This window comes from Cryptomeria japonica, chromosome 5 (genome assembly GCF_030272615.1).
Source record: "Cryptomeria japonica chromosome 5, Sugi_1.0, whole genome shotgun sequence".
Lineage (NCBI taxonomy): Eukaryota > Viridiplantae > Streptophyta > Pinopsida > Cupressales > Cupressaceae > Cryptomeria > Cryptomeria japonica.
This window is the reverse complement of record NC_081409.1, coordinates 129,080,778-129,224,956: the sequence shown is the minus strand read 5'-3', so window position 1 is coordinate 129,224,956 and position 144,179 is coordinate 129,080,778. Positions and strand designations below refer to the sequence as shown.

The window sequence follows — 144,179 nt, the reverse complement described above, 5'->3', positions numbered from 1 at the left end:
AGTTGGTAGCAATTTATTAAAATTGCAAACATTACTCCTCCTTGTAATTCCCTTGAACAATTGATTTTTTATGGAGATTACCAAAAAAACAATTAAAATTCTTAGTACTCAACTTCTTATTTGGTGACCATTCAACAAAATTTGTAGGGGAAATTTTTTAATAAATAAATTAGATTTTAAAATTTCTTTATAAGAATACAATTTAGGTTAAGGTGTATTATTTATTTCAACTAATCCATATAATATGCCATCATTTTATTGCTCAAGCATTATCAATTTATTAGTTTCTGCCACAAGATGGAATTATACTAGAGGATTCAAATTAAACAATGATTAAACTAGTCTTCCACAACCAATCACAACACAATATTATTTCAACATATTTTTCCTTTTACAATGTTTATACAAAAAACTGATCGACATTTAACCAATCAATGTTAAAAGTTAATTTTGGCAGGCTTCAATTGTGGCATTCATGGACCTTAATACAACAAAATACATTAGTTATGAGGACATGATTGACTTGTTTCATTCTCATTGGACCTAGATTTGATGATAGCAAATTGTTAGAGAGGAAACACAAATTTTCATATGAGAGAACGCACAAATATTGAGGAACCTGAACATGAGTAGAGGTTAAGAGGGTGTTGTAGATTGTTAGCTGCTCTTGGAATTTACAAGGCAACATAAACCTAATTTATGTGGAATGCAGGCTACGGATATAGGTGGTAAGTTACTTGGACAGTTGGTAAATAGGGTTTTATGTGTTTTGCATGTAGGTGAGAGGTGGATGATATTGTTGGGCTATGCAACATAGAATTGATGACATTATTAATAAAAATGAGGGCATTAAAAAATATAGCTGCAAAACATTATTCTTGCATATTACACAACATTGTGGTGGTTGGCTAACTGTGGTGAGGTGTAGCTAGTGATGTTTTCATCTTCTTGTTGTTTATTTGTACATGTGGTAAGAGAACATGAGGGTACAATTGATATATTCTATCACACGCTCAAGTACACAACCTCTACATTTTGTTAGTATATACATTGCAATTTCTCCATTTTGCATAGAAGGTGCATGTTAGCATCTTCTTCTTTGCATGTCATTTTGGTCTATATATAGCGGGAGCCACCATTCAATTTTATGACATAATTCTTATGGTGGATTTTCATAGGGTAAATTTTATGAATACCCAAATAAGAGTGTTGCAGATATCCAAAAAGGAGAGCTGCCACAATACTGCTGCAAATGATTGTTGCAGGAGTGAGACGAAGGCTTGTAGCAATCTGGATTGGGTTTTAGAATACAAAATTCCCATGGCTCTCTTGCAGTATTTTCTAAAGGTAATTACTGTTACAATATTCTATTCTTATGGTTTTAATACTTTTGCAGATAAGACGTGATTGAAAGTCAATTTGGGTTATACAAAAACATAGAAATGGAAACTTCAAAGTCAATGAAAATTTAATTAGAAAGGATGGGCAGAAATATAACAAAAGCTAAATCACAAGCACATATAATTTCAATGCAAAGATAAAAAATAAATAGCAGAGACCATGTGAATTATCATGAAAACAAGTCAAGCTCAAGTTTGGTATAAGGAAACCTGCAACCAACACACAAATATCAGTAATAAATAGACATTAAACATAATAGCCAAATATTTATAAATTCTTGTTTGAATTGAATGTAATCCATTCAAAGTTAAGAGATTTCTATTTTAGAAAATAAATAGTGGCTCTAACTACAAAGATGGATTTAAATTGGTAATTGATAATCTCTTAGTAACACTATCATATTTTTGTGTATATGTTGGACTGAATACCTAGGAAATGAGTCCAATCAAATCTGAAATAGGGTTTACTAGAAGGCATCAACTTTATAAAATTTTAATAATATGTCTAATTCAAGTCCCTTTTTTCTTGCAAGGATCAAACTAAAAAGTTGCCCCTCTCCATTTTCATTAGTCATATAAAATAGTCATTCATCAATAATTTGAACTCCAAAACCACACTATAAAATAGGTAAAAATATTTTTTATTAAGGTAAAAATAGGTTTTGAGGGGACCCAAAACCCCTTACGATAGGTTTTGAAGGGACCCAAAACCCTCAAATTTTACCAGGATCTAGAACCCACAATACTACGCTGCCAAAGGATACAAACAAGGAAAATCAATAGCCCGAACACAACTAAACATGCTAATGCCAGCCGAACACCAGCGCAACCACAAACGGAAAGAGCCAGCCAAGCAATCTAAAGATAATCAATACAAATCAGGTTGACAACACTAAAAAGGCTACAACATCAAACTATAGCTCATAAAAGCAAAGAATGAGGGTTTAACAGACACCCTTAGCCAACCAACAGGGAATTTTCGGGCTCCCTTAACCTGAGACAAAGACTCCAAGTAACTAAAAGCTAGCCCAGACCTTAACCAAAAACAACCATAGTTTATATTGGGCCCTTGAAAACTATCAGCATCCAATCAAACAATAAACCATAAGATAAACATTAAAATTGTTCAACAAAAGCAAGGGGGTTTTGAAAGGCTCCCCTAACCTTCGATTTGGGTTTTATAATGGCTCCCAAACCCCCAGGAAGAAGCCAACAACCGAAAGATGGAACCACAAAGCTTTGCTGGACAACTAGATTCTTAAAAGGCTCCCAAAACCTTGCACTTAAGAAGAGGCCTGATCCAAACAGATTCCTAGCAGACAAGCTCCTCCAAAGTCTCCACCTCTATAGGAGAAAGGGGGAAGAAACCCAACAACAAGGAAAGAGCAACAAAAATATCACCGGCCTCAAAAAGCAGGGCATCCAGAACCCCAAAAGGAGCCATCCCAACAAACTCATCCCACAACAGAAGAATGGTCCACCTCAATAGGATAGTCTGAGAAAAGTTGAAAGATGGTTGTCTGGAAAACACCCGAGAACCTCTTGAAAAAAATAGGAAGAGAGGCATGAGTACACGCATCAAGAGAAAACCCAGATAGGAGACAAAACAAAGACATGCAAACCTCCCAAACAGAGATCCCCTTAGCATCTGAACCCATCCAACGATCATGATGCTAGCAAGCCAATCACAAAACCAAAAAACAAAAGCACTGCTTGGGTCCCAAACAACCCTTTTGAACCAATACAGAAGAAAAACCACAATCCTTCCATCATATGGGCAAAGCATGACCCCTTCAAAACCTCTGCTAAGAGCCGAACCACCAACTCCCAAAAAAGAGGATGGTACACCAGCGAACACATCCACAATCCCCATCCACACATCCATCGATCCTTAAAAGGAGGTCCAAGCAGCCCGAATTGCCGACCCTGCAAACTAAGCATCACTGCAGGGAAAAGTTGGGCCTTTCATAACACCCATGAGGACCAAGAACGTGTCAGAACCACTGGGCACAACACTAACACCCACATTGACCCCAGTCAAATCTCCACCACAAACACCAATCTCCCAAAGTGTCAAATGGAAAACGTCGATATACCTGTAGGCTGTCGAGATAGTGGGGGGAAAGGAGGACCACTCAAAGAAGGGCATCTCCAGCAGTCCCCAAACACCACTACCCTTTTGTTGCTTCCAGACACCATCTTCTTTGCCCTCACCTTCACCATCCTCTGTTGCAACCTCCCCTACCTCACCATGGTTTCTAGAAACCCTGGCCTCGCTTTCTCTCCTTCAAATTTTTAACATATAATAAAATTTATCTCGAATTAAATTAGGTAAAATATGTCAATATAATTTGTATAGATAAAAATAACCAATATTAAATTATTATTTTTAAAATTACTTTATATTTATTAAAATTTTATTTATTTGAACAGTTATTTTATTTTATTTATATGATTAACTTTATTTTATTGTACTACACATTCACAAGATAAAAAAAATCAAAAGATTATTAGCATCTCATAACTTCTCCAACTCATTTTACTTATTTGAACAATTATTTTATTTGTCTTTAGAATTATTTTATTTTATTTATATGGTTTACTTTATTTTATTATAATACACATTCACAAGATTAAAAGCATCTAACTTCCCCAACACATTTTACTTCAAAAGATTATATGAACTTTCTTGATTTATTTTTCTCTCTCACTTGTTATTTTTTAAATAGAAAATAAAGAAACTTTGGAATAATGAAAAAGTATCCTATATGAACTTATTCAGCTAACTTATAAAATCTATGGTCATTAATACATTCATGTGAATGCAAGATGATCGAAATGTCTACCCAATCCCTACTATGCACTTACATGCAGATATATAGTTATACATATATATGTAACATGTAATGTATCCATAGGATGTGGTAGACGTTGCCATACAGTTATATGTATGTGTAACATGTAATGTATGTATAACATGTATTGTATGCATATGATATTGTGCATCGTAGAAACTGGATAGATGTTACTAGAAAGACCTTGGTTGTTCATTAATTTTTGGCATTTTTGGAAATGTTTGGTAAAATGCTCCCCCATCACTGCAAGATGGTCTGATGTCTCACGCCACAATTTTTAGCTGATGTCATATCCGGTGGGTTTTCATCAGTCAAACTTGTGACTTCGGCTCCTAAAAGGAACGACGTTGAGATTTAGGTTAAAGAGAATTTTAGCCTGTTGGTATTGACAGTACCAATCATTTAGAGGAATTCACCTTTGTTTGCCAGAAAATAAGGTCTTTGCAACACAAGGAAGTGTAAGCGATTTTGATTCTGACTTCATTAGCCTGTGGAGGTGCGACTTGCACTTTTTCAATCTTCAAGGGCTCCCTTGCCTTCCATGCCACAACGACTGCTCACAAAACCAAATTGCAAAATTGCTTTACTTGAAGAAGAAAAATCTTAAAAAAAAAGATTTCAAACACCAACATTCTAGGTTCTCTCTATTCTCATGGAACAAAAAAATTTAGAAGAAAACAAGAAAGGACAAACATACCCATTCACAATTACCCAAATTTGACTGCCGATCTCCCTATCAAGAGGAATTCACAGTTACCTAAAATATAAAAAAACACTTTATTCAATTAAAAAATAAAATACTTTTTTCATTCACTTTATTCATTTTGTAAATATACATATATTCCCATACAGAAAAGTAGTGCAGGTTTTGTGTGGCAATGGATGGGTGACTTGTCCCATCCGCACATTTCAGGCTATTGTTTCATCCAATGTCACGTTTATTAATTGTGTTGTAAAGTACAAAAATGTGACATGCACATTGAATAATTAAATTACAAGTAGTTACAGGCAGATTTAAAACATTAAATAATTAAATTACTGGTACTTACGATATGCTTATTCAAAGAATAGCAATTTAAATTGTTTTACCTAACCTGAGCTCATTGCAAAGAAGTGTGTTAACTACACCACAAATGAAAGCAAATCTTTATTCAATACTAAAAATTTAAAACCACTTAAATGAAATGTGAAAATCAAATATTACTATTTTTTATCTTCACTTTAGTTAAAAGGTAAATCCAAATTGCGAATAATGAACGAGTGTAGGGATATGAAACATTGGTAAATAAAACCTTTTGCCCTTAGATATTTGTTTAAGAACTTGTTGAACTTAGTTTTATTATTTATTTTAATTATAATATGTATGATTAATATAATCTAGAAATATTTATTAATTATACAATTATAATTATTTTAGTATAATTTTTAAAATACTAATAATAATAGCTATATTATAATATGATAAATAATATGAATTATTTATTTTAATTATAATATGTATGATTAATATAATCTAGAAATATTTATTAATTATACATTTATAAAAAAAATTGATCAGTAAAAGGCCGAAGTCAAAATATTTTATTAAATTATAAACAAGATTACATTCTCCACTTAGTGTGGGCGCTGGTAGGAAAGAGGGTAGGAAAGAGTGGAGACGAGAAAACCTTCGGCCTTGCCCGTGACATTAAGTCTAGCTAGATAATGGATCTAAAAATCAACAACAGTTATAATTACATCATAACCTTTTGAATCTTTCTTTCTGGATTAAGCATACTCATATAGGTCCAGATGTTTTTCTCATCTAATTTTTGTAGTGTAAGTGTCCCATCATAGGAATGCTCATGTCAGCATTTTGCCTTCAATCTCGCTAGTGTCTTTCCTCATTTATCTTGACTCCCAGACTTTCTTCTAGCTCTGTCATCTGTAAAATAATCTCAACACAACCCTACAACATACCACTTCATGATTTGTTAGCCCAATTATGTAAAAACAAACACTTCTCATATAACATGGTTTGCATAACACTTTGCACTACTACTATTACAGCCATGGTATCTTTTATATTGAGACAACAAAGAAATCCTTCTAATGTTGACTGCAAGATGAAAGATTACCCAGGTTACAATAGCATTGTGAGAAGTGACCCTGCCGTGATTGTCAAATAGATCATTACCAGAGCCTTGTATATTATTAGTTCCAGGATAACACCTTCTATATCATTAAGTCAAACAAAATATTAACATAGCATGAGCCTGAAAGGAGAGGATAATCTATCCTCCCTAAAGAGCTGAAATTCCAAATCTCTCATCCACAACAAGTTTCAATCCTATTTAATTTCCGTTAACAGGAGATTTCATTTTCTTTCCACAAAGGATGACCTCCAGATCCTTTCTAGAGATTATGTGTGTGAAGCTATATATATGCATATGTGTGTGAAGGGTCTAAGTCCCAGAGTACCAACCCGTGTGAATCATCAAGAAAGTTTTAAAACAACTGTTCAACCTTATACTGGGGTTACCCTAGTTGCTGAGAGAACCAGGTCATTACCGTAAGTAGGTCCGATAATTATAATATTTGTTTTTCAAAATTAGCCAGAAATTCATCATGAGATGGAAAATACTAGAGGGCAGATAGAGATGCCTAATTATAAACTTGAGGGCTACCTGTTATGCTCTGCATATCTATCCCCCCATTATTTTCCTTGTGTCGAAATATGGGTCCCTTGTTTATGTTTTTGTGTTGCTTTGTTCTTTTGGTTTTTGTTTCTTTTACCTCAGAACCTCGGAGTCTCAAGGTCTATTTGCTTTTGTTTCTTTTCTTTGTCCACCTCAGAACCTCGGACCTCCAAAGTCCCGAGGTTGGTCTTTGTGTCTTATGTTTTTGTGTTCTTTACCTCGGAACTCTAGAGTCCCGAAGTCCCGTGGTGTGTTTTTTGCGTTCTTTACCTCGAAACTCTGGAGTCTCAAGTTGTGTTTTTGGTGTTCTTTATCTCGAAACTTTGGAGTCCCGAAGTCCCGAGGTGTGTTGTGTTTTTTCAACCCCGGAACCCCAGAGTCCCGAGGTTGAGTGTTCAGTTGCTTCTTTTTGTTGATCAACCCCGGAACCCCAAAGTCCCGAGGTTGAGTGTTTGGTTGCCTTTTTCTGTTGATCAACCTCGGAACCTTGGAGTCTCGAGGTTGATCCTCGTGTTCTTGCTTTTCCTTTCTTCACCCCAGAACTCTGAAACCCCAGAGTCCCGAGGTGAAGTGTCTTGTTTTGTGTTTTGGTCATTGAGCTCGAAACCTTGGGACCCCAGAGTCCCGAGGTCCTATTTGAAGCATTCGTACGGACGAGTTTGGGGAGGGGGTATAAATATGAATAATAAGCTTTTTGAAGCTCATTTGTGCATTCCATCTTCAGAGTTCTTGCATCCTTGCCTCCCGACTACGAGCTTTCGAACCTCCGAGCTTCCTCGTGTTCTTGGGCATTTCATTTCACCAAGTCGATGATTTTCCTTGCCCTCTTTGTCAATTGTAGGTTAGATCTTTTTCTTCTTTCGCGGGTTTTGTTTGTCTTCTTTTTTTTTGTTTTTTTCTCGTTTTTCTTGCTTGTTCCCGCATGGCCCTAAGTTTCCTACCCCAGACCCCTTGAGTTCCGAGTTCTTTGCTTCTTCCTACCTCGGACCCTCAGAGTTCCGGGTTGATTTCTTGTCCCCACCCGAAACCCCGGAGTTTCGGATTATCCTTTGTTAAGAGGACATGCTACCACTTAGCCCGAAACCTCGAAGTTCCAAGGTCCACCTTTATAAGTCCTCTTTCTAAAGTCCTATTGGGTATCTTTTATTTGGCTCAGGACCCCGGAGTCTCGAGATGAGCCTAAACTTTCAATCCTAGAACCCCGAAGTTTCGGAATTCCTCCACATATACCCAGCCCGGAACCCCGGAGTTCTAGACTTCATCCATGTGTACCTAGCCCGGAACCCCGGAACCCTGGAGTTTCGGACTCTGTTTTAAAAGGAAAACTTCCTAGCTTGGGACTCTGAAACCCCAAAGTCTCGAAGTGAATGAATTTTTAATATTTTGGATAAGGAACTAAAACTTGCTTTCTTCTTGCAGATTCAAGAAGTTAGATGGAATCATCTTCCAACAAAAGAGGAAAAGATATTGATCGACTTTCAGTGACCATGAAATACCAGTATCAAGGACAAGTCTACGCGTCAAAGTTGGACGATCAAGTCAAATGGGTCACTGACACTAAAATTGGCCCTATCAAAATTGAGGATATCATAACCCAGCTGGATAAGCCAAGATTGGAAGCCCCACACAGGAGAATTAAAAGATCGGGCTTAGTAGAGGCGCCTATCTTTCCACAATTGGTGCAGGCACTTGAAATCATAATGGCAATTGCCTAATTTTATGACCCTGACACCAGAAAGTGCACCGATGCACAGGGAAAAATAGTCATAGATTTGTCCCCTGACATGTTGGGATTCGTGTTCAGAATCCCAACCAGAGATGAGATATTCCTCTCAACCGAAGAGGAGGCCTTAAAGGTATGGAATGACAAAGGTACAGTGAACAAAAGACACATGAATGAGAATTGGTTGGAGGAAGAGAGGAAAACAGGTCTGAAGGCAACAAAGATCTTGAGAGAAGACTTCAAGGAGCCCCAAAGGGACCTAATTATCATGCTAAGTAGGGCCTTTGGTAAGCTCGACTGTAAACAATTTCATCTGTGAATGTTTTAGTTCATGACTACTATCTTGGTGGGAAAGCAATATTTTGATTGGCCTCAGATCCTCTTAGACAACATCTGCAAAGAAATGAAGGAGGTTCACTAGACTAAGAAATTCTTCTTCACATCTTATGTCATCTGGGTGGCCGCGAGAGCTGGAAAATTCCCAGGCTTACAGGTGGAGGGTCAATTAGGGGATAAAGAAGGACAAAAGAAGGTATGGGAATATTATTCCTAACTTCCCCTAGTCAATGTAAAGGCTCATTTCAAAAGAATCAATGATGTCTTCATTTTTCTAGTAATAATTAAACTAATGGGAGATACAGGACACCGGATTAGCCGGAGGCTATGGCTATTATCCGAGAGTGGGCATGTTGGTTTATCCAAAACCCACGCTCCACTTACATCAGGGTCAGTGGATTCACAAGGAACCCAATGCTGCTTCCCGGGTATTGTAATGTCAGGATAATTTTGTTAGAATATGTCAGGCAATTATTAGGCCTCCAATCCCTCTTATCATCTAAGCACAAAACATGCATTGATTTTTTACTATCTATTGGACACTTTTCATGCTATAAGATACAGGTGGCGAAGTTGGCAGAGCTAGAGCTACGAGATTTGAACCTAAAAGAATTTGGTTATGCTAGGGAATTCTATGATCCCTACAGGAAGCTCAAGCAAGCTATGCCTAAGGCATATGAGGGACACAAGCCTAGACTAGATGATTTTTGGGATAACCTCCAGGACAGTTTTGAAGTACGAGAGAAAAATTATAATAGGTTATCAGTACCACAAATAAGAGATTTTGAAATCGAGACCAATCTCTCTAAAGACCTCAGGGACAATGGAGACCTACTTGATGCTGCTTATAAAGGATTAGAAATTGATAAGAAGGCCCTCTCCCCAATAAGGTGGTCCACGAATGAGGACATGAATATAGAAAATATTTCCCAAGTGGTCATCAATAAGACCAGACAATGGCTAAGTCAAAGGGTCAGGCTGAGTGCCTCAAAGGGAAAACAAAAGGAGTCTACCTCAGGGGTACCTCGGTCAAGAGGTTATAAGGAGTATGCTCGGAAGACGAGATCAAACTCAAGAAAGAATACATCTACTGACTTCGATGAAGAAGTGGGGCCCCAAGATAGCAATGATGATCTAATGAGAAAGCTTAGTGAGAAGATGAGGGAGTCTGAGTTGTTAAAGAAGGCGGAAGACCTCAGAGTGACAGATGGATTAGGAGCAGTACCACTAGCCAAATTCCTTCCACCAAGGACAGTTATAGGGCAGGTTGTAGGAGAGGGCGCTCAGGAGCAAGAGGAAGGAATAGAAATAAATGAAGATGTGCCCGCTCAACCTCCCCCAACAGCTATAGTGAATGTTCCAGTTACCAACGCCCCTACACCATCATCAGTTAATGTAACCATAGGGCAATCGGGGATATAAGAATTCAGGTCTAGCACTAAAGAGGTGATTATTAGAAATGCAAAATCAGATTTGGATTAGGAAGAGGATCAACCCGAGCAACATCGACCACTTGGAGAGGAGAAATAACGAAATGAAGCAGAAGATCTGCTAAATGAGAGACTAGTCTTAACTCCTCAAGACAAAGAAGACCTCTTTAATGACATAACTGTTGAGCAAGGTGGAACAAAGGCGTAAGCAGATGAGGAGATAACATTCAATGAAGCAGTCAATGATAGGTTAGGAGAGTTGCATAAGCAGCAACAACTGAACTCTAATATTGCTCTCCAAACAAATCTGGCTCGTCAAGTCGCTTCACCTCATGATCTTGAATAAACAAATGTAGAAGAGAGGGATGAAGCATAGGAACAAGAAGAGGTGCATATTGTAACTACTGACATAGTGTCACATCAAGGTGACAAAGATCAAGACATACCACAGTGGCTCGAATTTACTTTCGAGAAGAACAAGAGAAAGGCAGACCTCTCTAAGGTGAAATTGCAGCAAAGTAATCATGGAGGATCCCCCAAAGGTTAAGAAGCCAAAAATTGTACATCACTTATCAAGAGCGGGTTTCGGTGAAGTGGTTGCTGATGTGGCAATTCCACTCCAGGCTGAAGGTCAAGCTTCTCTTAAATATCAAGTATCCCAAGTGAATTTGGGTAAACAAACAAAGTGGGGAGAGCCGGATACTCTAGAACTAGCCACTAGTGTTGTTAGGGGGCTCGTGGAGAAGGAGCATACCTCCAACATGAAGCTTAAAGAACAGTTGGGGCAATACAAGCAGTTGTTATTAGAAATGAGCAAACCTCTAGACTCTTGTAGGGCTGACGACCTACCATCAACCTTATCACTGCCAAAGGGAGAAGTGAAGGCATTAGTGGAGGTGAGACAGGTGGTCGTTGCAGCTAAATCATGAGCCCAAATAAATGCAACGAAAATTATATTATTTTTTCAGGATACCATAGGGATATACTGAGAGGCAGTACAGGCAGGCAGAGCATTAGCTTCTTGTTCTACACAATGGGAATGAAAGCTAAGCATTTTTAATAAGTAGTTTCAAATTTTGAATAAAGTTCTGCATCTAGGGTAATAGGTAATAATGGAGGAGGATCTCTTGGGAGAAGACAACTGCAAGAACCTACAATCTTACGCATACATTTTGGAACTGAAGGCTGAAATGCTTCAGTAGTATGTGAAGGATATGGCAAAGATCTGAGTCCCTCTCCTTATAGAAATTTTGAAATATGAGAATTTTTTGAAGCATATGCTCGGAGCTTTTGGGTTAGGATTAACCAGCACCATGATAATGGAGGAAGAGCAAGTTTTGAATCAGTGGGATGCATATGAGGCCCAACATTTGGGACCTTTGGCTCAGTTTGATGTTGCTCTCATGGACAGATATATGTACCTAATTACCCAATGTCAAGAGGTGACAGAGACAGTAGGGGAGTTAGAGAAAGGAAAGAAGCATGCAAAGGAGATTTTGAAGAAATGCAAATTTAGAATTAAACATGTAGCTGATCCTCCTATTCAAGTTGTTGCATGCATTATCGATAATTATAGATCTTTTATTAAAAAGTGAAAGATGAACATATAGCTGCTAAAGATAGCAGGCCTTCTGCACGGCTCCCAATTTTATATTTTCAATTGCAGCTCCAACTCACGTTCCAGTTTTGAGCAAATTTTTTCATGACTATGAAAGCTTGGCTCACCCAGCATGGTCTTCATAGTGCTCATGCAACCTCCGTTTCATAGTAGTTAATTGGAGTATTAAGGCATAAACTTGCAAGATAACTGTGACTCCTAGTTTGAGTTCTTAATTTAGGTTAGATTTATTTCCTAGATAATAGGGCAAAAAACTTCTGTAAATTGAGAATTTGGATTCATTTGTAAGGGTCCCCAAATTGATGATTTGTGGCCCACTTAGAGATTTTTAGAGTATTTTGCAGATTGTTAAGAATACGAGTTATTTTTGTTAGACATTCATTGAGATCAATACAAGAAGCATCTTGTAGATTGCCTGATCTATGTCTATATTATATGAAATTATTCTGTGTACTATGGTAATGTCTGTTATTTGGAATTAGCAACATGGTTTGATCTTCTGTTTATTGCTTTATGAATCATATTGCGCACGTGAGTGGTGTATGAGAATTATTGTGGTAGGCAATATTGTTGATGATTTTATTTCCATAAGTTTGTGAAATCGATGATTTTGTAGGTTTACTGGAGGTCCGTTGTTGAATGCTAATTTGAATAATATTTGATAATTTCTTGGATTGCAGGGAGCTAACTGAGTAGTTTGTTAAGTGGTTATTGAATTGGTTTCATTGTTGTTTTCTTTTTCCCTTTACTCTTCGTAGTTTATTTTCTAGAGAAGCTTAAATCATAAAATATAAAAAAGGACATTAAGCCATTCACGATCAACGTGATTTAGTTTCAACTAGCATGCCCCTTAACAGGTACAACCACATCAACCATTGGGCTGCCCATCATCGTCGTGACCTGACTATAGAGACCTTGGAGTAGTGCGTTTTCCTAAACTCATTACTTTTCAAGAGAGGTGGTGAGTGTTCACATTGGCTACCTGACTGTTGGCGGGTGTGTCAAAAATAATCGTCAACACTACCTTCATAAGGCTTATCAACAAACTACAAATGTCTGATAGTTCTTAAAATGAATCCCAATCCCAGGTCTCTCAAACTAGTCTCAGAGAATTAGTAAAAGTAGCGACAATCCCCGCCTACATCTACCTATATATGTGTGTGTGCGTGTGTGTGTGTGTGTGTGTGTGTGTGTGTGTGTGTGTGTGTGTGTGTGTGTGTGTGTGTGTGTGTGTGTGTGTGTGTGTGTGTGTGTGTGTGTGTGTGTGTGTGTGTGTGTGTGTGTATATATATATGTATATGTATATATATATACATAGACATAGATATGTATATATATACATATCTATGTATATATATATATATACATAGACATAGATATGTATATATATATATACATATCTATGTATATATATATGTATATATATATATATATGTATATATATGTATATGTATATATATGTATATGTATATATATGTATATATATGTATATGTATGTATATATATATCTATGTATATATACATATCTATGTCTATGTATATGTGTGTGTGTGTGTGTGTGTGTGTGTGTGTGTGTGTGTGTGTGTGTGTGTGTGTGTGTGTGTGTGTGTCTATATATATATGTAGAACGTTGACACAGAGCAGAGATAGGCAAGAAAGGGATCGCTCCAGAGTAAGCACCGAGAGGATGAATAAACCATATTTTGGTAATAACTATATGGATCTGTATATTCACAAAATTATCCGCTTAAACCCACAAGCGGGACCTGCTAAATCACCCATATCTTTATCATGCAGAATTCTGAGAATGCATCCAAATCAGAGTAGACAATTAAATAAATTTGATGTGAGAAGAATACAAAGCTGGACAAAGAACAACTTAATAACATAGCTAAGATAAATATAATATTAACCTGAACATCCAAATGTTCGTATTACTTATATAAAAACTAAAAGTATAAGCAGTCATTAAGTATCAAAGGAAACCAGTCATCGCCTCGAGAGATAAAGTAAACCAAAAAAGAAATATAAAAACTATCCTGCAGATAGGCATCAAGTCCTAGGACTTAGGAGAAGCCCGAATCCTTCTAGACCAAACCTTACTTGTCGTCGTCCTTGAACTAACAGGGGGTTCACCTAGATTGTAGGCAGGGCCGAAGGGGATCTCCATATCATCTGGGACTACTTCAATGTCTTATGCCTCGAGATAGTTAGCCAACCATCTATTACAGGGTAGTTTTTTAACATACAGAAGCCACATAAGAAAGAAAAAATTCCTCTACCTTATCGGATTAGAGGCCACAAAGGCAACCTCATCTTCTATTTCCAAGATTGGAAATCTTGGCACCGGTTTGTTTTTCCAAATGAATCTGTCATAGTTGCGAGGCTTAGGAATAGTTAAATCCTCATCCACATTGATGACAACCCTATCCAGTTCACCCAACGGTTCCTTCTTAAAGACACTTTTGCATAATTTCACAACCACATCCCTATCCCTCTCAAAGTGCATGGCCACCGCTAGAAACATTGCAACTATATCAAAGTTAGCCCTAGTGCGGTCATCATTCTAAATATACTCTTCCCCTAATATTTTCTTGACCGCTTGAACAACCAGGACATTTGGGAAGACAAGAATGCCTTTCAATCTATCTTATTTGACGTCCCCTGTAAATGCCATTTGTCGCTTAAGCCCCACTAGCCTCAGCGGTGTATCCATAATGAGCTAACTCACTCAGATCACCAGACAACCTTGATTATATTGGGATAACCGACTGCTCAATAGAGGAGGATAAACATAGCTATTACTATATTAATTGTGCTATGAAAGGCGTCGTAAAATACAGCTTAGCTATCTCGAAAAAGGACCAGTTTGATCACTTAGGAGTGTCAAAGGGGGAGGAATGAAGGGTCATGATGCAAAGAAAATGATGAAAGACAAACTCCAAGATCAAGGTAATTAATACCGTTGGCGTTGATTGAGCTCTCTGCATACTAGTCATAGCTATCGCGTGCTACAAGGAAGGTCACATCAACGTCTCTGTATATGCTGTCGGAATAGAGGTTTTAATTCAAGTAGAAGAGAAGGTTGTGCACGACAACTTATATATTAATATATATATGAATGTATGGATGTTTATACACATGTGCAAACAAATCGATGAGAATATATATATACCTATAAGCATATATATCTATGAATATATACCACTATGTATATATATGTGTGTGTGTGTGTGTATTTATATATATGTGTATCTATGTATTTACCTATATATATATATATATATATATATATATATATATATATATATATATATATATGAATATGTTTATATTTTTATTTTTATATGTCTAAGAACCCATGAGATGAGAAAAAGAAGGAATATATAAAGTTCTTCTATATATCAACATAATGAGTATTTTCTCTTTAGAAAAAATGGTAGGAGTGTAAATGTGTCATTAACGTAAGGTACTGAGATATATAATCTATGTACACCCTCCAAGCCTCTAATCTGCTATCCCTTTATAGATCGAGGAGCGAGGGGGAGGTATGATCCTACAATTTTTGAGGCTACATACATGATGTTACTGTTAGTCTATGTAGATCCCATCTGTCCCCATATTAGCTAATTCATCAACCTTAGAATTACCCTCACGGAAGATGTGATTAAATATGATCTTCTTGAAGGCCTTGCTTAGGTTTAAAGCTTTGTTGAGCCACACATCTAGCCTCCAGTTTAGAATGGATCCTTTTTTCATAGCATTGATTATAATGGCCGAGTCCCCTTCAATAGCCAATTTCTCCACTCCTAATGCCCTACACATTTCGAGCCCTTCCACTAGCACCATGAATTTTTCCCTATTGTTAGTTTCAATGCCTACTGGTTTAGCTCTCTATGGCACCTCAATTCTGTCTGAGTTGTGAAGACAACATCCAATGCCAGCCTGTCCTAGATTACCTCTGGAGGCTCCATCAAAGTTTACCTTAAACCAGCCCATCTTAGGTGGTTTCCAAACACAAATTTCCCTTTTACCTTTACCTAGCTTGTGCCTTGGTCCAACGTAAGAGGGAATCTTCAAGCCATTCCAGCGCCCCCTCATCTTCTCATCCTAGAAGGACATATTTGCCTCCCCATGCTGACCCTTCATTATTCTATTATTCAGAATTTCAATAATAACAACTTCTATTTTGTTAGTAAGTTGTTCCCAACCCAACTTATGTTCTTTGAAGAGTCTCCTATTTCTCTCTTTCCAAAGTTCTCAGATAACAATAGATGGAGAAATGATCCACATACCTCCATACAAATACTTCATGTTTCTTATAGGCCAAGCTTGAAACACGTTCATAACAGAGCTCGGTATTGCTAAACTCCATCCCAATTTATTATGGAGCCAATTCCAACAATTAAGTGATAAATCGCAGGATAATAACAAGTGATCCACATTTTCCTCCTCCTTTTCGCAAAGAGGGCATATGCTTGGGCTTGCATAACCCCACTTTTTAAACAGGTCAGTTGTAAGGACCCTATTCTATAGGGCTAACCATGAGAACATACCTACCTTTGGGAGGCAATTTTATCTCAACATAACTTTAATGGAATGTCACATTTTGGACTTAGCTGTTTTTCAGCCAGAAGTTTATAGCCTTCCTTGGTGTTATAGCTTCCAGATTTGGATCCATCCCACACTAGTTTATCATGGCTGAGCTGGAAAGATATGATTCTCGATTATAGGATTTGGATCAACCCCTCTTTCTCTCCAGTCGGAATATCTATGTTATCGAAAGATTTCCATCTCCACTTTTTGGTTATGCTTCCATCTTCTACTTCAATATAATTCTTGACATGTTTTCCCCATCTATCTTCCAGGAGAGTTTGTGCATTTTTAAAACTAGCTAGCTTGTTGATTATTGGATAGCCACCCCACGAGTCTGACCAGAACAAGGCATGGCCACCCTCTCCTAGATTCCATGTGAGTTTTTCCAAAATAATGCTTCTGCAATCAAGCATGAAGTTCCAAATGCGTGACCCTCTTGTGGGGTTAGCAATTCTAAAGATGCTCTCAGGGTTGATGCTATTCAAATATTTATGATACAGGATTCTGGCCCATTTAAGGTGATGGGATTTATGCATACTCCACACTAATTTCGCTCCTAAGGCCTTACTCTGATATCTCATGTTCTTAATTCCAACCCCACCACTCTCCTTAGGCTTGCAAACTTTATCCCAAGCCATTAATGCATATTTCTTTTTTAATCTCCCGAACCTTACCAGAAGAAATTTCTTAGGATCTTGTTTAGCTCCTCCTTTTTGGCTGTCCGGGGTCAATACAAGACAGTTGATAAATTGGCATGGAAGAGAGGACTGATTTTATCATGGTAGCTCTGCTCGCTAAGGAGAGCCATTTTCCTTTCTAGGATTCCGCTTTGAACTTTATTTTGTTGACAATATGATCCCAAAGTTTAGAAGATCTAAAACCTTTTGCTAAGGGTAAGCCAAGATATTTACATGGGAATTCCCCTACCCTAAAATTCAAAATATTGCAAATTGCATATTCTTAATTTTTATCAGTGTTAAAAAAGAAGATTTTAGATTTTTCAGTGTTAATTTCCTGCCTTAAAGCCTTGGCATCGGAATCAAGAATAACCCTGAACGAGCATGCCTCATGTCTCTTGCCTAGGCCATATAACATAGTATCATCAACAAACTGATGATGAGTGATGGGAGCTACCCCCTTGGTTATTCTAATGCCTATCAGGGACTCCCTCTCTCTAGCTCTAGAAAATTATACATTTATAATTATTTTAATATAATTTTTATTTAAAAATGAGGCAAACCAAAATAAATGTCGCTTACAAATGATAAAATGTAGCAAATAAAAAAATACAAAAAATTGAAATAGAACTCCTTGTTACCTTTGTACATATTCCTACAAATATGGGTTGTCTTTGCCACTTTCATAATTTTCGAGAGCAGACCTATAAATATTTAGCCATCCCCTCTACATTTCAGTTCTAATTCTTTTGTGTATGCAAAAAATAGACAATTTTTTTTTCTAATTAACCTAACAAAATATAGATCATTTTTTTTTAATTAACCTTTAATACATTTTCGATGCACCCATTGTACACCAAGATGGATATATTTGAGGAATATTCTTGACTACTACCTTGTCGACTACTGGACGATATTGAATTGAAATCTTTTTCAATTAAAAACAAACAAACAAAAAAATTTCACCTTATTCTCCAACGCCGCATGAGAAAATCAGAATGCCGTGTTGTCCAATCCTTCGATGATAAAATGTGGGCCCCTCTGCACTCGGCTGAATGAGTCTTTCCACCAAAGACCGTGGAAAAATAGCTTGTCTTTTTCTCGTTCCAATCAACGGGGAACTCTTCCTCCACGAAATTTCGCGCACGGTTTCTTGGGAATTACGCGATCAAAACAAATAATCGACGAGAGTCAACGACTAACGGAGAAATCGTCAGCCTTACTTCAAGAAATGCCCGAATTCAGACGTTCTTCAAGATTTCTTGGTCTCGAACCCAGAAAAAAGGCAGCGCTACATGTTTACATTGACGTTTTGAATCGCATTCTGTAATCTATTCTGTGATCCGCTTTAAAAGTGTTTCAGGATTGCAGATTTCTTTTAAGCAAATAACTGTAAAGTGTAGCAGCATAGCAATATATTGTAATGGAGCTCTATGACTATGAATTGGACCTGCAATCTGAAATCGTCTGCTGGAAATGCTCTCGCTATGCGGACTGCCTCATGAGATTCGTTCGAAAACCGCGACACTTGAAACTGGGAATGAGCGGACTGTTGTGGTCGATTGAAGCCCTGCCCTTGCAGAGACCCACAGAATATTCCTTCAATATCATGAAGGTCAATCGATCGAGAACCCTTCTATCTTTATCAGAGGCCGCGGCACCGGATTTACCTGCAAAATTTAAGCTTTTCCTGGTGGGGTTTGAGGCGTCGATGAAGTCTGTGTGCAGGGCAGAGGAAGCGCTAGATAAATTGTATGCATTTTCGCGCTTGTTTTTGCAGGCGCATGAAGATAATCGGTGGTGGATTGTTCTGGATGCGAAGGTCATGGCCACGGCTTGTAATGATGCAAGAGAGGCGATTTACCAGGCTGCACAAGTAGCAGCGGGTTTTCTTGTCGATCAAATTGAAAATTCCGCTGTTTTCAGAGGCGGTGAGGAGAGTAAGAGCAGAGAGAGATCAGGATGGTGGATTGACAAATGGACTGTCGCAGACGAGCTCTGGGCCAACAGTTTTTTTCTCCCGGAGAATTGGAATGTCATGATGAGGCTCATTCAATCCAAGGCCGTGGAGAGAGGAAATGTTGTTCAATGGTGTAAAGTTCAAGTCTTTGACAAACCCAATCCCTATTTCCAATTTGAAGTTGCAGTTGAGGAATATTTGGAGGGAGATGATGCTCTTCTGCGAATTGGCGTTGCCAATGACCGCGCACTCACGGTCCAGGTGTTTCTGACAGAGTCTGTGGAAGTGCTATGCTCTCAAGTGGGAATCGAACCCCAGACCTCACTGGGTTTGGCTTACCTGCTACCCAGCGTGGTCAGAGATTACACCAGGGCCGCTCTGGCGCAAAACGAGGCCAAACCAAGTAGTAACAATGTTGTGCAAGGCCTTCTCTTGCATTTGATCAGGTATCTCGCTTTTCTGAGGGGACTTTGTGTGATTTGTGGGAGCAACCGGCTTTTGGAGGTTCCCCAGAGCAGTACTTGCAGTAATATTTGTAGGGCTAGAAAGCAGGGCTACGAGGCTGTCATCGCAGGTTGGAAGATTTCAGAGGCGGCCACAGCAGCACGGAGAGAGCAGTTCGTGAGAAAGTTATATGACGATTCGACTGCTGGGATATCAGGGTTGCTTAGGATTCGGGCATGTGCAATTCGTATGAAAGAGATACAAATTGATAAGAGTGAAAAATTGATTAGTTATGATGATACGATTAGGACAGTGGCCAAACTGGAGTCCAGGACCATTGCAAAGGCTCTGGGTGTCCCAGTTATGGATCAACAATACGGGGAGTTTTGAAAGATATTCAGGCTTTTGGTAACAAATGTCTACGTTAGTTCAGAAGTTAATTAGATTATTGGGAGCCCAGAATTTTCAGCCTCTAGATCAAATTCTATCTCCATCCGACATATATGGACACTGACAGCAGCTGTACATTTGATAAGCTCACGCTGAAGGTGTAGACTTAAATGCCAAGTACATATTCAAGAGGCTCTTTAGCAAAAATAGTAAGCACGTTTTTTGTTTTTAGTTTTGGTTTTGTTCTGTATAGCCTTCCACTGCAGAAATTTGTTTTATATTATCTACCATGTATATATCCCCGTGTAACTGTAAGAAGTCTTCCTTAAATTACAGTATATTTGTGATCCCTGATGATGATGTACCCTAAAAGTTTTGTAATACATAGAGGGCACGGATCAATCTCTGCCGTCTGATATCAAAACAATGTGAGATTTCATGTAAATTTTTAGTGTTTCAGTCGATTTTAATGTCAAATGGTTGCATTCAAGCTAAAGTTCCTGTTAATGGCTGTGAGGATGGATTGTAATGCTTGTGTATATATAATTTTCAGAGTCTAAGATTTTAGTATGAATTGAATTTAAATTTGATTGGGTGAATTTCTATTATGCACTTGGAGGCATCTGCATACTTTCTTCCCCTTGTGAGGGATGCTATGGCCTTGGTATTCCCCTCTATTATGTTTTCTCTCTTGTGAGGGATGCTATGGCCTTGGTATTCCCCTCTATTATGTTTTCTCTCTTATCACATGATATCTCTTTTCTACTTGAGAGCATAAACATTCTTGTGCTCTAGTTTTATAGAATTAAATTTTCATGTTTATTCTTCTTACTTGGGTCACGACCTTAGGATTTCTCGAGGTTTCTTTATTGCTTATGATTTTCCTTCTTAATAAATATTTTGTTTATACTATTATAATTATCACTATCGTTATTATTTGATAAATTAAGCAAATAACGTCAAATGTTTTACTTTTGAATTGCCTTGGCATTATTTGGAGTGACAATCATTTATATATCCAATATTTTGGTGTGTTGAGTACATAAAGCCAGATATTTTGTTCACCTTTTTCAATTCTCTTTTGATTATATAACTATCAACACTATATATTATCAATTGACCTCTCTCAAACCTAACCTCAAGTGGCTATCTTATAGCCCTTATCATCACGAGAATTTACCTATTTCTAGTTTGGACTATTTCTAATTTTTATCTTTGTCAAGGTGCCTTCTTTGCAAGTGCAACCACTTTCCTCTCCTCTTCTCATATTAGTTGTTTTCTAGAGTGATTTTTCATAAATATCTCTATCAATATAGAAAAGGTCGATATTTTTATTAGTTCTCATATATATTCTTGTTTGGCATGCTTTTTTTTTACATTTTAATTATCTTTTATATTTCACTTCTCATGAGTAAATGTATCGAGACTACAAATAATGATTTATATTATATATGCACATCACATTTTAATCAATATCCTTAATAGTTGCATATTTGCATGGACAATGAGACACGTGAATATTCTTTCTTGGCATGTTTTTTTATGAAAGAAACTATCTCAACTCCAAATATTCTAAATTAGTTAAATACAACATATACGTATAGACAATTAATTAACTTATTTTATTTCTCATTTATGATCAAATTAAACCATAATTTTCTCTTTGAATTAAATTGAAATGTACATACATGTGTATGCATGCAAGTGCATTAAAATAAGCAATTTGTGATGGGGAATAAAAGGAATAGATGAAAGTTACATGATCAAAAAAGAGAGAAAAAAAAAGAGATATAAGGAATTTGGTTTTAAGAACATCTAGTCAAAAGAAGCTCATTGAAATTATTGATGACCAATTTAATGCATAGGTACAAGAATAAATTGGTACGAGTGACAAATTGTTTATATGATATGGACAATCTGATGGTGATGGATGAGGATTCTCTTCCAAGGTGATTTCACCTAAAGATATGTCACCTGAATGCAAAATAAAATTACACTCTAAAATTTGAAAACTAAATTTATGCATCAAAATTAGGAGAAATTTTATTGAAATTAAGAACAATTTTACAAAACAATCTTCCAAGCCCATTAGCTTCTCAGCTCCAAATTACAATCTAATGTAAATATGTTTCAAGGCTTGCAAAATGAAATTTTAGAAATAGAAAATGACCTTCAAACTTATCTTCTTTCTTCTTTCTTTCTCTCCTCCAAAATGCACCTATAAAAACAAAACTCTAGACAATCAAAATTCAACTTGTAATTGCCCACTTGTAAATTTCATTTCATTTGGAATCCTAGAATGGGTACGCCCAAGTAAGATTCCCACCAATTTTTTCATTGAATTTGAAATGGGGATCTCCTATTAGTTTCACTTATCCCTCTCTTACAATTGTCTCAAATTAGGCCTTTTGTTGATCCAGGAATAGAAAAACGCAAAACCTCCACCTTGGGAGCCAAATTTTGTATCTTCCAACTTGTCATAGGGCATTTAATATGTGTCATAACATGTAAGTGTTCCACTCCCAAATCCAACAACCAAGTTGGGTAACTAAAAATCTGCATAGTAAATGTTGTCAGTTTTACATGAAACTTCACAAAATGACAATTACAACTTGCCAAATTAATTAAAATAAAATAATTGTCTTATTACAAACATTATTCAACCTTATTCCACCTAAAATATTGAAAACCAGACCTTAGAAAATTAAAAATTAAAAATTAAAAATACTCTTTTTCTTGTGTTGATGTTGATTACCATTAATCATTGATGCTCTTGCATGAGATGCCCATGGTAGAAAGAAAATGTTTCCTAGGTTGAACTAAAAAACAAATGTAGACCCTATGGCTATCTTGGATCCATTTTTCTTCTTTATCCATCAAAATTATATTATTCATTTCTTTCTACAATCTCATAACGTTATTACCTTTCATCCTTATTCCTCTTCTACCACTCATAGCATTCGAAGTATCCAATTTTACTTTCCACTATATTCTTGAAAACTAGAATAAACAATTGAATTCATACCTTCTCCTCCAACAATACAAATGTCTACCTTTATATCCCTTACTGCTTTACCATTTCCCAATCCTTTTGCCTTATCTCCTTCATGAAAATTCATTATTTTAATCCCTCCTAAAAGACATATAATTGTTGCAGTACGATTTTGTGCACTCAAAACAATGTTAGTACAACAATCAAGAGACTCAATTTACACATTTTCCAACAAGGAATCAATATCTCCAATCAAGTGGCTTTCATCTTTATTGTTCTCAAACAATGATTCATCAAAAAACCCTTCATTTACCTCCACATCTTGTCTCTCAAATTGAATTTCATAAAAAAAAATCTCTACTACAACAAACTTATCTATTTCTTCATCTGTATTCTCATAAAAGGAAATAGTAAAATTTGATTTTACCTCACATTCTTCTGCAACCTTTGTTTTATCTAAAAGCAACTCATTCTATTATGTTTCGATTTGAATAAACAAATCATTTTTCTCCACTTCTTTTTGGTTAGTTTAACCAAAAAAAAATGTTCTTGCTTCATACCATCTAAAAACTTGATGTCATCTACTAAACAAACCCTTGCACTACTGCATACCTTTTCCATCACTCCTTTCAATGGCTTCAACTTATGTTTCACTCCATCCTTTATCAACGAGTATGTATTAGTATACCCATTGTGCATTTCTCCCTTGTCCAATTGTCAAGGCCTCCCTAACAAAATATGACAAACATTCATAGGCATAATATCACACATTATCTCATCATTTAATACTTTTCTATGTTAAATTTTACCGAGCTTTGTTCATTGATTGAAACTTTCTTGTTATCTTGTAGCCAAACTATCTTATATGGATGTGGGTGGTTTCTCCTCTCTGGCTGTAATTTACTCACCATCTCTCCAGAAACACTATTCTTCCACCATCTATGATGACATTACATACCTTGTCTTGATACTTGCATCTTGTTCTAAACAAGTTCTTTCTTCAAATTGGTTCATTCAACAAAACTCTCCTAGTGATTAGTACTTCTCCATTTTTAGCATCCTTTAATTATGAAGATTTAGGTTACTCATTAACAATTGTAACTCTTAATTTTCTTTCATTTCTTCTTCATGTGTTTCCATGTTCTGGACATTCATATGCTTTGTGTCCTCCACATTCAAAACAAGTTATTTTGTGATTTGTATGATTAAAAAATATGTAATTTGTATGATTAAAAAATTTAATGCTATTTATGATTATGAAACACTTTACAAGATTTTTTTAAATCATTTGTTAAAATGTTTAGATGTGTTAAAACTATTTGACCATTTTTTTGTGATAATTTCTATTATTTGAAAGAGTTTTGATAATTATTCCTATACATTAAACTCAAAAATAATTGAATGGTTGTATGCTCCATTGACTATTTGATAGAATGCCTTCAATCTAAATCAATAAACAACAAGTGTGTTAGAAATCTATTGCTAGATATATTACATGTAATCAAAATCATAGATTATTACAATGTTTGCTCAAATATATAAAAATAAAAAACATGGTATTGTATTTTGACATAATGTTTGAGTACATAAGTTAAGGATTAGACAAATAAGAAGGAAACTATTTCCTTTACAAGAGACCATAAGGTCGAATACAATGAGTACATAAGTACATAGTTGATGACAATCTTGATAGGAACTCCCAATGTACTATCTCCCTTGAGTACATCATAGTGAAACATTGTCGAAGAACTTTCCCACCCAACCACGAAGCATTATGGTTCCATGAAATTCTTCATAACATGTAGAATACTGATACATCAGCATCCTGCCAGCTTGTGCCAAACTAGAAGCTTTGAAACAAAGTCTGGACCTGCATCGAATGGACTTAGACACATGGTAGATGTAACATCAAATCCTATAATTGTGTCAACATCTAGCCTACTTGTGCCAAGTGCCATAAAAGCCAATGTAACACATATTTTGAAAGGAAGAACAAGATAAAGGTTTTTTCCCAAAATAGGGGTAAAGGCTACATAGTGGGAGTAGTGGTTAGAAATAAAAGAGGAGTGTGGGATGTGGGTGTGGAGAAAGGAGAGGGATCCAATATGTGGAAGTGTGGTGGGGCCACATAAGGAGAACCGAGGCTATATAAAGAAAAAAAATGCAGAATATAAAGATATACAAGGGTAAGAAAGGAGGGGGGTGCATAGTAAGTAATGGGTGAAGGGGAAAAGTGACCCAAGAGAGGGTGCGCTAGGAATTAGAGGTGAGATTTGAACTTGTGTGTGTTGTGCAAAGAGAGAGAGAGAGAGAGAGAGAGAGAGAGAGAGAGAGAGAGAGAGAGAGAGAGAGAGAGAGAGAGAGAGAGAGAGAGAGAGAGAGAGAGAGAGAGAGAGAGAGAGAGAGAGAGAGAGAGAGAGTTGGGCCTCCATCTTGGAAGGTACCATAATTTCAAGAGCCATTAAGGATAAAGGAAGCGCTCGCAAAAGAGAGAGAAAGAAAGGCCAAGAAGACCAATGTTGTATATATGTGGATTTTAAAAGAATGTAATTTGATTTCTTGTAGCAATTGTTGTGTTTAATTGAATGTAGAGAGTCTCCGCATGTGTGCATTTTGTTTGTGTTTTGTGTGTTGCATTGTAACCAAAAGGGTTGCCTACTACATCATGATATATCTACATTCTAGATGCTACTGTAACAATATCATGATATGGAGGAGAGCATGGGACATAATGATCAAATAGCAAGCATATACTAAAAAATCAAACAAGCTTTGATCAAAGCACCTTTTTTTGAGTTAACTATTGACATAAGTTTAAAAAGAGACTTATCTTATCTTTGCTCCATATATATAAGAAGTATATGTGTGTACACACACATATAAATAGTTCCAAAACTTAAAGATATAATTGTTTTTTTCATTTTGATACAATACTAAACGCATGAATAACAACATGATCTTATGATTTCAACCATTCTTCTTATTTAACAACAATACCTTACAATTCTTTAAATTCTTTCACCCTAAATTTTTTTTATCAAAAATAACATTCAAATGATTAAGACTTGATAATTAAGATGAAACTAAAAATGATAATAAATGATCTATAAATTGATAACCTCCCATCTAAATAGAATTAAAGAATTGTTATTATTATTAGATAAAGGAAGTGTAGACTCGAGTGCAATGGCTACAATTAAACACGCTTGCATGGACAAGACATTGAGATGCATGCAAGATCAGTTTCAAGAATCTAAATTTAGCATACGCATATGATTGAGCACGGTAAAATGGAGTTCGCTTAAATGGCTGACATATGTTAATATTAACTCAGATTTGAAGACTGGTAGTGACTCGATATATGTCTATTAATATAAATCCTTTAAATCGAATGGAAAAATAAGAATTCTACGATGGTTTGGTCTGGAAACGTTTCAAATGTCAACATTCTCTATTTAAGAGACGCTTATATGATAAGGAAAGTTAGGATTAGCATAGTTCCATGATCAAAATGTCTATGTAGGATGTTTGATTATATTTATTAATCAATTGAAAATTAAAAAAAATAGTTGTATTTTGGATTTTAATTAATTAATAAATATGGTTAAAGGTACATCTTAGGTGTTGCATCGATGACGTTTTTTTTTCATTCCCCTTCTATATCATGCAATCTCCTCCTCGCTCTGTAATAACAAACACTTTTCTCATGTAACTGTACTGTTACATATACCTCTTCCTTTCCAAATTGTAACTGCATTCTATCTATTCCTCACTAAATTTAAGCTCCCATTTTTAGTTGTGTAGACACCTAAAACTTGTGCAACTAATTAAATAAATTTTATTCATTTAATCATCATTTATTCACCTATTAATTAGACTAAGGTTTAGTTAATATCCCTATTCTTCCAATGAGCCTTTTAATCAAATTACAGATTTGATTAAAATCCTTTTCTCCTAGCCTAACCTATTAATTAAACTAAGGTTTGATTAAGTACCCTTTAGCCATTTAATTGAATAAATCTTATTTATTTAATTAATTTGATTAAAAAAAAAAAACCTTTGCATTTAAATAAATCATTATTTATTTGTGAATAGTCCCCCTACTTGCAAAATCCTACAAATGCAAGTTGCACCCCCTTTTGGCTAAAATAAATCTTTTATTTTATCTAAAAATGCCAATTTCTCTCCACTTGCTCTCTCCTACATTTTCCATTAGCATGCTAATATTCTTCTAGAACCCCTCTAAGCCCTCATTAATTAGCCTCATTCTTCTAATCATGTCACAACCCTAAATTTGGGGGAGTCACTTCTCCAAATTTGGAAGAAAGTCTTCTAAATGCATTTAAGACTTTACCTTTTCCAACAAGTTAACTTGTTGAGTCTTCCAAACTTGTAAGGCTCTTACAAAAGACTTAAAGGTTATCTAACTTTCAACAAGTTGACCTCCAAAGTCTTCAAAAGACATTTAATGCCTCTTACAAGACATCATCCTAGCCTATGATGGTTGTCCCTTTGACCATCCTTCAACTTTGCACAAAAGTTTACCTCTTGGACAATAGCATGCTCCCTTGGATAATAGCATTATCTAATGATGTCATCCCTTGAGGTTATCCCTAATGCTTACTTAGCATCCTCTCAAGCCATCTCAAGGTGACATTTGTTAACTTGGGATTGGATTGAATTACCCTCATAGATTGATAACTTTCAATCCTAGCCCTTGTTAAGATTGCTCAATCTTGGCCATCCATTTCTCTATTTTCTCTACAAATAGAGCCCATTTCTTCAATCTTAGGATCCATCATCTTGTGTATCAAACTTATAGTCATTTTTCAGGTTATCAAGGAGCTCAATTTGTCATCTTCAATCACTTAGATCATCTTAGTTGCATGCTAGTTTAGCTTTCATCATATTGATAGTATCATGCTAATCCCATTTTCATGCTAGCTTAATTCATAACCATTGTATATCAATTTCATATAAATATCCATGTTAGTTTAATTAGCACACCTAAGCTTTCAATTTGGAATCAATCTTAATCTCATATCTTACATTTCATCTTGCATTTCATCTTTTCATATCATTTGATCATCTAGTTAGAATCTTAGTTGCATTCATTTTGATCTTGGCATATCCTTCAATCTTGTTCTTTAGGTTGACATCTAAAAGATCAAGTGCTCTTCCAAGTTAGAGCCACCTTGAATCTTGAAAATCCTCGGAGATAGAGGAACATGAGACGTGCTTGGGTTCTTGATTTTGAAGATAACTTAATTTAGTTTCTATTTTGATTTCTAACTCTAACATAATGTTTCAAGTATGTGTTTGATGTTTGATTCTCTTTTACAAATTCCATAATTCTGAGTATATATTTCTAGCGCCCACCAAACTGTCATCCTGTGGCATTGGTTGTGGCTGACCAAACTGTCGATATACTTGGGACAAGATGAATCTCTCTACTACATAGGGTGTCCACCCAATCAGATATCTACACTATAGAAAAACTAGAACCTCTGTGGCATCCTCGGGCCATGGCTCACAATCCAAGTATAGGCGCCAAACCACTTCATCCATGTCATCTAGAACACACCTCCAATACTCTAGCTTCCCGAGCATAGGCTGAGAAGTTGCTTGTCTATACATGTAGAGATATGGCTACCCAACTGGTCGAGATCTCTGAACAATGGGGCTTGTAATAGCTGTATGCTCCCACGCCCAAATCTGAAGGAATGAGCAACTTGCTCTAGACTAGACCCCCGATATCCCGCATATCTATCCACCATATCCTGCCAAGGCACTGAATATCCAACAATATGGGAATCACCAAACGTCTCTTGCAGCACATCGATCCCGCCAATCTCCTCAACATCATAGACTACTAGCTCTCTGGTGTTCGGAATCTGGAGAATCTGATAAACATCCTTGGGAGTGACTATGATTTCTCCTATCGGCAAGTGAAAGGTGTTATAATTATTGTGCCATCGCTCAGCCAAGGCCATTAGAAATGCTATGTTCTTCCAATAGGAAGGCATGTGTAGCAGGTGTATCAATCTGTAAGCCTCGAGCACTGCTCAATCATCATCAGTCAATCTTCCTTGCATGGAGAGTGTCTTCGGGTATCGCTCCCAAAGATGAATAACACCTAAGTGTGCTTATATCAACACATGAGTACCATATCAGTTCCATCTATTCTAAGCAATCAAGCATCAACACTCAATCAAAAAGGGGCACCTATCAAAGTGACGACAATCACGATATCACACAAAGAGTTCCAAATCAGACACTCTTGACAACTAAGTGGGTTCAACTTAACCTATCTATCGAAAACAAGAATCATATCGAAATCAATAATTATATCAAATCAGGCCCCTTGTCGACAAACTTTGACCCATATCGAATCAGTTTGACCAATATCGACAAGTTTGACCAATATCGACAAGTTTCACCCATACCAAATTAGTTTGACTCATATCGAATCAATTTGATCCATATCGACAATTAGTTTGACTAATACCGACTATTGAACCATATCAACACTTGACTCATATCGACAATCAGGATCCATGCCAACTGACCCATATTGAATCTGAACCATATCAACTTGACTCATATCGAATCAAGACCCATATCGACTCTAGACCAACATTTGACAATATCGCATTTCAACAAAAGCAATCAACCAATTTCAACATATCAACAAGGTGCAAAACATCATAACACATCTAAAAATCAATTTTGCATGTGTTAAAAATATTAAAAAATTAAGCACTGTAACAAATGTGCTAGAACAGTTAACAAATGCACTAATATAAATACGTTTTACGACTTTGCAAATGCGCTAATTAAATAAACATGTGCACTACGAGAAAGTTCAAATACGCTATGTCGTACGGAAAATGCGCTTCAAAACCTAACATATGCACTAAAATATTCAAAAAAATAAAAATGAAAAAAACCTTATCGTACAAGCGAAAAACTTGAAAAATCTAACCTAAAAACATGAGAATCTAGCTAAAAATTCACAAAAGAGGGTTAGAAGATCGAACTCACCGATGGGTCGTACTCTATTGGTCGCTGGTAGCGTCAAACTCGCTCAAATTTATGCTTGTGATAGGGGGGTCCATTTCTTCTCTCCTCTCCAAGCTCCACTCTCCAAATGGCAAGTGTACAAATGAGGTGGAAATGGGCCCTTGAGGGTTTATATAGCCCATGCTGACGAAGGCAACTATGGTGCCTCGGTGGACATGTGGGGCATGTACACATTATGCCCACCTAGTCTCTTTATCATTTTAATCTATTCTTTTTAATAACATTTGTCGGCAGATAAATATCGAAAAATTTAAAATTTCCAAAAAAATTCAAAAATGTCCAAAAATTTCATATCGTTGTACATCGCAACATCACCCCCACGCATCATAATTTTTCTCAATTTATCTCCCAAGGGGGGCATATTGACATCAATTCCATATCGAAATCAGTTCTGTCTCCGAATCTCATATCGAATCAATTCTTCATATCCAAGGCTTCATATAGACAATTTTGACAACAACACCATATCAAGAATTTTGGCGACATATCGAGCATTTTTCTTAGAATCAACATGTGGTCACACGTCGCTTCAAAGAGGGGCAAAATGTAGACACCTAAAACTTGTGCAACTAATTAAATAAATTTTATTCATTTAATCAATCATTTATTCAACTATTAATTAGACTAAGATTTAATTAATATCCCTATTCTTCGAATCAACCTATTAATCAAATTAAAGATTTGATTAAAGTTATTTGCTTAGATAGCCTAACCTATTAAATTAAACTAAGGTTTGATTAAGTACCCTTTAGCTATTTAATTGAATAAATCTTATTTATTCAATTAAAACCCCCCTTTTTCCCTTTTAATTAATTTTGCATTTGAATAGATGTGAATAGTCCCCCCACTTGCAAAATCCTGGGTGAACTCACAATGCTGGTTCCCACTTTTTGGTACATCCTGATTTTTGCTGAAATCATACATTTTTTAGAAAATATAATGATTTAAGCTTTAAGAGGTCTCATTTGAAGTAATTAATCGAAGAGAGTTAGATCAAAGGCTCTTAGATCAAAATTTCTTAGGTAGAACCTCTCTACTTTTAAATCATACTTGCAATGGAGTCTCCTTTGCATCTATAAAATGTGGATAAAAAAATAATTTTACATTAGTTTTTGGGGGATCAAATGAATTCATTTAGAATTTTTGCCTTTTTAAGTATTTAGTCTTTATTATAAGCTTTCCAAAAAGTAGAGTTTTTAATATATTTAATTTCATTAATATATTTCTTATGAATGTACATGAACTTCTTTGTTCAATGCATTTGGAAAAACAGTAAAATAATTCAAAAAATTCTGAAGAATATCTATGCACTAGGTATTGATGTCTTCTTTCTAACAAATAAAATCAAATCAAATTTTGATATATATAGAACAAGTTATGTGTTCAAACGTACACGTGTATCTAAATTATAATTAGTCAGACTTTAAAACTTAGCAAAATGAGAAATATTCTTGACATATCATTATCAAACCAACTGCATGCCCTTGGTATTGATGTTAAAAACCAAAATTCAAAAGAATTAAGTTTTTATCATTTATAGAAAAAAAAAGTTATGCGTTTTGGGATGTACATCACTCTTAAAAAATGTTGTTTGTTGTAAAAAACTAATTTTTGAGGGAGATGGAAAAATTGATTAAATTTTATTAAGAAAAAATTGAAAAAAAATATTTAGAATCTACAAACAAGATGTTTTTGATTAAGGAAAAACAAGTTTTTAAGGGACCAGAAACCCTTTACAAGACAGGTTTTAGAAGGACCTGTAACCCGAACCGAAAGATAAACTTGAAAGTCCACACAAAGAAACAGAACACAATAGAGACTCGGCACAGCCAATCAAAAGAAGGGGAACAACAAATACCCCCACCAAACACCAATAGGCTGCAAAAAACCAGCAACCCTAACCCAACTAGGAAGGATCAAGAATTTATCCTACCCTTGTGGGATCGAAGGGTCATATCAAAAGAGGACTAGGACAATTTAGATTTTTTACTTTTAACAGTAATCCATCCCTCCTCAACCCTAGCAGCAGCCTTTTTCCAAGAGGATGGATCCAGAATAGAGGACCTCCCATCATCAAGAGGAACAGAGCCAACATTCAGAGAGGCTGGAACAGCAGAGGTAGGGACAGCAGAAGATCCAGCAGCAATCTGGGACGCGGGAGGGTCATCCATTGAACCGACATTTTTCAAACGATCAGTCGGGGTGCAAGCAACCACACATTCCTGAGGAACAGAAGAAGCAACCAGAGGCACATTAGCTTGAGGAACCTGTGCCACCACCTGAGAGAAGCTTTTCACTAGTTTACAAATCACTAGTTTACATAATCTTCAAATTCTTAACGGTTTAAAAGTAATAGGTGTCGGAAAGTGAAGGTTTTTTCCAAAATGTTCATCTAAGTGTCAAAGTTGGTCAAAAAGTGAGAACCAGTATTGTGAGTTCACCCTCCTACAAATGCAAGTTGCACCCCCTTTTGGCTAAAATAAATATTTTATTTTATCTAAAAATACATATTTCTCTCCACTTGCATTCTCCTACATTTTCTATTAGCATGCTAATATTCTTCTAGAACCCCTCTAATCCCTCATTAATTAGCCTAATTCTTATAATCATGTCACATCCCTAAATTTGGGGAGTCACTTCTTCAAATTTGGAAGAAAGTCTTCTAAATGCATTTAAGACTTTACCTTTTTCAACAAGTTAACTTGTTGAGTCTTCCAAACTTGTAAGGTTCTTACAAAAGACTTAAAGGTTATCTAACTTTCAACAAGTTAACTTCCAAAGTCTTCAAAAGACATTCAATGCCTCTTACAAGACATCACCTTAGCCCATGATGGTTGTCCCTTTGACCATCCTTCAACTTTTCACTAGAGTTTTTCTCTTGGACAATAGCATGCTCCCTTGGATAATAACATTATCCAATGATGTCATCCCTTGAGGTTATCCCTAATGCTTACTTAGCATCTAATGCTTTCTTAGCATCCTCTCAAGCCATCTCAAGGTGACATTAGTCAACTTGGGATTGGATTGAATCCCCCTCATGGATTGATAACTTTCAATCCTAGCCTTTGTTAAGATTGCTCAATCTTGGCCATCCATTTCTCTATTCTCTCTATAAATAGAGCCTATTTCTTCAATCTTAGGGTCCATCATCTCGTGCATCAAACTTATAGTCATTTTGTAGGTTATCAAGGAGCTCAATTTGTCATCTTCAAGCACTTAGATCATTTTATTTGCATGCTAGTTTAGCTTTCATCATGTTGATAGTATCATGCTAATCCCATTTTCATGCTAACTTAATTCATAGCTATTGTATATCAATTTCAAAGCAATTTCCATGTTAGTTTAATTAGCACACCTAAGCTTTCAATTTGTAATCAATCTTAATCTCATATATTGCATTCCATCTTCCATTTCATCTTTTCATATCATTTGATTATCTAGCTAGGATCTTAGTTGCATAAATTTTGATCTTGGCATATCCTTCAATCGCGTTCTTTAGGTTGACATCTAAAAGATCAAGTGCTCTTCCAAGAGAGATTCATCTTGAATCTTAAAGATCCTTGGAGATAGAGGAACATGAGACGTGCTTGGAGTTCTTGATTTTGAAGCTAACTTAGTTTACTTTCTATTTTGATTTATAACTCTAACATGATGTTTCATGTGTGTGTTTGATGTTGTTTGATTCTCTTTTACAGATTCCACACTTATGAGCATACAAGTTGTAATTGACATTACTATATTTTTTGGTCTCTTAAATTTGAAACTCCCACTACCTTAATGAAGCAATAAAAGAAGATTCTCTTAAATAAAATTATTGCATAAAAAATGAAACTAAATAATTATTTTATCCTAGTATAATTGTTAAATCTATGAGATTATGTTTGAAGCAACCAAGATCAAAGAGACCAAAAGATAGCACAATGACAAGAGAGATAAAATACCACAAGAATAAATTGTACTCCTATCAAGATACAAAAGAGATCAACTAGATCATCAAGAATTGTTACATACAATGTAGATGAACCTGCTTATAAAGGCAAGGCTAAGAGACAAGAAAGCACACAATGATGACATGTGGCTCAATGAGATGCAAGGGTAGGTAGAAGAAAAAATAAAATATTCCAGATGAGGTGGATCACCCATCGAAGGTGGAATTATCACTCCACAATAAGTGGATATGATAAAGTAATAACAAGATCACACCATAAAAAGTGGAAATTATCTTACATACACATTCACCCACCGAAGATGGAATTATCACTCCACAATAAGTGGATATGGTAAAGTAATAACAAGATCACACCACAAAAGGTGGAAATTCTTTTGCATACACACTCCCAATGTATACACATCTCCCTAAGTGTCTCATATGCAAACTACAATGTTATGCATGTACCCAAGTAAACTTAAGTAAAGTGGAGTGGAATTATCACTCCACAATAAGTGGATATGGTAAAGTAATAACAAGATCACACCATAAAAGGTGGAAATTCTCTTGCATACACACTCCCAATGTATACACGTCTCCCTAAGTGTCTCATATGCAAACCACAATGTTATGCATGTACCCAAGTAAACTTAAGTAAAGTGGAATTATATCCAAGATGAATAAATAAATACACCAACAAAATCAAAATAAAATAATCGTAATAGCTTGAAAAAAAATAGTGTTTAAATAAATTAGAAATTATGATTATTTGGATTATGACATTTGGATTATGACAATTACATCTATAAATAAATCCACTCATATTTTTTAAATAGAAAATAAAAACATATGTTAAAGCACATATTCTCCAATAGTATTGAAAAAAAACTTTAAAATAAACAAAGAATAATAGAATCTAAGTATATTTGGACATTCACAATGTGATAAAATAAAAAACGGAAACATTATTTACTAGATACTTCTGAATTGGTCTAATAATAAAGAACTTGAACTTTTGAAAGAGATGTCAAATAGATAGAAATAATCCGATATATTTTATAATCATACACTAAAAAGTCCATTTCCATAATTACATTGTGATTATTTTCACTTTATTTTCCAATGGTATGATCAGATAATTCTCCAATGCAACTATCAGTAAATAAGAATGCACTGACCCATACATTGTAGACCCCATAACCAAAACCATGTTTAACGGACAGGTTGGATTAGTGGTTTCACAGTTTTCACCAAGAACAATGAGCCAGGGTCATGTAAAAATGCTTGAATTTTCCACCTTCGACTTTCCACGCGTTCCAATCACGAAATTTCTTAGGAGTTACGCAACCAAAATGCAACAGTTGTCAAGAAATGCCCGAAATCCAACGTGCTTCAAGTTTTCCAGAAAAATAGACATCAAATTTCCGAAATCAATGACATTGGAATTAGATAGTGAGTTATTTTTGTATCGATGTACATAGCTTTTAAAGATGTTTCAGGGTTGATTTTTTGTATTAGAAAAACTGTGAAGTGTAGCAGTATAGCAATATATTGAAATGGAGCTCTATGACTATGAATTGGATCTGCAATCTGAAATCGTCTGCTGGAAATGCTCTCGCTATGCGGACTGCCTCATAAAATTCATTCCAAAACCGCGACACTTGAAATTGGGAATGAGCGGACTTTTGTGGTCGATTGAAGCCCTGCCCTTGCAGAGAACCAGAGAATATTCCTTCAATATCATGACGGTCAAGCGATCGAGAACCCCTCTATCCTTATCAGAAGCTGCGGCCCCGGATTTGCCTGCAAAATTTAAGCTTTTGCTTGTGGGGTTTGAGGTGTCCATGAAGTCTGTGTGCAGGGCAGTGGAGGCCCTAGATAAATTGTATGCATTTTCGCGATTGTTTTTGCGGGCGTATGAAGATAATCGGTGGCGGATTATTCTAGATGCGGAGATCATGGCCACGGCTTGTAATGATGCAAGAGAGGCGATTTACCAGGCTGCACAAGCAGCAGCGGGTTTTCTTGTCGACCAAATTGACGATTCCCCTGTTTTCAGAGGCAGTCAGGAGAGTAAAAGAAGAGAGAGATCAGGATGGTGGATTGACAAATGGACTGTTGCAGACGAGCTCTGGGCCACCACCAGCTTTTTTCCCCCGGATAATTGGAATGCCATGATCAGGCTCATTCAAGCGAGGGCTGTGGAGAGAGGAAATGTTGTTCAGTGGTGTAAAGTTCAACTCTTTGACAAACCCAATCCCTATTTCCATTTTGAAGTTGCAGTTGAGGAATTTTTGGAGGGAGATGATGCTCTTCTGCGAATTGGTGTTGCCAATGACCGTGCACTCATGGTCGAGGTGTTTCTGACAGAGGCTGTGGATGTGTTCTGTTTTCAAGAGGGAGTCAAACCCCAGACCTCATTGGGTTTGACTTACCTGCTGCCTGGCGTGGTCAGAGATTACATCAGGTCTGCTCTGGCGCAAAACGAGGCCAAACTAACTAGTAACAATGTTGTGGAAGGTCTTCTCCAGCATTTGATCAGGTATCTAACTTTTCTGAGGGGACTTTGTGTGATTTGTGGGAGCAACCGGTGTTTGGAGGTTCCCCTGACCAGTGCTTGTAGTAATATTTGTAAGGCTAGAAAGAAGGGCTACGAGGCTGCCATTGCAGGTTGGAGGATTTCAGAGGCGGCTACAACAGCACGGAGAGAGCAGTTCGTGAGAAAGTTATACGACTATTCAGCAGCTGGGAAATCAGAGTTGCTTAAGATTCGGGCATGTGGAATTTGTATGAAAGAGGTACAAATTGATAAGAGTGAAAATTTGACTGGGTATGATGAGACGATTAGGATAGTGGCCAAGCTGAAGTCCAGGAGCATTGCAAAGGCTCTGGGTGTTCCAATATCTCAGTTGTGGATCAACGATACGGGGAGTTTTGAAAGATTTTCAGGGTTTTGGTAACAAATTTCTATGTTAGCTCAGACAATAACTGTTTTTATTGGGAGCACAGAATTTTCAGCCTCAAGATCAAATCCTATCTCCAGTCGACTTATATGGACACTGACAGCAGCTGTTTATTTGATAACCTCATGCTCAAGGTGTAGCCCTAAATGCCCAGTACGTTTTCAATACGGAGTTTACCAGAAATGGTTAGCATGTTTTTGTTTTCAAGTTTTGGTTTTGTTTTAGGTAGCCTGCAGAAATTTCTTTTATATTAACCACCATGTATATATCTCGTGCAAATGTAAGAAGTCTTCCTTGAATTTATAGTATATTTCTGATTCCTAATGATGATTTACCCGAAAATTTTTGTAATACATAGAGGGCACGGATCAATCTGTGCCGTCTGATGTCAAACCCATGTGAGATTTAATGTAAATATTTTACGGTTTCAATCGATTTTAGTTCCTGTTAATGGCTGTGAGGATGGATTGCAATGGTTGTATATATATAGTTTTCACAGTCTGAGATTTAAAGGAAACAGCAGAGCAATCTTCAATAAGAAATTCAAGAAAACTCGTTTACCCGCAGACTAAAACAAATACTGCCGTCAAGATTCATAGTGATAGTTAACAGAGAGGTAATGAAGCAGAAAATCAATGCAATTATAAACCGATTAAATACAAGAAGTGATAACATCATGCACCACCAATCTCTGCCCAAATGAATGATTTTATGTTCAATTTGAGGTACAACCAAAGAAGAGATATCAGTGTTGCCAAAATGCATTGCCAGAATAACTCAATTCGTGTTGAAATAATAGATGCATGTTCTACCACCTTCCAATCAAAAGATTCAGAAAGAAATATTTTCTTTAACATATTTAACATAGAATGATCACAGAGCAATAACAAATGCAAAACCCATGCAATGTCGTTCCTTTGATGAAAATATAATAAATTCATATGTTAAATATATGTCATCTTTTTCAATAGTTTCATTGTTTTTATTCTTACTTCTTAGGAGCACATGTTCATTTAGTATTGTCACTTGTCACTTCTCAGTTTTGTATGGATCCATTATTTCATAATTATTATTCTTCTTTTTCTATTGTACCTACACCAACCTCTTTGATCTACCTCTTCAACTATTCTACTATCATTTATTGAATTTCTAAATTTTTATTATGCACTTGGGGGCTTCTGCATATTTTCTTCCCCTTCGACTTCTATTCCCCTTTGTTGTCTTCTATCTTAATCACATATCTCTTGTCTCCTTGATTCTCTAATTTTATAGAATTAAATTTTCTTGTTTATTCTTTTCCCTTGGGGTCATATGACCTTAAGATTTCTCAAGATTTCTTTATTGTTAGTTCATAATAACTCTTATATCAACTATAAAATGTTCACAAACAACATCCTTTCACCAATAGGAAGATCTTGAGACCTTAAAGTGAGAACAAAAAGAAGCCAAATGACACATGTAGAAATAATTCCTATGAGAAAAGGGAATACCATAATAATCCAAAGGTTGTCACCAAGAACAATCCAAAACTTACAAAACAACCTCTATTTGTAGAGGTTTAGATAAATCCAATTTGACCAATATTTAGGTGAAGGTGGCATTAGTGAATTTTTTAGTAGTTTACCTACCTTAGTCAAGTGACACACATAATCAAGTACCAATAGCCTCAAATTTTGAATCACAAGGTGAATCCAAATAGGAAACACATTAAACTATTCGATATGGGAGCTAAAGGAGGATGACAAGGTTTTAGCAAAAGGACAAGATGCTCATAAAAGCCAAGAGTGGCCATCAAATACAACATCTTGATCCTTAATAGAATTAAATGAACAATGAGAATCCCTAAGCAAATGGGTAAATTTCTATTATACCTTTTAATATAGAGTGTCATTGCTCAAAATTCTAGTGATTAAGATTTCTAATTTATGAGGCCATAGTCAATTGAATTTGTGAATTACACCCTTATAAGATAAATAAAGTCTCTCAATTTTTCTAAAGCTTATTTATTTTGGATCATAGATTTACACTATGTAATCATCGTGAGAATGAAACGGTATGCCTTCTTGTTGGGACAAGATGTAATTGACAATATAGACTAGGAAGAACTACAATAACCTCATGTTTGTTAATAGCATATCGATCATAACCCCCAAAGTAATAATTTCATCCCTTTATATTGTTTGAAGTTGTCATCAATATAACTAGGTTAAGAACAATGAGATTCATAAGAGTAATATTTCATGTGCCTTCCTTTTCTCAATTTATCTCTGTGCATCTACTTCATGAAGTCACTCTTAACTTTTATAATAAAGAAGTTTGCTACAAATTGAGTGATCATACCAAAAATTGTAGTTATTTTTCAACCAAGTAATATCCAGCCAGTGATAGATAATAACTGCCATGTAAACATCAATTGTTCTATTGAGAACACTTGGGAATGAGGTAACAATGATCAACCAAGCTTCAAAATTGTTTTAATAGCCTTGAATTTCTGCATATCAAGATAATTTGGAATCAATGAAGACAAGATTGCAATTTATCTAGAGCTTCCTTGGACTTTATTACCAAGCCCCCAACAAATTATATTGCCAAGTATGGTAGGAACTATGATGCAATGCAACACTTGTTTGTTATTTTCCTTCTTGATAAACATTTTGTTTATACTATTATAATTATCACTATCTTTATTATTTGTTAAATTAGGGGTATAATGCTAAATATTTTACTTTCAAATTACCTTGACATTATTTGGAGTAGAAATCATGTATATATCCAATATTTTGGTGTGTTAACTGCATATAGTCGGACATTATGCTCACCTTTCTTAATTCTTATAATTATCAAACAATGAATGATATTAGAAGTTTGCATCAAGTCATGAGTATACATAACATAGCAAGCCTCTTGGTATTTGAGTGAGAAAAAATATTTTTTGTGTTGACTACATTGAGAATAATGCAAATATTCTACAATTTGATTAGGGATAGATATGTTTCACAATGGGAAATGAAACAATTAGTATCAATGCATCCTTATGAAGAACTATGTGACATTGTAGATGTTAATGATCATCTATATTCATATGATTATAAACACATATCTAATAATTTAGTTATTACAAGTAAAATTTAGAAGTAAATTTAAATTAAATTTTAACTTGTAAATGATTTATATTCTACCTAAGTTGAGCATAATTATAATTTGAATATGTATACCTTAAAAATATAACTTATAGACATGTTCACTTGTGGTGTACAAGAGATATTTTTGTTGTGCCTATAGATCATAACAATATAGAAGGTGTAGATTACTATCTACTAAGATGCACACAACCAAAATGAAAATAGTCACAATCAATGATAGATGGTATTGGGCAATATTCCACTAGATTAGTCATTGTTGAAGGCACACATCATTAATAAATAAAGATAAATAAAAATGGTATCATATTTATCGATTATATGTCTATGAAAAGCTTCTACATTATGGTCACTTAGTTATAGAAACAAGATTGAATTTGGAAAGTTTAAAAAAAAACAAAAAAACATGGCCAACAAAAATTGAGGTTGTCTGTTGAAGATCATGAAAATATTTTAGAGATAATAAAATATAGAGAGGATCTAGATTATGTGTAGCAAGATCTTTTATTTATTTAAGCATATTTTCTCCTAGGACCATAATTACATTTTGTAATAGACTTTCTTATATATTTTATTTAAGAAACAACAATTTTATTTCATTAATTACATAGTTTGTATTATTTTTATATGTATTTATATTTATAAATTATAGATGTGTGTTTTTCTAAATTCTCACATGTTTATTCAAATAAAATGCACAAATGTGTAACCTAGATTTATGATCAACATGCATGTTTTTAATTCAAAGTTTTTATTATAAATTTTATGTGCATGTGTAGAAAGGTTATTCTAGTACGAGAATATCATGATGTTTGCAAAAACTTTAGGGGAGTCTATCATATCTCTATGTTCATGTTACATCCCATGTCAAACTCATAGATTGATTAGGATTATATTATATCTTTTGGAAACTATTCAAAGACAATATAAACAAACATGTAAGTGTCCTCTATGTACATATTCTAATTATTTTCATCCTTTAGAAAATTGAAGTGTGTTAGATAGAGATGTTCTATTAATCCAAGTTCATAGAATGTGAACATATTATTTATTCTGCACATGACATGTAAAGTAATTTCAAGAATAATTAGTCTTAAAATGATATTTCGAGTAACATAACTAAGGAACTTTATTATAACATTTTAAATCCTTCAATGATATTTAGCTTAGATTTTGGAAGATTGGAGTAACTATCTTGAAAATAATCTATAATAAAGTGTGTATTAACTATATGTTTATTCCATATATGTTATCAACTTATGCAAACTTGAATATATAATATCTCCACATATATATATCTAATAACAGTATAATGTTAACACTTGAACAAATATCATGTAGAGAAGGTAAATTTCCTAATGTACAAGGGATATAGGGGCATCATAACAATGATCATGAGAAGAATACATACCCCATTTGAGTGTGTGATTCATTTCTATAATCTCTATTATATTCAACTTTTTTTTTAGTTATAAAGAAACTTGAGTGTGTGAGAGAGTGAAAGTGAATGGATTGTGAAGGAGGGATCAAATAGGCCAAGTTGGGAGAAAAAGAATCATGAAAAAGAGACACTTGTCCTTGAGAAGGAAAAATGTCACAAATGGAAATGATATTTTTTCTTGAGAAAGGCAAGTGTTGTGAAAAAGATTGACAAGTGTCCTTGAGGACACATGCCTATTTGAGAGAGAGAGACCCAAATAAGAAGATTCATTTCCAAATATTAAGACATTTTTCAATATTAAGATATGTAGGAATACACACATATGGAGTGGGAAAGAGTTTGGAAGGAATAAAAGGATGACTAAAACCCAAGGTTAGTTAATGGGTTAAGTTATAGGAGTTAGATGAGGGTTAATGTTAGGAGACATGTGAGGAAATAGAATTAATTTAATTAATTAATTCCACAAGGGTTATTAAGGGAAAAAGACAAAAATGAATTAAATAGTCAAACTATGCATTTGATTTATTTAATAGAAGAAGGGATCAAATTTAATTAATTGATTGATTATTTAGTAATACACACATATAGGGTGGGGGAGAGGTTGGAAGGAATAAAAGGATGACTAAAACCCAAGGTTAGTTAATGGGTTAAGTTAGAGGAGGAGTTAGATGAGGGTTAAAGTTAGGAGACATGTGAGGAAATAGAATTAATTAATTCTATAAGGGAATATTAGGAGGAAAGGACAAAAGTGAATTAAATGATAAAATTAGGCATTTGATTTATTTAATAAAAGAAAAGGGTCAAATTTAATTGATTAAATGATTTATGATTGTCAAATAATTAATTAAAGGAGGATTATAGCGTAATTAATAAGATTAATTAGCTAGAAGGAAGGAACACTAATTAATTAAATAATGCGTAATTATTTAATTAAAGGCACACTCAGGATAGCTAAATTCATTTAATTAAATTAATCAAATTTAGATGTCTACAGAAGTTCATTAAATGTTGTACTTGACCACATAAATAAATTAATGGGGATGGTTAAAAATATCAATAGTAACACTCAGGTGGAGGCAATAGAGCCTTGTAAGATTTTGCCTGGTGAACAATTCAAAAGCCCATTACCAGCTTTGCTTTCCCCAAATTAAAACTCTAATGGAAAAATTCTTCATCAAATAATTTTGGGGTTGTAGAAAATTCAAATTAATAAGATGATGCCTCTAATGTTGCGCTATGCCTGCAAGAGATGAGAAGAATGGTTTTAAATTTGATTATCATATGTATATTGTTGGATAAATGAAATGTCTATATCCTTAGATTAGATATTATCTCATTTTGATTGTTAAAATTTTTGTTCCAAATTCATTACAATAAAAATCTTTATTATTATTTATGAATATTATACACTTTTAAATTTGACATCTCTTGATCTATTTTACATAGATTTTTTAAAATATAAGTATGCTAGTTATTATATTTATGTACTATTAACTATAACTTTTACTTCAACAAAATAATAAAAATAATTTAATTGTTAATATTAATTATTTTGTATATATTAACATGATTAAAAAATATATTACTTTTAAAAACTATTAAAAATAGAATAATTTCAAAAAATATATATACAAAATTACAATTATAAAAAGTACATACATAATTAGGTTTAATTTTTAATAGAAATTTTTGTATTTGATTTTTTATTCAATTTAATTTAAATAGTGTGAATCAAATTTTTAATTTTATTATGTATATTTTAAGAGATAAAAAAATTATTAAATTTTTATATATAAAAAAATTACTTTATTTTATTTACATTGTTATTGTGTGGTTTAAATTGTGGAATCTACAAGAGAATCAAACAAAAAACAAACACACACATGAAACATTATGTTAGAGTTAGAAATCCCAAATAGAAACTAAACTAGCTTCAAAATCAAGAACTTTGAGCACGTCTCATGTTCCTCTATCTCCAAGGATCCTTCAAATCAAGGTGGCTCTCAGTTTGGAAGAGCACTTGATCTCTAGGATGACTACCTAAAGACCGAGAGATATGTATGATTCTAAGATCTAAATGGAATGCAACTAAGATCTTAGTGATATGCTAAATGGATATGAAACTAGATATGTTACCATGATGAGAAGATTAGTATGAGATTAAGCTAGCATGAGAATGTTATGAAGATGAGATTGATCTAGCATGGAAAAGAAACTAGCATGATATACTAAAACATGATGAAATCTGTGCTATAATGCAACCAATTAGATAATCTAAAAATGCTAAGAGAAGACAATAGAGCCCCTTAGTAACCTACACAAAACAATCTAGCTATAGATTGGATGCAATTGAAGATGGATATTGGATATGAGACAAGGGCTCATCTTATAGAGTTGAGGACTAAGAAATGGATGGCCAAGATTGATTACCAATCAAGGGTCAAGATTGAAGGAGAAATGTGGTCCCAAGTTGGAAGGCTTAGCCTTGTGACAAATGTCACAAGGGGGAGAGGATGAGGAACAATGTGGTTCCAAATTTGCAAGCTTAGCCTTGTGACAAGTGTCACAAGGGGGAGTGGGATGAAAAGTCAATGTGGTCCCACCTTGGGAGGAACAAAGGTCCTAGGGGGAAGGGAGATATGTGCTCACACATGTGTGAGCAACCTTGGAAGAAACAAAGTGGATTAATTAGGATAATTAGATAATTAGATAATTAAATAGGTTCTAGAAGGATATTAGGATGCTAATGAGAAATGTAGGAGAATGCAAGTGGGGGGGATAATAGGTATTTTTAGATAAAATAAAAGGTTTATTTTAGCCAAAAAGGTGCAACTAGGGCTTCGGCCCTAGCTCGCCCACTCGTGGATTGCAACTTAAGGTGTGGGTATGCTCCCCATGGTCTTGAGTTCAAATCCCCAACTATGTTAACTTTGTGTGTGTTGCTACCTTGTGAGTCGGTCGTACACACTGGGGGATTAGTCTCGCTTCAGCGAGGACACCTCCAAATTCCATGATAGTGAATATAAAAAAAGGTGCAACTTGCATTTGTAGGATTTTGCAAGTGGGGAGATCATTTACAAATAAATATTGATTTATTTAAATGCAAAAGGGATTTTTAATCAAATGTGAATTTAATTAAAAGGGAAAAGGCTATTAATTAAATAATATTTATTCAATTAAGTGGGTAAAGGAGACTTAATCAAACCTTAGTTTAATTAATGTGTTAGATTAGAAGAAAGGGTAATTAATCAAATCTGTAATTTGATTAATAAGTCAAATAGAACAATAGAGATATTAATTAAACCTTAGTCTAATTAATAGGCGATTAAATGATGATTAAATGAATAAAATCCATTTAATTAAGTGTACCTGTTTTAGGTGTCTACAATTATATATATTAATAATAATAATAAATTATTTAATAGATAGTCCTTTTTAGATATAAAGAAATCTCCAAAAAACCTAAAAAATCCATCATTCCTAAAAAAATTCTCCTATAACACCAAACTTTTTTAACCAATCATGGTGTAGATAAATAATTTCTAAAATATATTGAGTTTAAAAATATGCATCTCAACTTGAAATGACCCCACGATGCAACAGTTAGCTTGCAAGCCTCCTACATGGGAGGTCTTGGGTTCAAGTCTACTCAAGGCCCATGTGTCTCACAAATTTATTTTAAAAAAAATAATAATAATCATTTTTTATTTGTACAAAACAATTGATTCATTTAATAAAAAATAATATTAAATATTAAATTTGACTATTACACCTTAAAAATATCTATCCATCCATTGTTTTTTAAATAGAAAATAAAAACATATGCTAAAGCATATATTCTACAGTAGCCTTTAAAAAACAACTTTAAAATAAACAAAGAATACATGAATAATAAGTATATTTGGGCATTCAATTTATCTTTTTGACCTTTTACTAAATCTTTTTCACCTCGTTCTCGAATGCTGGATCAGTAAATCAGAATGACGTGTTCTCCAACTTCGATGATAAAATGTGGGCCCCTCCCACTCGGTTGAATTAGTCGTTGCACAGCTTTCCACCAATGAGGACAAAAGTTTTTTTTTCCCTGGTTCGACTTTCCACGCGTTCCATCCAATGGGGAATTCTTCCTCCATGAAATTTCGTGGACAATTTCTTCGGAATTACGCAACCAAAACGCAAAAGTTGACGAGACTAACGAAGAAGTCGTCAGCCTTATTTCAAGAAATGTCCGAATTCAAACCTTCGTCTCCAAGCCAGAAAAAGATAGCGCTTTTACAGATTAAAAACATCAAATTTCCAAAATCCATGAAATTGGGTATAATTGTTTGAAGACTAGATTGTGTGTTTTTTTTTTTTTCAACGTTTTGATTTACTCAATCATGAAGATAACAAAATGCTAACAGTGATCTGCTTTTTTCATGGTCATGATTTTTTTCAGGAAATTAATGTGAAGTGTAACAGCGGGAATATATTGTAATGGAGCTCTATGACTATGAATCGGACCTGCAATTTGAAATCGTCTGTTGGAAATGCTCTCGCTGTGTGAACTGCCTGATGCAATTCATTCGAAAACCAAGACACTTAAAGTTAGGAATGAGCGGGCTGTTGTGGTCGATTGAAGCCCTGCCCTTGCAGAGGCCCAGAGAATATAATTTCAATATCATGACGGTCAAGCGATCGAGAACCCCTCTATCCTTATCCGAAGCTGCGGCACCGGATTTACCTGCAAAATTTAAGCTTTTGTTGGTGGGGTTTGAGGCGTCGATGAGGTCTGTGTGCAGGGCAGAGGAAGCGCTCGATAAATTGTATGCATTTTCCCGCTTGTTTTTTCAGGCCGAAGAAGATAATCGGTGGTGGATCGTTCTGGATGCAGAGATCATGGAAACGGCGTGTAATGGCGCGAGAGAGGCAATTTACCAGGCTGCACAAGTAGCAGCGGGTTTTCTTGTCGACCAGATTGACGATTCCCCTGTTTTCAGAGGCGGTCAGGAGAGTAAAAGATCAGAGAGATCAGGATGGTGGATTGACAAATGGACTGTTGCAGATGAGCTCTGGGCCACCGCCAGCTTTTTCCCCACCGAGAATTGGAATGCCATGATGAGGTTCATTCAAGCGAGGGCTGTGGAGAGAGGAAATGTTGTTCAGTGGTGTAAAGTTCAAGTCTTTGACAAACCCAATCCCTATTTCCAATTTGAAGTTGCAGTTCAGGAGTTTTTGGAAGCAGAAGATGCTCTTCTGCGAATTGGGGTTGCCAATGACCGCGCACTCATGGTCGAGGTGTTTCTGACAGAGTCTGTGGAAGTGCTCTGTTCTCAACAGGGAGTCGAACCCCAGACCTCGTTGGGTTTGGCTTACCTGCTGCCCGGCGTGGTCAGAGATTACATCAGGACTGCTCTGGCACGAAACGAGGCCAGACTAAGTTATGACAATGTTGTGGAAGGCCTTCTCCAGCACATGATCAGGTACCTGACTTTTCTGAGGGGACTTTGTGTGATTTGTGGAAGCAACCGGCTTTTGGAGGTTCCCCTGACCAGTACTTGCAGTAATATTTGTAAGGCCACAAAGCAGGGCTACGAGGCTGCTTTTGCAGGTTGTCTGCCTGACCGGAAGATTTCAGAGGCGGCGGCAGCAGCACGGAGAGAGCAGTTCGTGAGAAAGTTATATGACGATTCGACTAATGGGATATCAGGGTTGCTTAGAATCCGGGCATGTGCAGTTGGAATGGAAGAGGTGGAAATTGATAAGACTGAAAATTTGATTGATTATGATGATGCGGTTAGTATAGTGGCAAAAATGAAGTCCAGGACCATTGCAAAGGCTCTGGGTGTCCCAATATCTCAGTTATGGGTTAACGATACAGGGTGTTTTGAAAGATACTCAGGGTTTTGTTAGTTCAGACATTAACTAGATTATTGGGATGCCCAGAATTTTCAGCCTCAAGATCAAATTCTATCTCCAGCCGACTTATATGGACACTGACAGCAGCTGTACATTCGACACCCTCGAGCTGAGGGTGTAGCCTTAAATGCCCAGTATATATTCAATACGGAGTTCACCAAAAATGGTTAGCATGATTTCGTTTTTTAGTTTTAGTTTTGTTTGGATAGCCTCCCACTGTGCATAAATTTCTTCTATATTATCTACCATGTATATATCCCTTGCAAATGTAAAAATTCTTTCTTGAATTTACAGTATATCTATGACCGGACGGTTTAAATCTCACATATTATTATTTGACTTCTAAACTTAATAGTGTTAAACATTCAGAATTGCCTGTCATTCTTTAGACTTAATATGTTGTTTAATATGTGTGGTTTAAGACTGACCATTTGTGATCCCTAATGATGATGTACCTGAAATTTTTTGTAATATGATAGAAGGCACGGATCAATCTCTGCCCTCTGCATATCAAAATAATGTGACATGTAATGTAAATATTTTAGCATATGATTCGATTTTTATGTTTACATTGGTTGCATCCTGCTAAAGACTGTAAAGATGGATTCTAATAATTGTATATATATATAATTTTCAGTCTATGATCTTAGTATGAATTGTTTTTAGATTCAATTACATGAGTTTTCTTTTACCTTATAAATCACTTATAAATCAAATTTAGATCATGAAATTTAATTCAAAATGCACAATTCTCATGCTAAAAATGTTATTTTCTTTGCATAACTCTGACATTTACTGAGTGTCTACACCGGTGGTATAAAGGAAAAGCAGAAAAGGGAATGGAAATCCTTATCAAAGGAAATAACAGAGCAGACTAAAAGAAATACTGCCGTCAACAGGGAGACAATTAAGCTAAAAACCAATGCAATTATGAAGCGATTCAATACAAGAAACCATAACATGATGCTCCTTCCATCTTGAGGTAACTTAGATCTTACAACTGTTATCCCCTGCGTATGAAGTAGTTATTGTAATACACTTACTGCAACTCAATTCGTGTTGAGCAAATAGATGCATGTTCTACCACCTTCCAATCAAAAGAAATATTTTCTATAAGATAGTAATATAGAATGATTACATAGCAAGAACAAATGCATAAACCATGCAATGTCATTCCTTTAAGGAAAATATAATTAATTCACATGTTAAATAGATGCTACCTTAGAATCAATTTTCTTTTTTCTTTTCTCTTGAGGTTTTATGTGTCATTTTTCTTTATATAACAAGAAATTCTTTCTAAAACATTTCTCGAAGTACTTCAAAAAAAAAATTGGACGAAAAAATCAAAATCTTTGCAAAGTATTTCGACTTTAGGAGACTGTTATCAGCAACCCATATGGATCCCCAATTCTAGAACATGTGATTATTTCCCAACAATATGGGATCTATTGTATGAAATGGCTATCCAATCAACATAATGACTCACTTGCTAGTTATAAAAAGTGCTTGACTATCAAATGAAAGAGCCATTTTGTTGGCTGAATAGACACCACCACTATTGTATATATTGAATAGTTTCATAATGACAAGGTTGTGTTGTTAGTACCTAAGAAAAGAGAAAATGGTTGCATTTATATTATACCTTCATGGAATAGAAAAGAGAAAAGAAAGGAAGCAGTGTATACAACATAATAAATGTACTAGAACAATGCAATGAATAATCATGGGAGGAATCAACCAATCATAAAAGGGAATTTATTGGATGACTCAACCAAATCCTCTTCATAAGGAGAATGAAGGAGAGAGTTTCTCATAGGTAGAGAGAGAGAGCATGAGTCAATATAGACATTATATGAGAAATATAATTTCAATGGACTGAGATGTATCAGTGTAAGAAGGAGAAGTGTATTAAGTATGATAGAAATAGAGGTCATGGAGAGTTTAAGAGAGGCCTCAAAAGTGGTAGTGTGCTTGCCTCATCTACTTATGGAGTGTTGCCTCCAAAACACCCTAGTCCTTAGAGGACTTGCAAAACTAAGGTGTAGAACCTTAAGACAAGATACAAGTGACTTGCAAGGTTGAAACTCACTATTTTAGGGCAAGATAAAGAAATTTGCGAAGAGACTCACTATCTTTTGGCCAAGAAACAAATAATTGAATTGGAATGAACAAGATATCCTGATCATTAAATCGATCTTGAGTCATTGTGTCAAGCAATCAATATCATAAAAAACTCTTTTGATTCAAGAACACAATCTCTGATCTTTGTCACACTAAGAATATCATCATCAAATCTCTTCACCATAGTCTTTTGCATAGCTAATATCAAATCCACTTGTAGGGATTTAATACCTTCAAAAACTTAATCCACAACCATTACACACTCTCACTAATACATATGTGCTCCTTTATATACAATGTTAATCATTAAAACCATTAGCTAGGTCGGCCACAAATAGAATATACATTGTAACATAAATTCAACCACCCAGACCTAAAATATCAAATGTGGTCCACTCCAGGAGATAGAGAAGACCCAAAAACATTACAATAAAACATTTTCGAATGAACTAGCACGTCCTCCAAGGTTGGCATCAATTAAAATACGTAGATGAATAATGAAGCATGCCAACTAGTCAGCTTAAAACATTCTCCAATGCATAAAACTCAATGTGGACCTACACACACCATGGTGAGACCCAAAACATTAGCCATACACATCCTCCAAAGAAAAACCAAACCAAAAAGATATGATCCAAGTAGAAAACAACATCACAGTTAGTTGGAGACCATAATAGTTAACATCTAGAACTTACAACATCATAACTTCACTCACTAATCAAGTTGCCACTTGACAACTAAACTGAAACACTACACAGATCACATGAAAAAATCCTCCAAACTACATCACCTAAATCCACATATCCAAAATCCACAAGACCTCTTTTAAACTTGTTTTGATAAACAACCTTACGTACTAGAAACAACATTAATCAGCTCAACCAATTGAGGCATAGAGCATCTGCAAAATAGATAGTGCAATGCATATATACATAGGGCATAGACATCATATGTAGAACCATATCATATAATATTCACAAATTGAAGGAATGCAAGACATTCTTCCACTAAGACATTAAATGTTGTTTCCTACATATAGAATCTTCCACTATAACAATCTTCTAGAAACACCACAACATCAACTGATCAATACTAGAACAATACAAGAAGCATTGTCAACTATAAGAATCGTATCCTCATAAGTGATTAGAAAAGAGAACGAGGTCTCAAATTCCTTTGTTAGGTCTAAGGAGGCTAAACATACAAACAAAGGTGGGAGAGAAATAATCAGGGTACCATCTTGGAATATTGATATAGACAATATTGTGGGGGTCTTATCAAATTGTCCAATCATGTAGCCTTAACATATCATCCAATCCACTATAAGAAAATAAAATCTGAAACATATATTTATTGAAATTATTATTTGTACATTCACATAAAAAAATACCTCAAAAACAAATGCATACATTGAGGATTTGAATAAGAAACAAAATTCAAAAATTTTACAATGTTTCTAGGCATATCCTACTTGCAAGCCTTCAAATACTTGTGTCTTCAAACCTTGTTGGCTTTGCTCATCTTTCCAAATTTTATTTTTTATTTTATTTTTCTAGCAATTCTTATGTCTACCTTTAACAAATTCAACACATCTAAACAATCTTGTTTCTCATATTTTTTTCCTCTCCTCTTCATAAGTTGGTATCTTACACTCTTTCTTATGCAACTCTCTAGAGCAACGCTCTTCCTCCAACCTCCTTGTTTTTTATTATAATTAACACTATCACAGGCTTCATTTTATTAAGGTTAAAACCTTTGTGAGGTACCGAAAAGAGGCACCCAAATATTCTCTTTTATTTTCCATATCTTGACATTTGAAATTCCTTCAAAAATAAATAAATAAAGACATAGTTTTGCTTCCAAAATTTGTTGTCAATTTTGTTGCACTATATCCAATTCCTTTCTATTGTAAATATGTTTGAAAAATGAATAAAAACATAAAACACGTTGTGATCCTTTGAAACTGGAAGATATATTTATTATTTTTTCAAAAACTGTCCATCTTTTCCCTCCATTTTAAGCAGTTGAATTGAAAGGATCAAACAAGAATGGAATGCTAAAAGTCACTTGGATTATACAAACTTATCTTGGCATATAATTGAGAAAATAATTAAGAGCCTCATCTATCTAGTCATTGGGGGATCATCACCATAGCCTTTGCCACCACACCCCAATTGCTATGTGGGGGCTCCTTTGCTGCCTCGAATTCGATGCTCATATTATTGAATTGGTGAATCTTTGCCTAAGCTTGTTCATTTTCTTTCATAGGTGACATGTTGGAGGATGAGAGGAGCCACTTTGGTGTTATTTCAAGTATATTGATGGAGCATTAGAGCATGTTGAAGAATTCATGTGGTTTTAAGTAGGCTTATGATGATTTTTTCACAGATTGACCCTTTTGCAATGTATACAAATGGTAAAATGGTGGGATAATGAATTGATTTATTATAATATTTTAATTATTTAGCTGTGGTACATCTAGGAGATATGGTTAGCCACATTAGATAATTATTTAGGGACCACTTGTAAGTTATATTGTAACATTGGGTTTATTATTTTGTGCTTATGAGATATCGAATAATTAATTGAGGAAAAATATTTAATCCTTAAATATCAAATATTAAATGTGAATTCAATGGTTTTTTGTTCTCATGGTTTTGAGGCGCATGGCTTTATTGCTCCAGTTAGTTGCATCTAAGTGAGCTTGAGTCTGTATAAGAAAGAACATGTTTAGTGGCTAAGGTTTGCTAGGTGAGTAGGTTGTCATATAATTGAGTCTTTCTTAGGAGTGCATATGTGAAACATGGCATAAGATGTGTTGATTCATGTTTGGAAACATTGAGGGTTCATTGAAGAGGCTTGATGTTTCAGAATTTGTCATTGTAACTTTATAAGTGAATGTATTATTTATTTCCTAAATAATTCTCCAAGGGAGAAGTGGATAACACCCAACTCCTCATTCACAAAATAGATATAAAAGAGTTTCAACCTTGAAAGCCTTGAATGGAGATGTGTCACTTATCACCTTCTCATCCACTCCTCCTACACACTCTCCCACAAGTGTGAGACCTTGGGGAGGTGTGGAGTGAATTCCACCCTAAGAGGGTATTTTACTCATTAAGAAGATGGAAATGTAGCTGGACACTCTATCCCCAAAGTCTCCACTCATAAATGAGTTTTGGAGGAAGTCGAGGGATGGAGTTGGTACAATCAATCCATTCACCCCAAAAATCTTTAAAATTTGTCACCATAATTTATGGGGGCTTATCAAGGTCCATAAGATGTCCTGGGGACATTATTACATGTTCAATACACCCTTATCTCAAAGGTATAGACCATAGGGGTCTATTGTTGCACTTTAACCAAGAAAATTGATCAATCAACATTCCTTAAAGTCCCACTCAAAGGTGAATTTGAATTTTAAAATTGACTAAGAGTTCCCAAACCCTAACTTTAATTACAAATTCAAATCTTCCCACAATATTAAATATCGTAGCCTCAATCACTCAAAACAATAAACCTTATTACTTTCTAAATCAGAAAGGCTTAATTTATAACATCACAAAGAAGTGTGCACTTCCTGAAGTTGTACACTTATAAGAAGATGAGATCGTAGATGAGAAGATCCAATTGAAAAGGGAGGGTCATAATTATGTCAAATGTGTTGCCATTGTAAAGGACCTAGCCACTCTAAAGGTGAAAGTGACGAAGCTCGAGAAGAAGATGGTTAACATCTCTAGGTTCAGTTGCAAAGTTATGCATAGTTCGACAACTACCCTATGTTTGTTGTAGAATAAGGTCTTGGGTGATGATGTTGTTAATGAGGGAAATTATAAGATAAGGAGATCTTTGAATTTATTACTAAAGACTGGGGTAAAATGTTTGCTTAATTGCTTGGTTAAATGTTAAGTTGACTAGCTAGTTACTGATCATATTCTAATAGTGTACAACAATCCATCTTACAATTTCAAGACATTCAATAAATTATGAGTGCATATCATATCCATTAATTAAGATAACAATGATATAATAATAATACTAAAAATGAAATATAGGATTCATTGGTCCCCTACTAGAAATCATTTACAAAGTATTGTTCAATTTTCCTTATTTATTTAAGTACATTCTCATCAAAATATTTTGAAAAAAGAGAGATAATTTCCAGTAATTTTACGAATAGAATCAATAATATTTTTAACATGACAACACACAATTACTTTATTTATAACCTTTAATTTATCTAAACATCTATAAATGCATATAAAAAACTAGGGTTGTATTAGTCACATACAAAGTAAAGTCTTACGTTTTAGACCCATGGATAAAACTAAGGAATTCATAACATAAAACCAAAAAAAACAAATTTAACTAATGGTTACACTATTGCCTAACTTTGTTACCACTATAACTATTAAGGCTATAAATGGATTTGGCACGAATATCACCTATTGAAAAATTAAAGTTGGGAGATTGTTTAGAAAAGTACATGAAATGATATATTGAATAAATACATTTCCATAGAGAAGTCATGCCAAAGATCTTGGATTATATCCAAAAAAAATTCTACACACAATTGTAGATATTGTCTAGATTTGGAAAAAAAAATGGAAGGCATTATACATATACTATTGATAAAAAGTGTGGAGAATTAACACTTATAAACAAGGAAAATTTACCCGATTCAAGGAAAAGTAAACCATAGTGTTGGTAGAATTAAGTAAGGAGACCAAGAAAATGGAAGCAACATAAATGCACCTAATAAATTTTGTTTGTGTAAGCCCACTTCTACAAGAAATTTGAATATTCAATAATATAATATTGAGAATTATATTTTACAAGCCATTAAGAAATGATGCATTGAATAATGAAGATGGGGTACATCACTCACAATTTGAAACTTTACATGCATGGTTTCAACAACTTTAAGATCAACATATTGGGATCATCAATCAAACAAAATAATTAAGGGAGGTGGTACAAGTATGTTAGGACAAATCTAAAGACTTTTGAGTGATTTAAACTATATGATTATCATCTTGATTCCTTTAGATTTGGAAAAAATCTACTAGTTAAACTCAAGGGTTGAGTGCATTGTTTGTGGTACGCCAGTGTTAATTAGACAAACATATACAATTAATTGTAGGTAATTTAGAAGAGTCTATTTCCTTGAGGGAATATTTGATGCAGTTCAATTTTGGGTATAAGTATATTGAGGTTGAATCTAATAATCTTTTGAGTTTTTGATAGATAACTATTTAGATTATTCTTTTGGAGAAGTGGATAGATAGAGTCAAGATATCCAGAGAAGAAGATATGTTTTAAGATGTGGGTTAATTTTGGTAGGAACAAAGTTGATTCACAAAAGTTCAATTGAATAACCTAAAATGGTGGTTAAAATATTCCCATTAGTTTGAAAACTCAAAAAGATGGCTAAATGAAGGCTAATGATGAAAAATTACAAGAGTTCTAAAGGTTGGAATCAAGAAGAGCATATCCTAGAGGTAAGAAAAAATATAATTTTTTGTAAGATAAAAGAGAAAAAAATGGTACCATCAAAGGTTATGCAATGGCACTAGAAAGGCATGTTGCAAAGGAACAAGGCTAGGGACACATCCCTATAATAACAACATACATGTATTACACTAAGAAAATAATAGAAGAGATATATAGAAATATAGAGGATAAGAGAGATGGATATAGAGAGGTGTATGTAAAGATGGATATATAGAGAGAATAAGATATGTAATGAAAAGTTATATTATAATGTATTGCATGAAGATATAATAAATATATGAGAAGTTCACAAAGACTTAACATGGTATAAAGTGAGTATATATGCAAATTGTTTTTTTGTGTATTATAATCTTATTATGTATATTTTGATTCTCATCCTTATGTATCACACTTGGGTAAATACAACTCAAATAACTCAAATAACTTATCTACATTTTCTTGTCCACATTCTTGTATTGGATCTTGAGTTTGTTAAGAGTGAATATGATCATTGTGTTTATTATAAATTAATTAATGATTTGTTTCCAATGATTGTCCTCTATGTTGATGACACATATATTGAAAATAATAAGGGAATGATTAAGAAGCTCCAAATTCAACTATATAGTGCATCTTTGACATTAAATATTTAGGGGTTGGTTAGAATATTTTGGGTATGAAGATTGGCAAGAATTGGGTTGATATTTTTTTTGACTTAGAGTAAGCATGTTTAAACTATTTTGTAAATATTTGAGTTGCGTGATTTTAAGACATTAAGTATTCCTTTACCTATTAGTACTAACTTATCGTTGGATCAATGTCCTAAGTCAAATGATTATTTGGAGAATATATTATTGTTCCATATGCTTAATGTCATAGGAAGATTAATTTATGTTACAGTTTGTACAAGACCAAATATTGCCCAAATAGTTGGAGTTCCTACAAAATTTATGACTATCCTTGCTAAAGAGCATTGGACTTATGTAAAAAGGTTTTTATATATCTCTAAGGGAATTTTTAAAATTACATATGCTATCATCAAACTAATGATGTTGTTAACTTCCTTGATATGTATGATTTTATTCATATTAAGTCAATGATTTGGACAATAAGTCCACTAGCATTTAGTTTATTAATTTCTTAGAGGATTCATTAATTGAATATGTGATAACATATAGTTGTGTTGTCCACTACATAAGTAGAGTACATGGTTGTCACATGTGCATGTAAGGAGGTGATGTAGTTACAAAGATTGTGTTTAGGCATTGGCTCTGAGTGTAGACAAGTCATGATAAAATGTGATAGGGCTCCATCAATTTGATGAAGAATCTCATGTACAATCTTTATACAAATAATATTGATATTTAGTAAGACTTTTTACATAAGCTAGTTGTGAGTGAACAATTCATGATATAGAACTTGTTGAAACCTCGGTGGTTGTTGTAGGTTCTCATTAAGCCAATGAATATGAAAAAATTCAGTTGGTGCAAAGAGGCCACATGCCTTTCTTCTTCTAATTTTATTTTTTAGTTCCTTATTGTATCTTGAAATATAAATTTCAAGTGGGAGAATGTTAGGATAAGGAATTTCATTCACATTGCAATCTTAAGTGTCAATTAATTGTATTTAATTATGTAGATGATAAATAACATGTGATCTCCAAACATGTTGGGGTGGAATAATGAGATACCCATGTGTAGATGGGAAAATTATTTATTTATTTATGGCTTATCCTCTAAGATGTTTGGAATATTGTGTAAGAAAGTGTTAAATAGGGAGTTTACATAAAGTTAAAAAATGAGAGATACAATGCATGTTCCTAATTTGATATTTATGACAAACATTGAATAACCTCTTGAGGGAGCCTACAATTGGGATCTTAGTAAATTTAATAGTTATAAAAAAATCTATAGCATATATTATGTATAAAAAGTGTTCTAGGTCTATTAAAGGAGTTGCATACTCTTCTAAAATCCTTTAGCATGACTCGTTTTGAACATGGCTCAATAATTTGACTCATGCCTTCATATACCACCTTATAATTTTTTGTTTTTGTATTTTATAATATGAGATAATGGATTATAAGGTTATTTGAAGGTGCTCTTATGTAACAAATTCATTGTTAGAAGGATATGTGATTGTATTGGTTTATACCCTTTTGAGATTAATACAAACTTGGGGCTCTGTAGTAGCAAATTTTTCCTACAAGATTTCCTCCACGAAAAATTGGTGTTATGGTTTTCATTTATTATCTTGTGTTGAATATCCAGGCAACTTAGAGGGGGGGTGAATAAGTTGATAACTTAAATATTGTTTTCAATGCTTTCACACATCTGAAGTAACCAACAAACTTAATTAAAGAAAATATAACGTGAAGAACATATACACAAAACAAATTACACAATGAACACCAAATATGATGTGGAAAACCCAAGAAGGGAAAAATCATGAAAAATGTTAGTTCTCAATGTAAAACATCGGTTAAGGTGACACCGATTAAGCTGATTTTTACAAAGGGTGGCTCACTACTAGAATGCTCACTTCAGGAGGGCTCACTGCCCAAAAAAAGGCTCAATGTCGAAGAAAAAAAGAAGGAAATAAAGGTAATCCACCACTATAATACACATTGCAAAAACTATACTGCATATGGTGCCTCAATAAAAACACACTTCACACAACATCAATAATCAGATCCTTCCATCTCAATCTCGCATATATTCAAAAACAATGTTGCACTTTTTTCATGCTAACAGAATCATATCATCCTCATATAAATATTGTCTTCGAGGAAGCATAGTCTTGCCGACAAAGATCTAAAATAGGTCAACACTAAACATTTTGGTGGTGGGAAGGAATGAGAAGTAGACCATACCACAACACACATCATTAGTTAGATCAACACGTTGCATCCATTGAAAATTTCAAACCCAAATCATGACTCACACATTGTACCAATGTCATTACACATCCTCAAATTCTAGACTTAATTCAAACCCAAAAACCATTGCCCAATACAACAATAATATGAATAAAACAAGATATACATGAATAGAATTAATCAACACCATGTCCGATAAAAAAAAATATTTGGATCATCATCAACTCAACTAATCCATATTGAAACACATCTTCTAGAGCACCAAATATTTTGGGGACACATCTTCTAGATCACCAACTCCAAGAACACATGTCGACACTAATGACAACCATTATGTTGATATCAATGACAACCAATCATACTCATCAACAACACATTTGTAGCAATCTTCCCCTTGGTCATTGATGGCAACATCTATCAACAACAAACACAAAACTCTCTCTGCACAACTCTGAATCTTTCCTCAAAATCTCTCATAATGTCTCCCCCTTTGACATCAAGGACAAAGTCGGGCATAACTCCTCCAAACAAACTCAATCCTTCTCCCCCTAAGAGGAAGCACCCACACATTATTCTAGATAAAGGATATACAAGTAGTTCACTGGACCAATGCACAACCAAATGTACATCAGTTCACACTAGGAAAGGGTAATACCCCTAACTTCTATATGAAATACTCAAAAGTATCTTTACACAATACCTTTGTGAAGATATCTACAATCTACTCTTTTGTAGGTGCATACTCAAGCTTTACTTCATTATCCAACACCTTTTCCTTCATGAAGTGATACCGAATGGATATGTGCTTTGTTCTGGAATGCGATACCAAGTTCTTAGAAATGTTTATTGCACTAGTATTATCACACATAATAGAGATAGGTTCATTGAACATTACACTAATATCCTTCAAAGTCTACTTCATCCATATAATTTGTGTGCAACATGAAGATGTTGCAATGTACTCTGCTTCAATTGTGGATAAAGAGATAGAATTTTGCCTCTTACTTGACCAAGCAACTAACTAGGAGCCAAGAAAGAATGCTCCACCACTTTTACTCTTCTCGTCATCAACACTTCTGACCCAATCTGCATCAGTATAAGTTGTTAGACTATAATCTAAATTTCAAGGATACCACAAATTAAACTCTTATGTTCCTTTTAAATATTTGAAAACTCTTTTTACTGCCACAACATGTGACTCCTTCGGTTCTTACTGAAATCTAGCCACCAAACAAACTACATACATAATATCTGGTCTGGTATTAGTCAGATATAATAGTCCTCTAATCATTGATTTGTACTGACTTGCATCTGATTTAGGGGAATTATCATCTTTTGTCAATTTGCATCTGATGGTCATAGGTGTGCACACCGGTTTGAAATTCTCCAACCCAAACTTTTTCAACAATTGCTCAGTTTATTTAGACTGAGAAATGAAAATTCCTTTATCATTTTGATTTACTTACAAACCAAGAAATAAATTTAAGTCACCAATCATAGACACCTCAAATTACTTATGCATCTCATTAGCAAATTTTTTGCACATACCTTCATTTCCTCTCAAAATTATGTCATCAACATACACTACAACAATTAAGATTTTACTTGAATTGGTTTTAAAATATAAATTGTTGTTAGTCAATCCCTTTTTAAATCGTTAATCAATCTAATACTTATATAGCCTTTCATACCAGGCTCTAGGAGCTTTTTTCAATATGTAAACAATGTTCAGATCATCTTTCAACTTAAATCCTTATGATTGTTCAATATAAACTTCTTCTTTCAACTCTTGCGATAACCCTACCGTACTATCCGATGTAAGCCTTATAATGATGTAATAAATTAAAGTCAATTATTAAAATGATGTAATATATTAAATATGGTTAATATACTAAAGAAGGAAATAAATTATTAAATAATATTAATATATTATTTACAAGGAATAAATTATTATATTTAAAGATGGGGAAAATACATTGATATATTTAAATATATTAAAGATGGGGAAATAAATTAAATGAGCTACGTGCCCCTTACAGGAAGATCACGTGGAACCCCCCCCCACCCCCCACGGGAAGTGGTGGGATAGGAAGCCGTAGCATAGGCTGTGACTATCGGAAGGGAAGTGGTGTGACAATAGCCACAACCTAGGCTGCAACCCGTCACACCCCTTCCCACGGAAGGGACACAACCATTCCCCTCCATGGGTATATAACCCATACAAACCACAAGACTAGAGGGGGCACAAGAGGATAAGAAGAGATAGGAAGTACAACGACATAGGCAGAGGCAAGAGTAAAGGGAGAAGATCACAGAGGCGCCACAGGTATGTATATGTGTGTGGATGTGTGTGCCACACACACACATATAAATATACTTGTAGTATTTAATGGTTATGTCATTATTATTATTATAATGGTAGTTGCAGAATTATGTCATGATTATTCTAATATTTATATTACAGAATTATGTCATGATTATTATAATATGTATGTTACAGAATTATGTCATCATTATTACAATGTTGTATGTTACAGAATTTTAGCATAAGGTTGTATGTCACAAGATTATAATTTAAGTAATAATGATAATATGAATTATAATTCAAATGATATTGATAATTTATGAATTGTTATGAAATGTTGTATATCAATGAATGGCAATAATGTGATTATATGATGAAGGCTATTGGGAGGAAATCCTCGTAGTCTAATTCAGGAATTATGATAATCCCTGGTAGGCAGTATATACTGAATATCTATATGCATATATGTTATGGCTTGGGTGACAAAGAGTCATCCAAGAAGAGACAGATCTGGTCGGTCCTCTCTGGTAGACTTGGATGATGAGAGCATCATCCAAGGCAAGGAATTTATCGTATATGATGGTCTTCCTTGGTATGGCTTGGGTGTAAGAAATTACATCCAAGACAGGAATCAGATTAACTTTCGATTTCCTGGTATGGCTTGGGTGTAAGAAATTACACCCAAGACAAGAATCGGATTAACCTTCAATTTCCTGGTATGGCTTGGAACCAAGATGGGTTCCAAGAAGGCGAGCTTCACAACCGCCTAAGGACATGTCCCGATACTGCACTCGTATCCTTTTTATTAAATAAGAATTGAGATTAGTGTGAATTAAGTAATTGAAGTTTAATTGCAAATTAGATTAGTTATATATATATATATATATATATATATATATATATATATATATATATATGTTGTATTCTAACAATCTGTTTTGTAGGGCAGTAATCTCTAACTAGTAGGGACATTACAACTCTCCATTCAAAAATGTTGATTTCATATCCATATGATAAACCTTGAAATTGTTAAAAAGTTGCAAAAGCAAGAAACATCTTGATTGCCTCCATCTGAGCAACCGAGGCATATGTCTCCTCAAAATCAATGCCTTCAGCCTGAGTGTAACCTTTACAAACCAACCTCGCTTTATTTCTCACAACCCTTCCATCTTCATCCAGCTTGTTCCAAAATACCTATTTTATTCCTATCACATTCTTATCTTTTGGTCTATTAACTAATTCCCATGTCTGATTCTTCTCAATCTAATCAGTTGTTCTCTTATTTGTTTTATCTAATTCTTATCATTGCAAGCTTCTTCTACTATTTTTGGTTCAATCTCTGAAAGTAAACATAATAGAATTTGTTCTTGAGCTGCTTTGCTTCTTGTGATGATTCCTTTGATCTTATCTCCAATAATATAATCTACTGAATGATTCTTTTGAACATATCTTGGGGTCTTAGATGTAGATGTCAGAGCTTCCTAAGATTCCTTTTCTCTTTCTCCTTTGATTTTCTCTTCTCTTTTTTTGTCATCCGGTTCATCAAACTTATATCCTGTCAATTTGTTAGACTCTTTAGAAGTATCTTCATCAACTTTCACATTTGCACTTTCAACAATCTTGTTCAACCTTTTATTGAAATGTCGGTATTCCTTACTCCTTATAGAGTATCCTAGGAATATTCCTTTATCTACTTTGTTGTCAAACTTTCCAAGATTATCTTCATCTCTCTGATTATAGCACTTGATTCCAAATACCTTGAAATATTTCACTATTGGAGTTCTACCATGCCATAGCTTATATGATGTCTTTCCATGTCTTTTCCAGTATAAAATCCTATTAAGAGTGTAGACTATAGTATGAATTGCTTCTCTCTAATAAACTTCCAAGAGTTCTACTCCTTTGATCATTGTTCTTGTTGCCTCTTGTATAGTTCAGTTCATCCTTTCCACTACACCATTATGTTGCAGGATTCTAGGGGCAGACAACTATAAACTAATACCATGTTTCTCACAAAAATTGTTAAACTCGTCAAAAGTAAATTATCCTCCCTTTTCAGACCTTAAACACTTAATCTTTCCGTCAACTTCATTTTCAACTTTATCCTTGAATATTTTGAATTTCTCTAATGCTTTTGACTTCTCTCTCAAAAATGCAACCCATGACATTCTAAAATAATCATCAATCAACAACATGAAATAATTCTTACCTTGTATACTTCTTGTGCTAGTTGGACTGCATAGGTCTGTGTGCACTAAATCCAACAATCCAATGGATGAGTGATCCTTTCCTCTGTAATTTCCTTTCATTTGATTTCCAACTTGTCAATCTCTGCACAAAATGTTATCCACTTTGGTTAGTCTAGGCAAATCTCTAATTGCACTTGATGAGCTGATCTTCACCAGTTGTCAAAATTGATATGACACATCCTGCGGTGTCAGAGTTGTCTCTCATTGATCTGAGATAACAAACAATTCTTCATAGCTCCTTCTAGCAGATACATGTTTCCACCAATCCTTTTCCCTGCTGCAATAACTATCCTGGATCCCTTCTGGATCTCACAACCATCATCCTAAAAGACAACATTGTAACCATTTCCGCACATCTGTCCAACGCTCAAAAGATTATGAGGCAAACCCTTCACATAGTAAACATTGTTAGTATTATGTTTTCCACCAAAATATGTAGAACCGATTCCCACAATCTATGTTGTCTGATCATCTCTAAACCTAACAAAACTTCCATCATACTTTTCAAGTCTCACAAACTTACATTTGTCACTCGTAATATGATTTGAGCATCCACTATCAATTAGCCATTCAAATTTATCTCTTCAACATGTAAAGCAAGAGCAAGAGTCTTAGGAATGTCAATTTTAGGTACATCTCTTTCTACCAAAAATAAACTGTTACCATCCTCATAATCTGATTCATCATCTGAAATACCAAAATCATCTTTGACATAATAGACTTTCTTGTTAAAATTCCCTTTACCATCTCTGTTTTTTTGTCTTGAACATTTTTTCGGACATCTAGTAGCAATATTATCAATCTTTCCACATCTAAAGCATTTAAGAGGTAACATACCTTTGTATTTGTCAGTTCCTTTCTTAAATTTCCTTACAAAGTTTGCTTCCATCTCATTTGAAATTTCATCTTCCAAATCTTCCTTGGAGGCTTTCAAAGAAGACCGAGTCTTAGCTTTTTCTTTTTCCAAACTTATCTCAAATGATGATAGAGTACCATACATCTGCTCTCTTGTAAGATTCTTCAGATAATAGGTTTCTTCAATAGAAAATATCTTGTCACTGTAGCTTTCTTGTAGAGACATTAGAATCTTCTCGATTATGTCTTCATCTATCAAGGTGCCGCCAAGTTCTCTGATTTCATTTATTGCACTATCAACCTTCTAAAAATAGCTAGTTATGTCTTCTCCTTCTTTCATTTTCAAGTTCTCATATCTGTCCTTAGTTGCTAACTTCTTTGATAATTTGACTATGTCATTTCCTTCATAGATATCTCTCAACTTTTTTGAGACCTCATAACCAGTATTTAATGAAATAACCTTTGTCAATTCAATCTTTGATAAAGAACTAAAGATAGCATACCTTTCCTTTTCATTCTCTTCATAAGATTGAATCTAATCTACAGTGGTAAGACCACTTTCCGGTTGAAAATACTTAGTTTCTATTGCTTTCCAAGTGTTGTATCCCAGAGAGATTGGGTTAGCTCTCATCTTCACTTTCCAAAAACTATAGTTGGATCCTTCAAAGATAGGAATAGTCAATTTATGTGCCATCGGATCAGGATCTACCTCAAGCGGTTAATCTCTTCTCCAAGGAACCAAAGCTTTGATACCAATTATTGAATATTCGGGCAATTGAGAGAGGGGGATGAATCAATTGACAACTTAAATAATTTCTTCAATGCTTTCACACATCTGGAGTAACCAACAAACTTAATTAAAGAATATATAACATGAATATCATATACACATTACACATTACACAATGAACACCAGATATAATGTTGAAAACCTAAAAGGGGAAAAACCACAGAGAATGTTAGTTCTCAATATAAAATACTAGTTAAGGTGACATCAGTTAAGGTGATTTTTACAAAGGGTGTCTCACTGCCATAATGCTCACTATAGGAGGGCTCACTACTTAGAAAAGAACTCACTAACCGAAGAAAGAAAGAAAGAAAGAAAGAAAGGTAATCCGCCACTGTAATACACACTGCAAAAATTGGATTGCATCTGGTGCCTCAACACCAACACACTTCACACAACATCAATAATCAGATCCTTTCTTCTCAATCTCATGTATCTTCAAAAATAATGTCATACTTTTTCCATGCTAACACAATCAGATCATCCTCATATAACTACTATCTTTCAGGAAACATAATCTTCCAATTCGTCCAAGACAAAGATCTAAAATAGGTCAACACTAAACATTTTGGTGGTGGGAAGGAATGAGAAGTAAACCATACCAAAACACACATAATTGGTTAGATCAACATGTTACATCCATTACAAATTCCAGACCCAAATCATGACTCACACATTGCACCAATGCTGTTACACATCCTTGAATTTTAGACTTAATTTGGACCCAAAAACCTTTACCCAATACAACATAAATATGAATGAAATCAAGATATACATGAATACAATCAATCAACACCATATCCGATAAAAATAAATATTTGGATCACCATCAACTCAGCTAATCCATACTGGAATACATCTTCCAGAGTACCAAAGATTTCGAGGACACATTTTTTGGATCACAAACACCAAGAATAGATGTTGACACTAATGGAAACCATTATGTTGACATCAATGACAACCAATCATACTCATCAACAACATATTTGCAACATCTTGATCACATGATCTATCAAATTAAATTTATAATGTGATAATATTTTCATTGCATCATTCACTATTTTATTCAACATGATTACATAATTAGATGCTTGTCTAGTTGCATGCCTATATGTTTAAATAGGGAGATATCTTGTCACAAATATTCCTATGTTAAATATGTAAATAGTTACATGTGCTGATAGAGACTCACCTCATCGAGAATACATGCACAAAAGGCAAACACACTTGATTGTATTTGTAGTATCCTAAATTGCACCTTGTGTAATTCTCTGCTACATAAGTGCATTCGCTTTACGTTGATTGGAGACCTTCTTGACCACTTTGTCATTTTCTCAATCTTGCTTGCCTTGTCAGTGTCTACCTTGTCCTTTTCCCGACCTTGCTAACTATTTGCCTCATAGACACTAACATGCCATGAACATATCTGTGTGTCGTGCTAGCATCCTGTAAACCTGATAGTCTAAAGGTGGTCGTTTGATCATTACACCTATATCTGGAAGATACCTGTAACACCTCTCCATGACCATAGAAGACCGTTTTCGTCCTGACATGTTTATCTTCCCATTTTGGCCTCATTTTGGCCTCTCTATCTCTTTCTTTGGAATGTTATTCGATCTCTATTACTTCTACTCACTCACATGCTTTTTCATTCACTCACTTTGAATCTCTCTTGTTGTTCTCTTGGCACTCACGTACTTCTAGCATTTTTACTACACTTTGGGAAAGATCGACTCATTCTTCTTCTTCATCCAGTAGGCTTCTTGCTTTGGGTGTGAAAGGGGAGTCTTCTTCTTCCTCTGTCTCTCATTATCTTCATAGCCATTCATTGAGATAAATTTGTTGTATCTTTTATCTATCTATCTTGGCTGTCTATAGAGGTGGAAACACCAAAATGAGGGTTTGACTGCACGGTGGGCCTCTAAAACAAAGACACGGACTTCAAGCATGGACTGGCTGTGAGATCATACCTCTTCACTTTTCCTTTTTTGTTATTTGATAGTTAGTCGAATTTACATTTTGTATTGTTATTTCATTCAATTTTACTATCTGGGCACATTTCCATCATAGTTCATTATCTATATGGACTTTATGACTATGTTTATACTAGACGCCAACATATTGCATTGTCATCTTAGACACATGCGTGCATCCTCATATAATGTGTCACTAGGTTATGTCAGAGAGCCCCTTTGGTGTATTCAGTGTCATCTAAGGGAATCTAACAATCTTAGACTTTGTACTGCATCCCGAGTGGAGAGGTTGATTAGTGAATCTTTGATAGGTGGTCACTTGCATGTCAAAGTGGTTGACTTTTTCCCCTCTACAATATTATCTTAGATTTTATTATTTTACATAGACCCCATGGTGATATCATTTGAGTGTTTGAGATACGAAGTTTGCACATGGTTGTTATCACTACATACTTTTAGATGCATGATCAGTCTAGGATTCACGTGTACCTCAAAATTGCAAGCAAAATGTAATAGTGAGATGTGTATATCCATGTCAGTTTCAATATATTTTGTTTATTTAGAGTGTTTTGGTACATAAATATATTGGTAAATAGAATAATTTTATGTGAAACCCCTTGCCTACATTATCTGTGTGCCTTGTACAAAGGTTTCTACACAACTACCCCTTGTTCCCACTCACATGATCATACCCTCGTATACATCCATCCCATCCACTTCTTTATCACACTTATGCTATCATGTACTTTCATGCACACGCTATCCACTACATTCTAGCTCTTTATGTCTTAACACTAGTTTGTAGCCACAAGGTCACCCTCAATTTAAATTTTAAAAAATTAAATATAATTGATTTTCCCCCTTTCCCTTCCCACATAGAGTCAATTAAGCACAAGTTTAAATGATATGTTAATATATTCTTGTACTAAAATACATTCAATGCATTTATTCTAATCATCTCCTAATCAAGTAAATAATTAAAATATCATTCACATTTACACTTCTTGGTGCTCTAAAAAGAATCCAACTCTCATAATAATTCTATAAGCATTTGCATGATTGAATATTTTTGTTTTTATCATTGTTCAATTTATAGAAGTTGACTTGAGAGAACATTACTTGCTATGCTAATTGTAGCATCATAAAATTGCACCCATGGCAATTTTTGACCTCATTTGGGTCTTCACCTTAGTGTTTGCGCCCCTCGGTCTGATTGAAGACTTGAGTATTCTCTTGCACATCATAAACACCAAAAACCTTGTCTTTTCACTTACTTTACACCTTGATCCTAGCCTGAAACAGGGCAGGACCAGGGTGTGGCGCCTTGGTTGGTCCTCACTAGGACCAAGGCATGGCACCATGGTCCTCCCTAAAGTGGTCCCAATTTGACCCCTTGGTCCTATTTCAAATTTGAGTTTGATTCATCTCTCTATGTCGGCCTATGTCAAAAAATTAATCAATTAACCTGGTAGACATGTATATAAAGAGGATTTCCCCTCTCATTTGAATAGGATCATGAAGAATTAAGAAGCATTCAAACACACAAGCAATCAAGCATTCAAACATTCAAGCATTCGAGAGCAATTGAGCATTTTTCAGTATTCCTTCAAGCTTTGTAGCAGCAATAAAGTCAAGATTCAAGCATTGAAGTGGAGATTTAAATCCTATTTGATGAAACCCTAATTCCATGTGGAAGCAAGCAAAACTTCACAAGGAGGTATAATCATTCATTTTCAAACATAATTCAACATCTCCCTCAAAAGGAAAACCTTTACATTCAGTCATTTCAATTACATTTATCTCAATTTCATGGGTAATTCCAAAACCAGGGTTTGACCTAAGGCAAACCCCCATTTCCAACCTATTTCCCTTTCTTTTTATGTGTGGGAAGTGGGTGTGCAACTGTTCTCCTGGGGTTAAGATTTATTTGTAGACACGAAAAAACCCTTTTCAACATGTGGAATTTAGGAGGACCAAGAGGGGTGCACCACGGTCCCAACATTTTTGAAGCATTTTCGCAAGGTAGATCTGAATCAGCTTATACTGCTAAAATCTAGATGCATGATGAATTCCCATATCCAGAACTCATTGTTTTGCTCAATTTATCTTCAATTTTCATAATTTTACCCTAAATCAACACGTCAACTCACAAAAGAGGGAAACACATTTCACAATCAAACAATCCACTTAGCATTCAATCCTTATCCGATTTGTGATTGAATCTAGTGGATTTACCCCCTCTTTTGAATATAAAGGCCATCTCTCTCTCTCTCTCTCTCTCTCTCTCTCTCTCTCTCTCTCTCTCTCTCTCTCTCTCTCTCTCTCTCTCTCTCTCTCTCTCTCACGCGCGCGCGCAAAAGTTTGATTTGGTGATTTCTCCTCCTATGTTGGAAATCGACAAATCAAATTTTTCCCTTTACACTAATCAAACCCTTAAGTTATAATTATCATCATGTTCGCTAATATTCAAGAAAAGCAAAAAAATTTGTCACTTAATAGAGAGAGTGAATAAAAGTTATATATAGATCATATAGGACAAGTTTTAGGTGTAAGACAAGTTCGCGATGCTAAATTCATCCTTGATCAATTATACTCATCTTTTCACAATGATGATTTTAAGGCAATTACTAATCTAGTATTCATTATTCTTAATATTAAGACAGCTCAAATTCAAATCCACATTGATCTTAGAACCATCTACAAGATTTGAACTAAATACAATTTTTTCTATTTATTAATTACAAAATTTTATATTTATTTGAATTGGATTGGATTGGTCTAACTCATATATAAGAAAAGTTATATTTCATTTATAATTTTACATACTAATTTATTTACTAAAATGCATCTATCTATTACAATACTTTTAGTTTTAAAAGTTTTATTTAAATTATTTTATTTATTATTAAAATGTGATAATTTAATAGATTTTTTTTCAAAAATATTTAATAGTTGTTATTTATTTATTTACTGTGTTTACCAATGTTTAGCTTATTTTTCCTTTGTAATTTTGTATATTTATAATAATATTTTATTCTAATTTTTATTTATTAAAGATATAAATGTTGTACATTTTATAGAATAAACTTTGATTCTCTTTTGTTTTGAAAAGTCATTCTTTGTTAATAAGTTTATTTGTAAATTGAAAATAATTGTTTGTTAAATTTTTATTTTAAAATTGGTTTTGTAAATTTTCTAAGACCATGCTCACCAACTTAATCCACCCTTACTCCTACTAGAGGTTACACCTCTCACTTGATTAACGATATATAATCAACTTCAAAATGAAAGACAAAATACTCAAAAGACTAGTGAAGATTGTAAACAACACATCCACATAAATATGTTCCTCACTCCAGCTACATTTTTTATGAAAATACTTCTTTATAGTAGGATATAAACTACAAAGAATATAGAGGCTAATATCTAAGGGTGTCAATGAATCAAATATTAATTTGGGATTTTGTTTTCTTCATTTAACTCATTTATAGGAAGGAATTTTAGCAAACTTGCTCTTCTATTTTATATTTAAATAATTTCACCTAGAAAATAAAGAAGAGGTAATGAATTTTGTTTCACAGTTCACTTGGTATTGTTCTCATCACAAAAGTAAAATGTGACTCAAAATACAATCAATGTTGGGAATATGAAGCCCAAAGGTCACATGACCATTTGCATTCTCCCAACTATTCATTTCAGAGCTGAATACAATTGTATAAATGGTTGTGTGCAGCCCATGTATGTAGTAGATTGGATATGATTAATAGAAGAGAGTTCTCTCCTTTTTCCCATGGATGTAGTCAGTTTTGTTGAACCAAGTAATTTGATGTATTGTTGTGTGTTTGTCTAATTTACTTTATGTTGTTTTGTGTTCATTATTATGTGTTATCTTTTCATTTAAATTAGCAATTGTTATCAAATTAGTGATTGGAATAAGCAGAGATGGAAGAAGGTTATATGGTAGAGAGAATCAACTAGGAAGAGTGGTGTTGAGCTCTAGTGTCTTGGTCTTGTGGCTTTGGAGAATTTTATGATGAAGTGGGAGTTGTTTATCCTACCTTTGATTCACCTTTGTGTGAGATTTTGGTTGATGAAACTGATTATGTCATCAACGGATTTCTTGGCAATTTTGACTCGGAAGTAAGTGAAGTTGTACAAGCAAAAGTTGAAACGAAGCGCCATGTACATTGGTGGGATGGATGGAAAAATGAGGAATCGGTTGAAGAAGATGCCACTGAGACAAGTGAAAATGAAATTGAGAAAGATGAGACCCAAAATTGGGAGAGTTACTAGAACAATTGAATTTTGAAACTAAAGGATCTATGACTCAAGAAGCGAATATATATTTTGGAAGATGAAATGGAAGCTTTGCATTATCATATGCTCAAAAAAGTAAAGATAAAAGAGCCAAAGTATGAAGCTTTCAGGATGATTGACCCCGCTATGGAAGTTCAAAACGTGCCTTGCTTAGAAGAGGGTAAGGAAGCCCAATTTGTTGCTCGTTCTAGAAACGAAGATGCACTTGATATTAGGGTTGAGGATATAGTTTCTGAGTCTAAATGCGTTATGAAAATTAATTTGACAAATATGTATTCGAAAGGGGTCAATTTGGGCAAGTCAGAGTTTGGGAGAGGTTGGGGGGATGCGGTGAAGCGGTGAAGCGGTTGCTCCTCAATTTCTCGAAGATGGCCAGCCAAATTGTGGCGGTGGAAGATGAACCATATTGTGGCAGGGGTCATGGCATTGTAATTCAAGAGGCAGAGGATTTAGCAGTGATTGAACCTGTTGAGGAACAAGAGAAACCTAAGGCATTGTATCAAATTTTTCCAAAGAGGCCATACCAGATTGCGAGTGTGGGAAATGTGGTAGGTTTGCAATTTTCAATAGAAGAACCTCTAAATGAAGTATACACTAGGTTTTATTCTTTTGATGGAGCTCTTGTTCTCAAGGCAGCCTCACCTGTGTTGGCGGAATTCGTAGTTGCTGAAGAGGAGATTGCTAAGCTCGAGATTGATGCAGAGGTGGATGCTATGTTTCAACGGGTGCGTTATAAGATTGACACTATAGATTCTATTGTGCAATTTGGCACTCACAGGCACAGAGCCAGTGGCGGGAACTCTATTGGAGTTGATATATGTAACCATTACCGTGGAAGGTCTTCAGCTAATGTGCAGAGGGAGCGAGAAGAGGAGGAAATGGCAGTCAAATTGGAATTCGAAACAGAGGTTTCCTGGGCGCTCTGGAGGCTAGCGACCACAAGAGGATAGTGACCACAAGAGGATAGTGAGGCAGTCAGATTGATGCAGAGGTTTCAGAGGATAGTGACCACAAGAGTAAATGAACAATGGACACCAATGGTTTGTTGTTGTTGGCTAAATATTTAGAGAAAGAAGAGTGGGTTCAAAGGGAGAGAGAATGTGAGATAGATATCGTGGAGAGAAATAAACCAACTGGAATTTGCTTTGCGTTGTTTTAGTGGTGGATTTGTCATGTGATGGAGATGCGGTTTGCATGGTTTGCAAGGTGGTTCCACCCAATTGCGATGTGTTGTTGTACAATAGCTGTGTGAACCCATGGCATATGATGTGCTTGAATCCCCCTATGAGAGTTGTTCTTGTTGATGATTGATTCTGCACTGATTGTTTCTTCACCGACTACGAAAGCTAACTCAACCTTGGTTGTGTAATTCTCATACCAAATAATGCTATTTATGTGGTTGTCTTTTTGCAAGATGAGGTAAATCTCATGTTGTCTGCGAAACATGACAAGCCTTTAGATTTTCTGTTAATGGGGAGCACAGGAGCAGGAGCCTGTGATGGAGGAGTGTATTTTGTATCTACTGGAAGTTGTTCTTGAGTATAGATTAATGGGTGTGTTTGTGTTGGGTATAATAATAGTAGATGAGGTTTTTTATTCTGATTTGATTTGGAGAAGACTAATTTGTAATGCTTGTGAACAAAGTTTGGCAAAGTTAAAATCTTCGATAGTCCTAGTTGCAATATAGGAATTGAAATGGAAGTAGGGATGTCACCATGCATGGTTGTGTCGGTTGGCCTTCACGAGGGAGATTGTTGGGAATATGAAGCCTAATGGTCACATTACCATTTGCATTTCCCCAATTGTTCATTGCATAGCTAAATACAATTGTATAAATGGTTGTGTGCAACCCATGTATGTAGTAGATTGGATTTCGATTAATAGAAGAGATTTCCCTACTTTTCCCATGGATGTAGCCAGTTTTGGTGAACCACGTAATTCCATATGTTGTGTGTTTGTCTAATTTACTTTTTATTGTTTTGTGTTCATTATTATGTGTTATCTCTACTTGTTTAAATTAACAACCAACACATTATTTGAGAGAGATTTACCTCAGAATATTACAGACAACAAGTTACTACAGAAAAGCTACGCAAGAACATAATTACTTACTGCAAAAAGGAATATAAATTAGACATAATAATGAAATATTTATGTAGCAAAATAACTTAATTAATTGGAATTCTAAAACCAGAAATCTTTTCTGAAGCAGTGGAATGCAAGTGATGATAAAGAGGCATGTAGCTTGATTTTCCCTATAGTTGCCTCAAAATACAAATGTCTACTTTCTTAAGTAGCACATCCATCAAAATTGCTACACATTGGCATAACAATGTTATTGACATTATTGCATGTCTATGCTTAACATGTGTGGGATTCAATCTTTGTCTATGACATTTTTTTACTACACCATTGGATTGTGATAAACATAGCTGGATTGGGGGCATATGTTTACACTCTTTTTCTACTCTTCTTGTTGCTTCACTGTCGTAGTTTGTAGATAAGATTATGACCTCATTTTTGCAGCTACATATTTTGATCACACTGGAATCTCTTGTTACACACTTGGCACACAAACTGATTCATGGTCATTAGATCGTTGGGAGATAGAGCTATTACTTCTATATCCGGGTCTGCAACTCAATCAAAATCATTAGTATTGCTCAATTTGAATTCGCCATAAAACTATCATATAGAAAGAATTTTTATTTTAACAAAAATTCAGTATATTTTCATCTTCTTTTTATGGATCATTAAGTGTGATCTAAATACATACACTCACAGTTTAAATTAGAAGCTTACACACATTGACACTTTTTCCTCTTTCTAATGTGACCTGAAACATCAAACAAAAAAACATAAACAATTTAAACCAAAAGCTTACAAACATAAAAATTGACATTTCTTTTCTACATAATTAAAAGCTATATTAATATGTAATGAAGATCTAAATATAATTAAAATAATTTACAGCTATAGTCATACTGAAACAATTGATTGACTTAATGCTTGCCTAAATTTCCCGGTAATTCTTTTTCCTCTTGGCACAAAAAGAGTGTTGCTTGGTGCAGTCATGAAAAGAAATTCTTGCTAACTTCTTTGGATGCGCTTGTCATATTATGCATGTCTATGACAATATTTTACCGTTAAAAAAAATAGATAGCTATTTTATATTTGTGTATGAATGACAAAATAGGAGGATAGTTAGAGCTATCTTTTTAGGAGCATGTGGGTGTTGATTCAGGTCTTCATCTTATCATTTCTTAAATTGTCTTACGATTAATAACTAGATATTTATTGTATTGAAGAAAACAAAATAACATAACATATTGGAGACTGCAAACTTCAAATCAACCAGTTAAGAGTTTAGGAAGTTCAAAACACTAGGAATAGTGATCAACTAGCTCCTAATGTATTCTTTTAGAAGATTTTACTCTAATTCGATTCCTCACTACATAATAATTTGATGGAGTATACATACTTTTTGTAAATGATAAACTTAATGTCTTTAAAATGGAGAAATATATGTTCATTAATTTATTAGTCACTTACACAAAACTATATATTTATTTCTCCTCACAAATCAATGGTTCAACTTTATCACAAAAAAAAGTGAAACCATAAACAAAAACATGAAAATGGTAAGTCAATCTAAGACAAAAATGATTTAAGATACATCTATAAATAGGCAGTGGTGTCATCGTCATCAAGCAATAAAATCATACATCATTTCTCTAATATTTTATTTACAAATAAACATCTCAAGAAATACATATTTTCTCATGTCAAGAGTCAATTTATCTAAAATTCCTTCTCATGTTCTCTAAAGACGCACCCTCCTCCAGCATATCAGTTGCATCAGCCTTCATTTCAAGTTTAATAAGGGCAACGGCTTGCAAATAAAATGCAGTGGGCCAATCATTTTTTAAACAATGTGCTTTCATTGCATCTAGAAGAGCACGATCTGGTAGACCACAATAAAGATATGCTAGACTCCGTCTTGCATAGACTGTTGGTGAGTCTATAAGGTGAGAATCTATAACCTGTATCAAAAAACAAAAACAAATATTTTTATAATTTGTAGAAGCAACACCATCCCTAGCATTAAAATTTCTTAAATAACCATTCAAGAAATGTTAACCAAAATTTGTTCATGTGATACAAGTTGCCTATATGTCTTTATCATTAGAATATTGATATTCATGTTTGTGTTGTAATATTTGCACCTAGTGTCATAGGGTTATTATTAACATTCATTTACTTCAACAATTAATGACAAATTATTTCTTTGTAAAATCCACTAACGATTTGCAACTTTTGTACACGGATGAGGTGATGAGAAGATTTGTAGCATTGTCTTCTTAGGAGCAAATACAAGTCAAAAGGCTAAAATAAGAAAGGTCGTGAAAACGAACTTAAAATGAAAATTGCATTTTGACCCTTTGATCATTGAAGTGCACAAACAATAAGTTGAATCTTATTACAAGTCATGAGACTAAAATAGGTCAAAGCCATGGAAATGGACATAAAACAAAATCGTCTTTTCATAAAATACTACAAATAATTCCTAGAATTAATTGGTTTTCATTACAATGTCTTGTTGAATATTTATAAAATGGATTTTGTTGGAATTCCACTTAATTAATCAAAGAAATTATTTTTTAAAAGAAAAAGTATACTCTCAATATGTTTAGGATAAAACTATTTGAGAAACATTATGGTCATTGACACAAATCAAAAAATGGTAAGTTAATTTCATTGGAGAAGTGGAACACTAGTAAAAAAAACACAAAAACCAAGTCCACACCTCAAAAGTAAGAATTTGAAGAAAAATGAAGGTTTCAACAACTTTTGTGAGAAACTAGTGGTTCTAACAAGAGTCACTTTTGTATAGAAATGGTGGTCTAGATATTACATGATGTGGTGATTTTGTCATGTGTTTTGAAACAACAGGTAATGTTGAAGAACACTTCAAGTTCTTTTTGGTTTTGGTTTGTAATGACTCTTAGGATTTTCTTAAAGGCTATAAAAGTTAATTAAACATTCAAGGAGACACATTGGAAGGATTGGAGTTGAATTTTTCGTATACTAGTAAAGTTCGTAGGTTCAATACACAATCAAAAGAAAAGTTCAATTCTAAAAGTGTGTAGAAAAGAGTTGTTGTAATGATCTTAAGGACTGACAACAAAATTTTGAGCTAGTTGTATTCCCAAGAGTCCTCAAATTATATTTTTGTTTGTGGATGGTGGAAAAGAGTGTTTTTTTTTCACTAATGTGGGATTTTTCTCCCAGGATTAAGGTTCTATAGGTTAAAAGCTTGTGTCTTATTATTATGGTGTTGCTTCTCTCAAATTCCTTTTAATTCATTTTTATTTACTTTAAAAGGTGCAATTGATCCTTCAAAGACAATTTGTATGTGATCACTAGTAATAAAGCCTAACTTTATCTTACAAATTAGATTTTGATTACATTTTTTATTTTATGCTTATTTTGATTTAGTTGTAAACACTGGAAATTATCCTAGGTCTCCAACAATACTTCTCACTATCTTTATGTCTAAGATAATTAAATAATTTTATTATCTAATTAGTATTAATATTCTTCTTTTAATTGCCTATAATTAAATAATTCTTAATAATTTAATTATTCTTGTTCTAAATTATTAATAAATAATCTTCATTATTTAATTAATTTTCTTCATTAGCTCTTTCCTCCATGATTAAATAATTATTTAATCCCTGACTAATTTATTTAATTACCATGTGTGGGTGAAATAAATAAAATGTATTTATTTATGACCACACTTAACTTACTAACATTCCAATATTTCTCTCCACTCTTCCATTTGCCAATTTCACTTCCCACTTAACTCTTCCACTTCCCAATTTCTCTTCCCATTTATCTCTTGCACTTGCTAATTTCTCTCTCACTTAACTCTTCCATTTTCTATTTTCTTTTCTAATCGACTCTTTATTTCCTCCACTTTCAAAATGGTAGTTTTGTGTTGAAAATAAATAGTTTCTTTATCTAGTTTTAGTTAACTCATTTTCTCTCCTCCTTTCCTCCACTTCCAAATGGCAACTTTGAGTGTTATTCAATTCTAACAATTGATTTCTTGAAATCTAAATCAATCTTAGTCATCGACCAAAATCCAAATCTCTATATAAAGCAATCAAATCCTCATTTTGAATATAACTATGCTTTCAATATGCTCATGCTATCAAATCAATCATCTCACTTTCGAAATGTGTCTTGTGTACTTCAATAAAAATCTGAAAGCATATTGGAAGAACAATGGAGGTCATGGATTTGATGCTAGGGATAATCGTTTTGATTTTTATTTGAATGCAATATGAATTCATCTTTCATTGGTGTTTAGCTTATTTTGCATAGAACTTGGTTTGGTGGTTGCTAACAGTTCTTTGCATCTTTTCTAAATTTACCTACAATATTAACATTATCATATTTTATAGTTATCTTTCGCTACCTATGCCAATAAAATCATTACCTAGAGTTTTTGGTCCACAAGTAACTTGCAAATGTTAGCAAGTGTGCTTTCCTATTCTTTAGTGAGATACATTCCATTACAAGAAGCTATATAAAACTTTACACATCAATAATATCCATGTGTACTATTAAAGTTTGATAGAGGAACAACCCACATTCATGAGCATACTTATCATGATGTGAAATAGACTTACTTTTGCCAACACGAGGGCCAATATAACAAATCTTGAGAGTAAAAAAAGGAGTCAATGTGATTTTATTTGGTGTATGTGTAAATTATATCATGTAGCCTTTTTATGCAATTCCTCCAATCATAACATTTGTTGAGAGAGAATGGATCGTAAATAGGATATTTTTGTAATATCGGTTATTATTATTTTCTTAAAACCACACAAAAGTGTGCTTAAGCAATGTTAGAACCTAAATATCCATTTAGTTTCATACCTCCTTTTCTAGGACAATAATACAACAAATATAACTTCTCAAAGGAAAAGCAACAAATTCACACAAATTCTTTTGATATTGACAATGCACTTTGTAGGTGGAATACTAATAAGAGGGCATCTCCATTTGCCTCAACTGCCTCTTCAACATTTTAATTTCAAACAAGATATTTCCATGTTTTCACCAAAGAGTGGGCAAGAGAGTCCCACATCTTTATAATTAATTCTAAAATTGTGGGGCAAAGTCTAAACTCTCAGGAAGAATTACTACCAAAGTCTCAAGGGAAAGAGATAATAAAATGGATGTTGTTAATGGGGTGTATAAAACTATCCTAGACATGTTCTCTAAGAGCACCCCTCCCTATTCTAAATGAAGATAATGTTCTGAAATCTTAGGGGCATTAATAATGCTCATAAGCATGACCTCCTATCTAAGCTTGTCTATAAGCATAAACTAAATATCCTTCTTATCCAAAGAACATAATCGTATGATTGAAAGGAGATCATAATTATAAAAAAAAACCACCTATCTACACTAAAGTATAGGTCTATTAATTGCATCAACTCTATCAAAGTCAATGACACGGTGCTATAGGAAGACTTGAATATTAGGAAGCTTGCCAATGATTTCTTTCAAAAACTCCTATCAAAGGGCCTAGTGTGAGACCAATCAATGGAATATGAGCTTTTGGATGTTATCTTGTAAATTCTTTCACTTTAGGATAATAGAGCCTTGGCTAAAATCTCATATGATGATGAGGTTAGACTTGATGCTTTCTCATTTGAGGGATCCAAAGCCTCTAGCTTAGATGGCTTTCCCCATTTTTTTCTTTCAAATTTAAAGGAACTTAAGGTGTCATTCAGTGTTCTAGTTCCTAAGAAATTGGGCTCTCCTTCTTTGGCGAACTTTGGGCCTATTAGCCTATGCAACTCAATTTATAAAAAATTCTCCAAAATTATTTCCAATCAACTTCAAGTTGTTCTTCCCACTTGATCACCCCCCAACAAAGTTGCTTCATCCCTAGCAGATAAATCCAAAATTTTATAATTTCCATTCTTGAGGTTATTCACTATCTTTTAATCAACCAAAAGGCTAGGTTCCCCCTCAATTTGGACCTCATGAAATCCCATGATAGTGTTGATTGTGGTTTCCTTTGAAAATTGTTGGCAAAGGTTGGGTTATCCAACAAGTTTATATGTATTATCCTCTGAATGGTCTTGAACCTCATCTTTTATTTTCTTTTTGATTGTTCGCATTCACCCTTCTTTGCAAGCTCTAGAGGGTTGTGGCAAGTGGAACCCATTTCCCCATTCTTGTTTATCATTATGGCAAAGGCCTTGGGGTGGCTCAAGTACATGGCTATCCGTCCAGGTTTCCTAAGGGGCATTTCTCCTTTGTTGGTTGGCCTCTTGGTCCCATTAATAATTTTTACAAGATATAATGATTATGGGGGAATCTTCTATTAGGGAAGCTAAGAACCTTAAATACATCTTGTTGAGTTATGAATAGGCTTTTAGGAAAAAAAAAAAATTCTCAAAGAGTTCTACCATCTTCCTTAACACTCTTGAGGCCTACCTACATAGGACTACAAAAACTCTTTAATGTTCTATTGGGTCCCTCCCTGGTAAGTACATTAGCATTCCTCTCTTCACCAAGAAAATTTTGAAGCCTTTTTGGTTGGAGCTAGTGTATAAATTTCACTCAAAATCGGCTATGTAGAAAGGGATTTTACTTGGTCAATCTAGTAAAGTTCAACTTCTCAATGCTTCTGTATAGAATCTTCCCATCTTTGCTACGAGTCTCTTCAAAATCTCTAGTAGATTTGTGGAGAAAATTGATTAGATTCAAAAGAGATTTCTATGGTTTGGCTCTAAAGAAAGGAACAGGATAAGCTGGCCTAGAGGTTTATAGAGAAACACAACCAATGGACTCACATTTGCAAAAGAATATATATTATTGCTAATGAAGATTTTCTCTCCAACCCTGATATCCTTGTGGTCACCTATATGGATATCATGGATTGCAAATATTTCATTCAAAAAGGTATCGAATGGAAATTGGACAATGGATAGTCTCTTAACTTCTAGAAAGATAAACGGACTTTGGGTTCCACTCTTGCTAAGGTGGACTAGAATAGACCCTTGCAAAAATCTGGTGTTAATTATTTTGGTGAAAAGGTGGCAAACTATATGATGAAGGGAACCTAAAGATGTGTTAGCAATGATGATCATCGAGAAAATGGACTTTCGAAAATCCAGTCTCTCCTAGCTAAAGTCTATATCCTTTAGTATTCACCTAAAGATGTCTTGGTTTGGATTGTTTGCCCCTCAGGAATTTATTTTGTTGTTGCACAACCCCTTTTTGGGCCCCTTTGTGATGGCTAGACCTCACTCCTAAAAATAAACATATTCTTCTAGTTTATGGCTCAAAACAAGGTTCTTACTCATGACAAACTATATAAATCATTTTTCACTTTTCCTTGTAGATGTAGCCTTTTTCTTCTAGCTCACAAAGATTCCTATCACCTATTTTTTTATTGTCCCTTCCCTAGTGGTGTATGGTAAATCTTATCAAACCTCTAGAACCTAAGTTAGGTGTTTGTATCATCCTCAATAGAGATTATCTCTCAATATTATTAAATCATTGTTAATCATATGAAAGCTCCAAACCCCCACAAACCATTGCCTATAAATAATACCAAAAAACTAAAGAGACAATAGTATCCCAAAAGTATTGTTCCATCTGAGAAGGATTCCCTATTTGAGTGAGTTTTAGAATCTAAGAAGGATTGTGAGGAGGTGAACCCTAAAATTCCAATTCAGTTCATCAAAGAGGGGAATATTAATGTTAATTTTATTGTGAAGTGTTAATCTTAATTTTCCAATTACGAGAAATTGACATGAAATTATTGCAATGGATTTTTCACACCAAATTCTCATAATAAATTTTTACCCTTAGATTCTTATAGTTCATTGTCAAAAAGCAAAAAGTGGACCTCCTACCCCCCAGTTGACAATCACCTAGCAAATTAATATTATATTGTGAAGGTGAATTTTAACTATTTTCTATAATGCAAATTAATATTTTAAGAGGTGTGTGTGTGTGTGTCTGTGTGTGTGTAAAGTGAAGCTACTACAAACTTCACCTTCTTGTCATCATCTATATTTTCATACTCAAAGTATTTATTCATGGCACTAATCCAATCAACCAACTCTTCATCACTTAGGTTGCCTTTATACACGGGTATTGAAGAGCACACAATTATATTGAGAAGGAGGGGGATTGAATCAATATAATAACAAACTTTTACTTTTTCAAACTTGATTAGACGCGGTAGTAATACATCAAGACCTAATCAACCACAAATGTAAGATCTAGCGATAAGAAACAAAAGAAGAACACACAATTTATGTGGAAACCCTTGCAAGAGAAAACCATGACAAAATATTGCTTTTGTATTGAAAAATTCTTACAAATTTTATTAAAACCAACCCACAAGAGACACGAATCCCCTCTATATGATTTTGCAGACACCAATCCCCACAACTGAGCACCAGCTGAGTAGGAGACACCAATCTCTTTGAATGAGAAACAATAAACTCTTGATCCCTTAGAATATAAGGCACAAACCTTTGAGGTATAGTCAAACAATTTGCTTGTAACTTCTTGAATATGCTCTAAACCACCTTTAGAAATATGCTCACTTCTTCACAAAAATATGCCTTGATATTCTGCTCTCAAATCTACAATATGATCCTCAATAAACAATCATAAATATGAATTGAATCTTCACACAAATCTGCTATATATTTTCTCCAAGAATGTTTGATTTTTGTTCATAAGTCTACTATTTTTAATGCTCGATTTTTAATCATAAATCTACTATTTTTTTGCTCTAGATTTGCTTAGAACAAAGGGAAGATATTCAATGAATTTTTGATAAAATAACCTCCAACAGACCTATTACTTATACACCCTCAAGTACCTCTTCAACCAAGAGATGCACCTCCTCAAATAAGTTGACCAACAATATATAATAAATATATTACTTTATTTATTTTACCCAAAATGGGCACCCAAAACTAGGAAGGTCAAGCAAGGAATATAAATTCTATTTAATTTAAAATGCATCTTTTGTGCTTCCACCCATAAATGGGTAGGCCCAAAAGGGAGGTTTGTCACATGTTTCATATATTTATTTGATACAAAAGAAAAGAAAAAAATCCTTTTAATTTCGGCATCAAAATTGTCCTTTTAAATTCGGCCATGTTGTCCTTTTAATTCTAGCCTACTGTCATTTGACATCAATGACAATATTCCAATAGAAAACATATAAAAATCATAAATATATAAATATTTTAGCATTAAAAAAGAATTAAATTTATTATTTAATATTAAAATAAAAAATCATTAGTCATAATTCATGATCTAATTGACAAAATAAATACAAAATAAAACTCAGAACATTGATAATTATAATTATAAATTCTTATAGGCTGTTAATAAAATTAAATCTTAACTTGAAACTATAACTTAAATATGAATTATACTATACTTTTTTTCTATCAGTGAGTTGTGGGGTGAGGACCCACTCCCTTATTTATAATCATATCAAATAAACATAAGCTTCAAACCTACTAAGCAAGGACCAAAAAGGAAATATTAAGGAACCCGTGAAAGGGAATAAGGTCTAGAAAGAACAAAGGAGAGAAAGAGAAAATAAAATTTGTACAATGAGTCTCATAGCTTGAAACAACAAGAAACCAACAACACTTGACCAAACGCCAATCTAACTATGCTCTCTCATTGCTTTGTGAGAGAAAAGCATCCATAGTCCATTGAGAACCCTCCTCCAAATCTTCCCTAACTTCAATATGAAGTCTCTCTGCATCTGACTTGTGTCCTTTCTTCCTCTTTGGTGGGCCACAATCTAATTTGGATTTGCCACTCACTAATTTGTGCAATCAAATGTGTCCCTTGGGGAACCAAAACCACATCATGTTCAAAGAAATTTGGTGTAAAGTCATCAAAATCCTCCATGAAGGGAAAGTTTCCCTCTAAATTAGAGCCGCCATCTACACCCACAAGAATAATTGTGCCTTTAATACGAATTATACTAGATATTACTACAAACTTCAAGTCATAAATATTGCACCCCAATAGGATGGGATTCCAAAATCCATCCAAATAATGGAACTAAAGTTGGGTAGGTCATTGGTCAACTATTATGCTTTTCCCATATCAAATGTGCTTGACAAGATGGCAATAAACATTGTAAGGTTTTATTATCGAATTAGACAATTAGTGAGCAATAGAGATGATTCAGAGATATGGTGTCAATCTACTAATTCATGGATGCAAGATTGACCATTTAATTACATTCACTCACACAAAGATGCATTTTGTGCATAGCCAAAAAAAAAAGGGCATAAATTTACCATTCAGTTTAGCCACCATCATATCCCAACTCTTAATCTTAGGCTTGCCTCTTTTCCCTCTTTCAGATTGTACTACATCCAATTAAAGGGATGCATGATTAAAACCAGTTACTGCAAATTTCACCTTGTTGTCGTCATCTACATTCTCATACTCGAAGTATTCATCCATGGCACTAATCCAATCAATCAATTCCTTAACATTTAAGTTGCCTTCATATGTGGATATCTCCAATTTTGGTTTGGAACTTTCTCCCAAAACTACTCTAGCAACTCTTGCTTCAAATCATACTTTAAGCTTTGCCTCTTCTTCTTGAGGTTCTTCCTCGTTGACACTAACATCTCCTATGTCGACGACTCCTCTTTGTGCAAGCTCCATAGCCTACAACCTTGCTTGAATTTTCCCCATTTCCTCTAGAATGTATGCACTCGCAGTTGGTCTTCCTTGACCTCATCCTCTTCCATGGACTCTGAATGCCATCTCTTGGTGCTTCCAATAAGTCGGCAATAATTATGTGACACTTATAACACGATTATCAAAACTGCACACACATGTTTATATTAACCTCTCAATGCAACTCTTAGCGACAAGATAAAAACTCACTATCAATACTCTCATGATAATGGAGTATTTATAACATGTACAATTGTGTGGCCCACATAGCAAATACTCAACAAAAAATAATCCTTTCATACAACAACCCTTATTGCTCCACATTACAAGCACATTAAGCTCACAATGCAAAAACAACAACCCCCCAACTCTAGAATAGCAAATACAACATAACAATCAACAGAAAACTAAATATCTTAGTGATAGTTTCACCTTTTCTACAACTTAAATCGTCTTGTCAACGGCTTATTTGACTTCAAATTCCTCTTATCAATGCTCACTTAATTGCAAACTTGGTTGGTGATTATGTAGGAACACTCTAGCTTTGTTAACCTAGTTGCTAGGCCTTCAACAAGATCTCTACTTTTGGTGGCTAGCGATCTTTTACTTTTTGACTAACAATCTCTTTTTTCTAGCTCTTAGTGCAACTTCAATCTCCAATCTATGATATGCAAACACAATTAATTATCAACTTTCTTCAATGGTTTCCTATTTTAACAACCCTAGGATCTCTTCATGAAAATGCTTTGGCTTTGGTGGCTAGACATCATTGTGAATTGCATTACAGCTTCCAACAAACACAAAATAAAGCACTAATCCAATTAATCAATTCATTAACATTTAGGTTGCCTTCATAGGTAGGTACCTCCAATTTTCGTTTGGAACTTGCTCCCAAAACTACTCTAGCAACTCTTGCTTCAACTAATACTTCAAGCTTTGCCTCTTCCTCTTGAGGTTCTTCCTCATTCTCACTAGCATCTCCTATGTCAACTCCTCTTCTCTATGCAAGCTCCATATCCTACAACCTTGCTTGAATTTTCCTCATTTCCTCTAGAATTTATTTGTTCGTAGTTGGTCTTCCTTGACCTCGTCCTCTTCCATTGATGCAGACGGACAAGGAGGATCCAAACCACTTACCACAACTCTAAGAGTTCCATGGGATCAACTAGTTTGCAAACCTTTCAACCCTTGTTACACCCAAGCTCCTATTTGACAAGATAGGGAACATCTTAGGATAGCAAAGCCTTGACCACTTTAGTTTGTGCAACCAATGACTTGGAGATGTTTGGGACACCTATGACACCCCAAAACCAACTTGGATTTTTTTTGACAAGTTTAGAAAAGCAAGAAATGCAAACTTGCACCTACCCAAGCTACTAGAATTAGGTCTGCTAATGGGGTTTGACACTCAATCAGAATGATGGCCACTTGGGACACTTCAAGGGCATCAAAAAAAGTTTTTTTTCTACATAACAAGGCATCACAAAGGACTTTTCACAAGTTTTTATGGTGGCTTATATGACTATCCCAAGGTTGACAAGGTTTTTAGACCACCAAATTAGCCCTCCACACAAGGATTTATAACATAGATCACTCCAACTCTCAACCCAGGTCACCAACATGTGTATTCAGACTCTATAAGATGTTCTCAAACTTTTCAAGCATCCAAGGGGTCGATTTTGTTGACTAGTTCACTTTTACAACCTCAAAATGACCTTTCTAGGCCTGTCACATGAAGATGCAAGGCCTAGGGCATCAAATAACTTCTTGCAAACTCCTCATTCTTCCCTACAACAAAAGGAATATGAAATTAAATACAAAAAACTAACATTCCACCAAAAAAAAAGTTTTCCCACCGTGGACATGGGAGTTATGTGGAGTTTTGTGCCCAAACCCTAGGTGAGGAGGGCTTCTGGACTGTTTTGGGGAAAAATACAATATCTCCCTCAAAACTTAATGGATTGAGCCCAAACCAAAGGTAAATGAAAGATAACTCTCCCCTCTCTCCAATTATGCCATGTGCAGGTCATGGGGAAGTCATACAATCTAGACAAAATTGACAGTTCTAAGAAAAAACGTGGAAAAGAGCATAAATCAGAGTTATTTATTGAATTTTCACCATCAAAAGCACCAACAACCTCACCTCGACCAATGGGAAGCATATTTAAAGCATTTGAAATCATCCCAACATATTCTAACCACCTTTTGAATTAGTTAGCCATTGGGATTCAATTCGACACAAAAATTGTAAAAGTTGCTAATGCAACTTTTGAGCAATTTGACAACTTTTGCTCAAAAAGCCAATATGACTCAAAACTCACGCCTAATCACTTGTCCATATCAAAATGGACCTAAATAGACCAAAAACATCATTTACAACCATTTATGACCCCCTTTGAATGGTTTGACCAAGGTTGACCCAATCGGGACCTAGTAGGACTACAAGGCCTGAATGGAGTCAAAACCATACAATCTTGAAAGAAATGATTACATATGGCTAGAAATAACATGAAATGGTCCATAGGACCTTATTACATAAAAACAAAACAAAACCATCACAAGGCAACTTGTGATCAATAATGAGATCCCAGGTGCTCCTGCACCATCCATGGACTCTAAATGCCATCTCTTGGTACTTCCAATAAGTCACTTGTAATTTTGTGACACTTATAATGCAATTATCAAAAATGCCCACACATGTTCTTTATATTAACCTCTCAATTCAACTCATAGCGGCAAGATAACAACTCACTATCAAATTTTGCTCATGATAATGGAGCATTAAAACATGTACAATTGTGTGACCCACATAGAAAATACTCAACAAAAATAATGCTTTCATACAACAACCCTTATTTCTTCATGTTACAAGCACATTAAGCTCAACATGCAAAAACACCAACCCCCTAACTCTAGGATAGAAAAAACAACATCACAATCAACAGAAAACCGAATATCTTGGTAGTAGTTTCACCTTTTCTACAACTTAAATATTCTTCTTGTCAGAGGCTGCTTTGACTTCAAATTCCTCTTGTCGGCACTCACTTAACTGCAAACTTGGTTGGTGATTATGTAGGAACACTCTAGCTTTGTTAAACTAGATGCTAGGCCTTCAACAAGATCTCTACTTTTGATGGCTAGTAGTCTTTTACTTTTTAATTAACAGCCTCTTTTTTCTAGATCTTGGTGCGGCTTCAATCTTTGATCTGAGATATGCAAACACAATCAACTACCAACTTTATTCAATGCTTTAGCTTTGGTGGCTAGACATCATTCTGGATTACATTATAGCTTCCAACAAACACAGAATAAACTGGGATCGACCTTCATAATGTTGTGCCAATATGCTTTAACAACGGCTACTTCAACTTCTCTACAATATGTGATGTGAATTTTCTATTACTTCCTTCCCAAATTCCTACACTTACACTCCTTTGCACTTGGATACGATCTTCTATCCTTCACAACTGTAGCTAGCTTTCTTTTGATCTACAACACTTTCACACATGGAAGGTGACAATACAAATCGATGGCTTCACATCTACAACCTTTTTCTACCTTGAACAAGAGATTTCCCTTTCCACCTAGCTCTAGTACCAAAATTGGTGCATCCTTATCAGTAAACAACACACTTAATTAAAACTAGCTCAACAAATTAATAAACTCCACACTAATATCTCCCTTATAACTTGCGCAAGTTTGGACTAAAGAACAATGAGAGTTTTTTTATTCTCATAAACTTGTATTTTATTCAAACCCAAGGAACTCTCCCTTATGGCTTGTTTCTATACATCAAAAGAAAAATGCTCGTTGAAATCTTCTTTTAATTACTAAAATAAAAAATATTCCTAATATTACTCTAACCATCTAGACTTTGCTAAAAACAAATAGATTTTGTTTATTTGTTAATTTATTAAAGGTTATAAACAAACTTTTTTCCTACATGAATGGGCTTAGAAAGATCTAAAACTATGATTATACATCAACAACAATAATAATAATATGTAAAAATAATTGATGTACCTACATCAAACTATGATGTAATCTTTTGTTTATGCAAGCAATCCTTGGTTCTAATATCCAATCTAGGGCAGTGTATTAAGATAAAGCAAAAATAAAGAGAGCAAGAAAAAAATCTATGTTTCCTACATAAATAGTTGTGGGCTAATAAGAGGGGCATTCGTCATCCCCAATGTTGTATAGCTATTAAGTAGTTAGCTATGACCTCGTCATCCCAACCACTATAAAGTCTCCTAGCCCAAACAAATTTTAGTAGTAGTTATAAAGATGTGGGAATCTCTTGATCAACCTTTAGGCAAAACATAGTAAAATCTTGTTTAAAATTAAAAAGTGGAAGAGGCAATGGATACAAACGAAGATGCCCTCTTATAAGTATTCTACCTACAATGTGCATTGTCAATATCAAATGAATATCTACAAATTTGCATATCAAAATTTATAGAGAATGTTGTTTTTCCTTTGAGAGGATATACTTGTTTTGTTGTACTAAAAAAGGAGAAGTGAGTCTCAAGATTTGTTTCATTGACCCTAGTGTTGGCAGTAGTAAGTCTATTTCGTGTTATGATATGTAGATATTTCTCTATTAAGCATTAGTAATATAGATGGATATTGTTGATGTGTAAATTTGAAGCAGTCACTGGTGAGGAAGGACCTCAAAGAGATCAATCTGGACCGGCCAACAAGAATAAACACAACAGAAACTCAAAGATATTATGGAGGCAATGTAGAACAGATAGTTTTATTGCATGAAATTGATTACATCCAACCGATAACAACTGGGTTACAATATATGTACATATGTACACACACATGTACATACATATATATGTGTGTGTGTGTGTGTGTGTGTGTGTGTGGGCACACACACATATATATGTACATATATATACATATATATATATATGTGTGTGTGTGTGTGTGTGTGTGTGTGTGTGTGTGTGTATATATATGTACACACACACACACACACACATATATGTCGGCCCAAAAGGGATCAAAACCCAAAGAACAAAATCTAACATGAAAATAACATGGGTCAGCCTCCGCCAAGAGATTCCTTCGAAAATCCAAAGGATGAAATGTAGAAGGTCGGCCACACGCCAAGGAACAATGAAATCAATGTCCAAGACTCTGCAAGCTTCAGAATGGGTTCCAGTAGATCACCAGAATAGGTCTCAGGCAACTAGTAACAAGAAACTATCATGGAAACCAGTAGCGATATCTTGCCAGAAAGTGATCCAAATGCGATGCGGTCTGAAAGCAAGAAAGATGATCAAGTCTTCAAGTAGAATCCAACTCCACAGGATCCGATAAGCCAAAATCGAGACACACAGAAAGGAAAACTAAAACTGCAAATAGAAAAGAAAATAGAAAGGAAAATGTTTTTTTTGGTTGATGCAAGATTGTTGTGAACCAGGGATGCTCCTGCATCAAAAGTTTTGTATAGCTTCCCTTAATGGAATGTATCTCACTAAAGAATAGTAAAGAACAATTGGTAACACTTGCAAGCTACTTGTGGACCAAAACTCTAAGGAATGATTTCACTAGCATAGGCAACAAAAGATAACTACAAAAGATGATAATGATAAATCAAAACAAAAATAAAATAACAAAAGTAATTAATATCTGATCCGTAAGATAAAGTTAGATTTAAATACTAGTGATCACATAAAAAAAATTTAATGAAGGGCCAACTGTACTTTTTAAAGTAAATAGTAATTAACTAAAAGGAATTTGAGAGAAACAACACCACAATAATAATACAAAAGCACTTAACTTGTAGATCCTGAATATTGGGACAAAACTCTCGTAATAGTGAAGAAAAACACTTTTTCACCATCTACAAAGAGCAATATAATTTGGAGACTCTTGAGAACACAACCAAGTTAAAATTTTGTTGTCAATCCTTAAAATGGTTACAATAACTCTTTGCTATACACTTTGCGAATTTTACTTTTGTTGCAATTGTGTCTTGAACCTATGAACTCTACTAGAATACAAAAAACTAAACTTCATTCATTGTCCATGTATGTATTTAATAAACTTGAACAATCTTATCAAAAGTCCTAAAAGTCATAAAAAATTGAAACCAAGAACTTTAACTATTTTTTGGTGTTACCGGTTGTTTCAAAACACATGACGAAATACACACATCATCTACCAACTAGACCCAGATTTCTAAGCAAAACTATCTCTTGTTGGAACTAATGGTTTCTCATAAAATTGCTGAAATTTTTTTTTTTTTCAAGTTTCTTTCGTCTAAGGCATGCACCTAATCTTGTGTTTTTTGAGTTGTGTTCTACTTCTCAAATGAACTTAACTTACTATTTTTTTGATTAGCATCAATGACGATAATGCTTCTCAAACACTTTTATTATAAACATGTCGAAAGTAGATTTTTACCTTTTAAGAAATTAACTTCTTTGATTGATCAAGTGGACTTCCAACCAAGACACTACAATGGAAACCAACTAATCCTAGGTGCAAATTTCAGGGAATTATTTGTAGTAGTTATTGAACAGACCTTAAGGGGATGGACCTTATTTACTTGGTTTGGAATCTATTAGTTGGATGGTGAGTCATTATCATGCCTAATAAATGCCAAGCACGGCTAACAACTATTATGTATGTTTTTGTTTTCACTCGATGTCATTAAATTTTTTATGATTTTACAAATATTCTTCATCCAACTAAATTAATGTTCTTAAGAACATAATATCATTTTGTAATTATATTTACCTTATCTTCACCAATTTGAGTCATCTAACCTATAGTGTGACAAAGTTCTATAAATGTTCTAGATCTATTTTGGCCCTTAAATTGTTAAAAGGTCAAAAGACAATTTTGTTTATGTCTATTTTCATGGCTTTGACCTATTTTAGTTTTTCAATGTGTATTGTAATGGTATTCAACTTAATGTTTGTGCACTTCAAAGGTCAAATGCTCAAAAGACAATTTTGTTTTAAATATACTTTCATGACCTCTTGTTTTATCATTTTGATTTGTATTTGCTCACAATAAAAATACAAATCCTCATGTCAACTCATCCTTGTTCAAAGGTGTCAAAAAGTTGTTAGGTTTCATAAATAAATAATTTGTCATTAACTATTCAAGTAAATAAATGTTAAGAACAACCGTGTGACACAAAGTGTATATATTATAACACAAACATGAATATCAATAGTCTAAAGATAAACACAATTAGGCAATGTCCACTTGTATGAACAAATTTTGATTAACATTTCTTGAATGGATGCTTAAAATAATTTAATGGTAGGGATGGTGTTGCTTCTACAATTGATGAAAATATTTGTTTTTGTTTTGGGATTAGGGTCATAGATTCTCTACTTATAGACTTGCTGATAATCTATGCAAGATGGAGTCTACATATCTTTTATGTGGTATAGCAAATCCAGCTCTTCTAGATGCAATGAGAGTGAATTGTTTAAAAAATGATTGGCCCACTTCATTGTACTTGCAAGTTGTTGCCCCCATTAAACTTGAAATTAAAGACGATGCAATTAATATGTTGGAAGGTGTTACTTTAAAGGAAAAGAGAAAAAGTCTTAGATAAGTTGACTCTTGACATGAAAAAAATACATAAAAATGTAAACAAGAGATCAAAAAATGATATATGATTTTATTGCTTGATGACAACAACAACAAAAACTACACCAATTTATAAATACATCTCAAATCATTGTTGTCTTGCATTGACTTACCATATTTCCTGTTTTTATTTATGGTTTTGTGTAAGTCACGAAGAAATTAATGAGAAGATATTTCTATATTTCAAAAACATTAAATTTATCATCTGGAAAGATATGTATACCCCATAAAGTGTTGGACATGAGTTCTAATGATGTAGTGAGGAATTGAATTAGAGTAAAATTTCCTAGAAGAATACATTAAGGGCAATAGACAACCATTCCCAACATTGTTAACTTCTTCAAACTCTTAAATGGTTCATATGAAGATTTGTAATTTCTAATCTATTTTATTCTTTTGTTTTCTTCAATGCAATAAATATTTCGTCGTCAATTAGAAAACAATTTAGAAAGTAATAGGATAAGACTTTAACTTGCACTTACATGCTCCCAAGAAGATAACTCTAAAAATCCTCCTACCACATCAGCCATACATAATTATTGTAAATAACTAGCTAACTTTAAAAGAAAAAAAATGTCAATGGTTATCGAACCCCACACACATTAAGCATAAACATGCAAATAATTCAATAACACATTAGTACATGCTCAATTAAATATATTGGTCAAACTATGTAACTATAGTATGCCAATGTGTAGCACTTTTCATTGATGTGCAACACAATCACTTACCGCAGAAAAAAATATCAGTTAGGCATCACAATGGAAGTATGTGTATCAAAATAACTTTATAAGTTGGACTTCTAATAAAAGAGATTTTACAAAATAGTAAAAATCAAATCTGCGGCAATAGAAAACCAAGTCTAATTTTCTAACAAAAGTATGCGATGACAAATACACGTGTAGGTTGGTTTTCCCGTACAATGTCCACTTTCTTGAGCAACACACCCATCAAAACTACTTGGCATAACATTGTTACATAGCATAACCAATATAATGGACAAACAATTATTGAAATGGTATTGACATTATTGCATGTTTATGCTTAACATGTGTGAGGTTTAATAACCAATGATAATTTTTTACTAGAAATTGTATAATTATTCACAATGTTTGTGTATGGATGACATGATAGGAGGATTTTAGAGCTATCTTCTTGGAAGCATGTGGGTGCTGGTTTCAATCTTATCTTATCACTTTTTGAATTGTCTTTCAAATTATGATTAAGTATTTATTGCATTAAAAAAAATTATAACAAAATATATTAGAGATTGCAATCTGAAACTACCACTCTTCATATGAGCCATTTAAGAGTTTGAGGAAGTTTACAACATTAAAAATGGTGGTCTTTTGCTCCTAAGGTATTCCTCTGTAGATTTTACTCTACTTTGATTCCTCACTATACTACAACTTCATAACTCATGTCCAACACTTGATGAGAGATACATCTACTTACACAAAACCATACACAATAAAATAAAATGTGGTAATTCAATCCAAGACAAAAATGATTTGGGATACACCCATAAATTGATGATGTTGTTGTTATTGTCATCAAGCAATAAACATACATCATTTTTTATCTCTTGTTTACAGATAAGCATTCCATGAATTATATATCTTTTCATGTCAAAAATCAATTTATCTAAGATTTCTTCTCATTTTCTCTAAAAGATCACTATCTTTCAATACATCAATTGCATCATCATTCATTTCAAGTTTAATGAGGGAAACAAGTTGCAAGTAAAATGCAATAGGGCAATCGCTTTTTAAACAATGCGTTATCATTGCATCTAAAACAATTAGATCAAGTAGACCACAATACATATATGCTAGACTTTGTCTTACATAGATTGTCGATGAGTCCATAAGCTGAGAATAATGTCATGCATTTAAAAACAAAAACAATTATTTTCATAAATTGTAGAAGCAACATCGTCCCTACCATTACAATTTTTAGAGTACTCATTCAAGTAAGGCTAATCCAAATGTGTTCATATGATTGTAAGTTGTCCAAATGGTTTTGTAACTAGAATATTGATATTCATGTATGTTTGCAATATGTGCACCCAATGTCATGGGTTGTTATTAAAGTTAGTTTACTTCAACACCTAATGACAAATTTTTTCTTTCTAAAATCTAACAACTATTTGTGACCCTTGTAACTGAATGAGGCAACATGAGAATTCATAAAGTTGTCTTATTGGAAACAAATACAAGTCAAAATGCTAAAACAAGGCAAGGTCATGAAAATGAATGTAAAACAATATAGTCTTTTGAGAATTCATAGAGTTGTCTTATTGGAAACAAATACAAGTCAAAATGCTAAAACAAGGCAAGGTCATGAAAATGAATGTAAAACAATATAGTCTTTTGACCCTTTAACCATTATATTTCACAAACATTAAGTTCAATCCCATTGAAGTACAAGTCAAAAGGCTAAAATAGGTCAAAGCCATTAAAATAGACTTGTAGAAAATTGTCTTTCAACCCTTTCACAATTGAAGGGTCAAAACGAGTTTAGGCTAGAAAATATACTTAAAAACAAAAGTACCCATTTGTTCCCTGGACCATTGATGTGCATAAAGCGCATAAACGTTAATAGAATGTTGTCACACTACAAGTCAAACTGCTCAAATAGATCAAGGCCAGACAAATAGACTCAAAAATCAAGAGTATTCATGTTAAATTTGTACTCATAGTTTTTCAAAATGAGATATGTTCTTAAGAAACTAAACTCAATTAAAAAAATAAATAAATTGTAAACTCATAATGACTTCAATGACAACTGAGTGAAAACAAAAGCATAAAAAATAATTGTTAGTCATGTTAGGCAAGCATCACGCATGAGAATAAATCATCACCCCGCTGATAGATTTTGAACCATGTAAAGAAATTATGGCAATCCCCTTAAGGCCTTTTCATAAACTACTACAAATAATACCTATAATTTTTTGCACCTACAATGAGTTGGTCTTCATTATAGTGCCTTGTTAAATATTAATAAAATGGAATTGGTTCCAAATTCACTTAATTAATTAAATTAGTTAAGAAACTAAAAGTAAAAATATACTCTTGACATGTTTATGATAAAAGTGTTTTAGAAACAGTATAGTCATTGATACTAATAAAAAAATGACGAGTTGATTTCATTGGAGAAGTGGAACACAACTCAGAAAACACAAGAATTAGGTGCACACCTCATAAGTATGAAATTTAAAAAAAATGAAGGTTTCAGGAACTTTTGAGAAACCATTTGTTTAACAAGAGACAATTTTGCATAGAAATGGTGGTTTTGTTAGTACATGACATGATAATTTTGTCATGTATTTTAAAACAACATGCAATTCCCAAGAGCACTTCAAGTTCTTCGTTTTGAAATCTAAAGACTTTTCAGGATTCTTGATTAGATCATACAAGTTTAATAAACATAGGTAAACATAAATGGAGGCACATAGGAAAGATTGGAGTTGAGATTTTTATATTCTAGTAGAGTTCATAAGTTCAATACACAATCATAGGAAAAGTAATTTTCTAAAATTTTGTAGCAAAAGGTTGTTGTAATGATCTTAAGAACCAATAAAATGAAATTTCAAGTTGTTTGTGTGCATCAAACTCCTCAAATTATATTGCTCTTAATGGATTGTAGAAAAGAGTGTTCTTCATTATTAATGGATTTTTCTCCTAGAATTCAAGTTCTCCAGGTTAGGTTCTTATGTCATTATTAAGTTGTTTCTCTCAAAAGTTCTTTTATTTAATTATTTATTTACTTAAAAGCTACAATAAATCCTTCATTAAGATTTGTATGCGATCACTAGCAGTAAAGCCTAGCTTCATCTTACAAATCAAATAATGATTACATTTATAATTTTATGCCTATTTTGATTTATCTTATCATCTTTAGTAATTATATTCAGCTTCCTATACAAGTGAAATCATTCCCTAGAGTTTTATTCCACAAGTAGCATTCAAGTGTTTGCAAGTGTTGTTCTCTATTCTTTAGTGAGATACATTCCATTTGGAGAAGCTATATGGAAATTTAGAAATTAACAATATCCATTTGTACTACTAAAGTTTGATAGAGAAACATCTCACCTTCATAAGCCTACATATCACGATGTGAAATAGACTTAGTCTTGCCAACAATAGGGTCAATGAAGCAAATCTTGATAGCATAGGGAGAAGCTAATGTCACTTTATTTGGAGTATCCAAAACTCATAGTGTGTAGCCTTGTCATGCAATTCCTCAAACGATGTCATTTGTTGACACGGAATAGATCATGCATATGATACTTTTGTAATATCCATTATTATTATTATTTTGTACAAACCACATAAAAGTGTTTAAACTATGTTAAAACTTGGATATCCATTCAGACTCATACCTCCCTTTCTAGGACAAGATAGAAAATATAACCTCTAAAAAGAAAGTAGCATTCTCTACAAATTCTGATATGCATATTCACACAAATTTCTTTGATATTGACAAACTACCTCTTCCAAAGATTGTTGGAGTTGCAACTTGTTATGACATCACTAAAGATGTGAATTTGGCACTTAAATAGTCATCATTAACACTTCTTTAAATCAACAATAATAACTATACTCCACTAAAATTGAATCCAACGAATATTTAGTAAGGCAAGCAATGAGCAACATGATCTTATATGATGACATCTAAACTAGGAATAGCAAATGCAGTCATTTGAATATTGAACCCTTCTCAAATCTTCCATCAAACTGATTAATAGAAACCAAAAGAAACACCCATCCATAATTATGAATCTCTATTGTGACCTCTATATGATATCACCATTAAGGAATTGGAGGATTTTCATCCTTAAGGCCCAAGATGAACATTGTTCATTCTTGGAAGAAGACATTTGTTTTCTAAATTGATGCCTTCCTCATACTCCAAATCCATCTTTTATGGCTTTTGTTGGATTTTAATATTATTTTATGTTATCACCTTTTCCCTCAAAAAATAATTGAAGTGTCTTTAGAAATATTAGACACTTTTATTTTTGAAAATTTTGAATTTAAGTCATCCCTTTTCAAATAAGCATAAAGTTACCTTTTAAATGGGGATGACTAAGCCAAAAGAAAATATAAAATTTGCAATTCACTACCTACATAACAAAACCATTCCCAATGAGAGAGAATAGCCACCTCCCCTTATGCGTGTGTTGCATGTGAAAACTTGGTAAACTTAGAAATATTCTTTTAGCATCATTTTATCCACATTGTACTTACATACAATTAGCAAACTAATGGATCCCTCTGCTCTCTCCAATAATACTCTTGCCCTTGTTGGTTTGAATGTGTCGACTCCCTTTGCGAGAGGTTCTTGCCCTCCCCCCCTTGTCATGGTTGGGTCATTTGCCAATGGTGGATGTTCTACAGTTAGTGTGAGTGTAATCATTGCTCTTGTTCTTGTCCCTCCTGCACCCACACCCTCTATGCTAGGTGATAAAAATTTAGAGTTAATAAAAATTTATGATATCACTCACAACTCCAAAGAAGAAATGCATGTAGACAGAAAGGAAGAAATTCTGAGAAAAATCTAGAAAAGATAAATAATATTTGCACAAAAAAATTTACAATCCTCAAAATAATCTCTACAAAAATACTCCATAGATGATTCCAAAACTAGTTTCAGGTTCAAAACCCTCATCAGTTGGAATAATACATCATCAAAAATGGCTAGGAGAGTTGAAGGAGAAATAAAGTGAGAAAGAGAGGAGAGAGTGAATTTTGAAAGTGTAAAAAAGAATGGTGGAGGGGGTTATCTAAACCTAGCTCCATCGAATCTCCCACAATAGCAACTCCCAATAAAGGGGCCAACATGCATGAAAACACTTCCCCAGCCATAAATAAAATAAAATAAAAAGGAAACATTTTAAAATATAAAACTGGTGGGGGAAAGGGTCGTAAGAAACGGAGAAAGTCCTAGGGAGGAGAAACATGTCGTGATCTGAACCTTCTTCATAGGAGAAATGAACCCAACTTTCTAGGATTCCGCCAACAAACTCTCAGAAATGGGATGTGGTGCAGTGCGGGGAATTCTTGGCAGAGCCGATGAAGTATAGGATTTAGGGTAGCCCTGAAGTTCAAAGCTTTAGCCGAGGAATTATATTCAAGCTTTATAACAAGGGGGCTTTCTTCTTGAGAGAACCATCACGAAGATGAGAAAGAAGCACTGACTTATCCATCCGAGAAACTTTATTGAAACAGGAAAGAAAAAACTTTTTAGGATAACCACAAGCACGTAATCTGGAATAGAACGGCTTCCGAAGTTGATTGAAGTTGTAGGGATCAGATTCTCGAAGAAGATACCTCTTGAGCACGCTCACAATAAAAGATTTCTTCTGGTTAGGAGGATGCTAATAAAAGTATGGAATGTACTGATAGGCATTAAGAGGTTTCTGAAATCATTTAGTGTCGAGAATACCATAGGCACTGAAGTGATCACCTTTGAATAAGGTGATATCAAAAAGATCAACAGAATGGGGAGAGACAGAAGGAGTGATTCTAATCTCAGGATAAAAAATCTGAAAGTGCTCAAAGAAGGTGAGTAGAGGAGTCTCATCATTGATCCAAATCCCCATAGCATCATCAATAAATCTTTTGTAGAAGGCGAGAGATGAGCAATCAAACTGAGCAAGGAGACGTTTATCAAGATGACAAAGAAACAAACAAGCATATACCACAGCAAAATTACTACCCATGGCAATACCTCTGATTTGTTTGTAGATGATGCCATCAAACTCCAAGTAATGCTCACGAAAAACAAGCTCGACAAGGCTCATAATCATATCAATCAGCTGCAAGTCCAACTTATGAGAAATGAAGTACTCAACAACCATCTCCTTGAATGCAGAAAGACCAACATCGGTGGGAATACTGGGATAAAGTAATCCCACATAGAAAGTGAATAGAAGACAATCTGGTGGAAAGGATCGTTGATCAAGGTCTCATAAGAGAGAGCGAGTCCGAAAGATGGAACTATTGCTACAAGAGAATTGAAAACAACAAATGATGAAGAAACAAAGAGGTTGGTTCCAACATATAACCAAAGTAACTGCAAATTGGCCTTCCAACCAAAACTGGTTTATGAAGCTTAGGAAGAAGATAGAAGGCACAAGCTCTAGCAAAGGAGACTGGATTCCTTTTCAAAAAATGAGAAACAGGAACGAGAAACTTTTTGAACTTATCCAAGATGAAGTTAAGTTTTCTCCAAATGGGAACCCAAGGGACACTATCCACACGAAGATACACAAGAGAATTAGTGAGTTGCCTAAGCCCTTCATTCTGGTACCAAGAAGAATCGAGAACCACAAGACCAAGATTCTTGTCAGCGGGCTTGATGACAATGGAACTATCGCCCCAAAGATCCTTAAGGCTCTTCATGAGCCTGACATGAAGGGAGGAACGCCAATTGGTGAGGTCTTACGACCCTTTCCCCTACCAGTTTTATATTTTAAAATGTTTCCTTTTTATTTTATTTTATTTATGGTGGGGGAAGTGTTTTCACGCATGTCGGCCCCTTTATTTGGATTTTCTATCTTGGGAGATTTGGTGGAGCTAGGTTTAGATAACCCCCTCCACCATTCTTTTTTGCACTTTCAAAATTTTCTCTCTCCTCTCTTTCGTACTTTCTTTCTCCTTCGGCTCTCCTAGTCGTTTATGATGATGTATTATTCCAACTGATGAGGGTTTTGAACCCGAAACTAGTTTTGGAATCATCTCTAGACTATTTTTGTGGAGATTATTTTGAGGATTGTAAAAACATTTGTGCAAATATTATTTATCTTTTTTGGATTTTTCTCAGAATTTCTTCCTTTTTGTCTACATGCATTTCTTCTTTGGAGCTGCGAGTCATATCATAATTTTTATTCTCTAAATTTTTATTAACTCCTGCGACCCTCTTGTGGGTGGTAATGCTCTGTCCAAACCTCCTTTTGCTAGTAAGCATAGCTTTGCTCGTGAGGCTAGATTTGTTACCCATCCTTCCAAGGGTGTTTGCCCTCTTCCTTGTGCCAAGTCCTGCCCTGTGGTAGTTTGTGGACAGGACATTGTGGGAAACATTGAGTTATACCAATGTTGTGCTTTGGTGTGCACATTTTCTAGGCTTTGGCCTTCATTACCGTATCTTCATTGTTGGGTGAGTGCCTCATGTAAGCCTTTGGTTACTCATTGCTTCCTTCACTTCTTCATCTAATCATGACCTAATTTTGGGCAAGTTGTGGGCTTCGGGAGTTCACTCCCTCTCTGTTAAGCCCTGGACAACTTCTTTTAACCCCCTTACTAAACCACTTAATGTGCATCCAATTTGGGTTCACTTTCTGAATCTTCCTCTTCATGTATGGGAGCACTCTTGCTACAAGGCCATCAGTAACTCTATTGGCCAATTCTTAAAGGTTGATGATGCCACGTCTTCCATGGGCCACTCCACCTTAGCTCGCATCTTAGTGGATATTGACATCTCCTCACCTCTCCCTAGGGATGTGATTCTTATGGTCAAGGATAGGCCTTGGATTCAACCGTTGGATTTTGAGGGTCTCCCCTTTCACTACCGAAAATGCTTTGTTGTGAGTCATTTAGCGTCAAATCGCTCCCTTCTGCATCACAAGGGTGTTGCTACTTGGTGGAAGGATGTTGCTATTGATCACTTGATTGTCTATGCTTCTGACTATGTTGACTCCTCTTAGGAGGATGTGTCCTCCCCTAGGGATAAAGTTGTGCCACTTACTACCAATGATGATGTTGTTGATGCTCCTACTTCTATACCTGTGGATTCAACTCATGTTGCTCCTATTTTGTAGTTCAGTTCCACTCCTACTGACCCTTCTCCTGATGTTGTTACTCCAAAGCAACCTGCTCTTGTTCTACAAAAGCATGCTCCTATTTTGTAGCAACTCTGCATGAGTGTCTCTCATTGTGTTCTAACGAGGTCCTCCCTGATTGATCCATTCTTTGATGGTCCTAATAACAATATTTCCTAGAATGTGGTTTGTCGTAGGCGGAAGGGGAAGTCTTCTCCCCTCCCCCAAAGCCCTCATTGTCTAGGTTTGAGGGTCTCTCCCCTTCCTTGATTGGGGTTCTGGTTGTTTACTCATTTGACAAGGTTTTCTTTGACCTATTCAACTATGTTTTTTCAAGGTTTTCCCCCTGTTTTGTTGTCTCTTATTGCCTTAAGCTTGTTGTATAAAGGGTCACCACCCTTCTTCTTACTGCTTTCTTAATGAAAAACATTGTACTTGTTCCATTGATTCAATATCAAAGATAGGGTTTTGGTTTTAATATTTATTTTTATTATACATTTTCAAGTCCTTATTCATAAAATACAATATTCAAATTTGAATATTTTATAGTCATAAGGGTTTCATATTTTTAGTTCTTACAAGTGAGGGTTTGAAAAAGTAGTTTCGATTATTAGTATTACTTACCAACACCATATTTCTTCTTAGTTTGTAGTTTGTAGTTGTTCATTTGCTCAAAAAGTTTAGGAAAAATAAATAAAAAATAAAAAATTGAGGATATGATAGAACCAAGAGTCTCCAATAACACTTTCAGTTGCATCATGTTTATCTTTGCCCCAACACATGCTCTCAATTGACGGTTGTGGAAAAATATATGGATCTAACATAGATGCACAAACTCTAGGCCCAATGCTAACACTGTCACTACCACTACCACTACCAGTTCCACCATTGTCTGCCATCACCTCTCTCTGCCTACTTTTTAGTACTTTTTGTTACTCAAAGATTTATAATTGAACTTGCACTTCACACATAACCTCAATAGACAAATATGTGTATGGATTAGTATCTCAAATTGGTATATGCACAAGACGGTATTTTAACCTGTTAATGCCTCCCCCATGAAAAGTTGTTTAGCAATGAAAACAAGTTCATTGTCCTTTCTTTTGCAATGTGGTAATAATAGCATGTTTCCAAAAAGATTCCATTCTAACTGAAGTTGGGAGATTGTGATAAAGACTATTTACAAATCTTGAGAATGTTGCAATAACATATAAATGGAAAAAATTAACATTTATTCAACTTATTATTAAAGTAATATAAAAAATCTAGGGTTTGCAACCATAAAACTAGATTTTTTTGGCAAAAGACACCTAGGGGTTGTTCAACATAAAAATTAAACACACCTAGCGGTTGTTCAACATAAAAATGAAAAAAGAAAAAAGAAATGTAAAAGAGAAATGAATTTTTTGTTTAAAAAAACAAAGCCTTACAAATACAAATTTTCTTAAATCTTGCTTGAAATCAATGGTGAGTTGCTCCCAATCCTTTGTAGACTATACATTAAGAATAGTTGAATGCTTGGGCCTTGCGCAAATGTGATTCAATTTTACTTAATCTTATTGCTGCTTTCCCTTCAATACAAGCCGATTTTGGCTCAAAATTCTCTTTTTTCCTCCTTTGGCTTGAAAATGAGATGAAGTTTCTTTTAAGATGTAGGAGACAAATGTAAAACATATAACTGAAATTATTTATTTATGTTTTTTTTTTTCTTTTTCAATTACAGCGCTGCGACCGAGTCTTTTGGTTGGGGGACTCCTAGACTCAACAAATCTGGCAAGTCACCCAAACTCAATGATTATGGCAAGTACTCAATAGTTGAGTCTCCCACAGTTGTTGTGGGTTTCTCAATAAATCTAGGAAAGTCTCGAAAAGTATTGTATCTCTTACTACCATGTGATTACAAGAAGATGAAACCATTCATGTCCCCAAAACATTGGACTGTTGAACCATTTCATAGTTGAGAATCTTGATAGTTGTCATTCCTTTTCTGCAACTAAAGAAGTTTTCTACAACGGACTACCAATGATGTTATATATATGTAATGTCCCCTTGTTGAAATAGGATTTACTAATAAATAATAATAATAATAATAATAAATTAAAATATAAAGGAATAAAAATAAACATTAATATAATTAAAATTAAGTTAAGTTTAATGAATGGTCAAAAGGCATGAAATGAAAAGTTGTGACTCCTTCAAACATGAGATATAAAAGGGAGAGAAGAAAACTTCATTTGGAAAAAGGAGGAAAGATGGGAGCAAAGGAATGAAGGAAGCCAAAATGAAAATACATAACCTGCAATATTTTTATAAGTATATCGGGCAAGATGTAGTGTCCTCCCAAAAGGGGAAATTACAAGTGGTATTAGAGCATGTTCTTGCCAGGCTGAGGGAAATTAGTTAATGCAATTAAGTCAACAAGCTTTAAGGGCTATCAAAAGAGAAAGCAACAAAGCCAATCATGTAATATAGAGGCAATGTTCAATAGTCAAACAAAAAGGAAATCCAAGTAAGAAAACAAGGCACGATGAGGAAGATCTTAAAAGCATCCAAGCAAGAGAAGAATGGATAATAAACAAATGGAGCTTTGTGGAGGAGTCAATCTAGTAATTATGGTGCCCTTACATCCTCAAGATCTATGGGACATATTAAGAAAATATTTGAAGCATCTTGGAGAAAGTTTACATTGCATTCATGAGCATACAAGAGTGGAAAGATTGGGGTTAGGCCCACTTTTTGACTCAAATGGATTAGGAGCAGAAAGATTGGGGTTGGGCCCACTTTCTGACTCCAAATGGATTAGGAGCAGAAAGATTGGGGTTAGGCCTATTTTCTAACTCGACATGGATTAGGAGCAGAAGGTTGGGGTTAGGTCCACTTTCTAGCTCAAATTCAATAGGAGCATAAAGATTGGGGTTAAGCCCACTTTCTAGCTTGAAATGGATTAGGAGTAGAAAGATTGGGGTTAGGCCAACATTCTGATTCAAAATTGATTAGGAGTAGAAGGATTAGGGTTAGGCCCACTTTCTAACTCAAAATGGATAAGGAGCAGAAGGATTGGGGTTAGGCCCACTTTCAGGCTCAAATGAAAAGATAGGGTTAGACCCATTGAGGGGATCTAACATGTGTATTTGTTTGTATACTTTGTGACTACATATATTTATGTGTATGGTTCATGTTTGGTTCATACTTGATATGTTCTAGAGATGTGAATAACTAGAAAGGTATAAGTTGCATTTGAGGTCGTAGATGTGTGTCATGCTTCTAATCCTCATCTTAATATATGTTAAGATCACCCATTCTTTAACACAAAGAGATAACCATGGTATGGTGCAAGCATTGGGTCAACCAAATTAAAGAAGAAATACCAATGTCCAAGGATTGATTTATTTAGTTCTTAGAAACCTACATTGCTTGAGGACAAGCAATTTTGGGAAGGGCGGACTGTAATGTCCCCTTGTTGAAATAGGATTTATTAATAAATAATAATGATAAATTAATATAAAGGGAAAAAAATATAAATTAATATAATTAAAATTTAGTTAAGTTTAATGAGTGGTCAAAAGATGTGAAATGAAAAAGTGTGACTTCTTCAAACATGAGATATAAAAGGGAGAGAAGAAAACTTCATTTGGGAAATAAAAAGGGAAAAAAGGAGGAAAGAAGGAAGCATTAATGGGAAGAAGGTAAGGAAGTGAATCTTTTAAAGGGGCAGCAATGATGAAAGGTTCCGACCCTTTCGAAGGGTGGTGATTCTGAAAATAGCAACCCTGTGTATTTTTAGAGGGAAACAACATCAAATTGAATCTGTCCAAATTACCACAACATACTGAAAATACATAACGTGCAATATTTCTACAAGTATATTGGGCAAGATTTAGTGTCCTTCCAAAAGGAGGCATTACAACATCACGTGAAGCTACATTGAATCATGTACAGTGTCATGCATAATGACACAGAGTGACACAATGATTTATGCACAACGTGTACATGTTACAAAGCAGTGTGTAGTAGTGTAGAAGATTGTCAAGGTTTATGCAAGCTTTCTTGAGGCTTGCACAGCTACACAATGATCATCGTGTCAATTATTCTTCAAGTTAAGAGGTTGTTTGCAATAATATATGGGAATTATCCATGTATTGAAGGCTACCAATATTGTAAAAGAATTTATAATGTCCCAATTTTGACAAGTTTGGGAGATAAATATTATTTAATTTCCATAGGCTAAAATTAAATTATTCAATATTATGAACTAAAGTATAATTAAAATAAAAATAATTGACTTTAATTAAAGTTGCTAATGAGCCACCATTGGGAAATCTAAAAAATGAGATTATAAAAGGAGACTTTGGGTTGTTAGAAATCACAATGATTGATAATTTATTTAGCTTTTTATTTGAGAAGTTTCTCTAATTTGTCTTCTCCAAATGTTCCTAAGAAATCCATGAAATCCATTTTTGATAGTGCAAGATCTGTCCTAGGTGGTCTTGGAGAAAACAATCATTTTTTTTAGTTGGATCATTAATTGAGATACAAAAATTGGTGAGGTCTTCCCAAAAGACCAATTTTAAAGTTTCAAACAATGGATGGTATGTTGTTATATGATTTTTCAATGTGTGTTTCTAAATACAAAAATATAAGGGTTTGTCATAGTTATCATTCTATAATCATGTTAGTCAACTTATTTAGAGATTATGTATGTCAAAGAGATTAACTTAATATAATTTAATAAGAGGAGCAACTTCTAATACATGATGAAGGGTAACATGTTTTATTATGAGGTTGTTGGCCACCTACAAAAATGAAAAAGAAAATCACGGTGAACTCTATTGTATCCAACAATTCACATAAGACTTTCTCAAAAGAGGAGCAATGGTATTACTCACCCTTTTGATGGTTGGTAATATATTATTGCTTTCAATACTAAGTCCTTCATTCGTTACTCTAGTTGCTCTACCTATTCCACATGTTTGTTGAAGAACACAGTTGTATGTTATATTTGTATAAAGTAGACGAATCTTGCATTCCCTCATGTGCATCAGCGTATCAGAGTATAGGTATTTGCTATCATATATCGGTTGTCATCTTATGCTTCCGTTTGGCGTGGATGTTGAATATTATAAATATTGCATTACGGAATATCATGCCAAAGAGACAAATATTAAACTCATTGCATACCAGGTGGTCTATCCTCTACCAATAGTATGTGGATTGAGCAAAGACTCTGATTTTGTGTGGTTCCTTTGACATTAGCATCTAAAGTGCAGGATTACTCTGATCTGTGATATTGGCATAGGTTGGACTGGTATCGATTCATCTATTATGTGACTATCACGAGATTCTATTTCCAAACCAATAGCCACGCAAGGACATCCATGAGCATCTTCTTCTTATATATGAGATTAATTTCCTTCTTTTCAAAAGCAACAAACAAGCAAGGGGAAAACCCCATATTGAATGTCTCACTCAATGAATGGAGATTACAAGATTCACAGTAATTGTTTGTTCCAATAAGTTTTTCGCAGTCGGTTTTTCATCAATTTCTCTTCGCATTCACTAAAAACATCTTGCAAAGGTCTCCCTTGGATTCATCGTTGTTTGTAGAAACATCACGGGAAATGGCTAAGTGGCTCAAGTCAAAGTGGCGGAAGGTATTGAAGGAAATAAACAAACTATAGGGGATGTGTTCCTTTCCAAGCAGATTGAGCATCTTGGTTGATACATTATCATTGAATGAAGGTATTAAAGTGATAGTAATCTGAAATCATATTAGCTTTCATTCTTGCTACTATGAGAAGGAATCAACTGATTCGACTTCTATCTAATATTATTGTGCAAGTGTGCCGGATGAATTGAAGAAAAAGGTGTAAATACTTATATTTATGTGACCGTGTTAGAATATATATTCCAGGGACATTTATTTATATTAACTTAAATTATTGATATGTCATGTATGAAGGTATCTTCTAAACATGTTGAATATTCAAATTTGGTATAGTTAGTCATCATTCTGATTCTCCACAATATACAATCTGCAAACTGTTTGTTAAAATTCTTAGAGAAAATTGTGAAATATGAGTTAGAAAATAGTGAGCATATCAAAGTAGTATCAAAGTTGAGCATACTGCCAACCTGAGGGAGTTGGGAAAACCGTAATATGAGCAAATAACCACATACACATCATTATTACCTTAGGGGGAATAAGTTGAATCCAAACATAAAGTGGGAAGAAGAAGAAACCCAAATAAACATCGGAGATTAGGATCAACAGCATCCTAACAGCAGACCTATACTAACTTACTAAATGATTTGTCTAGGGGTCAAGAAGAGATAGAACAAAATTTCGACCAAACATGCAACATGATGACTCAATTCACGATGAAAAATAACAACCAAAATAATGGAGGACCTAACAACAACCAAGATAATGGCCAGAGTGATGGATCAGTTAATCAGCAGGACAAAACCATACCAGTTAGTAAATAGGCCGCTAATGCCTAAGTTTTTGCCAAGGAATCCTTAGGTGGAAAATAAACCAACACAAGGTGAATTGCAGGATCAAATCTTGCATGATTTGAGGAATTCGGGTTTGGAGTTTCAGGGTGAGATGCCTTTTTGCAATTACATAGATTTGCAAATGAAACATACAGAACATAGAAGATAACACAATCAAGAGTTGCGGAAGAAAGTTCGTAAACTATCCATTCCATATTATGATGGGTCAGGTAAAACATCAACAAGAGCATGGGTATAGAAGCTTGATACTTATTTTTAATTGAATACTATGCCAAAGGAAGCCGCCATCAAATATGCAACATTTCCTCTGAATGGTATCACTCATGGATGTTGGCATCATGGGATGGTCACATTAGGCCATGACCAAATTAATTCTTATACTGATTTCACAGAGCAGTTGATTGATAGATTTGACAGGAAAGACCCAGAATTTCATTTCAAGGAATTAACACAACTCAAACAATCGGGTTTGCTAGATGCTTATATTGCAAATTTTCAGCAGTTATCAGTATTGGTGACCGACATTTTGGAGCGAACATTGATAGTGCTATTCATGGATGGATTGTGACCCATTGAACGGTTGGATTAAGACCCTTAACCCATCAACATTATAGGATGTGATTAAACAGACGAGACCTATGGAGTCTTCAAATTCAATGGTCAGAAATCAATCATGAGGAATTCCACCCAATGATGATAAACATGAGGATAAATTGGATACAAGAATTCCCAATTTGCCTAAACCTACACCTCCTAGGATATTGAATCAAGGAGTGAGTTGCGGAAGAAGCAGAAACTATGTTTCACTTTCCATGAACCATGGGAACTGTTGTCATTTTATGACACCTTTGGTCCATCAGTGAGAACCGATCAAAGATATGTTCCATGAACCAGCACTGCCCTAGTTGATCAAGGAGAAAAGCAATATGAAGTATGAAGTGTTGCCTTGTCCAAAGGAAGTTCCTCCCTTGACCTTTTCTTCTTCCCCAGAACTCCAAAACCTCAAGGTTCCCAAGTTCTTTTCCCTTTGCCTTCTCCTTTTCTCCTGCAAAACCCTGAGGTTCTGAAGTTCCTTCCCTTTGCTGCCTCTCCTTTCTTTTCCCGGAACTCTGGAACCCCGAGGTTCCAAAGTTCCTCTCCCTTCTCTCCCTTTCTTTTCTTCTCTCCCGAAACTCCGAAACCCCGAGGTTCCGAAGTTCCTCTCCTTCTCTCCCTTTCTTTTCTTCTCTCCCGGAACTCCGGAACCCCGAGGTTCTAAAGTTCCTTTCTTTTTCCCTTCCCCAAAACTCCGAAACCTCGAGGTTCCAAAGTTCCTTTGCGCAGTTCCCTCCCCTTCTTCTCTTCGGAACTCTAAAACCTCAAGGTTCTAAAGTTCCTTTGCGCAGTTCCCTCCCCTTCTTCTCTCCAGAACTCCAGAACCCCGAGGTTCCGAAGTTCCTTACTCCTTCCCTTGTCCTCCTCACTTCGGGAGTCCGAGCTTCCGAAGTCTCCAAACTTCCTTCCGACTGGCGACACTTCCGGATGGCGTGATCGACACTCAAGGTTTTAAATGCTCCAACAGTTTTGGTGACTTGTGCACTTTCTTTTGTGGAGCCACAAGGGTGCATTAAATGTTTTTGGCAAGATTTCCATCAAGGGAGGTACGAGGCCATGCTTGGTGACTTATGTCATGTCTGACTTTGGAAGGTTAGTCAATCCACCTTCTCAGGATTGCCCTTTGTGGGCATGGCTAGGTTGCTTGCATGTACAAGTCAAGTGCATGCATTTCCTACACTTCCAGACTAACATGCAAGGGTCATGATCACCCTTGTAACCATTTTTTCTATATAAAGGTTGTTAAGCCTCATTGTAAAGGGTTCTCTCTCTCCTGGCTTGAGCTATCTCATGCTCTCCCACTTCTCTTGTATTTATGCAACTGTAAGTTTGGCCATTGGCCTTATAATTAATTGAAAATCACCATTCTTGCCTTCTTTCAACCTATGCATGTTGTGTATGTTTTCTTACCTTCATCATAAGTGTATGTATTGTGGCTTTTCTCTCCATATATGTTGTGTTAACTTGTTTTCTGAGTGTGACTTGAGGGAATCCTTCTCCCCTCTTGACACTTACCGAATTCTAACCTCCATACATGCATTGGAGTCACTCATGCAACTGAAGTTTCTGCATCTCCTGGGTGTTTCAGTTAATTCTTTGTGTCATCTTGATGGAGAGAGGAACAATCTCTTCTTGGTGTATCACCTCCTATTGCAAGCATTATCTCTTCCCTTTACCTCTGCAAGTTGTTAGGATAGGCTTAGGAATTAGTTTTAAAGTGTTGAGTTGGTTCAACACCTGCACTTGGATTGATAAGGAAGTCGGTCTTCTTTGGAGATTCAACCCCCCTTGCGCAAGGTCCCACACTTCGGGGTTGTTTCCATGTTTCACAAGGTTGCTAAGTTGATAGCTCAGCAAGGGTGCAAGCTTTTGTGATAATAGATTTTTGGCACGCCCGGTGGGACCTCATTTGAATTACGTACTAAGGATTTAGTGCTATTCTTAGTATCTCAACCTTTAGAGGCAGTCATCTTCAAGCACTAGGCGACTCTGCTTACTTGCTGAACCCCGGAACTCTGAGCTTTCCGTTACTAGTCGTTGAATTCCAGAACCCCAAGGCCTCGAGTTCCTGAGTTCTCTCAACCTTGCAACTTCAGAACCCCCAGATTCCGAACTCCCGAACTTCCTCACTCCGGAACCCCGAGGTTCCAAGGTGCCAAAGTGGTCATACTCTGCAACTCCGAACCTCCAAACTTCTGAGGTCGGTTGCGGATTTCATGCCCAAAATCCATACAAGGGCATCTTCTAGAGGCAGTTTCCAATTCGTAGAGCTCCCATTTGCAGGCTCTAGAAGGCGGAGAGGTACACCTTCATTGTCAGCAGTCAGGGGTGTCAAGGTTGTAAACACTCCATCTCCCAGGTCTTGTTCTACTCCTCCATTTGCAAGAGCATCACTATCAAGGGCTCCCACCACTCATACCAATAGACCATTGTTTCACATGGCAAGAAATTAGGTTTTTGTTACATTCAATGGAGGGAGTCCCTTATTTTGACTCAATGGAGTGACATACCAGTGGCTGTGTTGAAGAGTATATCATACTTCATTGGTGAAACAACTACTACCCCCATTGAGCACATTCAAGACATTGCAAACATCTGCTTCGTCCATAATATCACTCAGGATGATGTCGTTGTCAAACTCTTAGCCACATCTTTGAAAGGCAAAGCTTTGCAGTGTTATAGAGGGTTGTCGTCTAGCTCCATTCACAATTGGGATGAATTGGGGGAGAGGTTGTGCAACCACTTCGAAGACAAAAGTGACCACCTATCACTTGTAGAGCAGTTGACTACGATCAAGAGGGAACCCCATGAGTTCATGGGAGATTTCAGTTTCAAATTACATAAGACATGGAATAGAAATCTAGCTCTAGTGAAGCCATCTCCAAATCATGCCTTCTTGTATTATCTAAGAGCTCTCAACAACAATATAGCTGTCATGGTACAATCAATGGGTGGAGCCTCTCTACCGGGTGCATATGACAGCCATAAGAGCAGAAAATTGTTTGATTCGAGCTGGGAAGATAGCTCCAAGGCCTCCAATGCCTCTCTTCCTAGAAGTTGCTACTCAACTCAAAGGTGGTAGTTCCAATGCAAAATAACCTCGCCCAAGAGCAAGATTGGTGTCAACCATGCAATCAGCCACACAACCAAGGTGCATGCCAAAATGGAGGGTTTGTCCAAACTTTAGTAGTGCAAGATGAGCCGACCACTTCTGGCCAGCAATATGACCCAAATCAGCCTAGTATTGGCACTCAGGCTCACTTACAAGGAGACTCTACCTTCATCAATTGGCAGGAGGCAGAATTTTGTGGTTTGAACCAAACAAATGGTGAGTCCATGTTGTAGTATGCAAGGTCAAAGAAGAGAGCCATGGAGGCTGCCTCACCTTCAACATCAGCCCAAGCTCTAACACCCAATGTAGCCCGAAGTTCCGAAGTTCCCTCTCCTTCTCTCCGGAACTCCGAAACCCCGAGGTTCCAAAGTTCCTTCCAAGCCCTTCTTCCTTCTTTTCTTCGAAACTCTAGAACCCCGAGTTTCCGAAGTTCCTTGCTCCTTCCCTTGTCCTCCTCACTTCGGGAGTCCGAGCTTCCGAAGTCTCCGGACATCCTTTCAATTGGCGACACTTCCGGATGGCGTGATCGACACTCAAGGCTTTAAATGCTCTAACATTTTTGGTGACTTGTGCACTTCCTTTTGTGGAGCCACAAGGGTGCATAAATGTTTTTGGCAGGATTTCCATCAAGGGAGGTACGGGGCCATGCTTGGTGACTTATGTCACGTCTGACTTTGGAAGGTTAGTCAATCCACCTTCTCAGGATTGCCCCTTATGGGTATGGCTAAGTTGCTTGCATGTACAAGTCAAGCGCATGCATTTCCCTGCACTTCCAGACTAACATGCAGGGGTCATGATCACCCTTGTAACGATTTTTTCTATATAAAGGTTGTTAAGCTTCATTGTAGAGGGTTCTCTCTCTGTTGGCTTGAGCTATCCCATGCTCTCTCACTTCTCTTGTGTTTACCTTGCATTTATGCAACTATAAGTTTGGCCAGTGGCCTTATAATTAATTGAAAATCACCATTCTTGCCTTCTTTCAACCTATGCATGTTGTATATGTTTTCTTACCTTCATCATAGGTGTATGTCTTGTGGCTTTTCTCTCCATATATGTTGTGTTAACTTGTTTTCTGAGTGTGACTTGTGGGAATCCTTCTTCCCTCTTGACACTTAGCGAATTCTAACCTCCATACATGCATTGGAGTCACTCATGCAACTAAAGTTTGTGCATCTCTTGGGTGTTTCAGTTAATTCTTTGTGTCATCTCGATGGGGAGAGGAACGGGTGCAGTCTATCGCATCCAGCAATTCCCATAAGACTCTCAAAACGGGTGCAGCAGAATCACTCATCCTTCCAATGGCTAGTAATATATTATTGCTTTTGACACTAAGCCCTTCATTTGTTACTTCAGTTGCTCTACCTATTCAATGTGTTTGTTGAAGAACATGGTGGTATGTTATATTTGTATAAAGGAGACAGATCTTACATTCCCTTATGCGCATCAATAGATAAGAGTATAAGTATTTGCTATCATATACTACTCGTCATTTTATGCTTCAGTTTGGTGTGGATGTTGAAGATTATTAATGCCATATTAAGCAATTTCATGCATATTGGGTCAGTTGTCTCCTACCAATTGTATGTGGATTGTGCAAAGATTTTGATTCTGTGCGGGCTCCTTTGACTTTGGCATCGAAAGTGCAGGATTACTCAAATGTATGATATTGGCGTAGCTGGGATTGGTATTGAATCTATTGATTAATTTGTACTTTGACTGTCGTGAGATTATATTTTGGAACTGACAGCCACACAAGGACATTGGTGAGTTGCTTCTTGTTATAATGAAGTAATGACTATAGATGAACAAATTTCTAAGCTTAATATCCAAAGGCCTTCCATTGCTCTAGTAGGAGTTTGACCAAGTTATCATTGTGGATAGGTAGTTTCTCCAAGTCCATCAATTTAAATATATGGTGGAAAAGAGGTTCAACCAATCAAGACTGTGCATGGCAATCTATAAAAGCTTCATTGAAAAAGAGGTCCACTACAATAATATGATGCCTTTTTGTTGTGACAAAGATGAACCTATCGCAAGCCCTTCAAGAGATCAATAGTTTGTAGAACCACATTTTCTACTTGCCAAATAGTCTTTATCATGTATCACGCCACTTCCTTTATTGTCTACATGACCTAAAGGTCTTGGGCATGCTCAATGAGACGTATTCTTAATCATAGAAGGAAATATATTATCAGAAGGAAAAGGTAGAAAACATAAACACTGCACAAATGACAACCCACTTGTGTCTCTTAGAAAGGTTCATTTTGGGACCTACAAGTATCATCTTATTCTATTTACAACATAGAAAATAGTTATCTCGTGAAAAAAGGCACATAAACAACTCCAAAAAAAAATGTAGAAACAAGAAATTTCATAGATCAACATGTACTTCCATTATATCAAACAGGGGGAGATAGAAAATGGGCAGCATTCAAGAAATCATACAAAAACATTCCCTACCATGGGGGAATATTTATGTTGACACGTCCTATGGTAGCAGAAATCACAAAATTAATCAAAATTAATTGAGGTTCACCCAAAGCAGCAATCTGAGTCAGTTCAGATAGCCACTATTTAAAATTTCTGGACACAATTTTCAAGGTGATCAAACCAAAAAATTGTGGTACAACCGTGATTTTTTAGGGGATTGCAATTTTTGTCTATAAAATCTGCATTTCAGTCAATATTGCTTACTTTTATAGTGTTCTTTAATTTTCTAAGAGTTATTTTGCCAAAACATTAAAAAAAATTAATATTCCCTAACCCAAACCATAATCTGATTTAATGCTGATTTATTGAAAAAAAAATCTTTACCTTTTGGTTTTCCAAGTTATTCATGAGAAAGATTTTTGCTACTACGAGGACAACCACTTCAGCATCAATAAGCTGCACACTTTGTCTTTGCATGCTTCATTTTGTTCATGTTTGCATTTTACAGAAGATAAATACTAGCTACACTTATTTATTAGCATTTAAATACAAATTCTCTGACTTCTGGCTTATGAACTTTGTTACAGATTCCATATTGTTAGCCATTTTAGTTCAATAAAGCTTAAGATGTTTTTAAAATGAAAGCATCTTGCTGATCTGGAGATGTTAATGAAATATAGTTTTTACTGTTACCCTATCACTACAAACGAGGATATACATACTCTATTGTACCACAGTATAGCCATTCCGAAATCTTTATCCTGGAATGCCAGATCACCATGCTTTCTTGCATTTAGTATGTTCTGCATATTTATTGTCCACCCCCTGAAAGACAGCTGTACACAGAAAACTGAAAATGTTAAAAAGAAAATCATGCACATTGGAGAATTTGGTATGACTCAAAAATGTTATAAAATATATTTATAGAACCACCAAAGTGTGCAATTGCAGTTTTTACCATAAATCAAAGAAAAGAAACCTAGATCATAAAATTGACAAACACCTTAAAGTTACATATTATTTCAAGCAAATACTTATGTAGTTTACTAAAAATAAAATTCTAGTCAAACTATAGACCAAGCAACATAGGCTAGGCAGATAACAATACCATCATTGATACTGTCATAAGGCAAGTAATATCACACACAATGTTGCTATGTAATGTCCCCTACTAGGTTTAGGACTGTTTTAATCATAATTAATCCATCTCAACATACTTATGACTTAAACTACATTGATTAGCAGACAAACCATCTTAACATGAAATCAATCAGTGATTACATAATCTTCTTCCTGATATTGAATTAATAATTTAATTTGATTTATAATCTCAGATTTATTGTTCATTCAAATTATAATTAATTTATGTTCAGATAATATTATACTACATATTTTATACCCTGTCTTGGGCTCATCCTATTAATTGGATTTAGGCTGCCCCTCTTTGGAACATCTTAATTCCCATCTTCTTGAATACTGATAGTAGTAGCGAGAATTATATTCAAACATATTATTCGTATTGTTTATTATCTTGTGAGATCTTTCTGATTTATAATCTAATATTTTTATTTGTCTGATTAAGACAATATATATATATATAGTATTTATTCTGATTTGAACATAAAAAACAAATAAATACATTATATTATATTATAAATCATTTATATATTTATTAGTTACGGATTATATGGCTATGAAATTAGTATGGTGAAATAGATATTACCTGTAGTGTGTTGTGATGTTGGGTCCTTGTTTAATGCTCACAAGAACGTGTCCAATGTCTGACTGGTATAGACCGATTCAATGGGAATTGCTGATGAAATAATTCGATGCTTATGAGTTTTCTTCCTTCTATTCAGATCGTACTTATTCCCCTTTCTTTTCTATCCCCTGGACCTTATATAACTCCCATATGCCTCTTGTTAAGAGTTGTGACTCTTCAGTCAATTAAGAGTGCGCCATCATCATAATCGTGACTTTTGGGAATAGTGAGAGATTTGCTTAATCATAACAACCCTCAGACCTTAAAAGAGATAATAAGGCATTATAGTAATCACACCCTTTTTACATAATTCACTTGATGAGCGGTAGTAGTCAAGGCATTCACCAGTACAATTTCTATCTTATGATTAATTGATATCTCTTTCATTGCTATTCCTTATTTGCCAGCTTGTTCAATGTTATTTATATATGTATATTATATCTTTATTATTTTAAATATATAAATCTTTCACTACCTTTGGAGATCGCAGCAGTTTTGTGTAGTTGTTGTTATCATGACGAAGCAAAGCTTGGTTTGAGGAATTTGTCTATCAAAGCATTATTCATTATGATCATTGTCCTAAGGTTTTAGCATAGTTTCTTTGAACCCTTTCCCTTTTGATCTTTTTTTGAATTTGACTAAGTGTAGGAGGAAGTTCCAGCTGTGATTCATAAGCGTAAGTCCCTTTGTGATACCAGCATATCACATCATATACACTGAGTCTATCCATTTGCATTGTCAAAACCTGACTAAAGAAACCTTGGGGTTACCTTACTTGATCATATCATTTAGCACATAAGGTTTCCTTGTTCAAGAGAGGATGGAATACTTTGTATTTTATTTTGAGTTGACATGTCAACACTATCTACAACCCATAATTCATCAGGGATGCTGGAAAGCACCTACTTATATCTCATCTCCATGTTTACACCTCTCTTCATCTTTCTCAGTTCAAGCCTATGTATGTATGTGTTGTCGTACTAATACCATTCAAAACATACTTGCAGTTGCTTGTGTTCCAATACAAATTGGGAATTGTTGTGCATGTATGCTGTCCAGTTCAAAGTTATTTCACGGACTTCCCTTTTTTCAAGGATGTCTGATTGGATGAATGAAACAAGCAATTGATAGAAAGTGGTATTATTATTTTGCTTTCAATTGTCTTTACTATCAATCATACTGAAGATGCACGTCAGTCCAAAGCACTGTTGACACACCCAGCCAGATATGGCTCAAATCCAGATTTTTTGGACCAGCTAAATTTGTTTGATTCAGTTCAGATTTTTTAATTCCTATAGAATTTTACAGGATTTCCAAATCTTATTGGCCTATCGAATGCATCAAATTTTTCAAACATAGTAACCATGATCCAAAGTCTAAATTGTTGGCTTCTTACGAAAGTAGAAGAGAATATCTCATGAACTCAAATCATAATGAAACAAATATGCATCCACATTGTATGGCTACAGTTTCACTATTCATTTTGTTCATATTGTGAAATTACATTTCAATTTATGTTACTAAGAACCAGAGAATGTGGGGGAAAATATGATAATATCATCTCGTGTGTATAGAAAACCTTTTTCTATTCATTTCTTATGTGCAACCTTATGCAATCCCTGGTTCCAAATATAGCCAAAAACATACCAAAACATGAAACAGGATATAAGTATGTGCGTGTATTTTTGCATTATGGAAAAGAATATATATACATATAACTGATTTAGACACTACATAAAATGATATTTATGACACTTAAATTAGATGTTTACTCAATCCTAAAGTGCAATTAAACATGGCAACCAATGTAAAGACTTAAATTGGAACAGTGGGATAAAAAAATTTACCTCACCAACACTATCATCATCATATTGTACTGCCATCATTATATCGTGTATTGTGATGAGATCCATTCTCATGCAAGCCTTGCCCAACAAAGAAAGAGCAATCTGTTCAGTAGAATTTTCATTTCCCCCTGATGTAGCCATCATTAGATGAGAAGAGGCCTGTAGTCACCAGTTGTTTGTACACTCAAATTAATATATAAGCAGAAAATGCATTAACTAGTTTCCTTAATATATCTCATCTGTCAAGTTAGATAACTGTATAAAACAACTAAATTCTCTTCTCTGACCCTACATTAAGCTGTAGCATTGATGTCAACAGTGTACATGAGAGACACACAATATCGAATTAGAAATAACATATAGACAAAACTAACCAAGGAGAAAAAGACAGAGATAACAAGGTTCAAATTATATGATAGTTGGCCAAACAAATTGTGATAAAAATTCTCAGTGGGATTCACCCCACAACTACTCTATTCTATTCTTTAAATATCTGTAGATATATTTCCAAATATTTGGTTTTAAAATTGCTCTGTAACTTCAATGGTTTTGATAGGAGGGAGATGGCCCGCATGCAGGGAGCTGCGAAGGCCGAGCTAGGTTTTTGACACCCTAGCTCGCGGGCATAGCTTCAGTCGACGCAGAGGGGGAGGGCGGTGAAGGGTGTCGGGGGAGAACGGAGGGGGGAGCGGCTACGGGAGGAGGGGTTTCTGCGGTGGTCGCCGGGGGGAGTTTTGGTCTGCGGGGGTGCTGGGTTTCGGCCAGCTGAGTGCGGTGGGTTCCCCGTGGGTCTCCCGGGGGGTTGGGGGGGCTCATTGGCCTCATTGGTTGAGCAGCTTGGTAGGGGGTGTTTCTTGAAGGGCTGCACTTTCTCAAGGGGTTTTCGGGTTTGATCTTTGGCGGTCTTTTGTCGCCCTATAATTCTTCTTGCAATCCGATGTCAAGCTTTGGTGGTGAGGCCTCACAGGTGGCCCCAGCCATGGACTTCTGAGCTGTGGTGGGATCAAAACCCCCACTTCAGAATATGAAGACATTTTCCAATAATCTTTTCGCCTCAGATATGGGGTCTAGAAGTGTTGGTAGCTCTCACCCCATGAAGATTAATGGGTGTCTCGAGCGATGCAGTGAAAGGCCGAAGCTGGTTATTCCCCCTGAGATGATAGTTGAAGACGTAGAGTACTTTTCAAACCACTCGCTTTACTACAAATTCTTGGGAATGATGGTCTCCATGCAGTTCTTGGAAAACTGGGCGCAGAGGACTTGGGCACCGGATGGGGAAATGGAGATTATGCTGCTGGCTAACAACTATTTCATGGTTACTTTCAACTGTATGGAGGATCGCAATAGGATCTTTGAAGGAGGCCCGTATTTTTACAACCAGGTGGGGTTGTTTATCAAACCTTGGCATGTGGGGTTTAACCCTTCGGAGGAGCTCCCAAACAGGGTTCCTGTGTGGGTTTGCTTACCATGGCTTCCAGTGGAGTGCTGTCGGGAGGAGGTGTTACGGATGCTAGCCGCTCTGCTTGGGAAACCAGTGGGATCCTCATCACAAACCCTAGGGAGAAAGGTAATGACCTTTGCTCGCATTTGTGTTGAAACTGATCTTAGTAAACCTTTACCAAATGCTATAGATATGTGTGTCAGCTCTTACTCTTGGGTGCAGCAGTTAGATTATGAGACCTTACCTTTTCATTGTCGTCTGTGCCATGAGTATGGTCATTTACAACGTAAGTGCCCTAGATTTAAACCAGTGGTACGCCAACCTCAACAACAGGCCCTAAGCCAAGATAGGGCTGATAAAGGAAAAGCCAATATATCGGTCGAGGTTGTGGGTGCTGATGGTTTTGCTCCAGTTAAGACAAAGAACAATAATCGTGGCCAGAAGAGGTCCCTTCAGGGGAGACAGGAGGAGGATACCTTTAACAGATTTGCAGCATTGGACGACCTCAGTCAACAGGAAGTGAATCCGGGGTTAACCCCACTGGACCAAGGTGCTTCAGGGGGGGGTCCGAAAAGAGTTATGGAGGATTTTACCCAGGCCTTGCTAGGGACTGGAAGTCAACTAATGGAGACGGAGCAGATTGCAGGGGCTGAGGTGGGACTCACTCCTGTCTCGGTGGTGAACTTGGTGGAGGGCGAGGGCTCCTTGATTGCTCTGAAAACGGAACCGGCTGGAGCTAAAACTAATAAGTCCTCTGCTCATTTGGGTCTTCATCAGAAAGATATTAAGAAGAATGCTTTGGAGAAAATCTCAAAGGCCGGCAGAAAGAAGAATTTGGATAAAATCAAATTGATGGGAGAGAATTTGGTTGAGTCGGGGTAAGTAAAGACTTTGGATTCTCATTTCCAATCCTCCTAAATGATTGTGCTTTCATGGAATGTGAGGGGCTTGAACAACGGCCCTAGACAAAAAGTTGTTCGGGATTTGATTAGGAATCATTCACCTGATGTCCTGTTTTTACAAGAAACTAAACTCTTGGTGGAGAGTATGATGGGGTTGGTGTCGAAGCTATGGGGGCAAGGCGAGTGTCAATGTATTGGGGCTGCTGAGTCCTCTGGGGGAGTGGCATGTTTGTGGAATCCTTCAAAGATTCGCCATGTCTGTTGGGTGGCTTCCAGATCGTCGTTATCCAAGGTTGCCTCGAGTCTTGAGACCGGAGACCTTATCTTGTTTACTAATATCTATGCTCCCACTGATTTTTTGGGCAAGCAAAACCTTTGGTCTCATATTTCTTGTATGCGAAGGTTGGTCCCTTTTCATCCTTGGATTTTGGTGGGAGACTTTAATGCTATCACTGAGTTGAGTGAGAAGAAGGGGGGAGTCATGCGGCTAGATCCCTCTTCTTATCTCTTTCGGGATAGTATAGCCTCCCTGCATCTGGTTGACATTAAACCTAGCAACGGTTTGTTCACTTGGAACAATAGGAGAGTGGGGGAGTTTTGGATTGCTGAAAGGCTAGATAGATTCCTAGTTTCCAGTTCTTGGGTTGGTGGGGGGTGGTCCACAAGCTCTGAGATTCTTGACTGGAAAGGGTCTGACCATTGGCCTATCAAGCTGGTCTCTTCTTCAGCCCGAGTTGCTCGCTCTCCTTCCTTCAAATTCCAACTTATGTGGCTTCAGGATCCCGCTCTGCACACTCTAGTTGAGCTGTAGTAAGGGGAGGCCGGCTTTGGCACTGCCATGTTTACTTTTGCCAAGCAGCTGCAGTTTGTTAAGTTTCAGCTTAAACAGTGGAATAGGCAAGGCTTCGGGAACATTTCTCATGCTAAGAAAGCTGCCCAAACAATGTTAAATGGCATTACTAGCGAAATCAGAGAGCAGGGCTTGTCTGAAGCCTTGCTTAGGGAGGAGGACAGGGCTCTCAAGGCTCTAGAGGAATGGGAACTCAGGGAAGTAATTTACTGGAAACAGAGAGCTCGCATTGATTGGCTTCAAGCGGGCGATAAGAACATTGCTTTCTTTTTCAACTCTGTGAAGGTGAGACGCCATGGGAACTCCATCTCTGCTCTGGTCAATGATAGAGGGGAGTTGTTATTATCCTTGCAAGAGATTTCTAGGGAGGCTCTTCAGTATTTCTGATCCCTCTTTAGTGAGGATTCTCAGGGGGATTTGGTGGAGGAGAACCAGGTCCTTGCTTGCATTCCTCCTCGTGTCTAAGGAGATGAATGAGCAGCTTATGGGTCCTATTTTGTTGGAAGAACTTGAGTGGATTGTTTTTCACATGAGGAAAGGAAAAGCACCACGACCGGATGGGTTTCTAGTTGAATTCTTTCAAGAGTTCTGGGACATCATCAAATTGGACTTACTCAAGGTAGTCCAAGAGTCCCAAAGGAACAAACAGATGTTTCAGGCCTTGAATGCAACCTTCATTGTGCTAATCCCTAAGTGTGAGGGAGCCGACAAGTTAGGCCAGTTCCGCCCCATATCTCTCTGCAATGTGATATACAAGATCATTTCCAAGTTGATAGCAGAGAGGCTGAAGAAGTGTCTGGGGGGCTGTTATCTCAGAGGAACAAAGCGGGTTTGTGGAAGGACGTCAAATTTTGGATGGTGTGGTTATTGCTACGGAGACCATTCACTCTACGGCATCCTCCAAGGAAAAAGCTATGTTTATCAAGTTGGATATGGCTAAGGCTTATGATAGAGTTCGCTGGTCCTTCCTTCTGAAGATCCTCAGGTCTTTTGGCTTTGCTGAGGAATGGAGCCAATGGGTTATGAGTTGTGTCACGTCCACCTCTTTCTCAGTGCTTATTAATGGTGATCACACGAAGCTGTTTGGTGCAACTAGGGGCCTTCGCCAGGGGGACCCCCTCTCCCCTTACCTTTTCATTCTCCTGGCTAAGGGTTTGGGAGGTTGATCAAGCATAATGTGGGTCTGGGTAGTATTCAGGGCTGGATTTGGGGTAATGATCTGTAGCCTCAGTCCCATTTGCAGTTTGTTGATGACACAGCCTTGATGGGTCTTGCCCGGATTAGAGAAGTTACTAATTTGCGGAAGGTTTTGGATGTCTATCTGGCGGCCTTGGCTCAATTGATCAATGAAGATAAGTCTTCTATTCTTTTCTTCAACACCCCTGGAGCTATTCAAAGGAGGATTGCCCTTATCTTGAGGTTTCAAGTGGGTACTCTGCCCATGACTTATCTGGGTGTTCCTATCTCTCCTGGTAATCCTCCTTGGGAGTAATGGCAGAGTATCTTGGATAAATTTCGCTCGAAAGTGGAACATCGGACGCACAGATGGTTATCTTTCGCTGGGAGGGTGCAACTGATTCAATCGGTGGTTCAGGCTCTTCCGATCTATCATTGTATGCTTCAAGTGGCTCCTATGTGGTTCTTGAAAGGATTGGACTCTTTGGCTAGGAAATTATTATGGGCAGGCAATCTATCCTCCTCCAAATGGAGTCTAGTTAATTGGGACTTGTTGTGTAGCCCGAAATAGTCGGGGGGGCTTGGTTTACAACAGGCTATGTTATTCGGGGAGGCTCTAGCGGCTAAACTGTATTGGAGGTGGTGCGCCAAGAAGGACCGTGGGTGGGCTAAGCTATTGGCTTACAAGTATATGCAGAGGATCCTAGTTCAGGAGGTTCTAAGATATCCGCTTGAGGGAAAAGGCTCAACGATTTGGTATACTCTCAAGAAGGGGGCTTCTCTCATTAAGGAGGGACTCTTTTGGATCTGCAGGAGGGGGGATGAGATCCTTTTCTGGAAGGACTCTTGGGATGGGTACCCCCCCATCCTTATGCAGTTTCCCAATCTTGGGAACCTTAGCCAAAGATTCCTGGAGGTAGGGTGGTCAAGGGTGAGTGACTTCAAGGAGGTTTACTGGTATGGGCGGTTGGAGATGGAGAGGTGGAAGGCTCCTAGTGAGTGGCCGGTCGTTGGGATGATGGAAGAGTGTGTTGAGCTGCAAGGCATTCTGGCAATTAGACACTATAGTGCTCTCAAGGGCAGGGATGGACTTGCCTGGTCTCTGAATCCTATAGGCATCTTTACTATTGCTAGTGGTTACCAGGTTCTTTTGAACAGAAGATTGGAGGGTAGAGAGGTGCACTGGTGGAAACAGGCTCGGAACAGCTTCTCCTGGCCAAAGTGCAATTGCTTCACTTGGACTCTGGCCTTGAATAGATGCCTAACTTGGGATAATATTCGCAAGAGGGGATTCTTGGGGCCCTCTATTTGTGCTTTGTGTGGCAACGGGGAAGAAGACTCCTCACATTTGTTCTTCAGATGTCCCTTCTCTATGCTTATTTGGCACTACTGGTGGGGGGTGTGGAAGTGTCTGTGTGTCCATGCCGATTCTCTGGTGTAATTTTGGTGCAGTATGGGCAGACCACCTATGTTGTCCTCCTTCCTTCAAATGGTTTGGTACATTGGGCCCATCTTCATACTCTAGCAGATTTGGCTTGAGAGGAACAGAAGGATCTTTCGGGAGTCCAGACTATTAGTGCAGGAAGTTTGGAATAGAACCATGGTTATGATTCGGGAGACAGTGGAAGCGAAGTGTGAGGTTAATCTCCCTTTGAACAGAGATGAGGCAAACATTGTGAGCAGGTTGGGTTGGCATGAGCTATCTTCGGCCTCTGCTTGTGTCAGAAAAGGTAGATGTGCTAAGAAGAAGGTCCAAAGGGTTGGAAAGTGGAGCCTCCCTCAAGATGAGATTATTAAGATTAACATTGATGGCTCCTCCAGGGGTAACCCAGGCCCAACTGGGGTAGGGGGGATAGGTCGGAATTGTATGGGTGAGGTGGTCTTCATCTTTTCAGTGCATAAAGGGAGGCAATCCAATAATTATATGGAGGGTCTTGCTATTCTCTATGCCCTAGAGCGGGCCTGGGAGTTGGGTTGCAGGAAGGTTATCTGTGAATCGAATTCACAAATTATTGTTCATTTGTTGACTGAGCAGAAAATGAGTGGGACTCATTGGCAGCTGGCAGAGATTGTGCATTAGATCCTTCAGATTAGCTCCCTAATGGAGCAGGTGTCTTTCATCCACATTCCCCGGGAATGGAATAGAGTGGCAAATTGTTTGGCTAAGTGGGCCTCAGAACATGATAGTGAGTGGAAGCTTGAAGGCTGGGAGCATCTCTCCCCGGATTATTGTCAAGCCTTGTGGCAGATTCTTGCTAAGGACATGGAGAGTTATGATGTTAACTGAGCTTGGTCTGGGCCTAGGGTTCTTTTTTGAAAGGGCCTTGGGGCACTAGTCCTACTTGTAATTTTTTGGGTCTGATCTTCAATAAAGTTTTTACCCCTTTTATTCAAAAAAAAAACTTCAATGGTTTCAAAATTGAACACCAGCAGTCATGGGGATTTTATTTTCCAATTAAAAGCTCTAGTGATATTTTAAGGTGTTTAATGTACCAAAATCTTCTGCCTCCTCTCATTGATTAACTACTAGCTATCACACCCAAACAAAGGAAAAAAATCGAATTAAATTTACAAATTTTAAATATGAAGATGCTCATCCATTTTCTTAGGTCACCAAGTGTATGATTAGTATGCATTCATTGCAGATGGCCAAGAAGAAATCAATCATCCTTACACCCAATATATGAGCCCTAAGTAAAAACTGATAAAAAGTGAACTTCTATATTAATTCCATATAACATAATATAACTATTTATAAAAAAACGTTGGGAATGTGTAATGTACCCTTTCAAGGAGTAGTCAGAGATGACCTGTTTAGCCTATTTAATTCTTCTAGGCTAATTCGGGGAGATAAACAAATAAATTAAATTAATTAGTTAAAGTTGCCCAATATAGGAAGTTTTACTAATAGCTTTATTTTAACTAATTTAATAAAGTAACTTAAGTAAAATTAAAAGGAAATATTAAAAAAGTCACTTTATTAATGTGCTTCAATTAATTATCTTAATAAGCGGGAAGTTGAAATACCTTCAGGAATATTCTAAGGAAAATATAAAAAGAAGAATTGGGAGCTCACTTGGTATGCTTGGTTTATTTTCTCTATTGTGGATTTGGAGCTTCTCGTTGGAGCAAAACCCTAAGAAGAAACTCTAAGGAAAATTAGTTTTGGTGGTTAAATATCCTCCCTAGCTGGTTGCAAGTGGAATCATATATGTTTCACACTTGCATAGAATGATTGGACAAATTGTGAAGTCTTGCAAGCAAGACAAATTGTTAGAGCATTACAAAGGTTTAAAGGAAAGATAGAGTAACAATTTGGTATGTGATTTTAGACTTGTGGGGCGATTGTAACATTCATACCTAGCCACCAATCTACCAAAAAGTTGGGCAATAGAGTCACTGTCCGATGTTGGCATGATATAAGTATTTTTACTAGTCATTATTGTTGTTCCAAGCTAAGCGTAAGATACCAAAGAGCAGGTTAAGGGTTTTGACATTCAAACTCTCAGTCAAGGAAGGGGTTTGGAGTTTTCTAAGTTGGTTGACTCATCATATGCAATTGGGCATTGGCTTTGAAGGATAATCTATCACTGTTGTTTGGAAAGAAGGGATATTATTGTTGATGTGAGAAGTTAACAACATGATTGGGTGATTGATACTCACATTCCTAGGCGCCTCATCAACATATAATTGGGAGACTACTATTTTTTTTTGTTGGGCAAACTGTCATGTCTCTGTCCGGTTAGATAAACGATTATAATAATTTGAATTAAAGATTTAAACCTATGTCAGTTTATGGTCTACAAAACCTGTAATGTCCCTTTTTATAAATTACCCTAGTTTACCCTAGATTATAATTCTTAGTTATTAAAGGAGGGCAACAAGAGGGAGTGCCTTTAACTCTTACCCTACAACAAGTTAGGAAATAGTCTAGCAATTATAACATATAAGTGATTAATTACAAACATACTAAGTAAAGAATGAGCTGGTCATGATAAAATGAAGGAAGGCTAACTATGTAAAACAAGAAGACCATGATTCATAAATCAAAGGGCTAACTATGATTAATAAGGTAAACGAAAGCTAGATAAATATAAATGTAAAGAAACATGGATCATAAGTAGAAGTATCCCAAACAAACTGAGTTAGGAGGGATGACTCAATAGGGTGTCCTCAACAACCATTCTCCCTTAACCATATTTGATAGGGTGTCCTAATTGTCGTTCTCCCTCAATCAAGTCATACTTGGTAGGGTGTCCTTAACATCGTTCTCCCTCAATCAAGTCACCTTCTCCTACTCGTATGAATTATCATCATCATCATAGAGAGGATGGAGATTGCCTCAATAAGGTGTCCTAACTCTAACCCTCCTAAGCCCAAAGGCAGAGCACCTTCACCCCCCTTTGGCCTCATGTGGACTCTGCCATACATATGAGGTGGCATGCTTAGAGGTGACCCTTAACGTCATTCCCCCTATTGTAATCATTCTTCTTCTACCATGTCTGATAACAAACAAACCAGAATATATATATATATATATATATATATATGCAAAGCATCATATTTCATCACTTTTTCCAGAATATATAACCTTAAACGACTCTAAATTATGTTGTGTAAATGTACATAGCAGTGGTCTGTTATCAGACATTAGTATGCAAGGAATGCTGTAGAAATATGATGCACAGGATCACATACCAGACTGTCTTAATGTCTTAAACATGGATATGACAGAGAGTTCCTTACTTGCTGTGAGTTCAATCTGCTTTCTTCAATGTTCTTCTTCCTTCTCTTACCATGATTGGGTATATTAAAAACATATAAAGAAATTCAATCTACATACAATAAATTAGCAACCTGTGGTAATCAGACGAACTGCTGAATATTCAATATCTTATAAAATCCAATCTGAATCCTTCGATTCTTATTTCTTCAGGTCTTTTTGTGCCTGTAACTTGATAACAGTTCTGATCTTATCTGATTGATGGTGATCTCCCTAGGTGCTTTTTATTCCTTTCCTTTATATCTTTCAATGTGAGGGACAGGTCACACCTCTTCATCATGTATGCCCTATGGCAAGAGACACACCCTTTCACCATTAGCACCCTTTGAAAGAGTGCAACTCTTCATTATTTCAGTCCTTTGAAAGGGACACAACCTTTCACAATCAGATCTGCACTTATTTAAATCATATCTGCACTTTCATTTCCAAATTCTCCCCCCTTTGAATGAGTTCTCTTCTCCCTTTTATACCTCATATTTGGGAGAGTCACAAATTATCATTTCATGCCTTTTGACCATTCATTAACTTAATTAAACTTTAATTATATTATTTTATATTTTATATTTTTATTTTAATTTTATTTTTATTCTTTTGTATTTTAATTTTATTATTATTATTATTAAGTTCTATTATCAGAGTTGGGACATTACACAGTCAACCAATTCAAGGATTTCGATTATGATAGAAAAGCCATTGTCATAAGTCATAAACCATACATTTGAAACCATCAATCTCATACAAGTTTGTATTGAAGGTGGCAGGTTAAGGAAGAAAACAATCCATATGCTATAACAACGACTTCCTTAATGGTGTTGTCTTAAGAATAAACAAGCGACTTCCTTATGACAACTACTACAAAGTAAGAAAGGTAATGATTAAGTCGGCAACATAAAGATGTTTAAGCTTGAATAACTAAATCAGATTCTAAAGAAGAATCCATTAGCAATACACAGCAATAATAAGGAATTGGTGGCGACTTGTAGAAGGAGAAATGATTAGATGAATCAAGGCAACAACTTTATTAGAAGACAAGGAAGCAGTGATTAACTGCTGAAGCAAATGATAAGGTTAACTAAGCATGATATTAATTTAAAGGCAGCAATTTATAATCAGCAATTATCAAAAGCAGAGGTTAGTTTAGAAGCAACAAATTAATAAATGATTATTAAAAGTCAGTGCCTCATTAAGGAGAGAAGGCCACAATCTCATTAATCAATAATGAGACAAAGTCTGATGTTTCAAAAGCAGCAACTCATAATAAAAAAGTAGCAAATTAAATAGAGGGACGTGTCCTTTGGAAAACATGACTCTTGGGAAGAGGTTCATACTCTTCTAGGAAAGTATAAGGTTCTGTGGGAGCACTATGAGAAAGGGAGATTAGAACAGACTATTTTATTAGACATTTTATTTGTAAGTTCCAGAATGGGAATTGCTTTATATGAGCAGAATATTTTAAGGAAGGAAACATAAGATATAAAACCATACATCAGAGAAGGTTCCAAAGGATAAGTTGTAGGGCTATAAGGAAACGTATCGGGCCTCTTACTTGAAGTAGAATTGCCAATTATAGAATAAATTCAGATTTATGTCACCATAAGAACATTTGGAACTGACATTGATTGAACTCCACATTCTTTACTAAGCTATCAATATAATAAATAGAGACCTATATCCATTTGCATATTTCAAAACAAATCTTTATGAATATCTGTTTCGTTACAGCATTAGACACTTATTCATTAAGAAAAGTGGCCAAAGTTTCACATTGTTCCTAAATGGGGGACATTAAAGTGGTATCAGAGCATGATCCTGCCATCCTACAGGCTAAAAAGATAAATCAGGGGCACTTTTAGATTTACAGATATCATTCATTCTATCAGACATAGCAACAGTAGCAAAGATTTCATTGCATTTATCATTTGCAAGAGCAATTGGAGAAAGTTGCAGATTGGAAGATCATCATCAGCATATATACCAAAGACTAAATCAGAGACAGCTATCTTTCAGCCTACATCCTTTGAGTGAAAGGGAAAGTTTAAAGACATATTATTCACTTAGTATTCATTTATATTGATTAAGTTTAAAACCCATTGAAGAAATAATTAAGATCGTTCAAGAAGTAATCAATGGAAGAAGTGGAATAACCGAGCATTCAAATCAAAAAGAGTGTAGATCCAGCAGTTACATAATTATCTAAATAGTGTGGCTCTAAAGCAAGATAAGTTCTATTTTCTAAATTATCCTTAGAATTTTAAGTTGAATATTATAATGAAATATCTTCATTTTTTGATAAAAAATTATATTTATAAAATGTATTGCAATTCTCATCTCAAGTTGAAATTGCTAGTCTCGGGACTAAATTAAGGTAAATCCCAAAAGGAGATCTAATGTTATGTGTATTGTGTTAGAAGAAGACAACCAAGTATATAATATTTACTCCAGATTAAGAGAAAATATTATATAAGGACCTAAGGTGGAATGGGCATGTGTTACATCATACTTAGGCAATGGATAAGACCTCTGGTGGAATGGGCATGTGCTACATCATGCCTAGGCAATGGATAAGGCCTAAGGTGGAATGGGCATATGTTACATCATACAAAGGCAATAGATAAGACCTGCAGTGTGTTGATGGGCGTTTTAGGACCACACCAACACAAAATAAAGTGCCAAAGGACACTCTATCCTCTCTTAAGCAAAGACCCCTCATATGATAAGATTATGAAGATCATAGAGGCCACCCCAAGGTTCCTACTGCAAACTTGCAACTTTATGTTGGATATGAGCTCATTTGGCTTGATGTAATATGCTGGTAACACAAAGGGACTTACGTTTGGATCATTCTTTCACTTCTTTGCTGTGGCTGGAACTTGATCATCAGATATTGCAAATTTGTGATGCCTCTCTCTTCGAATGAATTGGAAATATATTGAAAGTAAAAGGGAAAAGGGTTAGAGAATCTATTCTACTTCTGAGGACAATTATATCAATGGATAGTGCTCCAATGGACTAATTCCAAATAACCAAGTCCTGCTTCACCAAAATCAACTACAACTCCACAAGAACTAGTGCAATCTTCCAAGGATGCTGAAGGATTTTCACATCGAGAAATTGTATTTAAATACCCAAAATGGTGCAATCCAAACAACCATCCACAATTGAACTTAGCACAAATTTAGTGGCTCAGGCTAACTTTACGGTGCAACTTATAATCAACAAGATGCAAAAAGTATGAACCATGGAAATTCATCAAACACCATTACATTCTCCATTGAAATCAAAGCACTATATCTAACAATTTTGAGAAATTGGAAGAACACCATGCAACAAGATGGAATGAGGAAGAATCCATCATAACTTCAATGAAATCAAGCTTTATTCCTTCAAGTCTTACAACAATGTCTTCTCCTTCTCCTACTCTACTTCTACTCTAAGAGCGAGAGCTCTCTACTTGAAGTAATGAGCTATTTAATGAATTACAAATGATAAGGTAGGGCCTTTTATAGAGCTCCTCCCACAAATGAATGGCCAAGATTGATTTGAAATCAAGGGCCAAGATTACAAGACGGAACCCTAATATGTGGTAGAAAAAAGTGGGGCCAAGTCGACCAATGAGAAAATTACATTTGGGAACACTTGTCCTTTCAAATATAAACCAATAATAAATATTATCAGCACCTTCTAAAAGCTCCCTTGGATAAGTCAAGTTCGTTGAATCTGGTCATGTCAACTTGAATACACGTGATTGGCCAGTGAAGGTGAGTAGGCACCACATCAACATGTCGGGTGCCATGCAGACTCGATAACTCATCACAGACAATATTCTCAAATTGCATCATTTTATGGTCAAGGTTTTAACTTTGATTAACTTTTCTAAAACTATCTTTCCTTGATCATCTTCTTCCTTCCATGTACTTGCTTGGGAATTCACCTTCTTGAATGTGGAGGGCTTCTTTATGGAGAATTCAGCCTTTCTCAATATTATTTTCAAATCCTAAACTCCAATTTTGGGCACCAAACATGGGTCGGGCCATGCAAGGAAAATAAAAAATGCTTACTTTATCAACCATAAAAATGGTGCTAAAACTCGAGATATTGAAAGAGTTTAAATCTTTTATTTAAACTATATATTATTGCTACTTTTTGTCTTTTTCTAATCATTACATTCTGACTCTGATTTACTCCTTAATTGTCGTATTGCTTGTACATGTGATTCGCTTCTTATTAAGATACCATCTTAAGATCGCACCCTTAAGAATGATTATTGTCTAGTCACTCCTCTTCAATTCGTTGTTATTCATCATAATGTTAATAGTTTGAATTGTCTACTTCTGCTCCTTGAGTGCTCTGATACCACTGTAATGTCCCTTGTAGGAACATTGAAATATATCCTTCTTGGACAGCGATAATGTAGAGGACAATCTCTTGTTCTTGGATCGATCTGTAGTAACTCTTTTGACAGCGATTATGTAGAAGACTGTTACTTGGTCATTTGATCTGTAATGTATCCTCATGGACAGCGATAAGGTGTGAGACAAACTATGTCTTGGACTGATCTGTTTCATCCCTACCATTGGCATTGATCCTACATTGTTAACTAATCAAGGTGGAAACGTCCTGGGCCTGCCATTCCCTTGGACCATACAATACTCTTTTACTTGTTTTGTATTAGGAATTGGACAGGGATATTACATCCACTTATTGTGTGGTTTCACCTCTATTGTTCTTTTTCTGTAATTGTTCAATATTGTTTTGACTCATCATGTTTATTGGTGTGTTCATGTGGCATCACATAATTGGTTGTTTTTTTTTTTAATTTAAGGAAATCTTTTTAAGGATAAGTATTGACATGACATTTTTAATGGTCCACTAAAAGACTCATTTTGCCTAACTACTAACTCATGTATTGGACCCCACTCCACTATGGGGCCCTTTCCCTTATATGTATGTGCATTTCTTATGAATGTTGTATCCTTCCATATCCATATGAGAGGTCTTGAAAAATGACCTATCTGTGTCCGAAATCAGATCTGTATCCATATCGATGCAACTTTAATATAGGTGTAACTGGCTATTCTGCCTTTACTGTAATATTTGAACTGGTCTGTGTACAAAGAAAAGCTGCACAGCGGTAGGTAATTGGATCCTGGTTATCACTAAGTTTTGAAGTGAACCGACTTGCCTTGTGCTTGTCCTATTACTCGCTACTAGGACCAGTCGATAATGGATCTGCCCTGCAGTTATGATTACCTAATAATTTTCTTTTATATATAGACACTTGTGAATTGAATATTCAGTAGACTCTAAAACCGCACCCACTTTTCAATATCATTCGGCAATCCTAGAATATGAAACAGCTTTATAAAAGAATAAAAGGATGCGGTTATATATCAAGATGGTTTTTGTGCTATATTATTTGGTCTGGGAGACTAATTACAGCAAATTTTACTCTTAGGAATCGATTTTAGCTTTAGGGTTTGCATATCGATTCTTCATAGGAGCTTCTAGGAATTAGTGGAAGCACAGACAAGGCGTGTGATCTATCTGAGAGAATGCCTCAAGAAATATGGACTCACGAATTGCAAAGATGCTAGGATATGCACCAAAGCGAGCTTTTTGAAGTGTGCTTTACAGACTTTCATGCAAAACGTGGATGTATAGACAAGGCCATAGAAGCAATGATAAAAACTCATAAATGCAACCAAAAATACAAATTACTTCATAGATACAACCAAAAACTCAATCAGAATATAGAGCCAAAACAGAGAATATTTTTGTCAATGATAAAACGAATAGAAATCACAGAGAAATCATTGCCCTTTCCTCGGATGGTTTCCAATGTCTTATCACAGATGTGCAAGTGACAGTAGTAGTTTGAATATAGCGTAATGGTTCTGTTAGTGGAGTTTTATACTGATAACTATGGCATTCTTTCCTGATTTTTTTAAAAAGAGGCAGCATGCAAATAGAAGAATGACTATTTTAAAAAAATCCACATAGCATCTAATAAAATAAACTGATAAAAATCAAAAAGATCAAGCGCCCTATGTACATACAGAGTGTGCAAAAATAGGAAGAGTAAAATTGAAATGATATCACAATAAATCACTCAGCATTGTGGACAGGCGCGTACCTGGGCATTATGACGTGCACGAGCAGTGGTGTACTTGAGGTAAAGCACAATGGCTTCCATGATGGAGTTGAAGTGTCGGAAGGTGATCATCTTTCAGGGTCCCCTGACTATCTATCTTAGTCTTGTAGAGGTTGCCTAAGATAAAGGCCCTTTATTGCTTCCAGAAGCGCTACATCCCTTAAGGAGAATGAAAAAGGGGCAGCACAAGGATGTTGCCCAGAACCATACAAAGAATACCATAAACACTACTATGATTCCATGCCTGAAAACTCCTTCTGTGCTGCGAAGAAAAATCCATCCATAAGAAATTATTTTCTTAAATGACTCTCACTCCATAGGCTATATTTAGCCTCCGACCTGAAAACAAGTCATAATGATCTCTCCGCTTTAGGAAAATCCTTACAAATGCCCCACTCCACTCGCAACACACAAAAATTGCAGTCATGTTCCCTTTTGCATGAATGACACCTTTCGTAATGTGATTTCTCTCCCCAAATCTTCCCCACGCCTTCGACCTGTTGTTTACTAATTTTATGGCGATTCTAGAAACATCACCCTCTCAAGCAGTTCTGAAACATCCATCTCCGGCGCAAAAAGAGGAATCCAGTTCCACTTACTCTGCTACCTAGCTACTTGAAAAAGCAGAACACCGCGCAGCCTTAGATTTTAGGATTTATTAGGCCAATTTATAGGCAACCACGTCAACTCATTTGCAGAGCTATCAAAATTTAAGTTGGTGGAGATGATATTTACTCTACAAAGATGGTCATATAGTTAAATAGAACCTTCTAGTCTGCGAAACTGAACAATTGGTTGATTCATGGTAGATAATGAACAATTGGTTGATTTGTGAAAATGTCTCCATAATAATTTCATCAGAGGGATAATTGAAACTGAATTTTATAGATTCATAAGATTTTTTTAATTTTTTAAATTAAGGTATATTAAATAGTTTTAATTAAATTTATAGGTTTTATATATTTTTTTTTTGAAGTTGTAATTTTGTGTCAAATATTTTTATTTAGTTATTCAAATTTATTGCATTTATTAAATTTTAGATAGAAAGAAACATTTTAATAATAAACACTCATAATTAAGTGTGTCAAAATTCCATTAAGATTAGCTTATAGTAGAAAACAAAAAGTATTTGATATGATTTTTTTATATAAGCTCATATGTGCTTATAAGGATTCACAAAAATGTATTTGGTATGATTTTTTTTATAAGCTTATAAATCTTTTTGTTTTCTTGCACACAAGTGTTATGATTCATATGTGCTTATAAGAATTCTCAATTTGTATAAATAGTGTACTATTGTAGTAATCGCTAGTAATAGATATTTTTTTGCTAATAGATGAATCATTAATTGTAGATGATTTGTAGTCATATTAAAATTTAACATATACTACTTAAATATATTTAATTTATTTTTAAAAACAATAATTTAAAAATCAACGATATAATTTTACTTAATAAGTTAATTTGCATATTAATTTTCCCCTCTTGAATGTATAAGTAGTTCACTATTGTAAAACAATAAGTAAATAAAATTTTGCAAATACATAATTAAATATAAATTTAATGTAATTTTGAAGAACAATAATTTAAAAATCAATAATATAATTATATAATAAAAAGATTTTAATTAGGGAGTAATTTTTTATATTAATTTTCCCCTCTTAAATATATAAATAGTTCTATTGTTGGTTCACCTCATGGTCAATTAGTAGGAGGAAAGCCCTATTTTGAAGTGTATGGAGTATACTCCCCTCAACAATCATTTGGGAATTATGGAAAGAAAGGAACAGAAGAATATTTCAAGGAAAGACAATGCAAAATGATGCCCTATGCAGGAAAATTGAGGATCTGACCACAAAATTGGTTAATAATATGATCAAGAACAAGACTTTGAAGTTGAACATCTTCAACAATTTAGATGACAGGATGATGAAAGTCTTCTAAAATCTTAAGGTTACCCCTACCATGGGGGTCCCAAATGACAAACAACCTAACCTGAGGGAGGGGGTTCAGTAGACTGCTCCAGAGGCTAAATGGATTAAAATCAACTTTGATGGAGCATCAAAGGGCAATCCGGTGCCAAGTGGGATAGGATGTGTTACGCGAGATTATGATGAAAAAATTCTTGCAGTATAATCAAAATTTATTAGAATTAGAATCAATAATGTTGCTAAATTTAGAGGGGCATTGTAAAAGAAATATGAACAGAGAAACATAGAAGTTGCAATAATAAAAAATTAAATATTTGTACTTCTATATTGTTTTCATTCAATACATATTACATATATATAGGTTTCCCATATCCTATCTTATAGGAATCTTTATAAACAACTTTCCTAAATATACTGAGTTGTTTTAACAACCCAAATTTGTATCTCTATTATAATAACCTATTTAACAAACTATGACAAACCTAACAACTAAATATTTTATCAACAACTTTATAGCTAACCTAAACACCTATGTAAACTCTAATATCCAACATCCCCCCCTTAGTGTGAACATGGGGAAAAAGTATATCATGATACTTGATGACCAAATTCAATAGTTTACCAAAAGTATAAGGTAAGAGTAGGGACATACACATCTACTCATGTCAAGCAATAGTGGAACTTGAGATACACATACAAAGACAAAGGAAGTGGAACAACCACAAAGGGCAAACATTTGCATACAAAGACATAATTTCGTGTGGCTTTGTGTGGCTTTCGTAATCAATATAAATTAGACTTCCTTAGAAGTTGCAAGCAGTAGCTCTCATTTAAATCCAAAGATCCTATTTTAATTATTGTACACACAATCGACCATATAAAAATAATATTTCATTCTTAAAATTTACTATGATTTGACATTAAGGAATCAAATGAATTGAAATATATAATTATAAAAAGAGAAAATTGAATTTTACACTAACTATTTGCAGTATGGAAAATTGAATTTTACACTAACTGTTTGTAGTATGCAATATTGAATTGTACACTAACTGTTTGCAATATGGACCAATAAAAAGGAAGAAAAATGATATATGTGTAATTTTGTAAAATAAAAAATAAAATCTATCATATAAAAAAAAATGTTTTATTCTAAGAATTTACTATGATTTGACATTAAGAAATCTAATGAATTGAAATATATAATATAAAAAAAGAGAAAATTAAAGTTTACGATGTTTGCCATATGGACTAATAAAAAGAAAGAGAAATGATATTTCTAAGAATTTACTATGATTTGACATTAAAGAATCAAATGAATTGAAATATATAATACAAAGAAGAGAAAATTTGAAAACAAAGAAAAAAGATATCTATATAATTTTGTAAAATAAAAAATAAATATAGAAAATAGAAGTTTCATTCAAATTTTTTACTTATATGATATTATTAGCTAAATTAATAGGAAAATTGAATGCTTGACAGAATTAGTAAAATTACAACAATACTAAATAATACCTATGGTATGTCTCATGCAACATAATGGATGCCTAACAATTACTCTTAATAAAAAAAACTAAATGCAAAAAGACATTTATAATGGTATGTCTCAATGTATGCATAATGCTAAAATTATTATTCATCAAGTGAATATACTGCTATTATATTTTTTCTATTTACTCAATGACCATTATTGTGCATATTTTTTTTATATATATTTATTGGAATGTTTCATTATGTATATTAAGAGTTAAATTTCCTAACAAATTTGTAAATTTTGTATTATAAATAATATTGAATATTTAACTTGTTGCTTTCAATTGAATCATACATTTAATTAAACCATCGCATTCGTGGTTATGTGTTGAAATATTCAACCATATTTTTATACTTGCATTGTTCACTCTTGACATTTAATTAAATAATGCAAGCATGTAGTAGTAGAGATCTCCTTCAAGTAAATAAAGATTCAACCACGTTTTTATACTTGCATTGTTCACTCTTGACATCTAATTAAACAATGCAAGCGTGTAGTAGTAGAGATTTTCTTCAAGTAAGTAAAGTTCAAATATTCTTTTCATGTTGAAAGAGCTACACCTTCTTATGTACATGTTAAAAAATCCATGATATAAATGTTTGGCATTAATGGAAAGTATTTTATTGGTTGAGGATGATAGATGATGTTGAGGACTATGTAAAAACTTGCCTCACTCAGTAGTCACCTAAGCATAAACTTGACTACTAAAACCACTACATTCTTGTAAGGTTGTGGCACAATGTGAGAATCGACTTCATAACTCAATTGCAAAATATGGGAAAACTAACAAGCATCATGATAGTGGTCACTTGATGCCCCAAGTTTAGTATGTTTGCAACTGACAAGGCAGTTTACAAAGTAAAGGATGTGATTGAATATTTTTCAAAATATTGTGAAATACTAAAGAGTTCGACTCTCCATTATATCAAAATAAGAATCTTTACTTTTTACACAACTTTTGAATTGATGTTATACACCATTTTTTAGCAATTAAATCACCTTGTGCATTTATGTCACTTGTTTTGGATAATTGGGTTATGCAATTAAATATTTTTTTCAAAGGTTTCAATATAAGTAGATGACACATGTCGGATGTTATGCATATTTTTTGTAATTTTCTTGCAAGTAAATAATTAGTTGTAAATTTTTCATTAGGATTTTTTTTAAAATATTAAAAATTGTTTGTTCGACCACCCTAACTTGGCCACAAAATTATGATATTAAAAAAAATTAACCTATATTTTGTGAAGCATAGAATGTGACACATCTTTCAAATTTGAAAAAGTGAAACTGTTTGAAAGTTATTGATATTTTCAATTAGCCTATCAACTAGGACTTTACACAATAGAATATCAATAATAATTATTTATTAAATTGAAAATAAGGCATAATTATCTTATATTGGTGAAAAACTAGCAAATTTTTGAATAAACTCTTTTTGTTTCATCAAATTCTGATAAAAAAAAGTCATTAGCATGAGGGAGAAGTCTGAAAAAATAAGGAAAACTTAAACACTTTGGAGTTGTTGACTTTTCAAGTTTGATACCTCCAAGCCAAATCTCAAATCAATCCCAAGGCAAATCCTATGGCAACAACAACAAAAAAATTATTTTATAACAGATATCCATTTTTTGGGCTTAGAAATTTGTATTTGTTTGATATATATTTCTGTTTTGTTTCGAACAAATAGTTCCATTTGAAATGGATATCTATTTTTTATTTATTATTTTGGGTGTTCATTATATGTATTTCTAATTGATAAATTTAAGAATATATAATATAATATAATTTATGATATTAAAAATGCAAAAATGTCTTTTCAAATAAGGATGGAGTGATGATGAAGTGCATTGGCATATCAAGCAATCACTAGCTTGCTGATGCGGGAGCCTCAAATGTACTAGGAAAACAACTAGCAAAGGCAAAAGGAACTAATGTGTAAGAAGATAAACATGTCAAAACTCCTCAAATGAACCCTCTAGAACTAGAATATTAATTGTAGATCAAGATCCATGTGTATGAGAAGTCAAAGCATAAACCATAATGCACTTGAAAGAAACAATGGGTAATACCTCTCAAGTGACAGACCATCGAGTAGACAATGAGTGGATAATGAGAATGATCCTCCAAGATATCCAAGTCGTCATGACTCGTCCAAGAACAATCTTCTCATAAGTCTATATATTCAACACATGTCCTACCAAGGTATAGGATCCTTGGACTTTCCTATTGTAATCTCATTGAGGGTATCCATCTCAACACATGTATCTAAACACATGATAACTCCAAGCCTCACTTATGTCTCGAAATATCCATGAGCACTTGTAACCAATCAATCCATGCCAAGCTCCAAAATGATATAATATCATCATCAAGTAAACAAGAAAATGATCATGTACTCGATACACAGAAAACCAACCTATATCGATGTCAAATTCCAACCATGGAATCAAGAATATAAAAATGGCAATCATTATATCACACCTCCTACAAAGGAAGAACATATACTCAAATGAACATATCAAACACATGTATCATGCTAAAACTCTAAACACGTAATGAAGAGTAAACCATGACATAATAGAAAACATCTTGTCAAACAAGGATAAAAATAGACTCATACCCATGTTAGGTCATACCTATGCAAATAGACCATAGGTATTGGTGGTCCCTTTCAATACAGGTAATAGTGTGATGCAAGGGGGTACATACCAAAACAAAAAGTTTTTTTCTAAATTTTTAGACTTTATTTAAGCCCAATAAGAAATTATTCCACCTACATAGGAAATAATTACATATTTTTATTTTCCTTTGTAGACATCATATGACCATATGATGGGCTATGGGGGCAAAAAAAATTTTGCCTTTTTTCAACTTCACGTAAACATAACAAATTTTATGTCAATCTTCATCTCTCAGACATCTTGGATCCAATGGTGAGATATGTTTTGGGTCAAGGGACATTTGTGAAACCTCCCCACCAAAACCCTCATAATGAACATCCATTAAAAGCCTTTTTCAAACAAAGATTCATAAACCCATATTTGCAAAAATGACCACAGCTTTAAAACTCCAAATCTATAAAGAACAACTTGCACAAAATCCTCATACCTTTCATGTCTTCATTCTTTTTATGCAATTCATACATTCAAACTTAGCTTCATATCTACTCCAATAAGGGTTATACAAATCACAACCATGACAAGCTAATACTAAATGAAAGGAAATATGTAAATGTAAATAACTATTCAAAATCTATATGCAAAATAAGTGACAACATACCTATTGGAATCAAGGAACACTGAGAGGGGGGGTGAATCAGTGTTCTGTAATTTTTAACATTATTAATCTGTCCTTTAACCCACTTAATGCAAATGAATAAAAGTAGAGTGCAGAAACACAGAGCAAATAACCACAACACCATAACACTAGGTTTTTACGTGGAAATCCTTTCGGTTAAGGGAAAAACCATAGTGGGATTAAGACCCACAATATTAATATACCTTGTTAGAAGTATAATAATATTACATGAGGGGAATGCACATGCATTCAGGCACACTACCTAGAACTCACTACTCAAATTACAATAAGGGCTACAACCTCGGAAGGCTCACTGCCTTACAAATGATTACAAATAATAATTGGAATGTCTGAACTAATTAAAAACATCTTCAAATGCCAAAAATAGTTCCAGTTAAGCACAAAATACTTTGTTCTGCAATACTGCTCTTTTCTATTATTCTGCTAAATTCCAGAGCACAAATCTTTTGGTAGCGCACGTGAAATTATGCACAATCGCTCATACACACTTCCACACGACCACCGATATAAAAAAAAATCAAATCAATCGCTCATATATATCCACAACATAAAATTAAATCTTTTACATGTCTGCCCAAAAACGCATAACATTCAAATGAAATATGTTACCCAAGTCGCCTTAATCCGATGCAAAACAATCAAGCGGACCGAAACAAATTATCCACATGCATCCCATATGTCGGCTTAACATCCTTGAACACACAAACAATTGCTAAAATCAACCTGAAGATCCGCACAATGAATCTCCACACGTTACTGTTGATGAACATTGTTCCACCTAAAAAAAATTGTCTATCGGATCTTCCAACTCACTCAAAACTCAACACCGGAGGCCATAAACCTGAATAAGACATATTACACGTCCAGAAAGCTTCTTCAAGATTTGCAACACAAAAGATCTACCAACCATAACACTGTACACTCTGTCAAATGTCATGTTCTTCTCATTGGACCTCAATCAATCTTCTAGTATGAATGCATCATGAACTGCGGATTGGATATCAAACTCAATTTGCCATCAATGAAAACATCTAAACAATAGTGCAATGTCTCTTGCCAACAATACCATCAAAGATGACACATGATATACCCTAGGAAAATCCTCGTGAGGGAAAAAACTGACCTCTAAAAGCATCCATCACTCATGTATTATTCAATAATGAAGTCTCTATAATACATCTTTAGAGTCCTTCATGAACACTTATGAAACACAAGATCTCTAAAAGAGCTCAATGTGAACAAGCATGTAACCACAAAACTCATGCCATGATTCAAACCATCTCAAATGTCACAAGAGATTCTCTCAACCCCTTAGCCAAAATACCCAATTAGCCAACCTTAGACAACTATCCTTGTCTTTTCTTTTATAGAAACAAGCTCCCAAAAAAACCACCAAGTGGTATTACATAAAACCATGTAATAATATCATGAGATTACAAAATCATTGACTCCACATTTAATATTGGGTACTTTATTCAATAAATTTCTCCAATATTAAATAAATATTGATGCTCTGTAAAAAGGAGATTGTTAGTATGACAAAACACAAACAACAAGTGTTAGTGTTAGCAAATCATAATTTAAACAATAGCCTAATCAAGCATATCAAGAGAGATACTAAATAAGAAATGGAAAGTGTAGTCACATAAATCTGTCCACTTAATTAAATGAATACTTAGTATTTATTTGATTATTTAACCATCAATTAATAATTAATTAAATTAATATTTAATTAATTCATCTTAACGCTCTTCTCCTATTAATTAAATAAATTATTCAATTTATTTGATTTAATTCACTTAACCAAATTCATACCATTAATTAAATAAATAAATCATATTTGTTTAATTAAATCTTCTCTCACATTTAAATAAATTAATATTTATTTAAATCCTCCAAAATCCCACCTCTCACATTTAAATAAATTAATATTTATTTAAATCCCCCAAAATCCCACCTCTCACATTTAAATAAATAAATCATTTATTTAAATCACCTTTATCCTCCACCCACTTGCATTTTCCTACAAATGCAAGTTGCACAATTATAAATAAATAAATCATTTATTTAAATCACCTTTATCCTCCACCCACTTGCATTTTCCTACAAATGCAAGTTGCACAATTATTTTAAATAAATCATTTATTTAAATCACCTTTATCCTCCACCCACTTGTATTTTCCTACAAAAGCAAGTTGCACAACTATTTTAAATAAATTATTTATTTAAAATCCTATTTATCCTCACCCACTTGAAACCTTTAATGGTTTCCCTTAAAGTATTCAAACTTGATGGCTTTAAAGTCTTCAAACTTGATGGCTTCCTTCTATAGTCTTCTTAAGACTTTAATGGTTTTCCTTAAAGTCTTCAAGCCTTTAATGGTTTCCCTCAAAGTCTTCAAGCATTTTAATGCTTTATCTTCATTTTTCTCATTTAAATAAATTAATATTTATTTGAATATTTATCCAAATGCAACTTACACCATTTAATTGAAATAAATGATTTTATTTTAATTGAAAATACCAAAATTTCTCCCACTTGCATTTTCCTACAAAATCCACTTGTATGCCTAAACCCCTTCTAGATTCTTCTAAACCCTTCCTAATTAGCCTAATCCATCCCCTAAATATTGTCACATTCCTAAGCAAATTGGAGTCACTTCTCAAAGACTCCAAAGTCTTTGAAAAGCAATTAATGCTTTGTGTGTTCAACAAATTAACCCTCAAAGTCTTGGATAACCTTTGAAAGCTTCCAACCTTCAACCACTTAATCCCCAAAGTCTCCAATAACCATTAATGGTTAATTCAACCCTCCCACATGGTTAAAACATTTGTTTTGACTCAACCTCTACCCAACCCAAAGGTCTCATCAGGCCATTAATGCTTTGACCATGATTATCTCTTAAACATTTGCACAAAGGTTTATCCTTGGATTAACTCTTAATCCAATGGGTAATCTTAATTTAGACTTGACCCTTACCTTCTAGATAACCATGAGGTCTTCTCAGGCCTTTAATGCCTCCAACCTCTTCTCTCAACCCAATCCTATGTTGAAACTTGTCACCATTTTATTGGTGCCAATTGTGCACATGGATCCCCAACTTTCAATCCTAACCCTTGTTAAGATTGCTCAATCTTAACCCTTCATTTCCCTATTTCTTCTATAAATAGAACCCTTCTCCTCAAGCAAAAAGAGAAGCATTTTAGAGTATTGTTGTTATACTGGCATTAGCATAGAGTTTTTTCATAGCATCACTATCTACTCTTGCATAGTATTTGCTTATCATATTCAATCATCTTGAATCTCCATATGGCATCCATGGTTAGTGCTAAAAGCTGAGAGCTACACTCATTTGGGACTTGGAGAGGAGAGAAACAAGGGAGAAGCATCAAAAGGCATCATGGAAGCATCTTAGGGAGGCTCTTCTCCTTTCTTTTATTTTGTTAAACTTCTTTCATGCTTTTTGAAATCTCTCTTGATATGTTTGGAATGGTTTTTAGTTCTTTGTTTTGTTTTTATGGTTGAAACTAGCTTATTAACATTGAACTTTGTTGTTGCCTTGTCCCCATTTCCATGACATCATTTGGTGAACCCGACGTGAATCGAACACGCAAAAAGAGCAATTTTTTTTTTTAACCAATAACATGTCTGAATGTTGAAAATGTCACACAGGTTGCGCTTTTGACACTGTTTTGGTGCGTTTGACATTATTTTGGCGCTATTCACTCTGTTTCAGTGCTTTTCCCTTCTCTGTCTTTTCCTTTCTTTTAGTGCGTTTGTGTTAAATAGTGCCTCTGTTCAAACGCAGACTAGCGCTATTGTAACAAAACGTTGTACAAATCACCTTGTAACCAAAAAAAAAAAAACCAAAAAAAAAAAAAAATTAGGCTTGTAGAAGCCCACCAAATAGGCGGATTTTACTAACTATTTTTCTCTTTTGTGCAGATTTTTCTCTTTTGTGCAGATTTAAATTAGATTAAAAAGTAGATTTATATTTTTTACTAACTTGTTTTTTGAAGTTGGTTTTAAAAATGAATTCACTTTTTATTTTGGTTTAAAATTAACTTCACATTTCAAATTTGGGCTTTTAAAAAAAGAATCACACATTTGTTTGGGGCTCTTAAAAAGAATTTCATTGTTCCAAGGTAAAAAGAACCACAAACTTATACAAAAACAACTTTTTTTTTTTTTTTTTTTTTTTTTTTTTTTTTTTTGCAAGTTAGGAAACAAACTTCGTTTTGGTGCTTAAAATCAACAAGACAAATTTTATTTCTTGCATCAAGATAAAACTCACAATCCACACTTCCATTTTTGGTGCAAATAAAATTCACAATCAACTTGTCTCATTTTCAAAGCAATTTTACTTCATGCAAACGTGTTTTTCATTAAGTTGACCAGGATTTCAAATTCTAGTTTACTCAAACAATTGCCTTTGAAAATTAAAAAGAACACCATGATTGTTGGAGCAACATCTCCAAATAGTTAGATCACATTGCAATGACAGATTAAAAAGAACAAGTGTTTTTCGTGCTTGGCACACTTGTGCAAAGAGTTGGTCGAGTGGTCCTACTTCTAACACACACTATCCTCTCCCTTGGCTTTCGTGGTCCTAGGTGCAAGAGAAAAGTGTTAGTAACACTCAAAATTTTATCTTTTTAAGAGAGGTCTGCCAAGAGACACATCACTCTTGGGAACGACCTTGAGCGGTAAATCCTTCGAGCCGCTATAGAAATCAGGTGTGAGCGAAAGCTGTAGCCTTGGGTATAGCTGTTCCTACAGTGTAACTGGCCGAAAGGACAAATGGGCCCCACCACCAGTTACAAGGCTCTTAAGTGAGTCACTGCAGAATGAACTTATGTCCAAAAACATCGAACATGACTAAACACCTTTAAGTAGTAGCCCACCTGTTCTATTGATTGAGGATATTTGAGGTATAATTTAGTGCAAGAGCATAGATGGTTTTGCTCCCAAGATACTCACCATACATATTTCCTTGAGTAGAAACATAGCTTTTTGAAAGGTCACTTGTGGCTTGATAAAAGTGGTGACTCCCCCATCATAGGGATCATCTATTTGTTATGCTCGTGCAAGACTTAGTATATCACATCCTTACCTGCCACGGCGGGATTCATAAGGTATGTAGTACCAAAGTCGAAGAAATATCAAGATGTGGGCTAAATTTATCACAACTGGCCATTTGACCTTAGGGATAAAGAGTGTTTGAAGTGTGTTCGTTTTACAGACCTAGTGCAAATTGAGCCGACTTCAGGCTTTGGAATTACACCTTAAAATAAATCTAAAGGAAGGGTCAAAAACAAGTCCAAGGATTGGGTTGATCTAGACCCATACTCATTTGTGCCTTTTGAGGCAACATTCTTGTGTTTGTGTGCTTGCTTTGTTTTCTTGTCAAAGAAAAATCAGAAAATCAATCCCAAAAACAAAGTATTCATCCAACATCTGTCAACACAACCAAAAACATCAAAAACAAGGTACAAACAAACAAAGAATCAAAAATTTATGACCATTCTTCACATCTTGCGAAAGAAGAAGTGTCATCAGAATATCACCTTGAAAAGGAGACCACTAAGCTCAAAGGCTTTGATCAAAAGGAGGAAATTCTTCTATCTCAATAGACAAATCTTTGTCTCACATAGAGTCTTTCTACATCGCATGCGTCTCTATCTTCAAGGTAAAACAAACGAGTTTGATTCAGAATCACTGAACCGCAGAGCTTTTATGCAATATAGAGCTCTGAGTTATCACAAAAATCAAGGAGGAAAGATTAATCCCAACTTCTTCCCAAACATCTGTATCACCTACAACACAGCTCGAGAAGTGCCACCAACGCCTGAAAGGGAAGAGGTAGAGTTTGTCCCATCTGTGACACAGAGTTTTTATTGAAGTTGAAAACAAAAACATCCATCATCTCACTCATACATCATCACTTCATCATCAATCCATCCCAACTCTCAAAACATTAAGAGGTTCTTGTCCCAAGATTCTTTTTTAGATATTGCTTGAAATCAAAACACATCACATCACTTTTTAGATTGTTTCTACATC

The 144,179-nt window shown here is 35.0% G+C and overlaps 2 protein-coding genes across 2 annotated transcripts; one reads left to right on the top strand and one right to left on the bottom strand.

Moving 5' to 3' along the window:
• The first annotated feature begins 45,794 nt into the window (after window positions 1-45,794).
• LOC131876313 (uncharacterized) lies at window positions 45,795-47,865 on the top strand. Its single transcript, XM_059221284.1, has 2 exons — window positions 45,795-45,969; window positions 46,093-47,865. Exon 2 carries the CDS (start codon window positions 46,131-46,133, stop codon window positions 47,544-47,546), a length of 1,416 nt encoding a protein of 471 aa, XP_059077267.1. The 5' UTR covers window positions 45,795-45,969; window positions 46,093-46,130; the 3' UTR covers window positions 47,547-47,865.
• A 26,317-nt stretch (window positions 47,866-74,182) lies between these two features.
• Window positions 74,183-132,039, bottom strand: LOC131076620 (serine/threonine-protein kinase BSK1). The gene is made up of 4 exons (XM_058013903.2): window positions 131,310-132,039; window positions 116,025-116,183; window positions 113,138-113,251; window positions 74,183-74,573 (listed from the first exon to the last, which is right to left on the bottom strand). The coding sequence occupies exons 1-4, from the start codon at window positions 131,397-131,399 to the stop codon at window positions 74,328-74,330; spliced, it is 609 nt and encodes a 202-aa protein (XP_057869886.1). The 5' UTR covers window positions 131,400-132,039; the 3' UTR covers window positions 74,183-74,327.
• Between the last annotated feature and the right edge of the window lie 12,140 nt (window positions 132,040-144,179).

Coding starts and splice junctions, on each gene's coding strand:
- LOC131076620 (XM_058013903.2), bottom strand. CDS start 131,399: ATGATCACCTTCCGACACTTCAACTCCATCATGGAAGCCATTGTGCTT. Junction 113,252..116,024: donor ATGATGATAGTGTTGGTGAG/GTAAATTTTTTT, acceptor TTCTGTGTACAG/CTGTCTTTCAGGGGGTGGAC. Junction 74,574..113,137: donor CTATACTGTGGTACAATAGA/GTATGTATATCC, acceptor TTTTTGATACAG/GTTATAGATTCTCACCTTAT.
- LOC131876313 (XM_059221284.1), top strand. CDS start 46,131: ATGGAGCTCTATGACTATGAATCGGACCTGCAATTTGAAATCGTCTGT.